Source organism: Ambystoma mexicanum, chromosome 11 (assembly GCF_040938575.1).
Source record: "Ambystoma mexicanum isolate Mex_15411 chromosome 11, UKY_AmexF1_1, whole genome shotgun sequence".
Classification (NCBI taxonomy): domain Eukaryota; kingdom Metazoa; phylum Chordata; class Amphibia; order Caudata; family Ambystomatidae; genus Ambystoma; species Ambystoma mexicanum.
Genome location: NC_090934.1, coordinates 579131066 through 579275244, shown reverse-complemented (window position 1 = coordinate 579275244; position 144179 = coordinate 579131066).

The window sequence follows — 144179 nt, the reverse complement described above, 5'->3', positions numbered from 1 at the left end:
TATGAATGATTTAATAGGATGATTTTTATCAAATTTTGATGTTTTTATAATATTCCTGCTATGTAAAATAAAAAATCGTTAGAGTGCAGATTAATTCGTGATTAAATTCACAGAGAAAAATGTATTAGGTATAATAAAATCCTTAATACGCTTTTTTGCAAATTGTCTCCTCTGGACTGCCTTTCTGAGATGTATAGGATGTATAAAGCCTACATTGCTGCTGTTAATTTGGCAGAGAGTGCATGCAGGCAGTCTGTTTGGCAGCTTCTGAAAGGTGCAATGTACATCCAAGATAGCAGCCAGACCCAGAATCAACTCAGTTTGTGTCACTATGAACAGATGTGCAGATTCATAACAAACAGATTCATTCAACATAGAAGATCTGTGGCTCAAATCCCATCACAGACACAATAAGCACCTGGAGGTGTGTCTCCTCCTGAGTAGGATGGCCCAATGAGAGGGGTGGGACACTATAAAAGGAATAGACAGTATAGCAAAGGGGTGAGTGGAAAGATTTGGTGAGCAAGTTACAGAGTTGCTGAAGATAGGGAGTGAGGGAAGGAGAGGGAGGAGGTGGAGGCAAGGTGAGAACAGGCCATAGAGTGATGGCAAGATGGGGCATAGTCAATAAAAAGAAAGAGGAGGCTGAAAAGAGAAGAGAGGAGACAGACATGGAGAAGTAGGGGAGAGTAAATAGAGGCAGGGAGAAGAGGAGAGAAGAGAGCATGAATGTTATCCGGGTGAGACAAAAGAAAGTGGAAAGAGACAGTGGGTGGAGATTAGAAGAGTGGATAACAGAGGTGGAGAGTACATCCATGCAAATGCTGGAGTAGGAGACAAGAGTTTCAGTGAGAGATACATCAGGAGGGAGGTGGAAAGAGAGCAAGAAAGGAGATATTAGAGGGAAAGAAGAGAGGGAGAAATAGAAGTGGTGAGAGAGAGCGATAGACAGAAAGAGAGATAGAAAAAGAGAAAGGGAGAAATGGCAAGACAGAGAGAGAGGGAAGGAAGGAAGGAAGGAAGGAAGGAAGGAAGGAAGGAAGGAAGGAAGGAAGGAAGGAAGGAAGGAAGGAAGGAAGGAAGGAAGGAAGGAAGGAAGAAAGAAAGAAAGAAAGAAAGAAAGAAAGAAAGAAAGAAAGAAAGAAAGAAAGAAAGAAAGAAAGAAAGAAAGAAAGAAAGGAAGGAAGGAAGGAAGGAAGGAAGGAAGGAAGGAAGGAAGGAAGGAAGGAAGGAAGGAAGGAAGGAAGGAAGGAAGGAAGGAAGGAAGGAAGGAAGGAAGGAAGGAAGGAAGGAAGGAAGGAAGGAAGGAAGGAAGGAAGGAAGGAAGGAAGGAAGGAAGGAAGGAAGGAAGGAACTGACTGGAAATAGCCTTAAGAAATATTTGTTGAAAATTTACTTTTTGTGCCTGCCTTAAGTTGATCCTACTCAGGTTTGCAACATGTGGTGAAAGTGTTCAAATGGCTCCACCATGATAGGCCAATCAACAGCTACAACCCACTTTATTCAGGCTCACTGGTTCCAATCCCCTAATTTTCAGTTTGGAAGGACAGAATCATTTCATGAAATTGCATCATTCCCTCCCACAGGTATTGACCAAGTCATGGGCCCATTTCATCCTTGGTATTTCTCATGTTCGATGATCTACAAAGGCTCTGTAATGATGGTGGCTGAAGACCATCCCTGATCAGACATCACTTCCAGATTTGAGAATGAAGGCCCCAAACTCTTCCAAATGTGAGGCAACCCAGAACAGAAAGCTGCCACTGTGGTTGCTGTCATCCACTCGAAAGAAAGGGAATATCAGTAGACAGACCAACCCTTGGTTGCATCAGGGGCAGCCACAACACACACTTTGGCTAGGGAAAATCTGAGATGGGTACCAGTGGTTTGGGTCCACCAATGCGTCCTCCTTTTCTGATTTGGGCCTTCAACATACAGGCTGCTATTCTGAAACCTCAGAGATAATTTCAGTTCTTACTACAGGTGACCCGACCTTATTGACTGTGATGTTTTCAGTCGACCTCGGAGGGAACATCAGTTGCCTCAAGGAGAAGTCTTTGGTCACATGCTTAGATGGGGATCTTGCTCTTTAAGAAGCGGTATTTTTTTCTTGCTGAAGAAGTAGGTCCAGCCAAGAGGGATTGTCGGGAAGAATCGGAAGTGGGTAAAAGAAGTTGAACAGACCTCAGGTGGGATTCCCCTGGAATCTATCCTTGATAAATTGGTCACAGGCCAACTTGCCATTTTGGGACAACTAAAAAATTGAGTAGCCAATCCTGCCCAAAACCAGCTCGTGCCAGTGACACTGCTATAGAGGTTTGCATCCAAACATAGCCCAAGACTTTCTTCTGTAATTTTAAACACATTGCTAAAACCTCAAAATTTGAAAATGAATGTTGGGCTCAATTTGTGACATCCTTCTTGACTGGAGATCTATAAACAACATTCCAGTTTCTAAAAGCTTCATCACGAGTTTGGCGGTAACCCTTAAATGCGGCAGTAACATTATTACCACTGCATTTAAGGGTCCGTCAAATCACAGGCTTGGCAGATTTACCCCCAGCTCAGAGCTGGGGGTAAATCAGCTGTGGTTTTGCCAATTTTTGGTGCTATTACCGCTGGCAGTAATAGCGCTGGCGGTAATAGCACAGAACATTCCCCATTGGGCCCAATGGGAAATGGGAAATTCCCGAATGGGCCCAATGGGGAATGGGGAATTACCGTTCCGCCAAACCCGTGATCCGGTGCTCATAGCGCTGGGGGGTTTGGCAGTAGGACTAATAGCCCCCGCGGTAATACTGCCAGGGTTAGCGCCCAACTCATGATGGGGCCCTAAGTCTAGATGGTCAAAGCCTACATGAGATCCTAAAAAATGAAATATTAGACCAATTTGGGTATGACTGGGAAATGTCTGTGCCAGTAGCTGTGAGAGTTCTGTCCATCACCTCGGGAAACTCCTACACAAATCCTACATCAAATTTAACATCTAGCAAGAAAAATGTATTTGTATTTGTTTTGTATTTCTTTATTATTTTTATCGCGCACCGAACCCAGGGGTAACTGGGCGCTTGAAAACTTAGGAGTTACATCATGTCTCAGAGGTTTAATGTCCAACCCATCACAGAACAGTCAATCCATTCTGTACCCCCTTATTTGTGGTGCCAGGTGCTACACCTCCATTAACCTACTGCTGAGATGGTGATCCAGACAGCCATGGGTTATCAGCACTGTGTCTGTAATTTGGGGATTCTCAAACAACACTGTAAGCTATGACCAAATTCAATCTTCCACAAAGTCCCTTAGGTTGACCTGTTCTTCCCAAGATTAAGAAAAACCGGCCCTCCCAGACATATGTGGAAATGGCCCAATTAGCTGGGCAAACCATTTCTTCCCTGAACCAATGGACATACGCTTTTATATGCTGGTGAATCCAGACTTGGATGTCAATGCTTGGTGTTTTTGAACCTCGAGTTTGGGGAAACCACAAAAGAAAGAAAAGAGTGAGACATGCTTGGGCAGGTGTGAGGAGAACATTTGCTTGAGATGGAAGAGTCCTGCTGGCTCTGCTCTGTTAGGAGCCACTGCCAGCCTCTTGGTCAAATGTACCTGTTCTCCACCTGCTGTATTGCTGTCCCAGCTGAGGGTAAAGTGAGGAGGCTTCCCCTACATTCTGGCCTCCAGCCACTTAACTGCCACGGTTAGTGCCTTGGCTCCACACCCATCACATGGCATGCTGCAGCGGTCACGTGGCGGATTACGTGACCCCATACAAGGAAATATTTCTAGGGCATCCATAGCACAGGGCATCCTAATCAAAGGTCCCTGTTCTAAGGGCTTTGACAATCCTGTTTGGTCCTGTATATGACTGGAGCAACTTTCTACATCCTTGGTTGCCGTTTGCAATGAGAGTTCCACTTAAATCATGTTGCTTTGCACAAGGTCACTCCAGCTGCCTCTATCTGGCTGGGATTATCCTTCCCCTTAGACCTTGACCTATTGTCCTCTCATTGGCTGGTCACTCACCACAATGCCTTATCAGTTTGTTCTAGCTGCTGTTGTTCTCTCTCTCTCTCCTAATCATGCCTGTGTTTATTCCTGTTCACTAGAAAGCCCACCCAACTCCCAAAATTCCTTCTGCCATCGTAATCTCTCCAACCTGTCACCTGTGTTCCCCCATCATGGTCTCCTCCTCTTACTATTGATCTACTTAATGCTCGCTCTATTTGTAATAACACTCATCTCCTCCCTGATAAATTCTTACATCTCAACTTGCAATTTCTATGTATCAGAGAGATTTGGATATCTCTTTCCACACTCTAACACTACTACCTCTGCTTCTCTAACTATACTCTCTTCCAGTTTTCCCCACTCCCCTCATCCAGTTGGTAGGGGTGGTGGGACTGGAATACTTTTCAACTCTTCCTTCTCTGTTTCCTCCCCTGCTGTTTCTCTTCCTCTATTCCCTAATACAAATGTATTTCTTTTTATAGACTCTATGTTATCTCATTTCCCATCTTATATAACTCTCCCATCGCTCTCTCAACCTTTGGATCTAACGTGGACTCTTCTTTCTTAGTCCTCTTTATCCCTTGCTTCTACTCTCTTTCTCATTGATGACTTCAATCTCCATCTTTCTACCATGCATTCTTCTTCACCTATAATCTTTTCCAATACTGTACAGCTCAAGCCACACTCATCTGGTTAATCTCTTCACCTAATCTTCTCTTCTGCTCCTTCATCTTCAACTGTATCTCTCTATCCTGTTATTCTCTTCGATCACCTTCTTCTTTCTTTCTCATACACTACACCTACACCTCCTGTCCCTCTTCCCTCTAATAAAAAATTCCTCCTACAAGGTGCGTTACTCTTTCTCAACTCTCATGCTGGACTTCCTTTGCATCTTGTACTCATGGTGACCCTGAATCATGCTGTTCCCATCTTCATCTTGTATCCTGGCTTGCAACATTATGTGTTACTACTCACTTCTGCAGTTGAAGTCGCTCTCCCCTCTTGCTTCTCCACTCTTTTTGACTGCTTACTCTATGTTCTCTCCTCCCCTCTCCCTTTTCTTATCTCCTCCCCTCCTCCCCTTACTTTCTTCTTTGCACTTAATCTATCAGAATTGTCCCTGGACTTAGTATGATAGCAACCTCGTCTGTCGCTCCCCCATCCCCTTACTGTTCCTCCCCCCTCACTCCAGCACTATCTGAAACGTTGTCAGGCCTAATAAGATAATCACTTGTTTTCTTCCTCCCTTCCCTTTCTGCACCCCTCTCCCTCACCTTTTGTTTTTCTCCGGCTCTACCAGAAATGTTGTCAGGCCTAGTACGGTAGTTGCTTGTCTGTTTCCATTTCCTTTCCACTCTCCCCCTCCCTTCCTTATCTATGTCTTAGCTTTTGCACTATCTGAAATGTCGTCAGGCCGGGTACGATAGTTAATTTCACATCCTTACTGTTCATGGCCTGTAAGCATGTAATTGTATTTTCCCTTGTTCCCTCCCTTGCCTGAAAGCACTTTGAAACACATTGGGCCTCATTACGACGATTGCGGAATGGGTTAACGGGCGCCGCTAATGGTGGCGCGCCCATTAAACCGATTCTGCAATATTACGAGGTTCCCTCGCGGGACCTGATGTGGACGTCTGGTTTTACCTGAGCGGGTCCCGTGAGGGGACCAGGGAGCTAACAGCGGGCAGGTCGTAATCGGCCTGTTGTTAGCTCCCGCACCCATTCCCATTGAGCCCTATGGGGGCTCAAATGGGAATGGGGAAGGTCCGGGCCCGGGTTCCCTGGAGGACGAATTACCGGGCCCTCCAAACTCAGAATGGCCCGGTAATTCCCCATTCAGGGAACCCAGACCCGATTTTGGAGGCAGCCATGGCGCCAATAGCGCCATGGCTACCTCCAAAGTCGTAATGAGGCCCATTGTGTATAGGTGCCATATATATCCGTCGGAATCTACAAACGTTCAACACTTCTGTTTTTCTCCCTACTCTTCTTTCCTCTCTTCATCCCATTGTGACCTTTTTTACTTTCCCTGTAGATACAGTGCTCCCTTCCTTAAATACAGCTCTTTCTTCCTCACTAGATGTACACCACCCATTATGTTATAGCCAGTCCTCTGCAAAAACTCCCCAACCATGGCTAACACCAGATCTCTGTTCACTGCGTGCCACTTTGAGGCGTGCTGAGAGGATATGGAAGAAAAACACGTCACCATCAGATCCTGTCGCTCTTTCCTCTATTGACACCTCTTATGACTCTGGTCGTTGTACTACTAAAATCTGTATTTTTCTAACCTTATTGTATAACCTTATCATACCTTTCAGTATACCAGCCTTGTGATTTGTGTACCACAGCTTTCCCACAGGTCCTCTAAATACATTACTTAGCTACCCTTAATGTCGTGCAAAGCCATGACCTCCAATGTCTTTTCAAGTGTAGTATGATATGACATTTTTAATGCGCCTATACACAAGTGTTTCAAGTATATGCCATTAATGTCGTGCAACACACAGGTGCATCCTGTGTTGAGTATAATCCGACCAGAAATGTTTGCCATTACATTATTGACATCAGTCCAATACATGTCTAATGTTAACATGACCACACAATATGTGAAATAGTTGCATCTCATCTCCAGCATGTATCAGTATCTGTCAGTTCAAGATTTTCATAATTTAGCAGGAGTCTAACACCAAGGGTGGAAGAGTGAAGATCTTATATTGGGTTTATTTTAGATGTGCTTTTAATACCTTTTTTTATCTCATAGGACTGTTTCCGTCTTCAGCTTGGTATTGTTGCACAATGATGCCTCTTTATGAATGTGGAGTTCAATCTGTAAAAGAGTATGGGCCTCATTAGGACCCAGGCGGTAAGGGGTTTACGGCGGCGTAAACGGCGCCGACCCTTACCGCCTGATTCCGAGGTCCCTTAGCGCCATGGAGGTTTTAACACCTGCTTTTAGCAGGTGTTAAAATCCATGGTGCTAAGGGACCTTGTTGTTAATTACGCCACCGTAATTTACAGTGGCGTAATTAACGCCTTCCCCACTCCCATTATGCCCTATGGGGCAAAAATGGGAATGGGGAAGGGTAAATGGGTTAATGGGGACTTACCGCCCCACTCACCTCGGAATGGGGCGGTAAGTCCGCCAACCACCATGGCATAAACCTAGTTTACGCCATGGTGGTAAAGGTACGACCCAGGCGGTAACTTACCGCCTGGGTCGTAATGAGGCCCTATGTGTTCTCATCTAACTATGCATTGAAAACTGGACTCCATTATCAAAAATCACTAGTGTTATTTATCATTTCCTGAGTTATGCAATTATTTTTCTGAAATGAACCAAGCAGGTTTATCATCATATTTGTGAAGCTTGCAATTACTGCCTTTCTCTTCCAAGCCCTTTGCCACTGTAAAGCAACACTTTTTGGTTAGAGAGCCCTCCGTTATTATAGCAGTTGCCCACACAACATCTGATGAAGACACTGATCTTAGTTAAGGTTCAAACATACTTTAACAGCCACCCATGAGCATTATTTTTCCATTAGATGTTTTATAATGTCATGTGTTCATTTTCCATCGAGTTTCTCACACAATATCTATGGCTGTGTAAAGCAAAATCAAGTATTGGACTATCAGAAAAAGATTTGGCATTCAAGCAATGTTTTCAGCAACAGAATGGACATAACATAATAACCGATTCTGATGCTGGTGTCATGCACGCAGCAGACGCGTGTTACAAAAGGATGCATAATGTTCCATGGCTCTTAATGGTTGTGATCAATTAGAATGTCTTTCAGATTCTAAGTGATCTGACCGTGGCTGATTTTGCCACGGCCGGAATGTTCGCATGAGAAAGGTGCGGACTACCAAAAGTTTGCACCTTTCTTATGCGAACACATACTAGGGGGGCTGCAGGGGTTTCTCCCGCAACCTCTGCTCACTATACTGTAAAGACACCCCTTCAGCCCCCGTTTTTTTCCCATTTTTAAAAATAAATGTTTGCGGGTGTGCTGTCAGGGTGTCCGGGGTTTACTTACCTGCAATGCTACCACCAAAGGTTCGAACATTTGGTGTTCGAACCTTTGGTGGTAGCATTTTTCGGTCGTTTTGTACAGTCGGACCTTTTTTTTCGGTCCGATCGTACAAAACCGTCTTTTAATACCTCTTGGTCTCTGTCAGCCATCGTGCCTGGTATCCCTGATCTATCCAAAGTAGGATCAATAGTTAGGTTCAAATCTCCAGTGAAAATGATACGACAAAAGCCTACCTCCATCTCAAGCCATTTGAATACAGAATACAACATAAGTTCGAAGTGTTAGGACCATCAACTGAGCCAATACCTTCCTTGTGATGAATACATTTGGTATATGCAGGAGTGTCTTTAGATTGGCCATCAATGGTTTCAATCGGGCTGCAATAAGCCATGATTTTTGTGAGCAATTATGGCAGCACTAAAGAATCCAAAGATTCATTTTGAATCCAAGAGGTTGGAACAGCTGAATCAGGAGGAGCGAGCCCTTGCTGGCATTGCCAAAGAGAGGCTCCCATTCTGACTGGATCTGTAGGTATTGCTTCCCTCAATTAGTAGTATAGCTGACATGCTATGTATGAAAGTATACCTGCAACAGCGTCTTGTATTCCTGAACAGAATATCAAGCAGTGTGCAGCAAAGGATAGTGTACACACGTAGCATCAGGTGTTCGATTCAAGAAGACATGTAAAGAGGTAGCCCAGATGTATAACATAGATAATTTAATTTTATGCACTAAGGCAGTAGTCTTTAAACTGTAGGACTGCCCCCCCCCCCTAGTGGTGGCCAATGGATGTCTGGGGGGTGGAGGGGGGGGGGGGGTGATACTCTTTCAAAAGTGAGTACAGTGACTGCTTTTAATAGAAAATCGGAGGAAATATGGCATCTGGGGTGTGGGGTGTAATCAAAGGCCCCAAACCAACAGAACTAAAGGACCTACTGGGAAACGAACCTGCCAGTATTCAGGAAACTGCACACTGAAAAATTGGGCCTATTTAGGCAGAATATGCAGGTATCTTTCTGCAGGGGAAATCCATAGAAGGCTAAAACAAAAATATAATCTGAGTGCAGCTTGCAAAAGCACATCACATTGCGGGCTAAGAGATAAATGCATCAATTATTTTTACTGAAACTGTCACCCATCAAAAGGGAGTGCACAGAGACCAGACCCACTTTTCAGCAGAAAAACAAACAGCAAGTAAACCAAAATTCTCAAACCATCCCAATTTTTACCATTTAGCTTTTCCAACAAACGCTTTTAAGTTGGGGGGGGTGGGGGTGGGGGTCTGAAATCCCAAATTCTTCAATCCTCACAGTTTTTCTGCCAGGCTTCCCCAACACAGACCAAAGTAAGGGGGGGTCTAAAAAAACACTGCTAAATCACCCTGGGTTTATTTTGAGCAAAGGTTTGGGTGAAATAGTAATTGCCATATGCATTTGTCCAAAACTCCAAGCCAAACTGCTAGCCTTTTATGCTTGCAGGAAAATCGAAATTGCACAGCACTACATCTGTAAACTGATTGTGTTCACGGAGCGGCGCTAATTATTTCTTGAAGTTAAATCTGTAGAAAGGAAAGAATTGTAATGTGTGTTTTTCCCAACCCATTGTTGTGATTTATTTGTGTAACAAGAAGTTAATTTTGAGCCACAAAGAAGGTGGCGTGTGTAGTTTAGTGTGATTTCTATTATCTATAATTCAAATAGACACAAATATATTTCCTGTACACCGGCCTGGTTCTTGGCTCATTGGCAGCTCAGGGGGAGGGATCCAAGGGGGCATGATATGAGGCTGAGATAGGGCTGAATAAAATAATTGACATTAACCGTTTATTGTGTGACACTTAGCTTGGGGAGGAAAGCAACTCTCTGTGTTGAGGGTGGTCTCTCAATACACTGCTACAGGGGGGCCCATCAACAATAAAAAAAATTCACTCAAAGGGGGCTCAGCATAAAAAAATGTTTGAATACCACTGCACTAGGGTAAGCGGGCTGCGTGCTGTCACAGCAACAGTATTTTGGAAAAGAAGCCGTATAAAATCTTTAGAAAAACCTGATAAGTATATTCATTGACTTCATTTGGCATCTATGCCGTATTTGCCCACAGGATCACCAGAGCCGCAGAGTGGTACCATGAAAATTCATGCAGCCCTTGATCTGCACACTATTAAACTTTCAGTGGCCGCTAAACACCTCTGTGTTATTCCAGACTTCACAGCACACCTCCATGCCACTCTGACACATTTTACTACACTGGTGCTCTCCTATCACACTGGCTTCCCACCACACCCCACTTCCAACAAACACGTCTGGCAAATTCCAAACCAAAGCTCTGATGCAGTAGTTGGGCGGCCTGGGGGAAAGAAAATGGGTGGGGGTACAGTTACAAATGTAAGGTTGCATGTAGATCAAGTAATGGCCTCAGTTGTTTAAAGTCCTAGGACTCGTCGCTTTTCAGCATGGTCTGGTGACAGCAATTTGCTGAACATTTGGCAACCTTGTTTTGATATTGTGAAAAGGATTTTAAGACATGCGTATGATTACAAGATAGCTCTTAATGGAGGTTGGCATGGAGCGTTGGTAAGTCATGGTCATCTTGCATGGCCGCTAGCCATAATCACCACAAGAGGAGGTTCCAGGTTGTGGAATGTGCTTTTGGGTCATGGGAAACACTTTCTCTGTTGCTTTCATGAGGTCCCAAGTAAGGCTCCTGGAATCTTTATGGCTTTATTTTGTTGCTTCTGTCATGCTTCATATTTATAATCATTATTTTATATTATTTTACCCATTTTGGGTATTCATTGAGTGCAGACACAGCTTCAAGGAGCAGTGGAGCGTTGTACAATAATTTGCTAATAGGAATGCAGAGAGGGACAAGCTACAGCAGCCAACAGCAGGAATTGGGGGTGATGTGGAGTCAGTGAGCTGATGGTAGCTCCTTTAAGAGGAGGGTTTTGGCCTCCTTCCTTGATTGCATGAGTGTGGGTGTGATTCTATTGTTGACTGGTATGACGTTCCAGAATGTCTGGTTCTTGTTTTTTTTATGATGTCACAAAGGAGTTCTTACAATAAAAGCTATCCACTATTAGGAGCTGGGAGCATGGGTGTGTTTAAGGCTGCTCGTTCTGATCTAACATCCCAAGCTTGGTCTTAAGGTTGTGGGGTATCCAGCATGACTATGCAACTACAGCCAGGGGCGTGCTATTGCAACAATTACCACGAAGATTGCAGGAAAGTCTCAGCGTGAACACAAAGAGATTGCTCGATGTTTATCACAAAGTAACAGCATATCATGTAGATGACTTTCCATCATCAATAAATTGTTTGCAACCATTTACGATGAGGTCAGGAATGTCTTAAAGGAAAACATTCAAAAAATCAATACAAACTCAAACAAATAGTAATGTCTGGTGTATAATTAACTGGTAATTCTGCACTATCATCTTCACTTCCTTATTAATCCTATCCATGTTGTGAGTCACGTCTGCGTTGGTGTATCGTAGCAAGGGCTAGCGTTAGGAAACAAATGTTTTCCTTTGTCCAGTTACAAACCACACCCCACTGCAGCTATTTATCAATTGTTTTTACCACAGATCCAGGTTTATAATACCTTCTAATTGAGCCCATGTCACAAGTGAGAGACACCTTTATCCAGTCTGGGCTGCTCTTCCAACATTCATGGACTAGTACATATGTTTTTTTGTTTTCTTTGTATTATGAGCCTGAAATAACCCGAGCACACCGTGGTGTTGGCTGTCCGGGACGGACAGAAGATGTCATACAAAACATGGGATAATTTAACATCTATGGAGTGTGATGGTACTTTTTTTCTTCAATAGGTGCAAGAAAAACTTAAGAGCAGTGGGATACTCTACTGTGAATGCCATCTTTTAGAACCATTCAATCATGCCGCCCACCAAAATACATTTCTATGTTAGTCAATTACAAATAAGGAAATAAAGTCTACCAATGAACCACGTGGGACAAATAGTCCTACGCTATTTCCCACCCTATTAAGGTGACAATAAGTCATCGACTTTAAAGGCTATGGGCCTCATTACATGGTAGGCGGTAAGGGTTTACCGGTACCGGTAAGGGCACCAGTACCGGTAAACCCTTACCGCCTTACTACGAGTTCCCTTTGCGGGACCCGACCTTAACGGCTGGTTTTACCAGCCATTAAAGTAGGGTGCCGCAAAGGGACCTTGGTGCTAATTACGGTACCACGATTTGCGGTACCGTAATTAGCGCCTTCCCCTTTCCCATTATGCCCTATGGGGGCAAAAATGTGAATGAGGAAGTGCCTTGGTGAATGGGGAATTACCACCCCCGCTCACCTTGGAGTAGGGCGGTAATTCCGCCATCCACCAAGGCGGACACAGTAAAATACCGGTGGAAACCATGCCGCTAATAGTGCCATGGTTACCGTCTACCTTGTAATGAGGCCCTAGTGGAACCTCAGGCACCTACATTTTAGAAAGTCGCCGCACAGATACTTTGCAGTTGTCGTTTGCCTGACTTTGAACAGAATGTACATTGTAAGGCAGGGGCTCGCAGCCTACCAAATCATCTATTTATCAAAGTAACAAGGAAAAATGCTAGGTGAAAATGTAAAAAGTCAATGTTGGAAAGTCACCCTGGGACTCTGGTGACAGATAGCAGCTATGTAGGCGAAATGTGTAAAACTGTCAAGGATACAGTGTTTTATTTATTTTTGAGTTCCTTTTCTCATTTTGTTTGTGCTGCATGCCACGCAGGGCGGCAAGGCGATAGGGATACACACAGATGAGAGGAGACAGATGTCATTTTGGAGAATCTTGATTTTAAACTCCTTTCTGAATTTGAGATGGAAGGGTACATGACGAGGAGAGGTTGGGGGGCACTCCACAGGTTTGCACCAAGCTCTGAGAAGGTTTGTGCTCCGTCAGTTATCTGCAGAGGAGAATGTCATCGGTTGAAATAGGATTTCTGGCGGGTGCATCCAGAGTAAATGAGGCATAGGCAATTGTTTTTTTTTTTTGGCACCAATTCTTCTTGGCTAAAACATTGGTCCTCGTTGCGAGTTTGGCAGTATTTCATTGGTAGAGCTGCCAAAATACCACCAACATTGGTTACCGTTACCACCACTTGGTCCTGCAGATTTACCGCAGTAGTAAGGTGATGTAAATTTCCATTTTTGAGGTCCATAGGACTCCATGGGGATTTTGGTCAGAATTACTGTGAATGATAATCCCCACGATTTCTGGAAGAAAGGTGGAGAATTTATCTCCAGCATAATGCTGGCAGTAAATCCTCCACTTTTCCTGCAAACTGGCAATTCAGCCGTGCGGTAAAAAACAGCAGTAATTCCATTACAGGCCAAAAAGAGTTGGTAACGGAATTACCACCACTTTCTTGACAAGACCTTCGTTCACAATGGGCCTCATTACGACCCTGCCGGTCCGGAAAGAACGGTGGAGGTAAAAATGCTGCCACCGTTCTTTCCAGACCGGCTGATTCAGGGTCCTGCAGGCAGAAGGTGTCACTCCTGCCAGGTCTGACCTGGCGGGAGTAACGCTACCGCCTGCAGGTGCAAATGGAAACACTGGCTCCATCATAGACGGAACCACTGTTTCCATTGGCCCCATCCCTATGGAAGAATTCCGCCTCCAGAATTCCCGGGTCACCGGGGTCGTAATTCCCCAGTGATTCCGGGAATCACAGAGGCGGAATGGTAATACGGGTCCGGCGGTAGCCTGCTGATTTTTCCGGCACGGTTACCGCCAGACTTGTAATGAGGCCCCATGTCTATGAGGAGTTGGAAATCTTCTATGTACAGCTTGATGGATCCTAATACAGCTTCTCGTATACGAATGAGGGAGCCATGGCATGCGCATGGAGAAGTTCTAGGGCAGGGTTGTAATGTTTATTGGTTCCTTGAAACACTGGACCACTGATTTTTTAGGAAGATGGATACTCAAGCCAGAGCAGACGCAGAGAACCCCATGTGATGCCCAAGACTTTCAATGAGGGATCTGTGGTCCACCGTGACGTAAGTTGCTGGGAAATCAACTACGATGAGAGTCACTGACTCATTGAGGACAATTTTGCTGTATCTTTCAAGTTGTTCCAAGACCAAACTTTCCACTATTTAATCTCTTACAGCAGATTGGCAATTATGTTGAAGTTCATGGCTTGAATTTGCACTGGATTTCTTTAGGAAGGGAATGATTAGAGATTTCCTAATGGCTGGGATCACCAACACAGCCTGGAGTGATGCACAGCAAAGAGTAGTCAGAGATGTGTATAGAAATTTCAGGTACTTCTTCAGGAAGATTCCCAGGTTTGATAGGTGGTGTGGGCACAGGCTTTCAGTCTAGATTCCAATATTAAAAGTACTTCTTCCACAGGGAGATGAAGAAAGAAGGTAACAGAAGAGGTTGCAACTGGAGATTGGAATGAAATATCTTTCAAGGCAGTAACTGGGCCTGTGAGTTTTAATTTGCATAATGTACTTTATACCGGTAGGATGGTTTAGGGGCAATGTGCTCATCTGGGGAAGAGGACAGCGCTGAGTAGCACAGGTTTGAAACCCGATCCATGCTTAGAAGCTGGAGACTAGCATGAGGGGTGATATAAGGACGCAATTTCATTTATCTGTCATAGCATGGCAGTGTGTGTGCAACTGAGTCTGCACTTGGCATGGTAGCAGCATCTGGACATTTGTGTTTACCTTATATATGCTGGCTATATCTGATATATGATGTCAGTACTTGGCATTTGCGGATGCCCTTGGCATATGATGTGAGCACCTGAGTTTTATTTTTGTATCGGATATTTGTAAGTCGCCTATACAACAAATGGTGAGAAAATACAGAACGGTCCTACTAGGCCTTGTGACATTCAGATTGTGCAGGTGCAGAACAAAAAGTGTGAGGGAGAAGAGGGGAGTGATGGTCTGTGCAATAATCAAAGTCCTAGGGTGGGAAGGGAAATCGGTAAAGAGGAGCAGGTGCAAGTGCTCAGGGGAGGCCAGGAACGCAAGTGCCAGGGATTGTGGTAGTGCAGGTCCACATGCTAAGTGCGAGTGAGGTGGTGGACCGGTGCAGGGAGGACATGGAGCCCTGTATAACTCATAGGGAACCAGGCAGCCAGTCACTGCTGCAGAGGGAGGATTTAGCATGGAAGGGGGTGACGGAAGGAAGAGGAGAAAATGAGAGTCTTGAATAGCTTCCGGAACTGAAAGGAGATCCGGCTCAAGCCTTAGTGGGGCAGGGAGACTGTTCCAGAGGGAGGCTCCTGTGGAGAAGAGAGATCTACCCCCTACTCTCTGCTTAGAGAAGCGTCGGATCAGCAGAGAGTTGGAGCTAGCAGACCAAAGGGCTCTAGCAGGGAGGTATTTAGGGAGAGAGAGTTGGATGTAGTGGGGTCCCAAGCCCCGAAAAAGCCTTGTGGATGATGCAGAGGGTCTTGAATTTGATCCTAGCAGTAACCAAGAGTCATTGGAGAGACACAATGGCTGGAGAGATGTGGTCCCAGAGTTTAAGCCAAGGATAAGTCTTGCAGTCCTATTATAGATTAGTTGACTGGGGCCAAGGGAGGATAAAGGACGATTGAGGAAGAGGTTGTTGCAGTAGTCAAGCCTAGAGAGGACCAGAGCTCTGGAGACATTGAGTTTCTGAGGGAAGGTGAGGAAAGAGAGAATGCCTCTGAGGAGGTGCAGTTTGTAGTGGACCTTCTTGGCAAGGTCTGCGATCTGAGGAGAGAAGGAGAGAGAGGAGACCAAGATGACACCAAGGTTTTTTGCCTCACAGGAGGTGAGGGGAGGGGACCCAAAGAGGGCCGGCAGAGGGTGTGTGGGAAGGTGGGAGCTGGGGCCCCGGTGAGAAGGATCTCAGTCTTACTGGCGTTAAGGCAGAGATCATTGAAAGCACACCAAGACTCAATAGCAGTCAGACAGTCGGGGATGAAAGAGAAGGAAAAGGCGGCAAAAGAGAGAAGCTTGAAGGAGAGCTGTGTGTCATCTGCATAGCACTGGAAGTGGGGAGAGAAGGAGCAGATCAGGTGGGCCAATGGGGCATGGTTGATGTTGAAAAGCCACGGCAAGAGGATAGAGCCTTGAGGGACACGGCAGGAGCAGAGGGTGATAGGGGAAAGAAAAGTGCCCAGTTGAACCAGGGACGGATGGTAGGAGAGGGAGAAAGTCAACCAGTCCAGTGCAAGGCTTGTGATGCCAGGGGTGTCACAGAGGTGATTAGTCAGGGTGGCATGATTGACCACATTAAAAGCAGAGAAGAGATCCAGAAGGATGACAATGGAAGCAGAGTGGGAATCAAGATTTGAGAGCAAGTCATCATGGGTGTTCAGTAGAGCAGTTTCTGTGCATCTAGCTGCTCTGAATCCAGACTGGTGGTCATGGAGACAACCAACAGAATCAGTGTGTTGGATCAGTTGGGAGATGGCTAGCCTCTGCCAGAGTTTTCCCAGGAAGTGGGTAATGGAGATAGGGCGGTAGTTAGCCGGGCAAGAGGGGTCAGAAGAGGGCTTTTTGAGGAGAGGATGCACAAGGGAATGTGTGAGGGGTGGTGGGAAAGTGCTAGTGGCAAATGGGGGATTACAGAAATTGGCCAGGGATGGCACAAGGGAGGCAATGCTGTCCTTGATAGTTCTCGAGGAGCAGGGAAGCACCTGTTTGACAGAGACTTGCATAGAGCTGACTTGTCCGGAGACCTCATCCGGTGCTAAAGCCGAGAAAGAAGAGAGCAGAAGGGAAGGGGGGAGCGGAGCCAAGGGAGGCCTGAGAGTTTGGGGAGTGGAGTAGAGGAGAGTGAGGACAGAATGTCCTGAGTTTTGGTTAAAAAGTGGGCGCCTAGTGAAGTACAGAGCGTCAGGGATGGCAGAGGAGAAGTGGAGACTGCAGTAGGATTGCGAGTTCCTTGCATATTTTAAACAGTTTGCCACTGTTGTTAATGGCCCCTGAGATGCAGGCTTAGATATGGACCCTCTTTTTTAATTAGGTGGAGAGTCTGCACTTACATTTTAGGGAGGCTAAATCGGAATCATATCAGGTGTTGGGCTTGGAGGCAGGCTTCAGTTGGACCTTCATGGCAGGGGCAAGGATGTCCAGGGTGTTGGGGATAGAGAGGTGAAGATTAGCAAGGGCAGAGTTAGTGTGGGAGTCAGTGGATGGAGTGGGAAGGGGAATGAAGGTGGCAGCAAAGGCAGCAATTGACACTCACTTCATTGGTCGAATGACAGAGAAGGAGACAGGCAGTGCAGGCAGAGGCTCAGCCACAGGAACTTAGAGAACCAGATGAGAAGACAGGAGAGCACGGTCAGAACAGGAGAGAGGTGTAGTGAGAGGGTTGGAGATCGGGATGTCTGAAGAAATGAGAGTATCCAAGGTATGTCTGGCAGAGTGTGTCAGCCCAGAGGGATGAATGGTCAGTGAAAGAGCATCACAGAGGCTGTGGAAGAGTCCAGTGGCCGACTCAGGAGAATCAAGGTGATTATTGAAGTCTCTGAGGAGGAGAAGCTTGGAGGTGGAGGCAAGAAGAGAAGAGGTGAGATCAGACCACTCAGAGAGGAAGAGGGAGATCAGACCAGGGGTCCTTTAGATAGGGTAGAAGAGAAAGAGGCACCAAGCCTACAGACGAGACATTCGAAGGAACTGTAGGTCTGAGTGGGTATGATAGTAGCAGGGATCCAAACAGAGAAGACAAAGGCAACTCCGCCTTCAGACTGGTTAGGCCTGGAATTAGAGAGGATCTTGTAGCCTCATAGAGGAGAGTGTCAAAAGCATTGACAGAGCTGGCAGTGAACCACATCTCAGTGAGAGCGAGAACATCAAGGTCAAAGTTTTCAAGAAGGAGACAGATATCAGAAGAGTGTTTAACAGCAGAGTGTGAGTTGAGCGTAGCTAACTGCATCTGGTTGGCCCCTTTGAAGGTCTTCCAAGGAGGGGTACAGGGATGTGTTATGCCTGTCGGCGGTGGAGAAGGAGCAAGAGGGGAAGCAGAAGGAGGAGTGGAGGAGAAGGGAGGAAGTTGATGAGATACGGAAGTCACCTATCAAGAAAGAGAAGGTTGGGCTGAGAGCACTGTGCAATGACAGTGTCATTCTCATAGACATTACTGATGTACCTAGAGGATAAGAAGCTTGCCAAGAGTACTTCCCCATCTGGTGCCACCGTTAATGGGCGATGAATAGAAAGGCGAGAGGACAGAGACCATATGGGGAGTCCATAGGTGAGGAGAAGGAGCAACAAAGAGGATGTCAGTGACAGTCTGCCTGGAGGAAGCATTGACATAGGTGTCATCAATGGGCAGGCCTGGATTGGAGACCAGGAGATCTTTTACAAACTTTTTCCTTTCATCCTTCAAGAGGGAGGTAGGATAGGTGATAGAGTAGCAGTTGGACTAGATAATAGGGATGGACAGCACCATGGAAAGGAGAGAGCAGAAAGATTGAGGGCAGGAGAGAGACAGAGAACTGCACAAGGCACGTCAAACTCGCCAGGTGGCCTAGCAGCAGACATTTGCAGACAAGTCAGGTGGAGACCGTGACCTCTCCAGACTCTTCAAGGCCACCACTGGCCAGCAGGCATCACCTCCAATGGGTCAGAGGTGCTGATGCAGCAGGGGATAGGTCAGTTAGGTTTGAAGTCTATGGTGCTTTCAAGATAGGTCGATATCCTCTCGGGTGTAGGGCAGTCAGAGGCGAGTCAGAGTGTTTTTACTGTGCAATGTCCCACTACACATTATGTGTTGCCACTTGCAAAACTCGTAGTAAGGCCAAGCTAAGGACCCAGCTCCCCCCAACACTAGGTGAGAGTAGGCACCCAGACACCATCGCAGGCACATCAACAGGGAACTCCAGAAGGCCCCTCAGATTCGAAAAAGGGCCCCACAAGGAGCCAAGAGGCAGATTCCCAGGCCTTCAGAGGAAATAGGGCCTCAGTTGGGGGATTAGGGGCATTCAAATCAGTGGAATCAGCCCCTCTTCACAGCAGGGAGGCCAACTGCCAGCACAGCCCTCCTCAACTTCCCGCACCAACAGAAAACCAAGTAGGCTCGAGGCCAGGGAGCACTAAGAGGAGAGGTCTGCACTCAACCATGGAAACACTGGGTACTTCCCATGGCCGCCAGCCTCTGTAGGAGAAATTAGATGCACAAGAAGATTCAGAGGGGCAAGCAACCACGCCTTTCTCCAGAAAGTGACATCCCCACACTTTGGTCAGACCAACGAGGGAGGCAGCGCGGCAGCACCTCACACACAGCATTCCAGACACTGATTTAAGGCCACCAGCTCCCCCCACAGTAGTAGCACCAACAATAACTGCTACCAGAACTCCTGAGAGACGACAAACCAAAACCGCTGCTTAGCACCACGCCAATCATCACAGGAACATCCGCTGTAGCAAACGCTGTGACACCATGAACAGGGATCACACACCCACAAAAAAGGTCATCAAATGTGGCTCACAGCAGATAGAATCCCGATAGCATCCCCTCACGGTCTCACCGTGGAGCAATGTTCTATGGAAAGCGTTTGAGCATGAGAACCTCAGTAAAACTGTATCCTGGGAAACCTAGTGAGATGTAGGCACCCTTCAATTTATTAAGCTCCATGCACCGCTTCCATGTATTGAAGACTCTCTCCTCTCCCCGAGGAGCTTATCACTCAAAACTACAGTGAGCCAACTTGGGCTGCAGCACCTCAGATCTTCTCAGCTGGATGCCATGTCCCACCGGCCTCCCTGCACAGTTAAACCACTGGCAGCCATGACGGTCATGGTGCTCCCCTCCGTACCCGTTGATTGTTAGGCACTGTTTGGTGACCTTCATGTGGGGGCAACGTTATAGTGGTGGTCAGGAGGAAGCACAACCTTCCCTGCAGGCCCCCCGCCTCATATGCATCCCGAAGGACAGCCTCCTTGGTTGGGGCTCGACAGGGCTCTTCCTCCAACTTGTTGTGACTCAGCGAGTTGCAGAGAGCCACTGGGCCCGCTCCATTCCTCCTCCGCCAAGGGTCTGCACTGCACTCTGAGCCCCCACAGCAATGTTAGGATTTCAGGCTCACCTTGCCAGCCCCGGGTCACGGGCTCTGCCGTCAGACCTCAAGGCAGTTCGGCCAACGCAAGTGCTCTGTGAGGGCTGCAGCAGCTGCCACCATATTGTGAGCCCTGGACCACCGCTGCTGCCCACACAATCACAGGTGTCCACACGCTCCCGCAGCTTGCAAATCCCCAGAATCAATGCCTCTCAGAGATGCCCATCCTCTCAAACCTATCAGTGTATTATTGGAAATTTCTCCAAAAAGAATAAGCCATTGGATGTATCATATGTAGTCAACCCCATCCTGTCGCCCAATATATAATACAAGGTTTAAACAAGATAAATAATCAACTTAGTTTTCTTTTTAAGTATGCCCATTCTGGCTTCTTTAAACAGTGTAGATTGAAACACACTTTATAATTATGCCAGGACTAATTGATACTTTAAACTTTTTTCAAATTCCCATCTGTGTCAGATTATTTGCAACTATGGATGCCTCCCACTATTAAAGGAGTGATGTATGGAATTATGTACCTGTGCTTGATGGAAAAATGCAAGAACTAATTTAGGCAAATGTGCATGAACAAACAAATACCTTGAAAAGCTACAAAACAGATTATCAAACGAGATGTAAAAGAATTTAAATACATTGAACCCTTTAAATTGTGCCTGCAAGATTACCTTGGGCGAAAACTCATTGAGCAACGATAAGAAGGTTTTTATAAATTAAAATACAGAAATGCCCAAGTGGTATAATCAGATGGTTTATAAATCAGAGGAAGCATATGAGCCAGAGCCATTGTGTTTTTTTCTTCTTCTTTTTTTGAAAGTTAATGTTTTTATTTTCATACAAAAACAGTACAATCAAAACAAATCTACCATAGAATACTGCAAATATTAACATAACAGTTATATCTATATAGCACTCTTAATATAATGTTCATAAAAAACAAATATAAAAAAATAAAAAAGAACAACTTTAAATCATGAACGAGTGTTGCAACAATGTCCTATCAAATATCTTTCCAATAGGGTACATTCATGAAACAACAATGCAACCAGATTATACTGGTGATACAATTGGGCGTCATATTGTGGGATATATTGACCCACTCAACAGCATTGCCTCACATCACTAAGCTGCAAGAAACAGCAAACTGGCGGCGCTGGCTCCGGTTCGCACCAGGACCTCAAAACTGCGTTTTGGCAGCAACAAAAGATTGTTATGTCATCTTGCCTCACACACTTCAGGCAAAATGGGACAAGGGTACAAACTGAAAAATATGCCAGTGTGTTCTGAAACATATATGGAATCAAGTGAAAAGAAAAGCCTGCCATTGCTGCAAAAGCCAAAAATTCCCCTTCTAAATGAAACCCTTTTTCACCCTTTCAAAATGCTGTGTTATGCTAGTTCCATCTGTGCATTCTGAAACCACTATAATGGAAATGGCCCTGCCAGGCCCAGGATAAGTCATTGTGCCTCAGAAAAACCAGTCATAATTCCTGAATGACAGGTCCTGTTAAAGAAGTTTTGAAAGAAATGAACAAGCAACTTTCTTTTCACTCGCACAAGAACACATGTTTATTTCTTGCCAAAATGTATCCAGGCGCAGCAGTTCAAAGAGACTTTTTATTCTCTGAGCCGGGTCAATGATAAATGTATCTATACTTTAGATAAGAGTCCTGCTGCAAGGAAAATGACCCCAGCTGCAAAGACAGTGGCAATCTGAGGAGCTGAACATTGAATTAAAGAAAAAAATGCTAGCAGTTTTTAACACATGTGGAAAAATGGGCTGTGCTGACTGAAGAGAAAAAAATGACTTGTTTAAAACTCAATTGTTGATGAAAGCCTGCTTACTTAGCAATGTAAAGGAATTATGTTAGTCGTGATAATACACACATAGGATATCTTCTGTCATAGGTTTTCTTAATTCAAGACCCAAAGTAAGAAATTAAACAGTTTAAAACACATTGGCCTCATTACATGGTAGGCAGTAAGGGAAAAACAATGCCGGTAAAGGATTACCGACATCGCTAACCACTCCTGTCTATTACGACCCGCTTACCCGCTATTAGCAGCACTGCTAAGAACGGTGCCTCATGGCGGCAATAGCGGCATGGCGGAAATAGGAGTACATCACAAGTCATGCGGACATGCAAATAGCAGCATGAAGCAGGCCCAAAAAGCCCATACCGGCATGGCGGAAATACTGCTATCGCGAACCACCCGTAAAGGGCCATGTGCAGTGTTCCCAACTGCCACAGGTGCACACAATCAGCACAGGTGGAGGCAATGGAGACTGGGCCAGCACAAAAGGAGCACACCACACCCCTTCCCACACCCATTCACACACCAAAATGATTCCAGTACTAGTAGAATTACAGGGGCTGGAGGACATGATTGCATTGCAACAGCAACAACAACAGGCAGCACAGAGGAGACGCAGGAGGAGGAGGAGGGCGAGACAGGCACAGCAAGCCCCACCAGTGCAGCTAGTTGTACCACAGAGGTAGCCACCAATCCCCAGAATCAGAGCCAGTCCATTCAACCTAACCCCTTAACAGATACACACCCTGTACCATCTGGACCGGGATACCATCAACACCATCGTGGACATGATACACAACGACATTGTCAGCCTCATAGACATCAGTACTGCCATCCCCCCTCTACTGAAGGTGGTCTCTGTGCTCCACTTCCTGGCCACAGGCACCTACCAGCACACGGTAGGGCAGATGCATGGCATATCACAACCAGTATTCTCATGCATGCTGAACCAGGTGCTCGATGCCCTCCTGAAGCACACAAGTGAACACATATCCCTGCCACGGACTGCTCAGGAGATCTCCAACACCAAAGTTGGCTTCCATTCACTGGCAGGCATCCCAAGTTGCATCGGGGCCCTCGACTGTACCCATGTGGAATTGGTGGTCCCACATGCCATGGAGGCAGTGTACCGAAACAGAAAGCAATACCACGCCATCAACGTCCAAATGATATGTGACTCTAACAAGATCATCACACATTGTTGTGCTCGATATCCCGGATCAACCCATGATTCAATGGTCCTGCGGAACTCAACGATACCACGCTACATGGAGCGACATGCCGGACAAGGTTCGTGGCTACTCGGTGAGTAGCATGGCAAGCACATGGCAGTGTGATGTGGAGAGTAGATTGGGGGGGAGAGATGCATACTCCAACTGGGTGTGATTGGGGGGCGGGAGAGATGCATACTCCAACTGGGCGTGATTGGGGGGGAGAGATGCATACTCCAACTGGGTGTGATTGGGGGGGAGAGATGCATACTCCAACTGGGTGTGATTGGGGGGGGAGATGCATACTCCAACTGGGTGTGATTGGGGGGGAGTGATGCATACTCCAACTGGGTGTGATTGGGGGGGGGAGAGATGCATACTCCAACTGGGTGTGATTGGGAGGGGGAGAGATGAATACTCCAACTGGGTTTGATTGGGGGGGGAGATGCATACTCCAACTGAGTGTGATTGGGGGGGAGAGATGCATACTCCAACTGGGTTTGATGGGGGGGGGGATGCATACTCCAACTGGTTGAGATCAGTTGACAGAATAAACAATGCCCATACAGAAATGCACCACTGTCCCCCAAGGCAGGCCTGACTGAACCTGACACATGAAAACTACATGCAAGACGTAAGCTGCACAACAATGACATTAAGCCATTACCACAACCATGCCATATCCATCCACATGCACACTGCACATCATCAGACCGTACCCTCTACAACACAATGCAGCAACATGCTGCCAATATGGATAATGGAAATGTACGCTGAACAGCATCACAACTGAAATGCGACCTTGAGTGCATACAAAGGGATCACCGGTAGCTATTATACTGAATCTCACCCGTACACCACAACAGAAGTGCTGCATGCCAGCATGGGGACATCAAGTTTGGAATGGCAGTTCACTAGGAGTCTGGCTCAAATGGTGACAGGACCAAAGGATACAAATGACTAAACATCACCTAGTACATGGCAACAACTGCCGTAGGCATGCACAGTGCATGAACACTTGCAAGGACTAGATCATCTTCCCTCATTGCAATTACTTTGATTACCTCCATGCATGTAGGGATATGTGGATGTCATCAACAAAGCAAAGTTGACTTGTGTGTGGTAGGTACTGGTTCCATTTGATGTAATCACTTACACAAATCCATTGTTGCACCCATGCAGGTGATGCTGGCCATCCCTTGAAGAGGTGGCTCCTTACCCCTCTCCGGAACCCACAGAACAGGCACGAAGAGGACTACAATCGTGCACATACCCGTACCCGTGTGGTAATTGAGCAGACATTTGGCCTTTTGAAGACACGGTTTCGGTGCCTCAGCAGGTCGGGTGGGGCACTCCTGTACGGGCATGAGAAGGTGGCAAAGATCACCAAGGCATGTGTCATGCTGCACAATATGTGCATCAGACGGAGTGTGCCTTTGCCCCCTGACATTGAAATGCAACCACCTGGTGAGGATGAGGATGAGGAGGGAGAAGATGGGGCTGCACGTCATGCAGGTGGCGATACACAGGAGGGATGTGCTATGTGCCAGCATCTGATAGACCTTTATTTCTAATACACATGGATGAAGAGGGTGCAATGGATGTGGGTTTTAGGGCACTGGGTTTTGTGGGGAAATTAACACTGTGTACTGTCCACCAATAAAGCACACATACACAATGAAAAATGTCCACTCATGTGATTCGTCATGACACAAGTGTGTATTAAGTTTTGTAATAATATGAAGTGCATGGACCCTACACCACAAACACTCTTTCCCTCCTCCCCCCACAACTCCCCCAAACACCCTTTCCCTCCTCCCCCCAACTCCCCCAAACACCCTTTCCCCATCCCCCCACAACTCCCCCAAACACCCTTTCCCCCTCCCCCCACAACTCTCCCAAACACCCTTTCCCCCCTATCCCCACAATTCCCCCAAACATGGCTTGCACATCAGTGCAGCATTACTGTACACGAGTCACCAACATCAGGCTGGCCCTACTTCCCACCTCCTCTGCCAGCATTGGGTGGTTGCAAGTTGGACCTGCGCAGGGGGCTGGTCTGCCTTGAGCTGGCAGAGGAGGAGGTGCTCGGTTGGTCCGGTCCCTGGGTGGATTCTGCCCATCCATAGCGTCTGCGATGCGTGTGAGGACCTGCCTCACAGCTGATAATTCTTCACAAATGCGGTTGGTGCTGGCTTCAATGGCTTATTTAATACCCTTGGCATGTTCCCTGCACTCCTCCCTCGCCAGGGCACCCTCGCCCACATGCTGGCCAACCAGCGCAGTTAGGTCTTCCTGGCACTGTCAAATGATGCTCATGTCATGGCTTTTGTGTCTGCGTTTGATGGTACCTGACGCAGCTTGTGGCATGTGTCCACCATCAGGTGATGTCACCATGGGACTCTAGCTCCCTGCCACAAATTCATCCCCAGACAGCTCATGGCTGTTGGTATTTGATGTGGGGCGTGGGCTCTGTTGGGCTGACTGCTGCAGGCTGGGTGTGTGGTGTTCAATGGGTGAAATGCACGTTTCCTCCACATCTGACATGGGTGCCGTGGCAGCTGCCTCGCCAATGGAGCTGTTTGTGGTGGACAGTGATCCTTCCGCAAGTGGATCCTGCGTGGTGGGAATGGCTGGAGTGGGTGCTGCCACATTGTCTGACGGACTTTCACGCCTTGGTGACGTGGGTGGATGTGTGGCTTTGGCCCTCTGCAGCAGTGCAGATTACCCAGTGCCCCTCGATGTGCTGGGCTTGGTGCCTACTTCCATGCCCTTGGCCTGTTTCTTTGGAGGTGGGGCCTGCATCGCAGAATCCTGCTCCTCACTGTCAGATTGTGAGCCTGTGGAGGACAAAGAGAGGGATAGCATCGGTGATGGGTCAACGTGCATCACGCAGATGTTGTTGTTACTGCAGTTCTATGCATTTGGACTTCAAGTTTGGCCATACAGGTTGTTAGCCAGATGGGTGGGTCATACAGGCATGAGTCTGGGTGACACGTGTCTGAGGTGCTGCATGCATGTGGTTGTGCGGGGATGTGCACAGCATTTGGGTAGGGTTGTGTACATGTATGTCTGATGGCCTCATCCAGGAGCTAATTTCCAGGTCACATTTGGGGGATTACATCATGCTTTGCATTGCAGTGTTGAGTGTGGACACTCACCTCCATCTGACGATGACGGCACACCGGGCTCCATTAACCCACTCCCTCAATGGATTCGACGCCAATGGTGCTGGCACATGTCTCCTCCCACTCTTGCAGCTTGATTGGGGATCCTCCTTCGCCTCCTGTACCCATGGCTAGGCTCCTGTTGGCTGCTACAATACTCCGTACACGGAGGCGTAGGTCCTCCCACCTCTTGCGTACATCCTTTACAGTGCGGGGGGTGGAGCCCACCGCACTGACTTTACGGGCCACCTCTGCCCAGATCTCCTTTTTCTTTATCAGTGCGGGAAGCCGCATGTCGTTTGTAAAAACGACCTCAACGTTAGCAGCAAGTGTGTCTGCTAACATTGTCAGTTCTTCATTGGAGAAGCGTTCCTTGCGCTGCCGTGCTGCACTTTTTTTTACGGCCTTGGGCATTCTCAGGGGTGGTAGGGATAATTTTGGCCAGCTGTGGTGTTGCTGCAGGTCCTGGGGGCAGAGGATGGCAATGGATTGTGTTTTTGAAGATGGTCGCCGTGCTCTTTCCCGTTCCTGTGCGATGACGCTACTTCCAGTTCTGCTTATTTACGGTGACCGCTATTAGCAGTCACTGCTTTTAGCGGTGACCGCTTCTAGCGGTTACCGCTAATGCCGGATTCATGGATGGCGGAAGTGCTATCAGCGCTTTCCTTGGTGCTGCCAAGGGACTTTTTGGGGCCTTTTACGGCATGGCGGTAATGTCCTTACCGGTATGGCACAAAACTCGCGCCTGCGTACTCGTAATGCCACGCAATTAGCGGGCTGCTTACTAGACGGACACGTTATTTGCGCCATGGCGGTAACGACCGCTACTTACCGCCTACTGTGTAATGAGGCCCATATGGAGTTACAAGCTCTCAGAGAAACCTGTTATTCCAGTTGCCAGCCAGGAAACTTCTCCAAGGAAGGGAGATATACCCTAAATCCAGGACACATGGGTGCGAAGTACCAGCTTGAAAAACTTTGAATGGGGATAGGACAATGAAAGTTCACATGCTCATCAGACATTCGTCTGTGCTCCAGGCTGGGACAATAGCAGTCCTGAGACACTCACCTGTGAAGTATGAAAGGGCAATAAAACCTTCAATTAAGACTGGAAACCCTATCCTGCTTGAAAGGAAATGCCAGTTAGTGTCAGCTGGAAAGAAAAAAAAATGACAGGCAGTGACTCCCAGTTGTTCTAAAGACTATTCCATAAGGAAACGTTAAAGACTTTTAACTCAGCAACCAGAATTTTCACTGTGTAAAAGTACATTTGTGGCCTGTAGTTTAAATCTTGGTAGAATGTAGTGACACCAAGGGGACAGAAATGGTGATATATGTGGAATTACAAGAAAAGCGTCCCTGTTGCAGATGTTAAATGTTGTACATATCTTCCTTATGACAATCCCCACTCATGTGTAAAGGTGTAGAATTTGGAGAAATGTAAATCCCACCGAAAAGTGTGAAAAACTGGTAGAGGAGCAAAACCATGCCCCACGGACTGGGGGTTTGGATTGAAATGTGAGGAAAAAAAGATGTAACCTGTGTATCTGATGTACTAAAAGATTGCAATATTGTAAATATGTGTTTGTGGCAACATTAGATTTAAGTTCCAGTAACTCTGGTAGGATTCTGGACACTGTAAAAATCACCCCATAAACATGACATAATTTGAGATCCAACCAGCAAAGAGCTAGGCGGAGACTTCTACGTTTGCCCAATCCTATTGTGAGAGGCGTGTGTAGTAAAGCCTGCCCCTGTCATATACTGTTATGATGTCACCTGGCATTATAAATAAGGGTCTCTGACAAGACTCTAGACACACGCTGATTCCTGAATTCCTACGCCGGCGTCCTGTTTCTGTCTGTTCCTGTCTTCATCTTGCAATTATCCATCTAAACTCCAGGTCCCAACCACAAGGCCAAGTACTGCTGATCCTGCTTCAGCTGGGCTTCAATTCTAAAATAATCCCAATAACCAAGGGAAACGCTGTGGTGTTTTGGGAAGCATCCTGAATTAACCTGGCTGCCACTTACTGCATGCTGCTGCCATCCTGCTCTCCTGATGCCCTATAGTATCCAGCAACCAAAATTGCCAGTCCAGAAGAACTATCCTTTGGTATCCAGTCCCTGCCCAGCTGACCCAGTCCCGTTGATTTTGTCTGGCTGCCCTGTGTTAGACCAGATCCGTGTGGCGACCAGAACCACTGACTGTCCAAAATCCAAACTAAAAGTGGACTGTGAGTATCAATAGGAACCATAGAAAACCTTAGCATACTCTGCATTGCCTTGTCCTTAGTCCTATTCTCAAAGTCCCCCTATCCTTATCCTGATAACTTATAAAACTGTCAAAGTCATTCTTGAAACCCTGCCTTTGATTCCTTGTGCTAGCGCCAACATCTTTAATAATTTTGTCTTGTAAAATCCTAAACTATTAATCCTGTTTTGAGTGATCGGACTGGGTCCACCAGGGCGGGCGCTGAGGTGCTAGGGTTGAACTTGAGAGTCAACCCCAGAGCTTACCGTGTCTCAATCTGGTAGCCTAGCCTGAATGCTCTAGTGTAGAGTAAAACTGTCTTGTCAAAACCCATTTCTTTTCCTTTTTCGTGCCTTCATTTTCTCAAAAACGCACCTCACTAGATCTTGCATAACTCATTCAATATAACATCTATAGACCTAGGTTCACTTCCATATTGTACCTATGATCCATAGCTACAGCCCAACACAGAAACCGCATCGTGATTTACCATATTTCACCCGTTATTATTAAAAACCATTTTGGTAAATTCAGGCATGAATTGCAAAAGTTTGTTAAATTTCCAACGTGTCATTTTGATTATAAACTGTTTTAAATCGTCCATTTAATTTCGATTGTGTTGTATGCTTTTGCTCAATCACTTGCATGTGATTACTAGTATCTTTCCAGTGTTGCTCCAGTAAAGAATTGTTGTTTCAAGAGTTTTATACACATTCATTGTTTTATTTATCCATTTCCGAGTGTCATTTTTAGAATTGCCATGGTTTTTCTCTCTTGTTTGGGGAGGAAAGATCGGAATTCCATTCTGTTTCTTGCTTGTCATTCCTGATTACCTGCTGATTCTGTTTATCCACTTAAAATTGATTATTTGTGGGTTGAGTGAACCTCGCAGGGGGAAATTCTAACTCAAGTGCTATCCTACCTAAAATCAAAAAGTTCTTCTATTAACTGGCGTTTGGTAGTTGTGTCAATAGAAGGGTAAACTAAGTGCATTGCTTACATTCCTATTGCTCTTATCACCCCACTGGTGATTGCTGCCCCATATTAAAAATTGTATGATTTCTTTAAATGCTCAAATAGATAAATAAATATTATATTTTATCAACCAGCCTGGTTCGTGGTCCATTGTGATGTGGGGTACTTGAAAAGGGGGTGTGATATGAGTGGTGTATCATCTCAATATTGAATCTAAGTTAACATACATCATTCAACTAGAACACAGCTGTTCTATGACACATTGGGGTCTAGCTGTTTTCATAATTAACATGATCCCACAAACTCCCCATCATCCTAATAAAACACAGATAGCTGAGCACATTCTGGCTAGCTTAAGCGTCTCTTCAGGCCTAATGCAGCCAGAACTCAGTCTGGGTGTCCACCCTCCAGACTGAACACATCCAACTGATTTCCTCAGCACCACACCTACCGCTAAAATGCAGCTTTCATGCAACAACCACACCAGCTGCACACATATCCGGTGCACCCATGCACAATACCACACTGTGGGGGTCATTACGAGGTTGGAGTTAGCCATGGCACTGTTAGCACCGTGGCTACCCCCTTACCGCATACCGGGTCCGGGTTCCCTGAATGGGGAATTACCGGGCCATTCCAACCTTGAAGGACCCGGTATTTCCCCATTCAGCGAACACATCCCCATTCCCATTCAAGCCCTCATAGGGCTCAATGGGAATGGGGACCATGCTAACAACGGGCCCTAGCGAGATATCTCAGCCTTCCGACTTGGCATAGGGTTTCCAGCCGTGCTCCCAGTGGAGTGTGGGACAGCGTCCATTGGCCAGAACTAAGATCTCAACAAGAGGAGGTCCGCGGATGAAAGTTCCTAAAGGTCCGATGCGCCTTCAATCTGACTCGAGTACAGGGAGACTCAGAGGTTGGGAGAAGTGAAGAATCTGTTAAAAAGGATACGTGAGTGTACTCATGCATGAAAGAGCAAGGGGTGGGATGGACTATTTTATGGTGCATAGCGACGCACCCTCAGAAGTGGTGGAGGGTGATTAGCCATAGTAGTCTTAGATTTTAGGTCTACCGATCCGATTGGGAGTTTGGGGAAATACACTTCAGGGTAGAAAAACGAGAATAGCAGTCATGACAGGACCACAATGTGGTAAAAAAAAATGCAGAGCTCGCACACAGATGCCCCTTTTGCAGAAAGAGAGGTGTGAGGTTGCCTACATACCATGGCAAACAATGTATAGGGACAATTTGGTTTACAGTTTACCTTCATTATGTGACAACAGGAATTCCCATGTTGGTTGGGGAAAGAAGTGACTAAATATGGCAACAGGCCGGATATGCTCGGGAAACATTAAGTTCTAAAATACATGATGTAGCACCCTTTAACAGCTATCGAGCACATGTTTGGAAGGCTCTAAGGGAGCTGTATCCAGATAGGTCAGACATGGGTTCAATATTGGCTCGCAAAATGAAGCCTGATGAGGATCCCCCGTAATATATATACAGTCCATACAACACATGTGGACACAGTAAAATAAACAGTCTTTGGATGACCAAATAGCTTTGTTTTAACACATCTAAGTGAAAGGAATCTGCAGACATCCCTAGGGAAGATAGTGGGAATTAAAGCAAAAGCGTGGCCTGAGATACAGGCAACAATCGTACATTACTGCAAAAGAAAGCTGGAGAAGGATCAGGAGACAGCTGACAATGCAACAAGAGCTGCAGATAAATGAATTCAGAAAAAAACAGGCTAAAATAAACTTGGAAGGATTGGTGCTCACAGGGCCAGTTGTCCTTTCACAGGTGCAGCAAAGGGGGCTCCAAGTGGAAACTGTAATGCAACCAGGAGGGTACACTCAAGTACCACCCAATCAGCAGTGGGGAAAGCTGCAGATGCAGCAACAACCTGCATTTTAAATGTGCAGCAAAAGCCAGGGGTTGTGCAAACAGGTGGAGTAAATGTTTACATGGGAACGTATTAGACAGAGAGAGGATATTACACACAAGGATGGGGAATGGGGTACAGGGGTGCGGGGCCACGGTTTGGGAGACAGTGCTTTGCATGTGGAAATGTTTGTCACTTTGTACGAACATGTTCACTAATAGCTGTAAGTATTGCATGGTATCAAAATAAGACAGACACAAGTGATCACAGTCCATGGGTGTTTATTAAACTTTAATAAAGACGGGACTCTCGAGCACAGCAAACGTCTGGGCTTCTCCAGCATGAGTTTACAGTTACTTGTGCAGTAACAGGACCTTCTGGGCTTAAGTCTCTTCTCATACAAAGTCTCTTGGTTAAGAGGGCTTGATACGCCAAAACAACAAAAACCAAAGTTCCTTTCAGTAATCTTCACATTGGGTGATTTCTCTTCACCCTTGGATCCCCCTCAACCGGGCTCTGACCCATCTTGCAACTATCAGCAACTTGTAACATTCAAGAGTCTCAATGTATTTTTAAACAACCATTCACTGTGGATATCACTCATCAATGGTCATTGGTGTATGATGGTTTACCCTAATTCGAATGCATCCCTCAGCCGGGTTCACATTTTCCAAATACACAGTTCACTTTGTATCATCAGAAAAGCAGGGTTCCCTTCCCATAGCTTTCTTTCGGCATCACTCTGTCGGGTTCACACTTGCCAAAGTTCACTAGACCCCTCACGTTAGTCCAGGTCTCATACCTCAGTCAGGCTTAACATACTTCTATTCACACAATGTTCTGGGGGTGCTACTGGTCACCCTAATTCGTAGGCATCCCTCAGTCGGGTTCAGGTTTGGCAATTATCACAGCTCATTTAGTTTTCACCATGTGTCAAAGACTTTTGACTGTACAAGGTATTTGTCTTGACCATTGTATGACCACTTTGACACTTTTCACAGCCTCCCCTAAGGCCTCTTGGTCTTTGTAGTTTCGCTAGACAAAAAGATTTTAGTTCAATACTTTTCCTTTCTTTCAACAGAGGGATTACAGATAGAGTCCTTTGAATGAGCACCCATGTGGCGCCGGACCACTCTATGTCTGCTTCCAATTTTCCTCACAAAAGACCTGTGTCTACTTGCTTATTTCTGCACATACTATGTTGCCACTGCAACCTTGAGCTCAACACAGTCTGGTCAACTATCTGTTTCTTCCGACTCGCCGTCTGTGTTGAACTTGTTGGCGTTTGCTTTGCCGCTGGAGTCAAGGATGGTACCACAATGAGAACCATGTCTCCACACACTAGCAATCAGTGTGGGATGGTTCCACCTACCGCTGACATCTGATACACCACTCACCAGCTGTGATTCCGGGTCTTAAATTTGTTTTCACTGATGCTTTGCGGGTCTGGGTTGAAAAGGGCAAGGGCAATTCCCTGCTGGTCGTCGTTTCACATCTCTCTGCCTTTCTCCTCTGTTTGAACTGCCATCCCAGAATGGCTGCTTCCTCATGCAATCAGCCTTATTCAAAGTGTGCTCTCATGCTCTGCCTTTTATCCCTCTGGGGAATGGAAAGTGTAGTCAGGTGTGTACAGTGTGAGAAACCCGACAGTGTCTACTTAGCTAGTCACCAGGGATCTGTCATCCAGAAGGCCAGGACACAGCCATTGCTATTGAATTCAGTTCCTGGGGTGGACCAGTGAGGGAGTATCACCTGGATGGGGGGTCCTTGGCGACTGGGAGTGGCACACCGACAGGCAAGACGCAGTATCCCCCTTCTTTCAACAATTTATTCTAAAACACTGCCCCCCCTTTTCCACATGAACAATTTGACACAACACGAAAGACAACGGACTAACACCAGAGCCGTTTTCATGATGTGTCCCAATATCAGTGTCACGCAAAGTCAGGCAATTGACCAGAATCACATACACCTGATGGCCCTTTCCCATTCCCACAGGGATAAAAGGTGGAGCACAAGAGCACAGGACGAGCAAGCCAGATTGCATGACGTAGGAGTTAATTCAACACAGAAGTTCAAGAAGAGGAGAAAGACGGTGCATACCGAGAGGTAGACAAGGAGGGAATTTACCTTGACCTTTCCTACCAAGGCCCATGGTACCTCTGCCGAGGGAATGATAAGTCTGCCAACAATAGCCAACGCGTATTGCAACAGATGTACCCGGTACGCAAGATCCTCCTCCGCTGATTACCAAGCCTGGTAGGGACGCTAGTCTCTGTGGTACAAACCTTGACTCCAAGACATCAGAAAACCAAGCAGTTCATCACAGCCGGTGAGTCGAGGGGAGTGTCGATAAGAAACTGAGCTGTGTTGAATGAAATGTGGCCAAAGGGTGAGTTGAGCTTTGAGGGTGGTCACGCTGGAAACTCTGGGCGATTACCCAATGGTAAAGACTACTGTACCCAGAAGGCCTTACGAAGAGATGAAGAATGGTCAAAGTGTTACTAAAGTCGGCGATAGCGAACCCGGCAGAGCGAAGCCGACAACCAGGGGCAAAGGCCGAAAACATGTTTAAAAAGATTTTAAGATTCGTGAAAGTGTGAGCATTGCAAGACAAGGGGAAGGGACGTGTCCCCCTTGTCGTCTTGGGTTGGAGCCCGGCCGAGGGGGATCCATGGGTGTAAAGTTACCACCCAAAGTTCACTGAAAAAGGAACTGTCTTGTTATTTTTGTTGAATATGTCTGAGGGGTCAGTGCCCAGAAGAGGGGGATCCAGGGGTGAAGCCATCACTCAAAGTGTTCTTAGAACAGAACTTTGTGTTTGTTTATTGAGAGTATCAGGCCTCGACAGCAAGAGACTTTTCATCATAAAGAGACTTAACCATTGAAGAACCTGATAGATGATACAGAACTGTTAAGTTGTGCTGGGAAGGTTCGAGTGTGTGCTGTGCTCCAAAGTCCCACCTTGTCCCGTGCTAAAAAGGTGGGCAAGGGTGACCTTGAGGCAATCACATCCTGTCTTATTATTTGTAAACACTTTCTTCTTTATTTTGAATACCCTATTGCACAATCTTTCTGTAATTTGTTATAAGGAATTGGCAATAGGTTTTTCTTAGTATATGCCTTTTTTTATTTTTTTTTATTAATAATGTGTTACAGTTTATATTTAAACTTTACACATGTTGATAAATCATATAAAATCATCCTATTGCTTATTGCATATTACATATTAGTTCTAATCAGCTAAAACAACTAATCAATTATTACCATTAGGCACAACATAATTTAAACTTATTACCCTTATAATTCTTCAAATCATTCAGACTTAATACTGATTGCACACACTGAGAATACTAAAACACATGTGGCAGAGATCATAAACCACTACCATAATCAATGTCCTGCTGTTTAACTAATTCATATTGAGATCTTCAAAGATCTTTCAATTACCAACCATATTCTGTGCATATTCATATGCCTTTTTACTTTGACACAACACCACGAGGACTGACTTATTTTTCACTTGATGGTCAACGCTGCTCCCATCTTAGATGTAGGTTTAGGTTAGGTGTTTTTCCATCCTGCACTTCCAGTTTAATAATCACCCTTGAACTGTGATCACTTGTATCTGTCTTTACTGTTGTCACCATGAGTTCCTCACAATAGTTATCAGCAATTACCTGACTCTGCCTGATATCCGTGTTGGGAAATGTAAGGTAAATGGCTCTGGTGTTAGTCCATCATCTGTCACGGTTTAAGAAAATGTTCATGTCGAAAAAGGGCGGGGGGTCGATGAATTCAGAAAGGTGAAATTTGAAAGGTTTGTGAAATGAATAGGGGGGTGGTGTTTGCTTAAAGCAGACAGGGAATTTGTAAAATAATAATCAGAGGGACGGGAAGAAGAATGATTGGAAGTAGTATGTTGAAGGTAACAGGAAAAAAGAGATCCTGGGAGATATAGTTTCCCACGGCAACAGGGTTTGGGTTTGTAATGGGTTTACCATAGGTGGGAGGATTGTTGGTTTCTGGTAAGGGGGATTCATTGGGGGATGGGAGGTTGATCTGAAACAGCCTACAAAAACTTCAGGGACTTTGTCCTGCTCACCTTCTTCACCGGTTTAATACCACGTCTAACCTGGGGTATTCCCCTGGGCTCCCCTACACAGGTGATCCTCCCTCACTTGTCCACCCTCAGGGCTGGGATATCAGAGCGCCAGCCCTTCCCTGGCCACATTAACATGGGATTCTCTGGATCTACTTGGGAGAATACCCTCAGGTTTCTCACACAGCACAAGCAGGGCAACAACAACCATATAAATCCGGCACCTCAACAAATACAGGTAAGACACCAGCAGCAACTACAGATACAGCCCACACACCCACAGGGGTATATGCATCCAAGGACAAGTGCAAGTGCAGGGTGGGGAGATGGCAGGGACCCCATGTACAGTAAGCATTTGCCAGGCAGCAGTACAGACACAAGTACTAGAAGGGGTAATATTACTGGGGCAGAGCACTGTGCCCCAATGCACTGGAGTGACAGTGTTGGGCGGTAATTCATTTACTTCATCCGCCAATACATTTTTCCAATGGGCTGCCCACATAGAGTGCAAGTGTGTCCTGTTCTAGCAGTAACTGAGGACACTGACGAGGAACCAGAGGTAGCAGATTATATAGGACAGAAGTGATTTTCCTTTCTTATAGAGACTGGAGCGACCAGATCATGCATAAAGGAAGGAGGATTTCCATTATCTAACAAATGTTTGGACACACAAGGCTTTTCAGGGACAATTTTGAAAGTTCCTCTGACAAGATATTTCACTTTGACAATAGGGAGGCAGAATATTCTAGCACCATTATTGTATTTGGAAGATACTTCCATCAACACTCTGGGAAGGGACTTACTCTGCAAATTGAATGCCACAATCTCATTTTCATAAAAAGGGATGGCGTGCGCCACACCTGGAATGTATCCAGCTAGAGTGGCAGGTTTGATTCAGGCATACTACGTACACAGCACGATGAGAGGGATACCCGCACACATGGAGCAGTTTTTATATGGGGTGCATGTGTTGTTGGGATGGTTACCAGGAATTGAAGGAAGAGTTTTTTGGCTGTCCATCACATTTTCGTTCAGGCCACAGTGTCCCTCCTCTCTTAGTTCAGGCACACACACTGCTGTACCTAGAGGAAGTAGAGGTACGGAAGGACATGATCATATTCATTTCCTATGATGAAGTCAACATGGAATGGCGTTGAAGATTATGTATTGAGCCCACACTGACATAAAAAAGGAATAAGTGACACAGAGTTGTCCACAACAAAAGACAGTGAAAGAAAGGTGGTGTTTGAATTGAAACAAATGAATAAACTCTGTGGGTTTGATACAATTACTGTGCGCTATTGACCACTCTGTATTATAATGAAAAAACACAAGAGAAATTGATGGTTGGCAGCGAACACTCTGTTCCCTCAAACCACCCACTAGGTGTTGGAAAAGGTAAACAATGGATTGAAAATCATGGAAGGTGACTCACACTCAGACTACTAATAAATGTAAAACTAAATAATGCTGTAAGTAAGTATCACTGTGACGGATCAAACCGTAAAAAAGAAGGAGATTTTATTTTCTGTAGTATACACCCAACACATGTTTCGACCACCTGGTTGTTCTCAAGGCTCTGATTGATTATGCACAAGGCATTTAACACGAACGTTTTAATAAGATTTTATGTGCACAAAATAAAGCAACACAAGGTTATAGATTATCAAAATTTGAAAGAATAATCAAAATATAAGACATACCAAATGTGCCACATTTCAGGTCAGAGACAGGGAATAGAATCGATTGGTTGGAATTGTAAGAAAAAATTATAATAAACACAATTAAGAATGATATAATTGTACAGTTGAAGTATTAATTGTTCAAAAACATCTGATTCACTTCTATTATTGTGAATTCTTACTGTCACCAAGGTTGAGAAATGGGTGGTGAAAGCTGTGAGATGTGAGGCCACCTGGCTTGCCCTCTATTAATAGCCTTGATGACTATCAGAAAATAAAGTGATGGACATATTATATACAGAGCGAGTTCACTGATGGCGGGTCACCCATGCACATGTACAGTATTGTGGTGTATTCGTGTCATATGCTTATTATTGGAATTATGGATTCAATTTGAGAATAAATATTCTTGTGAATAAGACAAATGTGCTTGAATGCTCAAAATGGTGCTTACACACCTAAAGAACCAAGGTGCACGTTCTCCTGTAAAAGGAACAAGAGTATTGTGGAAAAGATCTAAACTAAAGAAGTGTAAAGGTCACGACCTATTTAGGTTAGTGGAGACGGTATAGGTAGAGAACATACCTTCAGTACTGAGCAATCGTGAATAAATGGGGATGGTCTCGCGCAATAGAAATCAATTTGGTTTAGACGTCCCAAAAATTCAGAAAATACCTCATCTGTAATACAACCATTACGCATAATCAGTATTAAGTGTGGTTAAGTGTAAGACCTAGCCTAATGTCATTGGCAATATGAAAAACCCTACCTGAGGTCTGATTCCACTTGTGTAATCACATTAGACAACAACGTCCGAAACTGGTATGTAAACTTGAGTGAAGTATCCTGAAACTTCATGTCAAAAGAAATGATATCAGAATTAGTTTATATAACTTAGAGAGATAGAAACAATAATAATTCAATACGAGCTATCCAGAAATCTAGCTAGGTACAATTATTTTCCTGACCCGATTGGACCAAAACCATAAATCCCCTTAGTCAAAAGAGTGCTATGTGAAAGTATGCATAGTGCAAAAACCCACATCTCATATTGATAAGTCTCGAAAAGATAATCCATGTCAATTCTTACTAGTACTAGCCCGTCGGAACGCACTCACCAACATCGTGGAGAGAAGAGGAAACATTCGCAGGGCGCGGGATTGAAAACGGTTACTAGGTTACATAATATCCTACCTGTAATAGGCGAGACATCTTCGTGGGATCAATCCCTGAATCGTAATAGCGTGGAAAAGTTTGGTACGAGAGTCTCACATCAACAACCTAATTTCATTCGCGATAACAACAGCGCAGTGAGATCCATGCGTGATGACGTCATTCGTAAAGCAACGCATGCTGTCATATGTAAACATTCAAGCACGTCATGTCTTTTATCAATATAATGAGTTGGACGAAGAGAATTGTTAGTGATTACTGTTACTGCCCTGGTGGGTAAAGGGAAAGATGTTTGAAAACACTTAGTATAAGGCAATATAAAGAAGTAGTACAAGTTTAGCTAAACTAAATCCTCCTGGAAATTACTAATGACTCATAATTGATGCAGGTGGATATAATGGGCTGAATATGCCTATACTGAGAATTAGACCCTATAGCAAGATGTCTGCAGGTGATAGTAGAATAGCTTATCAAAAGACCATAAATTACAGAATTATTTTGGATAGTATGGGGTGTCAACAATCCTGATCCGATCTATGGCTGTTTTATCAGAATGTTTATAGGTATCGTATAAAATGGCCTAAGCATATCATGATCTGTATGGAATTTGATTAAAAGGTAGAGTAAAAATGGGCGGTGAGGAAATTCCTTCCCTACCTTCTTAGGACTTACTGTTGTAATGGGTCAAAAGGTCATGGTTAGAATGGAATAATAGGTTGGTTGATGCAGATAAGCAAGTGTTCATCAGTGAATTACTCACTTAATGGACTGTGGTAAATATATGCTAGTTGATGGCAAGTCAGTATGGCCTCACATCTTCGTACAGTATAACAGTATTTAGCCACGTATGACAAACATTCTTGTGTATAAACAGTAACAACCTTGATATTTGGAAACAGTGGATGATTATAAGAAGACATTCTTCTCATGGTCACTGTCGAGCCCATTGGTGGTACACCTAAGAAAACAAATTAATTTGCATTCCAATTGGCTCAGTTTTAATTGAGCATACCTTTTGCAGTACACTTAAAAGAAAGGGCAGTTCCTCAGAAGACTCAGATAAAAAATTAAAAAATATTTGCAGGAAGATTTGGAAAAGTGCCAGAAACCTTATGGACAACAGGTACCCATGGTGTAGGGATACTGAAAGGGGCCGGGCAGAACTAAATTAAAAGAAGGAACACTATTGCCATGAGCAAAGCAGTACCCACTTTCTAGAAAAGCAAATGAAGGCAGTTATGAGATACTGCATGCCCTATGGTAGCAAGGAATAATACAGGAGAGCACATCACCTTGCAACATAGCTATCTATCCAATCAAGAAAGCAAAAGGTGGGGCGTGGCATTTTATACAGGATTTACACCTTCTTAACAATATTATTGAGTCAGAATAGACATTGGTCCCAAATCCGGCAATGATTTTTTGCAGCATTCTGGTGGAGACACTATTTCACTGTGGTAGATTTGAAGAACGTAATTTTCTCCATTGCACTACACCCAGACCCCAGGTAACTCACTGTGTTTTGTATCGCGGGACCAGGTTTGAACACACTAGAATGCCCCAAGGGTACTGTGAGGGTCCTAGCATCTTTAATAGAGTTATACAATTAGATTTTAGCAATTTACAGGTTGCAAGCACAGTGATGCAGTACGTTGATGACTTATTAGTGTGCAGCACAACAGAAGAGGAGTGTAGAAATGACTCAGTGACACTACTGACTTTGCTAGCTGACAAAGGATACAAAGTGGACAAAGAGAAATGGTACTACTGTCAAAAAGAAGTGGTGTACCTGCATTAGATTGTGTCAGCAGATGGGAGAAAAATAACACCCCAACGAGTAGAGGCCATACAAAAAACTTCATGACCAAAAACAGTGAAAGAGAAGCAGCAGTTGTTTGGCCTCTGCAAATACTGCAGGGCATGGGTTTGTGATTGCTCCACTTACACCAGGCCATTGCGCCAAGCATTGAAAGAAGCTCAGAAACAAAAACAAACATAAAATGGACAGCTGACATGGGCGAGAGCTTTGATGAACTAAAACATGAGTTAGCACATGGACCAGTACTGGCTACACCCAATTACAAAGATTAGTTTCACCTGTTTTCACATTCAGACAGAAAAGTAATGCCAGTGCTGACACAGAAGAAGGGGTAAGGACACAAACCACTTGCATATTGCACTGGATCCCTGGATGCAGTGATGCAGGGGCATTTCCCATGTGAGCAGGCACTTGCTGCTGCTGCATTTGCAATTGAAAAGGCCTCCACAATAACTATGGGGTGCCCCATAATGTTATACTTACTGCATGCATTATTCACAATACTGAAAAAAGAAATCAACATTGACAACTCAGAGATCTTCAGGATATGAGATAATACTGACAAACCCAGCAATATAACTGGTGTGATGGAGGACTATAAATCCATAAGAGTTCATTACAGAAAAAATGGAGGGTGATTACATTTTTCACTGCATAGCATCATAGACAGGAGTAAATGTAAGCCCCCTGGTTAAGGAAGGGGTGACTGAAGTTTGGGACATGATTTTCATTGACAGAAGCACCAGTATTGATCAGACAATAGGACAGAGGCATTTAGGTTCTGCAGTGGCAGGACACAGCATAGAGTCCACAAAGGGGAGTAGTTGATAGTGTACTCACAGACACCGCTACCCGACCACTACTCTGCAGAGGCAGCAGAACTGGTGGCCTTGAGTGAGGCACTGAACATGCCAGAGGTCCAAATATTGAACATTTTCTCTGATTTGACCTAAGTTACTTCCACAGTGCATTCAGGGCTAGCAAGATGGGAAAAGAGAGGGTTCAAAAGAAGTGATGGTACACCTGTTCAGCATTCAGGATTACTGAGTACATTATTAGAAATGTTGCCACTCCCAGTAGAACTAGCTTTAATAAAGTGTTAGGCCCACATAGGAGGGCAAGATCGTATTTCATTAGGGAACAAAAGAGCAGACAGAGCAATAAAAGAAGCAACATATCTACCAGAAGGAACACATGTGCTGCTCCCTGGCGAAAAGGACACAGTTTACGTACTAGCAGTGCTAAAGTTGAGCAAAGAAAAAGATGCATTGCCAGAAAATTTTAATGCAACCCCAATAATGCAGATAATTGAGTTTCAGGGAGAAGCATCAGGTGATGATAAAGAGCGGTGGAAGAGGAAAGGGTGTTCTTTATCCCCAACTGATTTGGTATGGCGGCATGATAGCACAGGAAAAATTATCATGCCAAAGAAATGGTTGCGGTTGGCATTGAAACAACTTTACTACCCTGCCCACATAAGGAAATAGAGCATGTGGCTGCAGGGATAAGTGAAGAGTGGTTCATACCAAATTTGTATGAGAATATTGTAGAGTTTGTGAATAACTGCATGATATGCCAGAAGTACTTGCCAGTCACACATTGAGAGTTGTGCAGGAAACATTGCTGCGACCAGAAGGCCACTTCTGGCATTTGCATATTGACTATGTTGATATGCAAGAAAGATGTACCTCTTACCAATACTTGCTTCTAGTGGTGTGTCCTTTCTCACTTTGACATGAGGCTGGTCCCTGTGCCCATAATGACTCCCGCTCTGCAGCCACATTTCTTGTGAGGGAGGTGTTCCCAAGGTGGCGGGTTCCAGATGAAATTTGTTCTGACAATGGTCAGCATTTTGCTAATGATTTAATTAAGGAAATAACAACACTCCTGGGGGTGAAGCATACATTATGCACAGTTTACCATTCACAAGCCAACGGTTTGGAAGAAAAGATGAATGGACTGCTTAAAATACAGTTGGCATAGCTTACGCAAATGCTTGGAAAATCATGGGTGCACTGCTTGCCTCCTGCTTTGTTTGCACTGCGCAATACGCCTGAAGGAGGTCATCACTTGCCTCCTCATGAGATTGTTACTGGGCAGAGAATGCATGTGTCTATTCCACCACCACGTACCATCTCTGATGCACATTCTTCTTCTTGCATTCTGGGGGAGGAATTTGATACGTATCTGAAAGAACTTACAAAATTCTTTCGATACAAATCCTTGCAGACAAGGTCAAAAACTCAAACTGGACAATCAGGACAATTTCCACAAGCAGCACTGCTTTAAGATATGGGAGAAGATATTCGTCAAGAATCACATTCGCAAATGAAGAAGGTGTGCTTCACCCGCCCACATACCATGATCTATTCGACACCCACAGTGGTGAAAATTGAAGGGCGGTGAGGATGGGTCCACATCACAGACGTGCGTAAAGACAAGAGCTCTGTTTCCCCAAGCACAACATGATGGGAAGTATATAGGAGATTTCTTTAAGTTTTTTCTCTGCCTTAAGACTATATAAAAAACCAGCAAAAGAAAATGATGAATATGCCTTTACAAAAAAGTTTTAATGAAGAAGAAAAGGAATTTTTCAGTGTTTTGGAGTGTGATGATATTAATATGTTTTAGTGTAGAATTAATACTTTTGGTCTATTTGGTTTTAAGAGTAAAAAGTGTGACACAATTAAATGAAATTATAAATAGGGAAAAGGGGAGTTTAATGAATGAGGAAGGTTTTCATCATGGCACTGAAAGAGAGCCAGATTCTTCAAATGGAAGTGTTTGGTATGATGAGATGCTACGTGTGGGGAGAGAAAGGGCAAATGGCACTTGCTATGTCTGCTCTCTCATCCCACATGTGATAGGAGCGCCCAAACTTTTTCTACTCCAACCTGTGTCTTATGAGGAAGAAGGATGCCTGATGCACCTGTCATTCTGCAAGACTAGAAGTTCATTCCAGGGAAAAAAGGTAACTGTTCAGTGGGTGGATGAAGGGAAAAATGTTTATGTAGACAATGTTGTGACATTAACAAAAATGATTGAAAATGAGGAAACCCGGCAAGGTGTTACGCTCACCTTAGCTCTGCGGGGGTATCCGGAACCTCCTAGCGACACTCCTTCCCTGGTTGGTCTTCTTTGGAATGGTTCATCTATGAGGGCAAGATGAAGGGTAAAGTGAATTCTGGGAACCAGACTCTAGTGACAAGCCTTAATACACTTCCCCTACTGTCTGCCTACCCCTGGTGTGTGGGTGTGAAGTCTCACCTTGTGTAGTTTGAAGGTAGGCTCTCTGTCCTGCTTTTTCCGCTTTCAGCAGGGGTGCTTTTGTCCATGGACACCAGTCATTTCACTGATGTGTTTTCCAGCCCAGTCCTGCTGTGGCTTGTAAGGTGCTATGTCTTGGAGGGTAGCCTTATGGTACTGTCTCTTCCTGCTTGCTTTTGCCTCCTTTTGTGGGCATCTGTCTTTATCCTGCTTGATTTTGTCTCCCTTTGTGGGCTTCTGTCTTTATCCTGCTTGCTTTTGTCTCCTTTTGTGGTCTCATTCCGTGTGTTTTCCCTTGCCGCTTGCCTGCTTTTCTTATCTGTCTATCAGGTGTACGTACTTTTCTCTGTATTCTTAGTGCATGTCTTTTCTCTTCTTATGCAGGAAGACGCTCGGAGCAAACCTGCTGTTATGGGGACCGCCATGCTGACTGGAAGCTGTAGAGCCATCAACGGGTGAAGGAGCAGGAGCCGCTGGGACGCGGAGCAGACGAGGAGGGGCCGGAGCTGCTGCTGAATCGGCAATCATGTGAAGGAGCCGGAGCCACTGAGTCGCGGAGCGGGTGAGGAGGGGCCGGAGCTGCTGCTTGGTCAGAGAGCTGAAGAGTTGAGCAGCAGGCTGCGGGTCGAAGGAGGATGAGGTCGGGATTGCAAAGGATTCCAAGCAGGTATGTGTTGTACAGAAGACTCTGTGAATCCTGATGCCGAATGAAGTCACTCGCAGAAGCAGGGGCTCCCAAACTGCGGTGAGCGTCCTGCTGTCCACAACAGTGTAACGCGAAGCATGGAGTTCTGGCTTAGTGTGGCCTATATAGGCAGCCACACCCAGAGTTTGGTAAAAAACTAGTCAGTTTTTTCTGGCGTCTCATTAGGGTGCTTCTCCCTACATGTTGGGTCACAATTTAATGATGCACGTCTCAGTTGGTTCCAGGAGCGCCAAGCTCTGGTCCAACTGGGTTTCTCATGTCTTGTGAGGAGATGTGACACCCTATGTGGAAATCTATAGGCCTGTGTGTGTATGTGGGTAGCTGACTTAATGGGAGAAGTCGTGACAATAAGGTAGTGGAATATGTAACAGAAGGTCCTAAAACATGGGAATTACAAATAAGAGACCACAAGAAATTATGGTGCACAAATGAGAAAGGGCAAAGCATACCCTGCTGTCATACAGGAACATTGATGAGGGTAGAGGGAGCAATGTGCTATGGGGACGAATGGGAAGGGGAATTATGCGATGTCATGCTGAGGGATTGGTAGGTTTCAAACAAAACGTGGCTGCCATGGTGAATGATAGTTGCAAGGCAATTTTGGAAAAATATGTACATGCATTAAATTGGTTACATGAAAAACATCAACCAGTTGACATCAAGACCTTTACATGATTTCCTTTATGTTTCAGGTCAAGTGGGTATATCTACCTGGACACTGACTCTGGATGCACCAAGGTGATGCAGATTGCAGCGCTTATTCAGGGGACTGCTGAGGTGATGTATGTATGGTGGGCCTGTGGATTGAAGGCTTATGCCCAGCTTTTGGCTGACTGGAGTGTTGTTTGTGCTCTTGTCACTTTGCACAGTCCTGCACTGGTGTTGCCTCAAAATAGCACTAGCATGAGGATTGCATTGCAGGGAAAAAGGGCACAGGAGGAACAAAAATCAATAAGATGAAAGAAGCGGGCAAATAATTTTTCGGAGAAAAGCGCAGAAAACGTGGCCACTGTCCCTGTAGAATTCAGACTATTTTCCACAGCTACAACGTGTTTTACTTCACTACTACTCTTAGGTGTCCAGGCTGCCACTAATGCAAAGTGGCTGGAGCTCACTGGATATGAGCTGCTACAGTTGGAAAATTCAACAGCAAAGGGCTTGAATGCAATTAAGGAGGATATGAGGGCGCAACTCTTGGTGGCACTCCAGAAAAGGTACGTCCTGGACCTTCTAACGTCTATCGAGGGAGGGGTGTGTGCAAAGTTTGGGTGCAGCTGCTGCACAGTGTGTCCTGATGGAGAGGCTTTAAATGGAACATTGAAAGCAGCCATAACAGAGATAAAGATACTCCATGAAAAAATGACCAGCAAAGTTAATGGAGTGCAATCAAGTAGCTGGTTGGACAGCTTGTTCGCAAGGGTACCTGGCTTTATGGAATGTTTCGAGTGACTGTCCCTGCATTGTTGCTCATTCTTGACACCTTCCGTATCATTAAGAATACTGTTAGATTATATTCTAACAAGAGAAAAGGGCAATTGATGTTACCCTTCAGTGTTGATAAAACGGCTACCGAAAAGAAGGGTGGTAATAGAGTAATTGGGGAAAATGAAGAAGGGTATCCTGATGGGTGGCTCTTTACACAGTCAGCAGATTTAGAAAACTATCAACAATTTGGGATTTCATGGAAGAGGGTGTATATGCATGGGGAAAACTCTGGATGGTTGGGAGGAGATTGGGGGAGACATGACAAGATTGGAAAACATTTGGATTCACAAAGATAAAGTAGCAGAAGGGAACAGAATGCACAAAAAGAGTTAGTTATTGATAGATCAATAAAAGGGGAAATAATGTACTAAAAATGCAAGGTCTGCATGGTGAAAAGGTACACACTTACCAATTGCAAGAGTAGCAGTGTAAAAGGTGAGGGATCTCCTTTTAATCGTTATGCAAGTAAAGCCCAAAAGAAGAGTAACTTAAATATAAAAGACATGCATGGGCACAGGCAAGTATAACCGAACTTAGGGGCAGGCTGAAACACATTAAATAGGCCTAAAAGCATGCTTTTGCAGAACATGTGTGTTAGCTTTTTTATTAATCTGCAACAAAGCCGCAGTGGCTGGTAACACATCGCAGGTCCCACGATCGCAGGCTGGCATGGTAAGAAGCAAACAATACTTGTTATTCTTCCGAGGTCACAGGCATGGAGAGCATAACCACTTTATAATTCAAAATGATTTGCAAAACATGAATTTTAGATGGAGTCAAAAGAACCACATTGGTTTCACATTGTCCCTTAGTAAATTTTGCCTGGGAAAAGGTTGAGGATTTCTTAATATGCAACATTTGTATAGCAGTATGTTCGTGGCTCAAGGCTCTGACAGTGCCATGGTAGTGAGCGTTTCTCATGAGAACATAGATGAGATCACAAGAACAAATGAATGAAGTTCCACTGGTCATCTCAAATTTTTGAATAAATTGTCATTATAATGTGGGAAGTGAGGTTTGGATTGTGATGTCACAAATTATAATTAAGGGCGGTGTGGAAAGGTTTGTGTACCCAGTTACAGAACATAATGTATGTTTTTCTATAAGGGTATAATGTGCGAGCACCAATCCGATTGGTGTGTGGAGATTTTTCTTGTTGCAAAGTTACTAATGTTGATTAGCTTGAATGTTATAAAAGTTTTAGATTCAGGGCCATTCCTTTGACAGACCCTTTTAACACAGTTCTGTTCCACAATATGTTTGAATATTGCTGTCCGAGCTGTGTCTGGGCCCTGAATAAACCTGCATTACCTCTTGCCTGTCTACACTCCTTTTTTGAGTACTTTTATAATTTGTTATTGTTGAGTTCAGGGGCAGCCGCCAGCACACAAGCATTGCCCAGGAATGCTGACAACAGCAGTCAGCTGTAGTACGACAAATATATGGGTTAGTCAACTATAATTGTCCACACATATGATGCACACAAATGCCACTCACGAGATGTGTCCTCGTAGGGCTCTACACTTCCCACGCCTTGCACATGCTCACTTGCAGCCTCTTCAATTGGGTTCAGCTTCTCCTCCTCTAGTAGCACCCCTCCAGTGGCCAGTGCAGAGGCCAGGTTGTCACTGAGCTTCTTCTTGGTCCTTTGCAAAGCAATGTCCTTTGGGGGTAAACAGGGTGCACACCTGTGACCGCTGAGGTCTCCCTTGCTACACCTAAAAACAAATGTTTTTTAAAGAAATGTAAGCTCCTGGCCTGTGGCCAGCACTATGTGGCTCTTTCTTTCTGGAGTGGCTTGCTTTCTTGTTCAGGCCTCTTAAAAAAAAAAAAACAACAGGTAGTTCCACAAGTGTAACACTTTGAGCAGTCACCCTAAATAAGAAAGAATAGGAATAACAAATCATTTTTCTTACTGGAATTCTATACAATATTTGGTAAACTCATTAAAGGTTTATTTCAGGCACACTTCAGGGGTTGAGCCACTGATTTAGTCTGTCATTAAACATCTTAAATTCACAATAGAGACAAAAACCTCCAAAAAGCATTTAGTGTAGAATAAGCATCCATTTCACACTATGCATTTTGCTTTTCGCAAAATTTGCAGTTATAGCTTGTTTTTTCTGCTGTTGTCTCTGTTACGATCATCACAAGACATGTCGGTGTCCTTGGTCACTTGACAAAATCCATGTGCCTTAGAGCTCCTTGACAGTGTAGAAATGTTTGACCATAGAACATAAAGTGGCCCTTCATTTCCTTGTACCACAATTAATGCTTTTTCGTAATGTGTCTATCTTTCCTATCTCCATGGCAGGCTGTTTAGGGTGTTTGTTTGCATGTATGGGGTAAAAGGTGCCCAGAGTATGGGATGCCGTGTGAGTGCACTGCTTTCCCTGCGCTACTCTAAATTCTTTAATACACAGTTATGAACCTTCCCAATGGAATGTATTTTGCCAACCTCTGAAGCCTGAAAAGTAGATCCATGCATGCTTGACATGTGGCCAACTTTGCATCAGACCTGCAGATGAACTGGCCTGCTATTAAATCTCAGTTACTTGTTTAATGGTATCCACTACAGAGTGCAATTTGCGTTCTGACTTTCTGAACATTCAGACATGTAATTGCTCATTTTACTATTGCCGGTAAGATAGCTGTATCCAATAAGATAGCTCAGTGCGATGAGCGCTCGCTGCCGCAATTTGTGTGTAATCTGCAGGTTGCAGCTTCAAATCCCGGCATGGACAACTCAACCTTTCATCCTTCTCAGGTTGATAATTGAGTACCAACACAGGTTGGGTGATATTGTATGTATATTTGTTCTATATAAATCGATTAAGCATAAGTGCTGTATAATAAGACATCATTATCATCTGTCTTTGGACATCTACTTGCATTTACAGTAATTTGGTTATATGGGCCTGTACACAGTCATATTAATGATACATATGGTAATCCATTCTTGTATTAAATGTATATTACATTACAGTGATATCCTGACCATATTTTTCGTAGTGTACTTAGGAACAATGCTATGTGATGCCACTTCCTGTTTTGTCAAGCGGTGAAAGGTTGTGATCCAGTGCTTTCCATGATGTCACTTTAGGGTACTATCAAATTACATCACTTCCTGTGATGTCATCAGAGGTCAAGTGTTGTGTGATGTCACTTCCACTACCCCAGGCATTTTGGTAAAATGACGTCCCTGCCTTTGCATGAAGTCCTTCGTCCGCTTCTGGACCTGTTCAGCAGAGCGCCTCTCCAGACCACATGCATTGATGAGTCCTGTACCATGCTGCCAATGTACCGTTCGTTGTACCGGTGTATGGCTTCTGCCCGCAAACTGGTACATCTCATGATGGTGTTCCATGACATGGTCTACAAGGATCCGTATCTCCACACCAGTGAAGCACTTCCTCCTCTGTGGACCCTCCTCCTGTGCCTTGCCTTGGGGTAGTGCCCCTTCCTGCTCTGCAGGATGTCTCCTATGGACATAGTGGCCCTAGGTGGTGCTGGTTCACCTGTCTGCCTCCGACCATTTCCATGTGCAGGTGCCGGGTCACCTGCGGGCTGAGGCACACCACGTCCTCCTGGGGATGGGACACGTGTCTTCACCACATCCCTGTCTTCTCCGTTTCCTTTTTGGGGCTTTACCACTCATGGTGCAGGAAAATTGGATGAATGGAATGCACACCAATATATTGTTCTGGCCGATATGAGGAAGGGAACAGTCTATGCGTGCATTGCAAAGGGCTTGGAAAGGGCTGTTTTGGCTGTTCCCCTGCTGCTCTGCACTACGAACCTGCTTTTTCATAAGGACTCTATGTGATATGAATAAGTGGCTCCTCCCACCTTCCCATAATTCTACATAACACAGGGTGCGCACTCATCAGCGCACATGCATTGTGAAGGGGTTGGAAAGGGCTGTTTCGGCTGTTCTCCCTGCTACTCTGCACTACGATCCTGCTCTTTTAAAAGGACTCTATTTGGTATGCTTGATTTCTTGTGGACAGACACCAAAAGACTTCTAAGGAAGCTTAAAGCCGCAGGAACCAGAATGCTTAATTTTTTTAATGCATATCATGTGTATTTTTTATTTTTAGATACGAATAAGGAGTGGCTCCTCCCGCCTTCCCATAATTCCTACATAACAAAGGGTGCATGCGCATTAGCGTGCACACATTGTGAAGGGCTTGGAAAGGGCTGTTTGGTCTGGGTGGTCTGGTGCCTAACATTTTTTTTCCACTGAGGTACAACTTGCACTAATGCTATTGTTCTCACTCAAACTGTAAGGTTTGCTGACAATATGCAATATCCACTCGTATTTTAATCGAGTGTTATAATAATTGTGGGTTGTATTTGTTGATTATATATACTTCTTGATCCAGAGTTCCAAATCAGTGTTTTCACCAAGTGTATGCTAGCTTGCTCTCAGCAAATCTTGTACACGCTGAAATCTAATCTGCTACCTTAATGTTAGTAGAATGCCTAAAAAGGACACCGCTAAAAGCGAACCAAATTACTAAACTAAATGCTCTACTCACTTGCGCTCCAGCTCAGTCAATGCCCTGTGACATGTGTAACTATTATCGAACTGATGCAGCTAAAACACAGCCGGGCAGTGCAGCAACTAAGCTGTCGCTCGAACAAGCGTCTTGTGAGACATATATTCAAAAGACGTTGCCACAACATCTGACTAGTGACCAGCCTCTGACTACTTCCGCTCCTCTAAAGCAAGACCTCAGTGACACGACCATGGCTCAGATGTTGCCGAAACTAACTTCTGACCGACTGATTGACAGCTTCACGAACCTCAATAAGAGTCTTGGTGGCTGCAATCCAGGTTGCAGCACTACAGTCTCAGCAGAAATTCATGACGATTTAAACATTACTGCTTTCACTGATGATCTTATAAGCATCAACCCCCCAGATAATCGATGTGACCAAAATAAATCTGGTTCTCTCCCAGGAATCTCTACACTGGCGTCAAGCAAAACAGCCTGCAGCAATGACCCCCCCCCCCAGACCCTGAGAAGTACTCAAATTTCAAAACATCACTCAATATTGTCGCAATCACCTGTCATGTCTGAGTCAGTGTCCTCCCATAATGCATCTGCTTATCCATCTCGTTCTCTCGCCCATCCCCGAGCAAGCCATTAGTACCTCAAGATTCTCACAACTCATTATCCCCCTTTTCTAGGTCCTGCACATTGTTACAGTCTACTTTGATGGCCATGAATCTTGCATTATCATCCCTCACTAAACTTTATGAAGTAATGGATGTAAAAATAAATGCACAGATGATTCTCTTGTAAAGCATAGCTCAAAGAGAATTCAAGCAAGTCTTCAGTACCCTAGATCCCACACAATTGGCCCCAATACAAGAAACCGAGATCAAGGATGGCACAGCAGTTGCCTTGCACAACGATTCTATTGTGTGGCTATCGAATGAAACTCCTAAAATTGGGTACATTAAAACTTCTTTGAATCAAGCCAACCCAGTTGTGACTCACGTTCTGGACTGTGACAAAGATGTGGCACAACTAACCTCTTCAGTTAGTGCTCCATCAGAATCTGTAAGACCCGCAATTCCTTCTAAAATACCTGACCAACTATCCAGTAATATTATAGGATACCGACAATTAGCAGTTACAAAAAAAGAAAAAAAAGGATATTTTACGATTTGCACTAAACCTGCTGAAAAGCCCTGGCAAATGCCTGCTCACCAAGACCAAAAAAGAAAATCAACAATAAAGTCGGTCCCTTCTTATAACCAAACAGCTTCAAAATTGTTCATAAAAAACTTATCAAAGCCAAAAAATATACAAACACGGCTAGGCTCAACAAAAGTAAAAAGAATGCAAGGATCGGAAAAAACAAATATCACTCAAGAAACCCTGGAGGACCTTCTAGATGAAATTGAAAATCAGGAAGTAATACATGCACACTCTATTAAAAACTCTTGTACTAGAAATCAAGCTGAGCACACTAACTCCGCTGACAGTAAGTCTCACAATGACAAATTCTTCACTTTAGAGCAGCGGAGAATTGAAATTGAGAAGTTTGTCTGTCAATATTTCCAGAACCGAGTCCCAGCTAAGAAAACACCTAATTTTTAGCAATCCCTTGTGACTTCTTCAACAGCTGTTCCCTTGCTGGAATGTCGTACAAAGATAGTTCATTGACAAACGAAACAACGAGTAATACAATGAACAGTGAACACAAATCTAAACCGTATTTGCATCTTTAGTTATCCAATGTAGACCTAAACAGTTTCCTACCTATGATCTCAATGGGACTAGTATATTGAGCATCTTCAGCGAGATCCATACTCTAGAAGACTTGTCTTCCTCTGATAGAAACCAGGTGGAGTTCTTTTATGATCCTAATCTCACTGTGGCGAGATTTTGGATTAAATCGGGGATAGAGTTTTATGCAATTTGGAAGGCTGAACACGAATCAACTGAGTTAAAAGAACAACAGATTAGGGGGTATAATCAATACCTGACAGTTTCAGACAAAACTTTGGAAGCACCATATTTACAAATAACGTGCATATAAAAACAAAAACCTATATATCAGCAAACTCAAACACAATTTACTTCAGGTCCCCAATATGGACAAAGCGGACTGCAATATAGACCCTAGCAATTGGATATTCCATCTGCACAATACTTCAAATTACTTCAAATTAATCAGCTGGAACACTAGAGTTCATAGTCATTTAATAAATAGACATATTCATGCTTTGGAACAATGTGATATAATTGTTTTGCAAGAGACCTGGCTGGTTGACATTCTCGTTTGGGATAATTTTATCATCCAAGCCATACCCACCAGGTCACAATACACCAACCAACTGCACGTCCCACGAATCAATAGGGCCAACGCTAGTTGCCTTGGCTTCCCATACATTGCAACTAAATCCTGGAATGCACTACCCACAGACATCAGAGCAGAAAACTCAATCCTTGCATTCCGAAGAAAACTAAAAAACATCACTTTCTGTCTTGTAAACTGCAAATGCTTTTTGTGACAACTCTCAACTGTTTTATGCCAATTGTCACTTTAATCTGTTTGTAACAAACAACCATACTGTAAATTGCAAATGTACATTGACCTGTATTCAAGATATGTCTGTAACAAGCGTCACGATGCCCCTGGGCTGATGCACACTCTACAAATCCGAATAAATAAATAAATACCAGCCAAATTCCAAAAAAAGGGTAGACCAACGGCTGGTCTACTTGTAGCTGCTAAATTATCATCAGGGTGTAAATTGGAGGGATGGCCCAACCCAATATTTACATGAAATTAGTCAGAATCTTTATAGGATCCCAGTTCATTGCATTACTAAACATCTATTGGAACCACCAAAGCATTGTGGTGGACAACTTTTTTGGGGATGTGGAAACTCCCCTTGATTTGATTTCTGCTGATCCAACGATAACAGCAACCTTTATATTAGGTGATTTCAATCTCCATTGTATGACTCAGAAGTGCAAAAGTGACGTTGCTCTATCCCAAAGATGCACCTCCTTCATGGCAGATAGACAACTCCTGATGTTTAATGGATCAGTTGAGGGCGACATACCCCCGAATCCCATGTGGCGTAGGCAAAATCAGCATGCCATAATAGACTATGGGCCTTATTCCGAGTTTGGAGGTAACTGTCCTTACCGGCATGGAGCAAATTCAGTGTCCGTGCAGTAAAGAGCTTGCTAATAGAAGGCCATTACGAGTACGCGTGCACGAGCTTTGCGTCATGTCGGTAACGACATTACCGGCATGGCCTTAAAGTCCCGAAAATGGCCCTTAGCGGCATCATGTAAAGCGCAGACAGCACTACTGGCATCAATTGAAGCAGCATTAGCGGTGACCGCTATCAGTGGTCACCGCTATCAGGGGTCACCGCTATTTGCGGTCACCGTAAATAAGCAGAACCGGAAGTAGCGTCATCGCACAGGAATGGGTGAAGAGCACGACGCAGTATACTGAAAGAATTTGTCCAGAGGTTGTTTTTTAATTTTTAATTCATTTTTTGAAAATAATGTATCTCAATGAATACATTTTTGATACCTTTAAAAATTAAAAAACAACCTCTGGACAAATTCTTTCAGTATACTGTGTTACACTAATACCCTAGTCCAGTGTGTGGGGTTTTCCTGCGCCTTTCAATGTGCTGAAGAGCACGGCGGCCATCTTTAAAAACACAATCCATTGCCATCCTCAGCACCCAGGACCTGGAGCATATTGCTGAGTACATAGATCAACCTCCAACAACTATATAATGCCCAAGGCAGTTAAAAAAGGTGCCTCCCGCCATCGCAAGGAGCGCTTTAACGAGGATGAGCTCACGATGCTGGCTGAGACCCTGGCTGACAATGCAGATGTGGTATTTGCAAACATCCAAAAGAGGGAGGCAGTCCTGAAGAAAAAGGAAATCTGGAAACTAGTCGCCCAAAGGGTCAGCACGGTAGGCAACACCCCCTGCACCTCAAAGGATATCCGTAAGAGATGGGATGACCTGCGTCTGCGAGTCAGGAACATCCTGTCTGCAAACAGGAGCCAGGCCATGGCTACTGGTGGAGGACCAAGCTCACCAATAAAGCTGAACCGGTGGGAGGAGATCTGTGCCAGCACGATTGGGATAGAGGCCATCAAAGGCGTGGGCGATATGGAGCGTGGCGCCACGTCATCGGCAGAAGGAGGTGAGTTGCCTAAGAAAACACTGTAATGCATAGTCTGATGACAGTCCACCAATTTGTCTGTCTAAAGAGGCAAGGCATGTCCCAATACAGACACATTCCCAGCCTAGTTGTCGTCTGCAGCACAGACACATGCACATGCCTGCAGCATGGCAATGGCATACCTGACACACACCACACAAATATGAAAATGGCATAAGTCACACTGCACGCAGGCCACTGCAGAAATACATGTCACATAGCATACGCCCGCCCCAACATGAGTGACCCCGACGGATGCCTGCATGATCCACCCACATAGCAAGCAACTTGAACATCAAAACTCCACTGCCTATTCTCCGAAGCCCATGACCACAGTACCCACAACACCTGTGGTACCTGCGGAGGAGACAGTCGAAGGGCCACAATCTGCAGAGAACAGCTCTGTTTGGGATGCGCCAGCTGCAGCACCCCTCACAGATGACGACGTGCAGGGACAGGTGTGTGTGCCTGTCGAGGATGACTCCTTCGACCTACCTGCTACACCAAGTCTGGCCCCATCACCCAAGCTCACATTTGTCGACACATACCGCGACAGCACCCCGGAGCAGTCTGGATACATGCACCCTCCACCTCCACTCGTGTATCGGCGGGGATGCAGCAGGCAGGACACGCTGCGCAGCGGCAGGAGGAACTCACTGCCCTGGTGAGACAGTTCATCACATACAGTGCCCAGGCAAGGCAGGAGGGACGTGACAACACCACCTCCCTGAGGCAGATCATCGTGGAAGGCACAAATAGATTGTGTGAGGAGGTGTCTGCCCTGAGTGGTCTACCCAATGCAATCAGGAAAGGACCAGAATCACACCGTATACAAACTAAGAAAAATCAAGGCGAGGGTAACTACCCGGGGCCTGGTTAACAAGGAGGTTGAAATGGAAAAGTCGAAACCTAAAACAAAAGTAAAGAAAACTTCTCCTGTCAATCAAGGTGCAATTACCAAATTCTTTCCTCCAAATCCACCTCGTGAAATAAATTCCACTACGATTGAGGAAGATATACCTGATCAACGCGAAAATGCACTATTGAGCATGTCAAATTTTGATGACATTGATAATAATTCATTATTAGGTCAATGTTAAATATTCAAAGAACTATGACACCACATCCTGAAGCAAGGCTGAGCAACAACAGTGGAACACAGGCAGACAGACCGATGACCACACCTCCAGGGATGTCTATTGCGGGAGGAGGTATGGATAGATTATCTATCTCACCAAACCTAGCTATGGTCTCAATGGAAGGGCAGCTGAAATTGCTGAGATCCAGTCATCAGTTGCTTCGCTAAAATTTGCGCTCAAGATTTTGCTTAAAATGTGGGGACGAATCCTTGCCAACACAGACACCTTAGTTATGGGAAAAAAGGGGAGATTGATATCTGCTGAAGATGCAGAAGCAAATCTTTCTGAAGCCATCCATATTGCAAATGAAACCGAAGAGCAACAAAATTTGGAGATTGACCAGGATGTGGGCAGTCCTGATCCATTTTTCTCCAAAAAACAGAAGAGGTGAGCAAGAAGGGCTGGCAAGGGTAAAAGAGTCAGTGCCACATTACCAATGATGTCAGAGCAGAGTGCGAGGGGAATGCCCACCAAGAAGAGTAGGAAAAGACTAGCAAGAGCTAAGAAAAGGAAGGCAGCCTGCGATGGCTGCCTCACCAGTTGGCTACTGCCTGAACAAGCCGCCGAACACGAGTTGGAAGAGGAGGCAGAGATTGTGGAGAGGGAAGAGGCATGCAATTGTTACGCCACTGATATGGATACGGCATTAAGTCAACCTATAGAGCTAGAAGATTCAGGAACTAAAGCAGCCGCCACCACGGACAACAAAAGGGAGACGAAAGGAAGCTGTATATGTCTGATCAAGAATCTATATCAGAGTAAGGACAACAAATGGCTATCAGGCTCCGAACTTTTGACAAGACTTTATTCTGTTCCACAACTGGGGGTCCTCAAATCAGATGACTTTCAATTTGTGGAACCCCTGAAAGGCCCAAATCCTAAAGTTTCTTCATTACACTGTAAGTTATTAGCTACTGCTGAACTGTTAAGAAGCTATAAAGAGGAATTAAAAACAGTGGACGTGGAAGTGGATGCCGATCTAAATGAAATAGATTTGAGTTCCCCGGAGGAAGAGGCAGCTATTCCTCTGGTAACAGTAGACTGTCCAAGTATACCAAAGGATAAGAAGGTAGAAGCATCTGATGTCCAACAAGTATTAAAATGGTTGGTAGATGCTCTCCCTGAGATTCTATCTAAGCAATGAGATCTATCCATTCTATCTTGGAACTGCCGGGGTTTTGCGCATCTCCTTTCATCGGAGGGCTCCACGAAATTGCTTGACAAATGCAGCTGCTTCTGCCTACAAGAGACATGGGCCATAGACCCACTCATTTTAGATAGCTACAAGTTGTATCATTCGGCTGCCAAAAGAGGTGAAAAAGGCAGGCCATCTGGTGGATTGATTAGGCTCGAGGCAGATTGACTGCAACCTTGAAAGCAATTTGATTGCAGTCGAAGTAATCCTCGATGGCAAGGACCCTATGGGCTCATTTCTTTTGGTGAGCCTATATAATCCACCTGGGACGATACTAAGTGAACAATTGCAAGACGCGCTTCAGGATTTATTGGCAAATTGGCTGTCCATAACTACTGATGCAGGGATAATGGTTGTTGGAGACTTTAACTGCTATATGACAGGGCAGGAGAGTAAAATGCTGAACCCTAAATTGAAAATATGGGAACTATGGTTCACAATAAAAATGTTCTTGAGGGTGGAGCATGGGAATACTTGTTTGAGTCCTGGGATATGGCAATGCTCAACCGCAGAACTATTAGTGACCATCCTGGGCAACATACATGGTCAAATGGCTACTCTTACAGTACGCTGGACTATGTATTTGTAAGTACTAGGCTTCAAGAACAGGCAGAAGATATGATAGTTATGCCCAATGAATGGAGTACCATGCGGTTTTGAAATTTGTGATGGGTATTCCCAGAGAACTGTCATTTCCCAGCAATTTAGGTATGGTGAAAACCAATACAGAGGGCACCAGGATTTCCTGGTCGGATAAAAATATATCACTCGCAGTTGAAGCTCTGGGGGCAGTAGAATTCAACAAGTTGTCTAATTTCAATGTGATGTCTATTGACTCCATAGAGGATTGGATCTATACTTTTGTAGGTAAACATGCAGCGGCTCCTATGGGGTTGATGTTGGGCTCTGCGAGGAAAAAACTGCCATTTGATAAAATGATCAGAGACATGAAACGTAATCTCAGAGCAGAGCTACGAAAGGCCAAAAAAACTATGGCCCTTGGAAAAGGATATTTTCTAAAAATCAGGGAGATAAAAAATAGGTACAGGTCGGCCATTAGGCAAAAAAAAGGGTGGACAAGGTACTCTCCAGGCAAAGATTGGTCAAGACCATATGTGAAGGTAAGACCCGTAATATCTGGTCCCTCTTGGGTGAGGCACGAGGTATTCAGAGGGGGGCCTTAGTTAACCCCATTGAAGCTAGAGTGTGGGTAAAATTCCTGGAAAATAGAAACACAGAGGACGAGGAATTAACAATATTGGGCAGTCCTCCATTAGAGGCCTCATTTTCCATATCACATGAACTCATTCTGAAGAAAATTAAAGAGATAAAATCCTCACGAACACCGGGCCCTAACGGATTGGCCAATGTTGTTATGAAATCGTACTGTGAGTTCTGGGCTAGTCTGTTGGGCATATTATTTGAGAAAGTTTTAAAATCAGGTAAAATACCCCACTCTTGGCAAACAGCAATATTAATCCCCGTGTTTAAAAAGGGAAACAGACTCGATCCAAGCAACTACAGGTTGCTTTCAATGCTAGGTGCCACAGGGAAGATATTTGCCCCATTTCTGCTGAATGAGCTACAATCGTGGGCTGAGGGTTCTGGTGTACTGTCTAAATTTCAAAGTGGGTTCAGACAGGGATATTCTACCTCCCATAATATTATGGTAATGGCCATTTTACGAACTAGAGCACTAAGAGGAGGGGCTGCCCCACTATATGCCCTTTATATAGACTTCACAGCGGCTTTTGATTCTTTACCTAGAAGCCGTCTGTGAAGGAAATTGCAACTAATGGGATGTCCGGAAGGTTTAATATACTACCTAAGACTCTTACACCAAAATAACTCAGTCAAACTGAAGTTGGATCAGGAAGGTCATACAACGGATAACGTTGCCCAAAATAGGGGAGTAAAACAAGGTTGCGTCACAGCACCTCTAATTTACAACCTGTATGTTTATGATATTCCTGAAGCAATAACTGCTGCTAGCAACTGCCCTCCTAAAATTGGTAAAGCCATCTGTCCAGTATTAGCGTATGCAGACGATCTGGTGATATTTGACTATACCATCAGTGGGATGCGTAGATCGGCAGGTGCACTGTGGGAGTATGCAGAGGTGAATGGACTTAGTATTAACCTAGGAAAAACAAAGGTCATGAGATACACAAAAAAGAAGGTATCCCATGTGCCACTTACAGTAGGCTTGGTGAACATTTCCTACGTTCCCCAGTATCGATACTTGGGCATTGACTTTGAAATCTTTGGTGACTATGTGGCTTGTAAACAATCGCGTAGCATCAGAGCGGCTCAACTGACTGCCCTGTTCTATAGGTTTACGGTTAAACATGGTGGCTTTACTTTGTGGATTGGAAGCCCTCCTTGAGTCTGATTTAAAGTGGTTAGAGCTGATAGAAGGTAGATTTTGGCGCTGTATCCTTGGCCTGCCTCCCTGTGTGCCTATGGCCATTATTAGATTGGAACTTGGCTTGACCGCTTTAAAGGCATTAGTACTGAACGAGCGGGCCTCGTTATATATAAAAATGACCCGTGACGCTAGTAATGGATTGTTAACAGCGGTGTATCAGGAAATGGTTAAGGAGCACTCAGTATGCTCAACCATTGATCAGATGACTAATCTGCTTCACAAAATAGGTTGGCAACCTTGGGATGGTTGCTATTCAGAAGAAGTAAATAGAGCTCTGAGGAAATGTATAGATCTCTGGGACTGGTTAGAGAATTTTGAACATCTTAGGAGCTTGAGAAGTTATCAATTTGTGCAATATAGACCGTGTGAGTTTAAGAAACCCAGAGATATCTGAATATCTGCCCATTAGCTAGACTCAGACAGTTTATCTTATTGCTCAGATTGGAGCAACTACCCACAATTATGATCACGGGGCGAAAAGTCAAGATTGCTGCTGAGCTGCGAATATGTCGCCTATGCAAAACTCAAGATCAGCTGGAGACGGCAAAGCACCTTTTGACTGAATGCCCTGAAATGGCCAGTACTTTTACTCCCCTCCTTGGCAGCTATGTTCATGAAACTATGTATATTAAGGACGACCTGTTTTGGCACCATTGTATGAATTCCAGCAGTATGCACCTGCTGACAGCACTATATACCATCTGGCTGAGAGTTGAAGTTAGATTGGGTATAACTCTTTGGGTTATTATCTCAATTTTATATAGACAACCATCAGCTGAATGTATGTATTATATGTGGATAGATTTTATATGTTAGTTTTTTATTCTTTAGGCTATGAGTTTTTTTCATATTTGTATTTAGATTTGTTTTTGGACTGTGTATTATTTTTTCTTTTGTTATTTTAAAGGTTTGTGTAAAGTTTATATTTTAAACTATAACACAATAAATATTAATTAATTGCAAAATTAATTCTTCACTTACATCGTGAATAATTAAGGGGAAAAAAAACCTGCGTGGTTGCTCCTGACTAATAATTTTGAATGCAATTGACTGTCAGAGCTCCCACATTGGAAATGTTCTAAAGTTTGGTACTTTTTTCCTAATTTATGCTCAGTTCTATTTTATAAATAAGAATGGTATAATTGGACATAATTATATTAACACATTGATTTTACATCTTTTTCATTTTCTCATTATTTCCTTTTTATGGTTCATTGTAATGCAAAAATTCATGTGAATAGATAAATATTGAAAGGTTGAATTATTCAAACAAAACAATAAAAAAACAAAATAAAAACAGTCTTTGTGATGTACTATGTAGATGGGTGCTTCAGCAAGTCCCCAAAGTCCCCACAAACACAAATAAGCAGTATGCAAGGTGCAGAGGAACCCCAATCAAAATTCTTGCATATGCGATACCCGGAAAGCTTTCAGAAATGAAGAAAAGTGGTATGCGATACGCAGTGGCACCCCAAGAGCCATCAATTGTATGCGCGATACCTGGAAAGCTTCCAAAAGGAGAAAAAAAGCAATTCACGATATGCAGTCGCACCCAAAACAAAAATATTGCATACACCATACACCGTAGTCCTCAAAATGGACAAAGATACATGCGTGTATGTGCATAGGTAACCCGCAAAAAGAAAAATGTGGTACGCATTGCTTGTGTAGCACCCCCAAATGCGTGTATGTGAAACTCGCCTGTCTTCATGTCTTCAACCTTGATGCGTGGCACACCCCTTAAATATCACTGTCATTGTCATGAGCTGTGTCGGCATTCTGCATGCAGCACGCGGCACAAACTTACACTCTAAGGGCCTTTAGTCTGTTTTCTGCAGCCTTGGATGAGAGACGCACACCATAGTTCCTTCTGCCTATGTGCCATTGCATTTGCCTCCTCCGGCCCTGCATTGCCTCAAACACTCAATATCTGCTGCTGCCTGATTGATGTGAGTGCCTACTTGCTACCAGCACTGCCCTGGAGTGCCAGCTTTCCTGAAATTGCCTGTACTTCTGTGTTGGGCCTGTGACGACCTCATCTGTAATTTGGTACTTCCACCTCTCCCTACCAACACCACCACAGCTCCACAGCACCTATCCAGGATCCAGCAAAGCCAGACCTGCCTGAGAGGTTGCCATGTCATGACCCTTAACCTCTTCTGGATAGAGCAGCACCTGCACATCAGCGAGGCAGAGGGATGCCAGCTTCACCACCTCCGCAGGGTGCCTATGATGCCATCTTCAACCCATCAATGCAGCTGGGTAGCAATGAACATCATCAGATCTAGGAAGAGATCACAGTTGCCACCAATGCATAGGGGATGGCAGAACGTCCAGTGAAGACAGTGAAGAATCGATGAAAGGACCTCAACACCCATAGCCATGTGAAGGCGGAGGCAGCCCTTGTGATGGAGACCAGCGTGGAGTTGTACCATGCAGTCTGCCTCCAGTTGTCATCGAACCAGCTGTGGATCCTTAAGAGGTTCTACCCGGAACTTCACTCCCAGATCTGTGAGTGGAAAATATGTCTGGAAACTGCTGGTAAATACCTATGTGGAGCACTGCTCTACAGTGTATGTGTGGCATGCATGATTGCTGTTGTCCCATTCTGTATACAGCATGTGGATAGGTGTTAAACGTAGCAACATGCAGCCTCATGCCAATGCTGGGCATATGTGGTGGCAGACATTTGTTTCTGACATATGTGTGGGTATTTGCACTATTTGTCCTAGGTGACTTGTTGAACTCGCCATGTGAGATCACGGACCAAGTGCAGGGACAGTACAGATCCCAGCTTGCTATGTTGTGGCCATGTGTGGAATATGCATGAAGGACACCTCTATGTGTGGCACAACTGCAAGTGAGTCCATCCACACACATCTGCTGAGAGTGGCACATGTGCATGGATGTCTGTGAATGTCAAGTTGGTTCATTGATGTCTCAGGGCCGGGGATGTGCTGTGTCATCCACTGCATTTGAATCACAAGTTAACATGTGTTCATGCAATATTTATGTGCTGGGCCACACGACATAAGCCATTGATCCTCAGATATGTGTGCCAGAACATGTTGCATGCTTGCAGGTCAAGCTGTCACAGATGCATGTTACTGACTGTAATTGGGGGGACAGGTGCCCAGGTGAAGTTCCCATGCCACTTGCTGCATGTCATACTTATATCACTTTGGCATTGGTATGGTGGCATTGTATGTTTTTGGTAATGTGTTTGTGGCCACACGACAATATGCTGTGTTGACATGTGCGTGTGTCATGACTGTGATTCATCATTGTCTCTATACTCATATGACAGTAGTCATGCAGATTGCATGGGCATGCACATGTGTGCATTGTGTGTGTGTGTGTCAGTTGCTGGTTGACGCGTGCTGCATGATTGATACTATTAAAGTCGTTTATGCTGAAAGGGGCCCCTAGGGGTCCCTCGCGATATGGAAACAAGGCAATAACTATACACAAAAAGATGCGCCAGACACAAGGTTCAAATTCCCAATGCTAGGGTTTATTGCAAGCAAAAATAGTCCCAATTGGCCAACTGTGGTCTCACGCCCCGTGACGTGAGTTTCCTAGACCTCGAGGGACGCAAGAGAGCGAATTACGTACATCAGTTACATATATACAAAATGCATATCAAACAATCAGCTATGTCATGTTTAACACCCTCCTTTATTAAGTTTCTTTGAACTCGGGATGACGATGGACATTTCTGACGGGTATGACAGTTATGACACTTTCGATGTCTATTCTAGTAACACTGTGCAATTAGAAAGTGCACAGGCATCTTTTAGTTGTTGAACAGAACACAGTGGTTCTGTTCTTGGAAGCAAGCTGCACACGGGGGAAGAGCCACATTCCAAGCTTTGCTATCTATGAGGTACTATTCGAGTCCTGGGAGCCGACACGCTCTAAAGGGTTTTGCGAAAGGGGGCCGTAAGAAGAGCATAATTCAAGCCTTTAGCTGCTTTATTCTAACATATTCTACCACAGTACGAGACTGGCTGGCAGCTGTGAAATGATTAAATGCCCTGAAGCTCTCCCTCAAGGCTACAGAGAGGGAGCGTGGGCATTCCTTTCTGGGCTACTCATGAGGAGTTTCAACGAACTCCTCAGTCCCGCGACCTTGCCCTTTCATATTCAGACAACAATGTTAACAGTTGAGCAGAGTAAGCAGAATTCGCAAGAATTGCAAGCTGCAAAGCAGTTTAGACAGAAAGCAATGAGCAATGGTTAACACGCAAAATGGCGATTCTTGCTACGTTTAAAATGGCCGCTTGTTGGTCAAGCATAGCAGTCTGTATTTCTATAATTCGGTGCATAAGACTGTTGGCCTTCGGCCATCAAGTTACGTCTGTCATTCAAATGAAGGGTATTCACTTTTCCAGATTCACAAACCCTCCTTTTGGCCGTATGCCAAACGTCTTATTCATTCATTGCATCCTCTTCCAATGAGGATAAGTCTGGGGTATCTATGTCTGAACCTCTCATGAGCATCATCTTCATCATTAATGTCTATAGCCATGAATTGTTTTACTGTTTTTGTTTCATCAGTGTCTCTGTTATTTCGGTCATGTGTTTGTTTTCCTCTCAACACCATGTGCATACATCCCTTAGTACATCCCTCAGTTATTTCAGTGCAAACTATTGGGAAGCATTGTATGCAACAGCAACAGGTTATGAATATACCAAGTACCACCATTAGTATCAAAATTAACTTCCATCCCCAGGACCGCAATAGTCCCCACAACCAGGATCCTATCCCCCAACCCCCTTCTTCAGTAGAGAGTGTGGAACTTATGGAACTTAGGACATGTAATTTCCGGATTGCTTTAAATATCGAAGGGGAGTAATCATCTATATACACAGAGCATGCAGTTTTTACGAGTTTGCAAACTCCCCCACGATCAACTAATATTATATCGAGAGCCATCCTGTTTTGTAGGGCCATTAGGCTTATTCCTTTCTCTTCTAAGGTCATATTCAATAAAATATCCGTTGTTGAATCTATTGTATTTTTTAATATTTTAGCCAGTTTTCTTATATTGTAGGAATTTTCTATTTGGGACAAGAATGGTATAAATTATTTGGCTATATCTATTGCTATCATTCCATCCTTGCTACTCCTTTGAGTTCTACCTTTTGTTCGTCTGGCTACTTCTGCTGTCTCCAAGAGAAACACTCCTGGAAACAGTAGACTTAGGTAGCATGTACCTCCCCAGTTCCTAGGTAACCATGGATATGCTTTTTTCCCACATATAAAGTAGACAGGGTCCCCTACGTACACGGGTTCTATTTTGTGCTTTAAAACCACTGTGTTCAGGCAGCTGCTAAACGTTCCTACTTTATAGGAACCTTTTTTCTGTAAACATAGGGGAGCAGTTTCGGGGCTGTGATCCACTGTATAGGCAGGGGCACAGCATCTTTATTCCATTCATCCCTCATTCGAAATGTCATTACTGATGTTTCTTCTGCTGGCGGGGTCGGTCTATTCTGCCTATGTAATCTATCTAGTCTTGTTGTCTTTCGTGTATTCTTCCTCATGGGATCTGGTGAAAACATGCGAGCTTTGTGGAATATGGAACAACCCACAGGTCTCATGATCACTTCCTCAAATTCATTCATATTGGTCTCATCTAGCTGACCCGTATTACTCTTGTTCCATTTCCCAAAGAACATTGCACTCAACGATACTTCACATGAATAAACCAATGGTAACGGTTGTACATACCAGTCTATCCCTTTCCCACCGTGCTGTGGTAAATGGGCACAAACCCAGCAATCTTTTTTCTTTAAAACCTCATGGGTCATGTTCATGATGAGCAACAATGTATTGTTGCTGTATCCTTCTCTATGTCTTTCTTCCATTGGGGGCAAAGTACCAGTGATTACATGAACCGGGCTTTCAGTAGCTGCTTTTGGCAAAAGTGTTTCTAATGGGTGCGCGGACTCCAGGAACCATAGTGTAATAGCTGTTATTGTTGGTACTACCATACTTAAGAAACACAGGACCAATGTCCAAATCAGTACCTTATTCCTTTTACCATGCTTTTTCCCTAAATTTACAGTCTCTAAATCTATCATCTTTTCAGCAGGGGTGCAGGAGGAGGCTGAAACCAGTCTTGATTTGTTCTTCATCGTCCTTCTTCTTGCTGGCAAAGTTCGTCGCAAATGTCTCTCGTTCTTGATGCCAGAAAAGTTCAACGAAAATGTCACCGTTCAATTCTGCCAGCCCTTTCACAGCCTAGATCACTTATCCACTCCGAGCAAGATTAGTTGTTCTTTCTCCCACTGCTCAGACGATTTCTGAACAGTTCTTTATTGATAGAGTACTATGTGCATCCAGCTTGTCCTGCTCTGGCTTAGGACACATGCACTCTATCAGCCTTAGTACTTATGTGCGTCCAGCTTGTCCTGCTCTGGCTCCTGACACATGTACTTTTATAAGCGCACCGAGGAGCCGTGAGTCTTGAATTGTCCGACTTGCACAACTCTCACACTTCTCTCCTCTACGCCCCTGGCTCCTACTCCGTGCGTCAGTGGAACCAAAGGCAAAAGAAAAGCACCAAAGATCTGTGGATCACTTTGCCAGTCGAGGCCGCAAATTATACCGTTTCACTCCTGGTATTGTATGATCCGTGAATAGTGCCTTTGCACTTTCAGTATCAGGCTCAGTGTCAGCCTGCGGCACAATGATGGGTAGCGATGAGCGCCGTGGCAATGATGTAGTTTCTTTCTTTGGCTTTGGTGCGTTTGCAGAGACTGGCGGGCGCCAAAGGGGTACACGCGTTGTTTCTGCTCGTGTTTGCAATGCAGGGTTTGTGTCGCTCGGCAGTGATGTTGTTTCTGCTGAGCAATGTTGGGGCACTTTTTGCCCTTTCCCCTTACTAGCAGCCTCCGCAGGCTCTGTTTCGAGTTTCACTTCTCGCTTGGGCTTTGTTTCAACTTTCACTTCTCGCTCAGGCTGATGCTGTGGCAATGGACTGGCAACAGTTTCTTTCGTTTCCGAGAACGTTTCCTTTCTCTGGTCGTCGGAAGTTGACAGCAGTCCTGGGAATCTTTTGGCATGTGTCGCATGGATCCATGCCTTGCGTCCGTCCACTCGAATGGCCGTTTGCGTCGCCAAAAGTACTTGGTAGGGGCCGCGCCACCTGGGTGCTAATGCTGTCTTCCGCTCAAAGTTTTTTATCAGGACCCAGCTTCCAGGCTCCAGCATGTGCCCCGGTCCGGTGTATTGCACTGGTAATGCCTCCTGCACCTGCTGATGAATTAAACGCAACTTCTGCATTAAAAGGCCACAGTATGTGCTTAACATAGGATGCTTGACCTCACATAATCTTTTGGGCTGCGGTGCGCACCATACATTTGCCGGTCTCCCCATTATTATTTCATAGGGGGAGAGCCCAGTTTTAGCCTGCACAGACGTGTGCATGCACAATAGCGCTAGGGGTAATGCATCCACCCAACTCAACTTGCTCCCAGCACAGATTTTAGCTATCTTTGACTTTAAGATACCGTTATGTCTCTCAACAAGCCCGGCAGAACTGGGATGCCTGGAACTGTGGAATTGTTTCTCTATCTGCAGACCTGCACAAATCTGCAGTACTACTGCGTCCACAAAGTGTGGGCTGTTGTCTGACCACAGGACACGGGGCAACCCGAACCGGGGGAAATACTCTTTCAACATTAGTTTTGACGTTGACATGGCAGTGCAGTCTTTCAAAGGATATGCCTCCACCCACTTGCTAAATGCACAAATCACCACTAACACATATTTGTAGTTCTGGCACCTTTCCATTTCTATGAAATCAAAATGGATCACCTCAAATGGCATGGAGGGTGGGCCAAAACTACCTACTGGAGTCACGGTTCCCTTCCCTACATTGTTTTGCAGGCACGTAATACAATTCTGCACTAGCCTTTCTGCATTCTTTTTTTATGTGCTCATTTTTTCATACTGTGGATAAATGCTGTACCATCTTCTTCGCGCAAATGTGGGTAGGGCTATGCGCCATTGTAACCATTGCGGTTACGTAACAATTTGGCAACATCCAGTTCTTGGTCTCTTTGTCCACCCAACATCCTTCCAAATCTAACTCAGCAGAGCCCTCAGCCCACCCCTGAATCTCTTCGGTCGTGGCCTGAGCCTGCATTTCTTTGACTGTGGCAACTCCATTCTCTATCATACAAGGTACTTCCTCAGTCTGTACTGTCATCATTATATTTCCCAAATCTGTGGCTGTTTGTTTTGCAATCCTGTCTGCAAATGCGTTTCCCTCTCCCACTTTACATGTTACTTTTTTATGCGCCTCGCATTTCACTATAGCTAGGCGCTTTGGAAACGTGAGTGCAGACAACAATCGCATATTCAAAGGCCCATGCTGAATCCTGGCCCCATGTGATGTCAAGAAACCCCTCTCAGCCCAGAGTCGGCCAAAGTTATGAACCACGCCAAAGGCGTACTGGCTGTCAGTATAGATGGTCACATTCAAATTCTCAGAGAGTTCACAGGCTCGGGTCAGTGCTATTATTTCTGCAGCTTGTGCCGAATTGTAGGGGATTCTTCTGCTTTCTACAACACTCTCTAGGGTAGTAATTGCATATGCGGCTGTTGATGTGCCATCAGGTAATTTAAAACAAGAGCCGTCACAAAATAACTCCCCATCTGGCTCTTTCTGTGGGATGTCGCTCAAGTCAACTCTTCCCTTTGTTTCTTCTTCAGTGACCATTAAACAATCATGGGGTGGTGATTCGTTGTCACCAATTTATGCTATGGGCAGTGGCATTAATTCTGCAGGATTCAATGCGCTACACCTCATAATTTGGATGTGGGATGCAAACAAGATGAGCTCATATCTTGTTAGTCTAGTAGAGGTGAGGTGTTGCGTCTGTGTTCTGTTTAATAGAACGTCTATGGCATGTGGCACCATCAGAATTAAAGTGTGTCCCAATACCATTCCTTCCGTTTGTTTCACTGACGCAGCAGCCGCTGCAACGGATCGCAAACATCGTGGTAGTGCGCGCGCGCTTCAGGGTCCAGCGGGGAAGAATAATAGCCGCACGGCCTATTTCTTCCACCTTGTTCCTGTGTCAAAACCGCCAATGCACATCCTTCACTCTAGCTCACAAATAGTCTAAAGATCTTTTTATAGTTAGGAGTGCCTAAAACTGGCATAGCACACAATGCAGCTTTCAACTGCTCAAACGCTTTCTGACATTCCTCATCCCACTGTAAAGGCATCACTGCATGCTTTTTAGTTAACTTTATCATCGGCTTCACAATCAACGCAAAATTACTGATCCACTGCCGACAATAAGAGGCCATGCCTATTACAGCTCTCACTCCTTTTTGAGTTTTTGGAATAGGCATACTAGAAATACTTTCTATGCGTTCTGGTGTTAATCTTCTCCCTTCTTTCGAAAGTAGGTAACCCAAATAAGACACCTCCTTTTGATTATACTGGAATTTCTTCAAACTTGCCATGTGACCATGGGTCGCTAGATGTGTCAATAGTAATATAGTACTTTCTTTGCAGATCCCTTTTGTGTCAGCAGCTAGTAATAAGTCATCTATGTACTGCAAGAGTACGCAACCTTCGGGTAATTCTAACATGTCTAGCTGCTCTTTTAGCGCTCTGCTGTAAATGCTCGGGCTTTCTGTATATCCTTGTGGAATGCATGTGAAAATGAATGATCGACCTCCTAGAGTGAACGCGAACAGATATCTACTGCTTTTATCCACTGGAATGCTAAAGAACGCGTTCTTCAAATCAACTACACTGAAGTATTCTGCAGTGGCCGGTATCATTGTCAGTATTGTTGTGACATCTGGGACCAAAGGGAATTGTGGGTCTACCACTTTGTTCAATGCGCGCAGATCAATTATGAAACTATATGGTACTTCATTGCCTCCGTTCTTGTAAACTGGAAGAATCGGGCTGTTGCACGTGCTACCTGCAATTTCTTCAACCACCCCCAATCTCACTAGGTCAGTAACAATACTCTTTAATCCCTTCTCACCTTCAACAGAAATTTTATACTGGGGAATTCGTGGTAATGTAACACCTTCTTTCAAAGTTATTTTTGCTGGCTCTATTTTCAAGCATCCTACATTGTTATCATGCATTGCCCACAGACAGGTTGGTACTCTACTTAGCTCTTCTGGTAATGCTTTTGACATAAATTCCGTCACCGGTGCATCGTGAGGCCACATCGTGAGGAACACCCCACCTGCCGTACAATGTATAACTGCCCCCAATTTTCTCAACAAATTTAATCCTAGCAAGTTCTCCCCACAATTTTCTGTCAGAAGAAATGGACACTGTTCCGTAAATGGTCCTATTGTAATCGGGACAGCTTCGGACATGGGGTTAATTACTGGTGTACCTGCGAACCCTACAGAAACATTCTTTTGCCCCGACAGTGGGATTTCCGGAACCAAGTGGTGGTCTATCGAACACTTCTGCGCCCCTGTACCTACAAGAAACGGTGCTCCTTATTCCCGACTCTCATTTCTACGTAGGGCCCTCTCTGATTCGGGGGAATAGACACTGGTTCCGACCCCTGCCGTGGGCTGTCCTATTGCGAAAATAACACATTGTTCGATGTGTAGTCACCGCTGCTGCTATAATATGTGTTTGGCTGTGTATCAAAAATATTCCCATTTCCCCCTCGGTGTCCTCCACTCTGATCATTTCTCTGTTGGCCCTGCCCGCCCTGATTTTGGTTCGGAACACTTTGGTTCAATGCCTGGTTCTGTTGCGCTTGGTTTTGACCATAGGATTGGTTTTGAGTACCTCCATTGGTATATCCCTGCTGCTGCTGCATGCTATATCTGCTTGGGCCATTTGACCCCTGATGTCCTCTATGAGGCCTTCTCTGGCCAAACCCACCTCTATTCTGTAGGTGCGGGCATTGCGCTTGCCAGTGTCCTTCCTCCTTACAGTACGCACATTGATTTACTCCCATTTACACCCCGTGCATATTATTCAAATTTCCCCTGCCTTGTGCATTTCCTCTACCTTTATTGTATCCAATGACCTGCTGCAGTAACACCCTCGCTTTTAAATTTACTCTATCCTTCACCTCTCTTTTTTCGCCACATTTACCCTGTTCTCGTAATATTGGGCTATGTGTAATATCTCACTCACCGGTTTTGCTGCCCAGGAACTTTCCGACATCATTAACATATCTTGAATTGGTGATATTAGTCCCCTCACATATTTATCAACAAATAGCCTTTTCCCTGACTCTGTGCTCACATCCTGCCCACTGAAGTCTGTGAATACTCCTTCAAATCTATTGAAATAATCCGTTACTGGCTCATCCTTGCCCTGTACACATGTAGTTAATTTGTCCCACTGAATCCTTTTTTCTGGAATTATTTCCCTCAATCCCCGCATTATCCGTTCTGGTAGATCTGGCATGCGGGTTCCCGGATTTTCCCCTACTTTTCTATTTTTGTCCTCCAATAGTAACTCCGCCCATGTGGTGCCAAAAGCCCCCAGGTCAACCGTCCTCATCTGTTTCCATATATCTGCTGGCAAAATGACTGGGAAAATCAAATCTATATCGCTCATAGTAAGCACTGCTGATCTCAGGGTTGACTCTACTTCCTTGTAGAAACCTGCAGGATTCTTTCTTATAGTATTCACCTCTTGCCTGGAAAAAGGGGACATGCACATACTGGGCGGTGAAATGCGCTGGTGTTACCTGCGCTCCTACTGTACCCATCGCAGGGATCTCTACTTTTGGTACAAACGTGGGCGGAACCTCTCTCATTGGAAATGCCCCACTCACAATCCCCCCCCTTCTCTTAGGTTCAATAGTATTCCTAAGTCCAGTGATAGGCCCGTTTCTCCTGTATTTCGCTCGAATGCTCTCTTGTATACCGCTAGTATCTCAGGTGGGCTGGCCTTATTATTTTTTATATCCTTCTCTATCAAATATTCAGCCATCGATTGCAGTGCCTTTCTTTTCATTGGCATGGAATATTCGTCAAATATGTCATGTATGAACATTGTTGGGATACTAGGATTCGACACCCACTTTATCGCTTCTCGTATACACACTTTCAGCTTGTCGCCCCTCTGTACAGATGACATTGAGGGGTCGATTCATGGAATTAATGTGCGCCGAAAATTCCCACGCGGAGGTGCCAAAACGTGTGAATCGCAGGAAAAGTGCGAAAATCGCAGTGCAAGTGCGAAAATCGCATGAAAACCAGCGCACAGCGATTCATGGAAGTCCGTGTGCGAGAAAAACATTGGATGTGCGCTAAAAATGTGCGCCGCGCACGCCGGCACACAGGTCATCCAACAGCGTGCGCCACGGCCACTGCGAAATCGCACATAGCGCGGCGCACATCACAAAAGTAGGCGTAACACGGGGCGTAACACTCGGAATGGGGAACAACGCGTGAAAATATGGGCATCACGGGGGAAGTACAGGAGGCAAGTGCGCGGAACGCCCACACGCTCGCCTACAACCCGTATTCATGGAATCGAATAGGGCAAACCAGCGCACGGTCAAAGACGCGCACAGGGCCAAACAAGTACGCCACAAGAAAGCAGGCGGTAGCGCCCCTGCGACTGAAAAAAATGTGCGCCAAAATGTGCACTAACAAAAAGCACCCATATACAGCTATGATGAATGGCCCATACAGTGGCCCTCTAGGACAAATGAGGTGCAAAGGGGCCCCGACAAACACGGACACCCGGTGTGTGAAAAATAGCGTGTGCGCATGTTCCTGGGTGCGCGGGAAGTTCCACACGCGATGAGCCTGGGTACGTGTACTTCGGGGTTCGCGGGAAGTTCCACACGCGGTTGGCCTGGGTAGGTGGGGGTGCGTGGGAAGTTCCACACGCGATTGGCCTGGGTACGTGTACTACGGGGTGCGCGGGAAGTTCCACACGCGATTGACCTGGCTAGGTGGGGGTGCGCAGGAAGTTCCACACGCGATTGGCCTGGGTACAAGTATTCCGATGTGCGCGGAAGATTCACACGCAATTTCTGGAGGGTACGTGTATTTCGGTGGTGCCGGGGAATGCTACATGTGATTTGGCCATGTGGGTCCCCCCAGGTTTTCCCTCTACATTCTCCACGGCCCCTGTAGGCAGCCCACACCACAGGGTACTACCCTGCACCCCTGCTCATGTCCCACAGGCAACCCATCCACCATGGCCATGCCCACCAGCCAACCCACATGTCACCTTGCACTACTGATCACCAACACATGTCTCCCACCACCCCCACCCCCCAGCCACAAGGGGCAGCCTCCACCAGGCCACCACTCATGTCCCCTATTACCCCCACCCCCCAGCAGTGCAGGGGCAGCCTCCACCAGGCCCCCACTCATGTCTCCCACCACCCCCATCCCACAGCCACCAGGGGCAGCCTCCACCAGGCCCCCACTCATGTCCCCTATTACCCGCACCCCCCAGCAGTGCAGGGGCAGCATCCACCGGCCCCCACTCATGTCCCCTATTAACCCCACCCCCCAACAGTGCAGGGGCAGCCTCCACCAGGCCCCACCCATGTCTACCACCACCCCCACCCCCCAGCCACCAGGGGCAGCCTCCACCAGGCCCCCACTCATGTCCCCTATTAGCCCCACCCCCCAGCAGTGCAGGGGCAGCCTGCACCAGGCCCCCACTCATGTCCCCTATTACCCCCACCCTCCAGCAGTGCAGGGGCAGCCTCCACCAGGCCCCCACTCATGTCTCCCACCACCCCCACCCCCCAGCCACCAGGGGCAGCCTCCACCAGGCCCCCACTCATGTCTCCCACCACCCCCACCCCCCAGCAGTGCAGGGGCAGCCTCCACCAGGCCCCCACTCATGTCTCCCACCACCCCCATCCCACAGCAGTGCAGGGGCAGCCTCCACCAGGCCCCCACCCATGTCTACCACCACCCCCACCCCCCAGCCACCAGGGGCACCCTCCACCAGGCCCCACTCATGTCCAACTCATGTCTCCCACCACCCTCACCCCCCAGCCACCAGGGGCAGCCTCCACCAAGCCCCCACTCATGTCTCCCACCACCCCCACCCCCCAGCAGTGCAGGGGCAGCCTCCACCAGGCCCCCACTCATGTCTCCCACCACCCCCACTCCCCAGCAGTGCAGGGGCAGCCTCCACCAGGCCCCCACCCATGTCTACCACAACCCCCACACCCCAGCCACCAGGGGCACCCTCCACCAGGCCCCCACTCATGTCTCCCACCACCCCCACCCCCAAGCCACCAGGGGCAGCTTCCACCAGGCCCCCACTCATGTCTCCCACCACCCCCACCCCCCAGCAGTGCAGGGGCACCCTCCACCAGGCCCCCACTCATGTCTCCCACCACCCCCACCCCCCAGCAGTGCAAGGGCAGCCTCCACCAGGCCTCCACCCATGTCTACCATCACCCCCACCCCCCAGCCACCAGGGGCTGCCTCCACCAGGCCCCCACTCATGTCCCCTATTACCCCCACCCCCCAGTACTGCAGGGGCAGCCTCCACCAGGCCCCCAATCAGGTCCCCTATTACCCCCACCCCCCAGCAGTGCAGGGGCAGCATCTACCAGCCCCCCACTCATGTCCAACTCATGTCTCCCACCACCCCCACCCCCCAGCCGTGCGATTTGCCTGGGTATGTGTACTTCGGGGTGCGCAAGAAGTTCCACATGCTATTGGCCTGGGTATGTGTACCTCGGGGTGCGCGGGAAGTTCCACACGCTATTAGCCTGGGTACGTGTACTTCGGGGTGCGCGTGAACTTCCACACGTGATTTGCCTGGGTACGTGTACTATGGGGTGCGCGGGAAGTTCCACACGCGATTAGCCTGGGTACATGTACTTCTGGGTGCGCGTGAACTTCCACACCCGATTTGCCTGGGTACGTGTACTACGGGGTGTGCGGGAAGTTCCACACGCGATTGTATGTGTACTTCGGGGTGCGCGGGAAGTCCCACATGCGATCGGCCTGGGTACGTGTACTTCGGGGTGCGCGTGAACTTCCACACGCGATTGGGCCTGTGAGAGTGGGTTACATGTATTCCAGGGGTGGGCGGGAATATTTACCCGCAACTGTGCCTGTGAGAGCGTGCTACATGTATTCCTGGGGTGGGCGGGAAGATTCACACGTTCGCCTACGACGTGCTGAAAAATGGTCCAATCCTGAGACACGTACGCCAGCATGAAGCAGGCGTACGTCGACCCGCGCAGCATAAAAGTGCGCGCAAACAACAAACAAGCTCATAAGCCAGGATGAATATACCATTCCTAGCAGCAGTGGCCGTGGGTTACCAAAGGAGGAGGAGGATAGTGAGGGCCCGATTTTTCACTCCCAGAACCAGCCATTTTGGGATGCCTGATGACCAGGTGTATGGGAGGTACAGGTTTCCCCCCACACATAATACTGGACCTGGTCAGTGAGTGGGAGGATGACCTCACATCACCCACCCTGTGCTCCCAAGCACTCAGCCCCCTGGAGAAGGTCCTCAATGTACTGCACTTCTTGGCCACAGGATAATTTCAGCGGACAAGTGCCATAGTGGGTGGGGTGTCACAGGCCACGCAGTCACGCTGCCTACACCAGGTCTTGAACATCATCACTGCACGCCTATCAGTCCGTAGGCACATATACCTAACCAGGACACCTGCAGAAAGGCAGGCTGCCACCCTCGATTTCTACGGTGTGGCACAATTCCCAAAAGTGCTAGGTGCCATTGACTGCACCCATGTGGCACTACGTCCCCCCAGGGCATCTGAGCACATCTATAGGAACCGCAAGCACTGGCATTCCATCAACGTGCAGGTAGTATGTAATGCTAAGGGAATCATCACCTCAGTATATGCCAACTATCCAGGGTCCACCCATGACAGCTTCATTTACCGAATGTCTACCCTAAGCCGGGACCTAGAAGCTGGGCGGCATGGCGATACATGGCTGCTTGGTGAGTATGAATGCCACTGCACATGCATGCATGTCAGATGCAGAGTTATGTCACTACCCCACTAATGATACCCATCACCTCCTCACCAGGGGACAGTGCCTACCCTCTGAGCACCCACATGATGACGCCAATTCGGAACCCCACCACGCATCCAGAGGTAAGATACAACACAGCCCATATTGCAACCCGGGGCATAGTGGAGCGCACATTCGGCGTGCTCAAGTCACGCTTTCGCTCCCTTGACCGTTCTGGCGGGCAGCTGTTATATGCGCCCCCAGTAGTGTGCAGGATCATAGTGGCAGCATGTGTCCTGCACAATGTTGCAACACGCCGGGGCCTGGCCGTGGACATGGTGGTGCCCCCACATCCCCAACCACATGCACGCCCGCTGCGCATGGGAGCGGAGAGAGCACGGGGTGAGGCAGCCCGTACGCAGCTGGTGGCTAATTACTTCACATAGAAATCACACCCCAGTGGAGTGAACACAGGCCTGGCACATACCATCTGATAAACAATGATGACTCGACCTGACAATTAAGACGAACAAAGGGACTGTCAACTGTCAGAACCATAGCAGCCTGAGATTGTTCATGTGGAAGTGTCACAATGTGTGCATCCCTACCTACACAAACACCACCAATGCAGTGTCATGAAAAGACACTTCCATGCTGCAGAAATGAATACCCACTTGCAAAATACTACATGAAAACAGTGCCATGTCACCCACCCCCTCCCCGGCACGGCCACACAACACACCATGGCATGTCATGCAATGTGAGAGGAGAGAAATGAATCCCCACAACATGCCCCAAGTGTCAGCAGCTACAGTGTCCCTAATGGAAACATGTCCACACATGAAATGCTCACAGTAATGCAGGACCTACAACCCACATTACCAAATACTTACCAAGAATACCAATCACCTACACAGCCTCCAACCTACCTTAAACATGACATTACAGACTTAAAAATTAGCTAGCCTCACCACCTGATGATGACAGCCCTCCGAACACTTGCAAGTATACAGTGTTAGCGTCACGCAAGAGTGTAGGTGCACTGCTTACAACATGGACTCCAGTTCCAAGGTGGACCGCATTGTGAAGACATGAGGAATGGACCTGCAAATATGGAGGATGAGATGGATGCAGAGGCACATATCAATACACCACGCAGTGTACAATACAACAACAATATGCACTATGAATGTATACACAGTATTGACTACAGACTGCCCACACAGCTCATGGGAGTCCAATGTCACCATGTACGTCAGTGTCACTTGCGCACACTCTTTGCAAGCCCATGGAAACGGGAAGCAGGAGGGGTGTGTGTGACAAAAACCCAAGTATCTGAACCAAATCCATGATAAGCCTGCATGTGCCCAGCCACAATGCAGCGTATGCCCACGGGAGCCATCAAGGCAACACACTGTCCCAAAAAAAAAAAAAAAAGGAATGGCCATTAATGGGCCCGGGGGGGTTGGGGAGGCCACCCAGGAGGTCCGAGGACAGGGTGCACACCAAAACCCACCTGTGTGGATCTTGCAGAAAAAAAACACCTCCATGGGCTCATGACCTACACGGCTACCCTATTGTGGGAGTATCACTGCTGTCGCTATCCTCACCCTCTGCAGCTGCATCCGGAGGTGGTGGCACTATGGGAGGCAGCCCACGCAAAGCCCTAGTCTGTTCCTCCATGGCTGTAAGCATGCAGGTGTGGTAGGTCTCGTTCTGGAGGATAAGTGTGCGGAGGTCCCCATGCAACAACTCACGGGATGCCCGGACCTCCGCCCTAGTTGCCTGCATCTCAGCTGAGAGCGTACGGGTGAGACGCTCCAGCTGCTGTTCTGTCCTTCGGTTTGTTGAAGCCTCAAGCTCAACAAGAGTCATCCTGAGGTGAAGGAGTTCCAGCCTCAGGGCTTCCCTGTGGCCCTGGGACTCTATGGAGATGGCTTCCTGCAGAGTCGCCAGTGCCGCCCGCCTGTCCCTGTCGGACGCCAACATGTCCTCCCTGTATGACTGGCAGATGGAGTCGGTTGCCTGCTGTAGTCGCTCCATCAGCCTTTCGGGGGGGACAATGGAAATGGCCACCCTATCCATGGCCTGAGCCATCATCTCTGATGATGCTGCCTGTTGGGTTGCCATACCGTAAATGGATTGCTCCCATGCGGTATTGCCAGGTGGCGTACGGCCACCACATCGGCGGGCACCACACCTGTCTGGGGCAAGGCAAACTGCGCCTTGCTGTGCCGGCACTGCCTGAAGCTGCAGGACTGCATTCCCCCTCTGATCTGCTGGCCCAGGAACAGGATCAGATGTCGCGGAGTGTGACCCTGCATCCGTAACCACCAAAGGCGTACCTGCCAACACTGACATCCCCATTGAGGGTTCTAACCCTGGTGCAGGTGGGTCGGACAGAACAGAATCCCTCCCAGGAACACTCACCTGCGACGGCACGTAGGTCTCATCATCCGAATCAACACCTGAGTACAGCTCGGGGAGGTGCAGCCAGAGGCACCCCTTGAGAGCACGACCTGCAGCAGTTGTGGGTTCTCACCCACCACCACACCACGTCCCTCACTGGTGGTCGGTCGGCCCTCAGACCCCTCCTTGGTCTGCACCATCTCCACAACCCCAGCAGTCTCAGGTGCGTCTTCCCCTGCAAAGACATAAAAGAAAACAAATGGAAACAGGTATTAGCACTATGGCACACAATGAGGGCTGAGAGGCTACAGAAACAGTACTTGATTGACACATGTCCCACATGACTAAAACACTCCCATGCATGCACCATCACTGCGTGTGATGGGGAGGCAGATGGCACACATTGATGACACCAAGATGGAAGATGAACACATTTGCTGCATGCTGCCTAGCAGTGGCATCACACATTGGCCAGTGATTGGCAGGTTAAATACACATGCCATCACACAGATGGCATGTACCCTAGCCATGAAGTGAAGAGGAGAGGAGGTCACCAACTGTTCATTCAGTCCAGTTTGTTCATATGATTGATTATTTTCATTGTAATGGTTCAAATGTTTAACATGCAGCTGCCAGTCAAAAATGGTCCTATAGCACAGGGACATGTCCAAACTAATCATGTCCACGAAACTGAGCCAGTCCACTGTACCATAGCCATGTCAGACATGTGACAATAGGACTGAGAAATCCCGAGTAAAAGTGGTGGTATGCAAACAATCTGCCTGAATAAACAGAGGTAAATAAGCAACAGTGTAGTGGCAAGATGACACTCCAAGGGCAACTGGCGTGGTGTTGGGCTGGATGTCTAATGTTGGCCGAAGGGATGCTGCTATACCCAAATGCTGTTGCCAAGAATGTTTAGGAAGTGGCATCACACATTGGCCAGTGATTGGCAGGTTAAATACACATGCCATCACACAGATGGCATGTACCCTAGCCATGAAGTGAAGAGGGAGAGGAGGTCACCAACTGTTCATTCAGTCCAGTTTGTTCATATGATTGATTATTTTCATTGTAATGGTTCAAATGTTTAACATGCAGCTGCCAGTCAAAAATGGTCCTATAGCACAGGGACATGTCCAAACTAATCATGTCCACGAAACTGAGCCAGTCCACTGTACCATAGCCATGTCAGACATGTGACAATAGGACTGAGAAATCCCGAGTAAAAGTGGTGGTATGCAAACAATCTGCCTGAATAAACAGAGGTAAATAAGCAACAGTGTAGTGGCAAGATGACACTCCAAGGGCAACTGGCGTGGTGTTGGGCTGGATGTCTAATGTTGGCCGAAGGGATGCTGCTATACCCAAATGCTGTTGCCAAGAATGTTTAGGAAGAGGCACATGGGTGAGCCGAACCACTCAGGCACACACACCCTCCCCTGGCACCCAAACAGAAGCCCTCCCACACACACCATGCACATGGATGACACACACATGCATGTGCACTCACCGGACAATGCCTCGTAATCTGCCACTTCTCCCACGCCTTGGATCTGTTCCTCCGTGACGTAGGTCCCAGCAACCTGCTCATGTGGAGTGAGTTCTATGTCGTCTGCTGGAGACCCACCTCCAGTCACTAGAGTTGCGGCATGACTTGAGGCCAGCTTATTCTTTGCCCTGCGCTTCAGGTCATTCCAGCGCTTGTAGCATTCATTAGCTGTGCGCCTCACGATTCCAAGGGCACTTATGATGTCCGCAATGGTCTGCCAGTGTGCCTGACGTTGTGCAGATGTGGTCTTGGATCCTGCAACAATCACCATTTCGCGGTCATGTGCGGACACATACTCTACAAGTGCATTCAGTTCGGCCTCATTGAAGCTGGGCTTCCTTGACGGGCCGGACTGTGTAGCCGTGTCTGGGGCATCAGCCTCTACTGGACGAGCACTCTTCCTCTTCCGCTTGGAAGGTGGTGGGGATCCGGAGTGTCCTGCGCCGCTCTGGACACTAGGGGCAGGAGCGTGGGATTGCACACTCAGCATGGGAGTTGGTGCAGGCATTATCTCAAGTGTGATGGTGTCAGGGGGAATGTCAGCATGATGGACTTGGACCGACACTGTCCTGGATGGGTGTGTGGGAGGTGGGGTGGATGGAGCCGCAGCTGCCCCTGCAGCCTCCCCAGCCTGCCTACGCGGGGCAGCAGATGACCTAGCTGCCCCTGATCCACGTGGCCTGATGACACCAACGTTCACCAGCGCACGTGGCCTAGACCTGCTGACCTGGAAGTCAGCCATGGAGTCACCCTGTGCCAGGTCTGGTTCCACAGTGGGCTGGTCCAACAAGGGCTGAGCATGGATGGTGTCAGCCACGGTAACCTCAACCAGGGGGGGGGGCCTGGGTGTCCCTGACTGCTCCTCTACACTTGGGGGGCTAGGGGCACCCTGCAAGTCACGGCCATGTCCCCTACCGGATCCACCACGGCCACCTCTTGGGGCTCGGCCACCTTTGCCACCCTTACGGCTTGTTCGCCTCCCAGCCATTGCACTGATGTTATTGTGCGTATGGGAGTCGATGTGAACTATTGTCCTGGGCAATTGGAGGTCCAAGGGGTTGGGTACCAGATGGTAATCGTACCCTAGTGCTCTAGCAAGGCTGTATGTCACCCCTGGGGAAAGATGACGGGTCACGCAACGCACAGGCACCCCAAAAAAGCGAAGTAAGGTGCACGCAACCCCTCCTAGACCACGTGCGTGGAAAAATAAACCTGCACTATGCTGTGGCACCCAGGAACACAAGAATGAATGTATGCGTGTCACACGCAGCCTAGAATGACCTCTGAAGGGGTACGCGACACACGGGGCAAGCACAGATGTTAAATACGTGCGTGACTCACCGTCCGCCAGGAACAAAAGCGTGAAAAATATGCGCGTGTGCGCGTTGGCAACGCCCCCGCCAAAAGAAGAATTGTACGCTGTCTGAGGAGACAGGACAACAGTAGTAGGGAACGCTGTTTGAGGAAACAGGCCCAGGAAAAAGAGGAAAAGAGAAAAAGCTGTCAGAGGTAACAGGGAGTACTAACTGGAAATGGCGTGAAGTAAATCGCGTGTGAACCGACAAGAAGTACAGATTTCACCCACTCGCTCTCCACGAAAAGCACGTACAAGGAAATGGCGTTCTACACGTACCTTTTATACACACGTCACAGACGCGCATACGCAATGAGGCCATTTCCACCAATTACGCGCTTTGACACTCGGACGTGTATCTCTTCATTTTTACACGCGCCATTCTCTACGGCCATGCGCGTGACGTCACAGCTGCGCATGGTGGCCTTTGGGCCAATGAAATTGCATATGCGAGCACACGTGGTAAAACTGCACGTCCGAGTGTCATCGCGTGTAATCAGAGGGAAGTGAGCGTACACGCGATTGGCCTGGGTACATGTATTTCTGGGGTGCGCAGGAAGTTCCACACGCGATTGGTGGAAATCCACGTGTGCTCTGTCATCACGTGTAATGAGGGAAACACCCGCGCGCCTCACGTCACAGACGCGCTCACGCGCTAAGTGCCTTTGGTCCAATGAAATCGCATATGCATGCTGACGTGCATACACGCTAAGGGCCTTTCCTCGATTTACACGCAGACGTGCAGGATTTTCACGTGCCAAATCACTCCGTATCAAGCTGGCCACGCGTAAGCACACGGAAGACCACGCTCCTGCCCAGAAGGCCGAACTACTGCCCCCCAGAGCCCCAAGCACGCTCCCATCTGCTGCTGCCTGCTGCCCACGTGCCCTGCCATTTGCTGCCTGCACATCAGCCAGGGGTGCTGTTGCTGTGACCACCCCTGCTGGAACCGAAGACTCCCGACTGGGATTCCATGGCTCCACAGCCCAGCCCCAGGACCCAGTTGCCCACCCACTCCTGCCTCTGGGGTTGTCATGTCGGGGCAAACACCATGAGACCACTGACAACCCCCGGCCAGAGAGGCAGAGGGGCACCAGCTTCAGTGCCACCGAAGTTGGTGTCCTGGTGGAGCAAGTCCTGGGGCAGTATGATGCCCTCTTCGGAAGTTCCCGCGCCGACAAGGAAGGACGGACTCGGATCTGGACTGACATTGTGACTGCCATCAACACGGAGGGGGTGGCAGTCCGCGACTTCCAACATGTCAAGAAGCGCTGGGAGGACTTCAGGTACAGGACCCTGAACAAGGCCCGGCGCCTCTTGAAGGCAGCGGATGCCAAGGGGCGCCGGGGCCACTTGTCGGAAGAACAGATGAGGGTCCTGGAACGCATATCCCCAGCGCTCCACGTCCAGGTCCTTGAGAGGCAGACCCATCTGGAGTCGAGCGGTAAGTGAACATGCATCCTGATTGTGAGCTGTGCGTGTGGTGATTTTTCAGTAGTGTGCAGGTTGCACATCTGTTTGTATGGGGTCGAGTATGGGTGGGGGTGTACAGGGCCGTGGGGCTAACACATGCGAGGGCTGGAATGTGTGAGACATGGATGGTGCTTGTGTGTGTAGGCTTGCATGCCAAATGCAGTTGTGTGGGCACACATGTTTGGATGAATGTGTATGTAAGTAGACATGTCCGTGATGTCACGCATGTATGTTGTTTTCAGCTGCATGTATCAGCACTGCGTACATGTGCATCTGTGTGTATTTGACAAGGGTGCAACAGTGATGCAACATGGATGCATGTGACAGCGGTATGTGGAAGCCTGATGGGCAGATGTGACATGGATGCCCATCTGAACACTGCGACACTTGGCAGAGGTGTACACATGCATGCAAGTGTGGTGGTGTGTGTACATGTGTGGTGCACTTCCTGTGTTGCATGTGATGTCTGGCTCACCTTTGCCTGCTCATGCTGTTGTATGTGTATGGATGGTGCTGGCAGTTGCGATATGGCTGTGGTATGGCTCATGTCTGCGAGTTGAAATGACATGTGTGTTGGGGATTGTGATGACATGTCTGAGGTTTGCCAATGCCACTCATGTACAACTGTCATGTGTGTATGTGTCCATTGTACAGTGCCCTGATGCCTGTGTTTTATTTCTCCCTGTCTGCAGCGTCAACTGATGAAGAGGGCGGAGAAGGTGCTGTGGAGCACAGCGGCGGGGATCCCACCGCCAGCCGGAGATGCAAGGCCCGGCTCCCCTTCCATGTTGTCATCTCGTCGGGGAGTGAGGAGTCCGGTGCCGCGTCCCAGGCCGCAGCTGCCGGGGGGAGGTCCAAGAGGCGGAGGTTGGAGTTGGACTCCTCGGCAGCAGAAGGGGCAGCTGGGATCCCACAGGGCCCAACGGGGGAAGATGGCACGGAGTCATCCAGGTTGGTGGGGGGTTTGGTGGAGGAGGAGGCCGTGCAAGCAACAGAGACGGGGTCTGGAGGTGGGGATCCCACTGGTGCTAGTGGTGCAGTGCAGGACCAGGGACAGGAGGCAGCACAGGCCGCCGGGAATGTGCCTGTGCGCAATCCTGTCCCTGATCCTGTCCCTGCATCATCTTGCACCAGCAGGGATGCCTACGTCCAGACCCGTTTTCAGGCAGGGGATGAGCTCACGACAACTGGCCTTCCTCTGCCTGCGGACGTGGCTATCCGGGTCTGGGTTGAGCCTGTTCTGAGTGGTGTGGCGTTGCATCAACGGGCCATGCGAGGTGACCTGCAGTCTTTTCATGAGGAGACTGCACGTCATCTCGAATGGCTCGTTGACCACGTCAGCCTGCTGGGACAGGTCACCCAGGCCGGATTCCTCCGTATGATGGGGCTTGCTACGACCCCCTCCTCAACTGAATCCCCTACGCGCCAGTCGTCCTCCATGCCATCTTCCCACCCATCAGTCACCTGGGTGCCCTGTGGAGCTGCCTCTGACGGTGCGGCCAGGCTGGTGGAGGAGGCATCCCTGCCACAGTCGGGATTCGGACGTCCAGCAGGGGTGGCCACATCAACGACTGCACCCCAGCCGGCGGAGGATGTGCAGGCAGCAGGAGGTAGGGCACGGGCAGAGGCACAGCAGCAGCAGCAACGTGGTGGGAGCCATGAAGGCTCGGGGCCTTCAACATCGGAGGGGCAGGCATTGGCCGGAGGGCAGGAGGACCCAGGACAGAGAGTGTCTTCTGTGTGGCAGCGGTTGGGCCACGCCATAGATGCGGAGCGGCAGCGGGCGTAAGAGGCACGGCTCACAATGGTCAGGGCGGAGAACTCCATGCGGAGGGCCCTGAGGCGGGCCGAGTGCCTCGAGGCAATCCGCAGGGGTTTGGAGGTGGACACGTCGACGGCCCTGCGGACCCTCGGGGCCATGGAGGAGGACCGCCTCCGGGACATTGAGCAGGAGTTCGATGAAGCCCTGGCCCGGGACATCCACAAGTGAGCCGTCAAGCTAGCCCGCTGCCCTTGTACATAGTTATGTAGGTAGTGTTAGGTTTCATTTTTTTTTGGATTTATTTTGGACCTTTCGGACATTGGCCACATTTTTGTATATAGTTTATTTTATTAGTTAGTGTAGTTAGATAGGTTTCCTTTCTTTTGTTGGGATAATGGACCCTGGCTTGTTCGTATGTACATAGTTCACTGTTGGATTGTATTTTTCTTTCACATTTTAACCATGGAGCAATGGCTTTCAATTTTATTTCCCATTGGATTTTGTTTTCTGGACAGTGACTTTGGATACCATTACTTTGGATTTTGATTTTTGGTTTTGCTTTTTTTCACGGACATGCTTCTTTTCATTTTTGTACATTCCCATTTCTGTTTCTTTATTTTTTATTCTATTTATGGTTCCTTTAATACATATTTTTTTTATCAAACTTTAATGTGTAGTATCATCTCATTGGTTTCATGCATATCATGATATGGCTTTTGAGATTCACTGACACCCATTGGGTGTATGTGAGGGAAATGTGTTTGTTTTGGAACTTGCAATTGGTGTTCTGTCATGTAATTGCCAATTATGAGTGGGTGGCTGCAATACTCGGGTGGGTGTTTTGCATTTGGAGGCTGACCACAGGGACCAGGGATCTAGATTGTGATGACATGTTGGCTGGGGAACATTAGTTGGACATGGGTGGGGGCCTGCTGGCAGGTGCCCCACAGTGCTGGGAGGTGGGGGGGGGTGGGAGACATGGGTGGGGGCCTGGTGGAGGGTGACCCTGCACTGCTGGGGGGTGGGGGTGGTGGGAGACATGGGTGGGGGCCTGCTGGCAGGTGCCCCACAATGCTGGGGGGTGGGGGTGGTGGGAGACATGGGTGGGGGCCTGGTGGAGGCTGCCCCTGCACTGCTGGGGGGTGGGGGTGCAGGGGGACATGAGTGGGGGCCTGGTGGAGGCTGCCCCTGGTGGCTGGGGGGTGGGGGTGGTGGTAGACATGAGTGGGGGCCTGGTGGAGGCTGCCCCTGCACTGCTGGGGGGTGGGGGTGCAGGGGGACATGAGTGGGGGTCTGGTGGAGGCTGCGCCTGCACTGCTGGGGGGTGGGGGTGCAGGGGGACATGAGTGGGGGCCTGGTGGAGGCTGCCCCTGCACTGCTGGGGGGTGGGGGTGATGGGAGACATGAGTGGGGGCCTGGTGGAGGCTGCCCCTGCACTGCTGGGGGGTGGGGGTGGTGGGAGACATGAGTGGGGGCCTGGTGGAGGCTGCCCCTGAACTGCTGGGGGGTGGGGGTGAAGGGGGACATGAGTGGGGGCCTGGTGGAGGCTGCCCCTGCACTGCTGGGGGGTGGGGGGTGGGAGACATGAGTGGGGGCCTGGTGGAGGCTGCCCCTGCACTGCTGGGGGGTGGGGGTGGTGGGAGACATGAGTGGGGGCCTGGTGGAGGCTGCCCCTGCACTGCTGGGGGGTGGGGGTGCAGGGGGACATGAGTGGGGGCCTGGTGGAGGCTGCCCCTGCACTGCTGGGGGGTGGGGGTGGTGGGAGACATGAGTGGGGGCCTGGTGGAGGCTGCCCCTGCACTGCTGGGGGGTGGGGGTGGTGGGAGACATGAGTGGGGGCCTGGTGGAGGCTGCCCCTGGTGGCTGGGGGGTGGGGGTGGTGGTAGACATGGGTGGGGGCCTGGTGGAGGCTGCCCCTGCACTGCTGGGAGGTGGGGGTGGTGGGAGACATGAGTGGGGGCCTGGTGGAATCTGCCCCTGGTGGCTGGGGGATGGGGGTGGTGGTAGACATGAGTGGGGGCCTGTTGGAGGGTGCCCCTGACTGCTGGGGGGTAGGGGGTGGTGGGAGACATGGGTGGGGGCCTGGTGGAGGCTGCCCCTGCACTGCTGGGGGGTGGGGTGCAGGGGGACATGAGTGGGGGCCTGGTGGAGGCTGCCCCTGGTGGCTGGGGGGTGGGGGTGGTGGTAGACATGAGTGGGGGCCTGGTGGAGGCTGCCCCTGCACTGCTGGGGTGTGGGGGTGCAGGGGGACATGAGTGGGGGCCTGGTGGAGGCTGCCCCTGCACTGCTGGTGGGTGGGGGTGCAGGGGGACATGAGTGGGGGCCTGGTGGAGGCTGCCCCTGCACTGCTGGGGGGTGGGGGTGGTGGGAGACATGAGTGGGGGCTGGTGGAGGCTGCCCCTGCACTGCTGGGGGGTGGGGGTGGTGGGAGACATGAGTGGGGGCCTGGTGGAGGCTGCCCCTGGTGGCTGGGGGGTGGGGGTGGTGGTAGACATGGGTGGGGGCCTGGTGGAGGCTGCCCCTGCACTGCTGGGGGGTGGGGGTGCAGGGGGACATGAGTGGGGGCTTGGTGGAGGCTGCCCCTGCACTGCTGGGGGGTGGGGGTGGTGGGAGACATGAGTGGGGGCCTGGTGGAATCTGTCCCTGGTGGCTGGGGGATGGGGGTGGTGGTAGACATGAGTGGGGGCCTGGTGGAGGGTGCCCCTGACTGCTGGGGGGTAGGGGGTGGTGGGAGACATGGGTGGGGGCCTGGTGGAGGCTGCCCCTGCACTGCTGGGGGGTGGGGGTGCAGGGGGACATGAGTGGGGGCCTGGTGGAGGCTGCCCCTGGTGGCTGGGGGGTGGGGGTGGTGGTAGACATGAGTGGGGGCCTGGTGGAGGCTGCCCCTGCACTGCTGGGGGGTGGGGGTGCAGGGGGACATGAGTGGGGGCCTGGTGGAGGCTGCCCCTGAACTGCTAGGGGGTGGGGTGCAGGGGGACATGAGTGGGGGCCTGGTGGAGGCTGCCCCTGCACTGCTGGGGGGTGGGGGTGGTGGGAGACATGAGTGGGGGCCTGGTGGAATCTGCCCCTGGTGGCTGGGGGATGGGGATGCTGGTAGACATGAGTGGGGGCCTGGTAGAGGGTGCCCCTGACTGCTGGGGGTTAGGGGGTGGTGGGAGACATGGGTGGGGGCCTGGTGGAGGCTGCCCCTGCACTGCTGGGGGGTGGAGGTGCAGGGGGACATGAGTGGGGGCCTGGTGGAGGCTGCCCCTGGTGGGTGGGGGGTGGGGGTGGTGGTAGACATGAGTGGGGGCCTGGTGGAGGCTGCCCCTGCACTGCTGGGGGGTGGGGGTGCAGGGGGACATGAGTGGGGGCCTGGTGGAGGCTGCCCCTGCACTGCTGGGGGGTGGGGGTGCAGGGGGACATGAGTGGGGGCCTGGTGGAGGCTGCCCCTGCACTGCTGGGGGGTGGGGGTGGTGGGAGACATGAGTGGGGGCCTGGTGGAGGCTGCCCCTGCACTGCTGGGGGGTGGGGGTGGTGGGAGACATGAGTGGGGGCCTGGTGCAGGCTGCCCCTGGTGGCTGGGGGGTGGGGGTGGTGGTAGACATGGGTGGGGGCCTGGTGGAGGCTGCCCCTGCAATGCTGGGGGGTGGGGGTGGTGGGAGACATGCATTGTTGATCAGTAGTGCAAGGTGACATGTGGGTTGGCTGGGGGGCATGCCCATGGTGGATGGGCTGCCTGCGGGACATGAGCAGGGGTGCAGGGTAGTCCCCCGTGGTGTTGGCTGCCTGCAGGGGCCGTGGAGGTTGTTGAGCGAACACCTGGGAGGACCCACACGGCCAATTCACGTGTAGTACTCCCCAGAACCCCTGAAATACACGTACCCTGCTGAAATTGCGTGTGGAACTTCCCGCGCACCCCTGCAATACACGTACCCTGCTGAAATCGCGTCTGGAACTTCCCGCGCACCCCTGGAATACACGTACCCTGCTCGCACGGGGCCAATCGCGTGTGGAACTTCCCGCGCACCCCTGAAATACACGTGCCCTGATAGAATCGCGTGAGGAACTTCCCGCGCACCCCTGAAATACACGTACCCTGCTGAAATCACGTGTGGAACTTCCTGCGCACCCCTGAAATACACGTACCCTGCTCGCACGGGGCCAATCGCGTTTGGAACTTCCCGAGCACCCCTGAAATACATGTACCCTGATGGAATCGCGTGTGGAACTTCCAGCGCACCCCTGAAATACACGTACCCTGCTGGAATCGCGTGTGATACTTCCCGCGCACCCCTGAAATACACATACCCTGCTGAAATCGCGTGTGGAACTTCACGCGCACCCCTGTAATACACGTACCCTGCTGGAATCGCGTGTGATTCTTCCCGCGCACCAATGAAATACACGTACTCTGCTCGCACAGGGCCAATCGCGTGTGGAACTTCCCGCGCACCCCTGAAATACATGTACCCTGCTGATTTTGCGTGTGATACTTCCCGCGCACCCCTGATGCACATGTACACAGGACAATCGCGTGTGGAACTTCCCGCCCACCCCTGAAATACACGTACCCTGATGGAATCGCGTGTGGAACTTCCCACGCACCCCTGAAATACACGTACCCTGCTGAAATCGCGTGTGGAACTTCCCGCGCACCCCTGAAATACACGTACCCTGCTCGCACGGGGCCAATCGCGTGTGGACCTTCCCGCGCACCCCTGAAATACATGTACCCTGATGGAATCGCATGTGGAACTTCCCGCGCACCCCTGAAATACACGTACCCCACTTGGCGTTTGCTGTTTACCAGCCCTGTGAACTGGTCCAGGGTTAGCGCAGCCCTTCGCGATTATTTGGGGATTTTGAAGGCTTTTCCTTGCGCGAGGGCGTTCTTGGGGGCGTAACTGGCGCTGCTGGAAATCGATTTTAGCGCACGCGGCTGGCGCAGACATTCGCACGGGCATGCTGTGCGCCAGTCGCGTGCGCCACTTTTGTGCGAATTTCTATGAATTACCCTGTGAATGTCTCCGCTGTATGTATGGTTCTACTGTCCCTCTCCCATCTCTTGTAATATCCCAACACCTGTATCCAGGTGCAGCAAACATTTCGGCATACTCATTATCCAACTCATTTTTAAGATCAAAAAGTCCATTCACATGTTCCTTTACTTCTTCATCTTTTATTCTACAACATGCTAATTTGTTCAAATCTAACAATCGTTGTGGCGGTAATTTCTCAAGTAACTTTTTCCATTTTCCCACCAAAAATGTCCCCATGCATTCCAACACTACCTGTCTCTCGTTGCTTCTTCGGTACCCATACAATGAGGCCAATGCTGCCGTCCCATCCTTTCCTTCTATGTACATTTCTGCCTCTTGCTGTAATTCAATCTTTCTTTCTTTGCTGATCGCGCTTCGAGTTACCCGTCCAAATCCTGTTCCTTCAGCCCCGCCTCTCGCCTCCCCGGTCTCAATTTCGACTTCGGGAGGGGCGGATGGTGCTGAATCTGTTTCTGTAGCGGGAGGTGCGGATGGGACAAGTGACACAGGTGGCATCTGTGAAGGGCCTTCCTGGGTGCTGGGAAATTGTGTGTCTGCGGTCTGCGCTTGTGGGAGGGCTCGAGCTGTGGGTGGGGCTTGGGTTAATGCTTGCGTGAGGGGAAGTGCTTGGGCTTTGGGAGGGGGTATGAGAACTACTGGTTGGGCCTGCGCAGTCACTACTGGCGTGTTTGGTTTCGATTCTGGTTTTGGGCCTCGACCCGTATTAGTTAGCAAATGTTCCATTAATTCGTCTGCTATGTGTAGTTCCCGCTGCGGGTATACTCCTTCTATGTTCATTTGCTCACGTCTCCCTTCCCGTCTTAGACTTGCCGTCCACTCCTCCTCTTCCTTTTCTTCTGCTACCTCACCCTTTGATTTGTGCCTACGCGCATGCTTCTCTCTACTCCTAAGTCGGAGCATTGCTTCCCTCCTCCATTCTTTGACAGTCTCAAAAGCTGCGGGTCGTGCTTTTTCCTTATCAACACCCTTTCTAGGTTATCTATCCTCGCAATCTCAAAGCTACCATTAATCGGCCACTGATGGTCCTGTTGCTTTTTAGTTTGCCTATGCCAAATTTCACAAAATATTATCGCACCCACACCATATTTTGCATACATGTCATAAGCCGGCGTTCCCCCAGGCGGTGCACTTTGGCCATATTCCAAGGACTGCCTACCGCAGCGGAGAAGCCCCGCTAAAGTGGACAGTACCCCAGGCATGTTTTTAACCTTCCCCTTTGGTTGGCTAACCTTTACCTGGACGTTTGAATTTGCAAAATCAACACTCTACCAAAAATCAGGTTTTTGTTTGAATCGGGGAATGACTCACCTGATAAAACAAGTCGCCTGTCCTAACGCAACCTCTCCCAACGTCGTGTCTGCGCTTCTCTGGCTTCTGCCTCATTTCGGGACCCTCGCCTTCTATGCCCTCTGGCCCGGTACGTCGATCAGGGATCAGATGTGTGCAGATCTGCAAAGGAATCTCTCCTCACTTCTACAGGGTGCCCCGTACACCTCTTGATCCCGGCTCGATCGTCCCGTCCTCGCCGTTCTTCCGCCTTTACTCCGTTACAACCTATACGATGGGGCAAGTGGGGGAGGGTCCCTATTTGGGTGCCATCTTGAAAGGGGCCCCTAGGGGACCCTCGCGATATGGAAACAAGGCAATAACCATACACGAAAAGATGCGCCAGACACGAGGTTCAAATTCCCAATGCTAGGGTTTATTGCAAGCAAAAATAGTCCCAATAGGCCAACTGTGGTCTCACGCCCCACGACGTGAGTTTCCTAGACCTCGAGGGACGCAAGAGAGCGAATTACGTACATCAATTACATATATACAAAATGCATATCATACAATCAGCTATGTCATGTTTAACACCCTCCTTTATTAAGTTTCTTTGAACTCGGGATGACAATGGACATTTCCGACGGGTATGACAATTATGACACTTTCGATATCTATTCTAGTAACAATGTGCAATCAGAAAGTGCGGAGGCATCTTTTAGTTGTTGAACAGAACACTGTGGTTCTGTTCTTGGAAGCAAGCTGCACACGGGGGAAGAGCCACATTCCAAGCTTTGCTATCTATGAGGTACTATTCGTGTCCTGGGAGCCGACACGCTCTAAAGGGTTTTGCGAAGGGGGGCCGTAAGAAGAGGATCATTCAAGCCTTTAGCTGCTTTATTCTAACATATTCTACCACAGTACGAGACTGTCTGGCAGCTGTGAAATGATTAAATGCCCTGCAGCTCTCCCTCAAGGCTACAGAGAGGGAGCGTGGGCATTCCGTTCTGGGCTACTCATGAGGAGTTTCAACGAACTCCTCAGTCCCGCAACTTTGCCCTTTCATATTCAGACAACAATGTTAACAGTTGAGCAGAGTACGCAGAATTCGCAAGAATTGCAAGCTGCAATGCAGTTTAGACAGAAAGCAATGAGCAACGGTTAACAAGCAAAATGGCGATTCTTGCTACGTTTAAAATGGCCGCTTGTTGGTCAAGCATAGCAGTCTGTATTTCGATAATTCGGTGCATAAGACGGTTGGCCTTCGGCCATCAAGTTACGTCTGTCATTCAAATGAAGGGTATTCACTTTTCCAGATTGACAATGCCACACATGCATTGAAATTGATGACTGATGACTGATGACAATATCCTTTTTCCCATTTTCCACAGTTGCTGCAGCTCTTGACGAGGGCAAAGGTCTTGCTGTGGAGCAGAGGGGCAGGGACCATGCCACCAGACCCAGGCACACACCCCAGCCAGCTGCCATTGACACCACCTCTTTGGGGGGAGAGTAGGCTGGGGGAGGGCCAGTTCCATCAGGCTGAGCTGCTGGGGGTAAGTCCAGGAGGTGGTTTTGGTGGGGCACTTCTCAGTGGCTGTGGGACAGAGTGCGAGGACAGATAGACCATCAACGGTGAAAGACTCTCTGGAGTCATATAGGGTGATTGAGGTGCAGGTGGAGGTGGAGGAGGGGGAGGCAACTTCAGGCCAGTTCACGGGGTCTGGTGGGGGCATCCAGGAAGGTGTTCGGGCTGTACCCCTGGCCCAGGGACACAAGGATGTGCAGCGCACCGTGGATGTTGCTGCACAACCTCATGTCTGTGGGCCATCTTATGTGGCAGTGACCACCATCGTGGATGCCTCCACCCAGACCAAAGCCCCCCTTGTGTCCTAGGAAGCCACCCCAGAAGTGGTGCAGTCCCTACAGGCTGGTCTGGCGAGGCAGACAGGATTGATTCATGATGCTTTGTCAGCTACTCATAAAGAGATGGCTCAGCATCACGGCTCAATGTGGCAATACCTGGGCCAGCTGGCAAGAGCACTGCTCACGGGTGGTCTCTGTGGATTGGCACAGTCAACTGCCCTACCTCCACCTCCTCCTCTGTGCCCCAGTTGTCCTCCAGGGAGCCTTCCATTCTGCATTCCATCACAGCCCCAGGCACCAACACAGGGACAGGCAGTGATTGGACAGCTGGCACTTCAGGACAGTACTGGTGCTGTGCCCCCCAAACATGTGGCATCCTTATGGTGTGGTGTACCTGTGCTGAAGCTTGCACTCTGCCAGGTAGCAGCAGATAAAGATTGTGCAAAGGCAGTTAATGCAGGGCCAATCAACACAGAGGAGGCAATTCAGGGAGGACATGTTTGGCATCTGACAGGAGAGGAGGCCGCTCTGGCAGCTGGTGTGTGTCCAGTCAAATTTCCACAGGCAGCTCATGGCAGAGAGCCAACGGGCTAGGGAGGCAACAATTGCCAAAACCAGGGCAGACGTGTCATTGAGGTGGGCTGCCATCCTGGAAGCAGCTTGTAGGGATGCGGAGTAGGAGGAGAGGAGGATGATAGAGGACCTGCAGGAAAGAACAGAGGCCTGCCTCCTGGTGGAAGATACAGAATGTGATTCTGCCCTAGAGGACGCACTCAAGAACCTATAGGACCACTGTCTGTGTATATAGTTCTTAGTGTTTCAGCCCTGGACATTTCACCTTCTCATGTTTTTTGTTGTTGTGGGGTGCATGTTGTAATGCGGGCTTATGATTCATGTTCGTATACTTGGTGCAGTCTTTTTGTCCGTGTGCAAAATCACTTTTACTATATTTTTGTAATGCATTTCACCTATGACTGTCACGTGGGATGGGGCCTTACTGTGGATGTGTGAGCTACACTCAAAACGTGTTCACTTGTTCTTCGGTAGCTGTATACCTCCCAAGGCATAGCCCCCCACCCGCACACATCTGTATCACCCACAACCCACTCTCATATCATGCTGCACATCGACAACTGAAATGCAGGATTCTCTGATTCTTTATTATTAAAGGCATGGTCTAGTAAAACATTTTATTTAAAAAATAGATAGGCAACATAAAAAAAAAATACTAGCATTCTCTTTTTTAAAACTTCCTATGTAAAATTTTGAGCTATTCAAGCTCAAAATTCGCAAAAGCAAGCACATGGGCGCATCCATTTTGTGAAATGGATGCCCTCCTGTGCTGGCTTTTGCTTTTGCTGCACTAATGAAGGAAAAGCCAGCCAGCTGTAGTAAAAGAAAGCTACCGCTGGGTGGCTTTCCCTTCATTAGTGCTGTACGCGGAGGACGGGGACCGGAGACCAGAGCAGGAAAGCTGCAGCTGAATCCCGGTAAGTGCTATTTATTTTTTAAAAAAAAATAAGCACTAGCGGCGTTTTTTTTTCTAACTTTTCCGGGCTTTGAAGCGACCGCAAACATAAATACAACGTTATTGTGTTGGAAAACGCTGCGGTTTTTCTTTCCAAGTTTCTCAGGCTCCTCCGGCTCGGAGGAGCCTGAGAAACTCGGAAAGAAGAAACGCAGCATTTTCCAACACAACCGCGTTGTGTTTCTGCCTGCTGTGGCTATCACTTTGGGTCTCCGGTGCTCTCATTGGAGCACCGGAGACCCAAAGTGAAAGCCACAGCAGGCAGAAACACAACACGGTTGTGTTTACATGCCGCGTAGTGTTTCTGCCTACAGCTGATTTCCCATTTGGGGCTCTCGGAGAGCCCCAAATGGGAAATGCTAAATGCTGCGTTGTTTCTGCCTGAATCTGCTTTCCCATTTGGGGCTCTCGGGCTCCCCGTGGGGAGCCCAAGAGCCCCAAATGGGAAAGCAGATTCAGGCAGAAACAACGCGGTTGTTTTCCGCAATGCCACGTTGTTTCTGCCTGAATCTGCTTTCCCATTTGGGGCTCTCGGGCTCCCCGTGGGGAGCCCGAGAGCCCCAAATGGGAAAGCAGATTCAGGCAGAAACATAACGCGGTTGTGTTGGAAAACGCTGCGGTTTTTCTTTCCGAGTTTCTCAGGCTCCTCCGAGCCGGAGGAGCCTGAGAAACTTGGAAAGAGAAACTGCAGCGTTTTCCAACACAATAATGTTGTATTTATGTTTGCGGTCGCTTCAAAACATACATAACGTTTTTAAAGCTCCTCCAGCCCGGAAAACTTAGAAAAAAAAACCCAGCTAGTGCTTATTTTTTTAAAAAATAAATAGCACTTACCGAGATTCAGCTGCAGATTTCCTGCTCTGGTCTCCGGTCCCCGTCCGCCTCGTACAGCACTAATGAAGGGAAAGCCACCCAGCGGTAGCTTTTGTTTACTACAGCTGGCTGGCTTTTCCTTCATTAGTGCCGCAAAAGCAAAAGCCAGCACAGGAGGGCATCCATTTCACAAAATGGATGCACCCATGTGCTTGCTTTTGCGAATTTTGAGCTTGAATAGCTCAAAATTTTACATAGGAAGTTTTAAAAAAGAGAATGCTAGTATTTTTTTTTTATGTTGCCTATCTATTTTTTTAAAAAATGTTTTACTAGACCATGCCTTTAAGTCTGCCTGCGCACATTGTCCATCTCCTTGACTCAACACTCTCTGACAGCTTTCACATCACCCAGCCACATGCCAGTTGAACTTGTGTCACTTGCAGGGACTTTTCCACGTCTTACTGTCTACCTTTTTACCTTCCATCATTCATTTGTACAGGCTACTGTGCAGACCCACATTATAAATGACTCAGTACAATCTGTGATGTCTCAGACTTGGCTTGGGTCCTTCCTGCCACCCTCTGTCTTGTGCCTGAAATTCTTAAGTTCCGGAAACTCCTTAAAACCTTCCTCTTCTCAACTTCCTTCTCTCTCACCCTGCTAACCTAGCTCTCTGCTCTTCCCTCTCTCGCTCCTTCCATACAGCTCTCTGACTGGCCACCTGGTGTACCCCAGAGTCTCACAGGTCCCAGGCACCCCTGCCAGTCCCTCTGCACTTGCCTCAGGGCCCTGCATCCCACCCACTCACTGCACTTGCAATAAATCCTAAGAGCTTCTCTCTCCGCACTTCCCCAGTCTCTACTGACTTGGTGCACTTGGTTCCCTGTCCCTACCTCGTCCTACCTGTGCAGACCGTTATCGCTTCAGAAATTCAAGGGCTCTGAGCGACTGTGTTTTTTTCCCCCCATGTTCTCACTTGAGTGCTTTGAAACACTTGCCTGTGTATAGGCACTTTATAAATAAATAAACAATACCATACCATACCAAACGGGCATTCACTTACAGCACTTCCAGGCCATTGCAATGGCACATGGGAAGAATCATACGTTCATTGCATTCCATTTCATTTCTATGTCACAGGTACATTTTGTGGTCACAGGCTTGCTGGTGCTAGGTTATGCTGTCCTGTTGTTGTGCAGCTGAGTGTGATGTACCAGCGAGTCCTGTGATGGGCTCCAGGCATGAATTCTGCAGCAGTGCTCCCAGTTGTTCAAGTTGTAGGGGGATATGTGGCCGGTGTACTTCATTTTTGCTACAGGCCGGCGTAATTGATGTGAGTAGTTCATCAACATTGGACTGGTAGGTGTGTCAATCGACAGGGCTATCCTGGGGTACTGGCAAAGCTTGGGGGTGAGGGGAGGAATGGGTCATGTCAGGAGGTAGACAGGGGTAGTGGCAGAAGTAAGGGGGACTGATGGATGGTGTCTGGACTTGAGGGGGCTGCCTGGGGTGGTGGCAGAGGTGAGGGGGTTTGGGAGGATGTGTGCTGTCAGGGAACCGCCTGCAGTGGTGGCATATGTGAAGGGGCTGCTGGGTGGTGTCTGGACTTGAGGGGGCTGCCTGGAGTCGTGGCAGAGGTGGGTGGGGGGAAGGAGGTGGTGTCAGAGAGCTGACTGGGGTAGTGGCAGAGGAGAAGTGGGCAGGTGGGTGGTGTCTGGACTTGATGGGGTTGCCTGAGGTGGTGGCGGGGGTGAGGGTGGCTGGTGGGTGGTGTCAGACCTTGAAGGGGCTGCCTGCAGTGGTGGCAGAGGTGATGGGGGTGTTGGGAGGTGGGTGTGCTGTCAGGGGGCCACCTGGGGTTGTGGTGCAGACTCACCCTATGGGGGGGTCGCACGCAATCTCCCAGGGGTGTAGCAGTGGCTTATTGGGAACGGCACACACTTTCATCGGGGTGCAGCTATGACGTAGAGGGGACCAAGCACAGCCTTGATTTATGGGGAACTGCACACACTTTCACCAGAGTTTAGCCGTGACTTACGGAGGACCAAGAGCAGTTTCGCCAGGGTGTAGCCTGGACTTAAGGCTAGCACACATGTAGTTACCAAGAGGTGCAGCCGTGAATTACGGGGCACCAAGTGCAATTTTGCCGTGGTGCAGCCTTGACTTATGGGGGACCATGTACAGTTTTGCCAGGGTGCAGCCTTGACTTACGGGGGACCGCCCACTATTTCGCCAGGTTTGCTGGATGGTGGGGCAAAGCAAAGGTGGACGCAAAGGGAGACACAAAGGTTTTTCTTTGACAATGTTTTTTTTGTTGCATGGGGACGTGTTATGGGCCTTCCAGGCGCATATCTGTTTTCTTTGCGCGTCTGGTTACTTTGCGCTTTGAAATCCATGAACATGCAGAACGTGCAGAGACGTTCACGCACAAGTGCACGCAAAGTTGTTTTATGCGCAGAGTACTTTGCAGGGTCTTTGCGCTTTTTCTATAAATCAGCCCTTAGTATGGGAACATACTTTTCGTTTTTAGGTGCAATATGGCACCCACCTCGTTGGTGGCACAGACGTCAGCAGCCTACATTACGTTATTGTTGAAGCCGCCCTGCTTCTGGCATACCGTTTAGTCCTCATTTATAAGGTCTAAAATAAAAAATGCGAGCTTGGTCAGACTTCACAGGAAGCAAAGTTTTGCAGACCAAGTGGAAATGATGCGTGTTCCAAATGCAATATAAATGTTCTGTGCAAGGCAGTGCTACCTCTCGGTGCCTGGCACAGCCCGTACAAGAAGTCGAAACACCCTGCGCAATGGGTGCTGTAGGCTGGAGCCTGCATGATGTGTATGTAGCTGATGCACCTAGGTACACGCCCTGTAACCTGCTACGGGTCAATGGACACAGAAACAAAGCACTTTAGTCATAACACAAGCCATAAAAAAAACTGTTGATGTTTTTATGAGTAACAGGAACTGAACGGATCACTTTACAAATGGTACAGGCATTTCATGGTGCAAGAAGATTCCAAGGACAGGGATACTTACATATATGCAGTATGAGTAACCAACACACGTAAGCGGATGGCTCATTGCTAGCCTCTCATTCATTGATGATTCTGCGAAGTGTGTGCAAAGAAACACAGAACATAACATTGAATTACATATAGAGTGTTTGTGCTATACAGAAGTTTACTGAATGTATACATTAGGTGTGAGTTAAAATGGGTACCGTTTTAGTGGCGCCGGTCCTTCACGCTCAATGTGTGACTGTTTTCCAGTTACTTTAGCAAAGAAAATATCGGAATGTACAGAAAGTACCTTTGTTAACTTGACAGGTGTGTCCTTTTGGTGGCACGTGTCGCAAAACATTCCAGGTCTTTTTCAAATCTGGCACTAGAACTAAACACGATCACATACATCAACAACTTCATATCATGAGGAATCATGTCAACATTTAGTAAAAAATTAGAGGTGAAAATAACATTAAAATTAAAATACTTTATCCATAAAACAAATAAATGACACCCAATATCCAAAGAGAATTATATTAGCAAAAAGTTGCAAATGATAGTATGTACGTAATTTTACTCTTTTTTACCACTTTAAGGTTTTGGGTCTCCCTTGCTGGTACCTGGGGGAGCGAGCGTCCTTAGCCCTGGACAGATGACACTCAACAATACGACCTTCTATAATGATTAGCGCAGAGTGAGCAGAATTACCCAGAATCTGAACCTTAAACTATACATTGGATGTGTGTTGCTCACACAAGGTCCTTCCAAACGCCGGTGTCATCCCAGCTCAGACACCATCTACAGTCACATGATTTCCCACAATCACACACTTTGGTCAATTGCCAAAGTCAGGGTTAGAGGTCAGCAATGTATCCACAAGACCCCACCTCGATTCCCGACTGATACCCATATTGGAGAAGTGATCATTGCTCCCACCACTTCCTCCTGACCTTCGGATGCCTTACCACGTCTTACACCAGAGTTAGACACATTGGCTATGAACAAAAACACAATAAACCCTTGACCTGGATATGGACACCCTTTCTACATGTGTCTGCCAGGGGTGGACTGGGAACTAAAAGAGGCCCTGGAAATAATTACTGGGGACCAAAAGAGGCCCTGAAAATGAAGTTCAAAGTGGCCCCATGTTAGATATTTTCAGCAAGCCCAATGCTTTTCCTATGAGAAAATTTGGAAATACCACACAAAAGAGGCCCAGGGTGCAGAGGGCCCACCGGGAAATCTCCAGAGTTCCCAATAGGCCAGTCCACCCCTGGTGTCTGCTAATATATCGAATCTCCTTTCCTGACGACATACAAAACAGTCCAGCCAGGAAAGTTCTAGTGGCTACGAAGAAAATGTGCAGACTTCAAAGCACCCACCATAAAGACCATCCAATTGCTGTCCCCCTCAGGTGACCTTTCAGTATTCACAGTTCAACCCTTTAAAAAGGTGTGACCCATGAATACCCGTGGGACATTTTGGGTGGGTTTGAATGAGTCACTATGAAGCCACATGAACCCCTATGCCCTCACATTTATGGGCCATAGTTGGCAAGTTTCCCAGTTCAATGCCTGCCACCGTGAACCTGTCCAGACTTTTCCAATTGCTTGCTGGGATGTGTAGTTTTGTTTTCCGTTTTTAAGTATGCTCCTATAAGTCCCATCATGCAATGGAAAAAACCAGGAGCGGCTCGAAGTGTCATGAGGTCCCATAACAGACTCCTTTCATCAATCCCGTGAAAACCCCACAACCTTTTTAGATTCAGCCTTTGTGAATTGTGGTGCCTTCTTCCACTCTACCATCCCAAATGTTTGTTCTTTTTGTCTCCGATGCAGGTGAGTCTGCCAATGCCAAAATCTTGTTTTCTTTTTTAGCGGAAGACGGTTCACTAGCACTGTAACAGATGGTGGGGTGTACCTGTGCTGAAGCTTGCACTCTGCCAGGTAGCAGCAGATAAAGATTGTGCAAAGAATCCCTTTTTTCTGTCACCAATGTGGAGCATCCCACTAACACTAAATATACCCTTGCTCTGTAAGTAGTAGCATGACAGGGTCGAGAGAGCAGGCAATACAGGTTTCCCAGTGACCAAGCGTGTTATTTGAATCAGTGTACAAAGTGGCGTCCAAAATTAACAAGACAATTCAACATGTTTTCTAGTAACAACATAACAACATCACAAGGATGGCTGTGTTCTCGCAGGTTGGGCTTGATGATTCATAATTAAAAACAGGGAAATAAGTCATTTGGGGACAAACCTTTTCAAATAAAGGTTTTTTTAGAGGTCAGCATGCTCAAAACAAAATGTCCCAAATGTCCAGGCCTCAACTTTAGTTTATTTTCCAGGGGTTTCACCATCAAACCTGGGATGTATTTTCACGAGTACCCCAACCTTGTTCAGAGTGACTCTAGCATTGCCGGCTTTAAAACTCCTGAACCCTCCATTAATATCTGTCCATGTAGATAGTGCGTCCTGGAGGCCTGTATCCAAGGTTTTCTTTCGTTGTGTAAACTAATCTGCCAGCCCATTGCATGAGAAATCATCTCTGGAGGGGAGTCAAGGAGGTGGTGAGGGTGTCCCTATACCTTCCAACTTCAACTACTGCCTTCCACTGTATGAAGCTGCTTTGGGCCTTACCTGTTCCTGTGGAACCTGCCTGAAGATAACCGACTAATCTCTTTGCTGACCTCTCTCTCCTCTTAGTTCCTCCTTCCTCCCCTAGCTGCTTCCACCTGTTTCCGCAAACTCTCACAGCCTTCCTCAACATACACATCAGAGTCTTCTAAAAGCACTGGGGTTTGGGCTTCAACCCTCCTTTCTCAGTCTCTCCTGCCACCACAGCATCTCACCTTCCAACAACTTCTACTTAGTTTAGAATGATCTTCTGCCTACTCTCTACGACCTAGGTCTTGAATTGCACTGCGTATTATCGCTAGCTCATCCTGCATGCAGTTATTCCAACTTTCCAACTCTTTCTACAACACCCTAAGGAATTCTATTTTCCCTTCACTTAATTTCTTCCTGTTACAGAATGCCATGTGGTGAGGTCGGGATAGCCTAAGCTTTTTTGATTTTTACATTGAATTCATGTCATAATTTTGTTTCTCAAAGTCAGATCTGCTACTCAGATCCCACTGTCATAATGCTTCATGCCAAAAAGCATAATTCATATGTGTACCTTGCACTGCGCATCTCCTGGCATCCCAAACAGGTTCCCTGCAGGGCCAACAGGGACAGTTTGAAGGTCACATTTGCATTCCTAAGCACAAACTGCTAACACTCAATGTTCCAAAAGGCAAATGTGGCTTTTTAACCGTCTGCACCTATGGTTCAGATTATTATTATGTCATACCTTAGCAGCTTGGTGTCAATTATTAATATATAAATACAAGCAATGTATGTGTTTGACATGTTACTACTAAGATTACATAATTATACAGCTGAAAGCATTGGATGTCATATTATTGTCAGCCTGCTTTGCAGTAACTCATGCATTGAACTGCCAGGTATATATTACTTACCTGGCTGGGTGTACCCACAGCAACCATGTTGGGTCCAGCCCAGGAAACATTCCTTTGATATCCTCGAGGAGGGTTGATACATTCCTCCAGGGTGCAGGAGCACCTAACCAGCAGGCCCTCTGGCAGCCTGTACTGTAATGACAGTCCTGACATGACAACAGCCATCTGCCACTAGGTTGCTAATTACTGGATGCCTTTTGATGTAGGCAGACAGAGGAAAGGGTCAGAGTTAAAGTAGCCCAGTGAAGGGGTTCAAACCACAAAGGGCGTCTTACCATCTTAGTATTTGCTATGACTCCCAAACATCTTGTCCCCACTGCCTGCAGACTAGGCATTCTGGGTATGACATCAGCAGTCATAGTACAATTGTTACAGCATCCTGGACAACAAGTTTGCTATGGATCAATCTGCTGTAGCATTTATCGTTGGAGACTGCTTGAAGAGGGATTGTACTGAAACTCTGTTGGGGGTATAGTCTATTCCAAAGTCCTCAACCAGGGAGGTGAAGACAAGGGTGTTCTAAGGAAGAGATAAGCACTTCTCCCTAACCTCCCAAAGTACCTATTAGGTATTACCAGCTGTCTGGACATGGCCTATTGCAAATGAGACATTGATACCCAGGATCCTGCTCACTGAAGGTATAATAACCATGCAAGTGCTTTTTACAAACCTTCTTGGTTGGGATGGTGTTGGGAAGGAGAGAGTGTCATCCCACACCCTAGGCGATACCAAATGCTAAGAGTGGATATCCAGGGAGCAGGGGGTAGGAGGGTGCACATAGAGAAGGGGGCGCTATCACTTTAGTGCATGCATTGCAAGCTATGTGTTAGATGCGGGTGTGAACGCCATCTTGGCAAGTGGCAGCCATCTTAGAATTTAGGCCCAAGCGCAGAAAACATCATTTTGTGTGTTCATATTAGACCCTTTGCATGAGCGCGAACACCACCCCCACCCTGGCCAGATTTCAGAGATCCACAAACCTCCTCAATTGTTCAGAAAATTACAGGCCCTTGCGCCCTGGGAAGAATGCGCCCTGCAAGGTTATGACAAGGTCCAGAGCGACCTTTGGCAGTACCATCCTGCTAAACAGATAGCAAGACCTTCCTTTCCCCAATGATCCCCACACAAGAAATACAGCTTTGCCATGCTTTCTTCCCATGACCCCCATATGCCACAGAACCATCCAAACCCAGACCACCGACCATAAAATGTTTACACCCCTGGATCGATCACTAAGATCAGAAAGCAAAGCTATCGCACCTTCAGAAATGTGTCACATGAATTGTGCAGCGAGGTGCAGGGTAGCATCAGAAATATAACCTAAAACTAAGGTGGAGGACCTTGGGAGTTGCTGATCCGTCTGGTAGTGAGGGAAGCATGTGAGTTGGTGTTCCTTCGGCTCTACCCATGATGCCCATCCCTGTATCTACCAGGTGCATTTTTACAATGATAAAATAACATTGTTTGTGCAAGTAGCTAATTAATTGTTATGCCAGCTTTACCACGGATGACGAGCCCAGTGGCACCCACATGGATGAAGATGGACAGATGAAGACTGAACAATAACTTATCATCCCATTTGGAGAAGGCCCTACATGTATAGGGCTCCTCCAATCCACTTACAATGTGCCGCACATGCCTACGGAGCTCAGAACATTCAGCGGCAGCAGAGTTCTTTGCTGATGCATTTTCTATTTTGTAGAAATAAATACTTGTTATCCTTGCAAGGGTGTCTTGACCTTTTTCACTAGTGGGCTGTTTATTCTTTCTGGTGTGAGTGTGCATGGTTGTGCCTTCAAAGGGCAGAAGAAAAGACTCACCTTGCCACTGAGGCCCTGGACTGTATCTCCCTGCAATCGTGAAACCAAGGAAGAGACCCCTGGCTCACCCGCCATAGCTGCCTGTTGAAGCACCTTCAAGGCCGTCCAAGACATTGCAAGGGTACCACCAAAGTCACCTCAGACTTCAATCATTTAACTACTCTGCATCTCTTAGTTTCACTTGACATCAATGCCAAAGCTCTGTGTATATACATTTGAGACCCTTCGAGTATTCTAGCATCCTCAACTCAAAACCTCTTGCCTGGTTACCTCCTTCTTCGAGCTCCACGGTTTCTTTCATGCAGTACCCAGACACTGTGTTGAGCCATCCGATCCTAGTTGTTGCAGAGGCTAGTTTCCCCTTGTCTGCGCCAGAGGGTGGCGAGTCTTCCAGCACTGCCGACCTGATATTCCCTGCTGACCCAGTATCGTCAACCTGCAAGCCATCTCCACTAGTGAAAAGAACTGCATTGTTGGAACCGGGAACTGCTATCACTCTACTTCATCCTGGCCCAGTGCGGAGAGTACCCAGACTACTGAATTGATGCAAAGAAGACTGGATGGATGCTGTTAAACTACAGGTATTTGAAGGGGCCCTGTCCTTCTGGTCTGCCTTAAAGGAGCCTAGTGACTTTAAAGCCCCTTGCTCTACATTTTGAAAGACATCTTCATAAACCTTGACATTTTTCTGCTGACATCTCTGCTTGAGCACACCTTTACACTAACCCAGAGTGCTCCTTTGTTTTCAAGTCCGGTTTCTCTGTATGTTCCTTACAGCGTGGGCCAGAAGTGTCTTTGTTAGTTGTGTACACTTTTGTTCATTTAATTAAAGGTGCTATTTTTATAGAACTTGGTTGGACTTATTTAAATTTTAGTAGCCACATACTATTGCTGTTTGTGTTGCCTCAGTGCCACCTCACACCCCTCTGGAAGGGTATAGCTTGCCCTCACATTACAGAAGTGGTAGAAGCATTGGTTTCTAATTCAAGTGAGGAGATTTAGGTATTGTTATGTATTTATTTAATGAAATTTACATGAAAAACAATGGGCCTCATTACGACCCTGGCGGTAAGGGGTTAGCGCCAGCGTTAGCTGCGCCGACCCCTTACCGCCAATCACGAGTTCCCTTTCCGCCATGGCGGATTTTACACCTGCTTCTAGCGGGTGTAAAAAACCATGGCGGTAAGGGAACTTGATGTTAATTACGCCACCGTAATTTACGGTGGCGTAATTAACGCCTTCCCCACTCCCATTATGCCCTATGGGGCAAAAATGGGAATGGGGAAGGGTAAATGGGGATTGGGGACTTACCGCCCCGCCGACCTCGGAATGGGGCGGTAAGTCCGCCAACCACCATGGCGTAAACGTAGTTTACGCCATGGTGGTAAAGTCACGGCCCAGGCGGTAACTTACCGCCTGGGTCGTAATGAGGCCCAATGCCTTTTTTGCACAAACATGCCTGCAAAACTTGTTAATATCGATTCACTGAGCGGAGGACAAGGGTCCTTAACAATGGGTGAGAGGATGTGGAAATAAGACCAGATGATGCAGTGGAGATAGAAACATGACTCAGGGGCAAGCGCAGTGGAGCATGATATAGGAACGTGATAGTGACATTTGGGCTATGTTTTAGGATGAAGGGGTGAGGGATAAGAGCTGTTGGGTTGTCATAGAGAGTTAGGGGGGGAGGAGAACAGGAAGATTTGGCGGCATATAATGCCATGCAAGTGGTTCTTCAGAAAGGAGGAGATCTATTTATTTATTTATTTATTGGTCATTTATATAGTGCCCATACACTTAAACAAGCGTTTCAAAGTGCTCCAACGCAGGGAGGGTGAAGGCTACAAGGATTAGCATTCTTACTAAGCATTGGGACATTCAGAATGGGCAAGTGCAATGCATTTAAAGGTACAACAGAATGCAGGAGGAATACAATACTGTTACACCATTTGACAGGAATATTGCACATGCATGATGGTCGTTATACAATGTAAGAGCTAAACCTGAAGGAGTGAGGGGAGGAGGAGGTGTGGGGTAAGATGCACAATAACAAAAATAAGTGAAAAAGACATAAAGATGGAGAGAAGAGAGGTGAGGGGGTGAGGGAACACTGTACACAACCAGGCACAGATAAATGGCAGCAGAAACACCTAGATTCGACTTTAGGCAGGCACTCTAAAAAACACATGAATCAACAATGGCTGTGATATTACAAAACACCTAGATTCGATTTAGGCAGGCACTCTAAAAAACACATGAATCAACAGTGGCTACAGATCAAAGTCTCTGTGATTCATGGAGAGATGTGTTGGCTACTCACAGGGAGGACTGCAGGTGTGCCATGAATCCTGGCTAGGTGAAGGTGGTCTCCAACAATCCCAAGACCAAGTGTTTAGCGGGGAAGTACTGGAATGGGGAGAGAGATAATGAGGAGGGTCCACCCAGGGTGGCCATGCCCGAACAGACAGGGGCCTTAGATCATGGGCCTTGGAGTTGGGCCGGCATTCGCCTGCCTTCTCACCTGATTAGTCAAGATGACTGCGGGAAGGACCAATCCCAGGCGAGCAGGGTCAGGACAAGGCTCTCCTGGAAAACTGCGTCGGCCATGTTGGAAGAGGCTTGGTGTAGGGAAAAAACATGGTGTTATGAACACTAGACACGCAATGTAGCAGTTCGCTGTAGAAAGCAAATGCAGGTGGAATTATTCTTTTTTGCAATGGAAAGGCAGAGTTGTCGCGCATACAAAAGAATTTTGCGCAGTCGCCAAGTGCGCATCGCAAACTGACCCCATAATTGCCCAGAGGGCTTACCTTCAAGAGTTGGTGGCAGATGGGGGGGTCTGATAGGAGTTTAAATTTAAATAGCGACAGAGTGGGAGCAGTGTGGCGATGGAGAGGAAGAGCATTCCAGAGTAAGGGAGCAAGGGGAGGTCAAGCATCTGAAGGTCCTGCTCTTAGACCGATACCTGGAATTCCCTCATGATGCTAATGCTGATTTTCATCATGGATTGTGCAAAGAGACCATGGAAATGATAGTGGTGCGTGGGTGAGGGCCATTAACATAACATAACATAACATAACATAAATGTCATTGAGGTTATGACTTACTAAGGGACTCATCACAAGTTGGGCGGTAGCCCTTAATTGCACCGTTAACTGTATTGCCGCCACATTTAAGGGTGACCCTATCATGAGTTGGGTGCTAAATGGCTGTTTTACCTACAGCTTTTTTTCTGGCAGTGAAAATTACATTTAGGGTCTCATCATGTGTTGGTCGGTAGCTCTTAAATGCAGCGGTAACGGTAATACGGCCGCATTTAAGGGCTGGCATGATCATGAGTGTGGCGCTAAATGGGCTGTGTCACCTCCAGCTTTTTTCTGAAGATAAAAAACCCATTTAGCGCCCTATTTTCGGCACAATTACCGCTGGCTGTATTAGCATGCAGTATTTGTGCCGAAAATGCCCCATTCGGTCCAATGGACCCAATAGAGAATAGAATAGAATAGGAGATTTACCGTTAACTCCCAACCCGTGATACATTGCTAATAGCGATGGACCGGTTGGCGCTAACACAATTACAGTTGGGCAGTATTACCGCCGAAATACCCCCCACTCGTGATGAGGCCCTAATGGATCACCTGCAACAAAACCAAGATTCCCTGGACAGGTGTGATTACTTGGAATATACAAAGTGAACTTTCAGCAATTAACGAGTAAAGATGATTCACTCGGTCATAACACAACCAGACACTGGATCTCTGCACTTATCAGTATGAAAGATGGTGAAGTGCTACTTTTTTGTGCCAAAGTTTCATTTGTATGTTATACATATTGCATTGTGTGCGCTGTGACGCTGTTTTTGGACAAACAAAAGAAGTGTATAAATCGCATATTAAGTTTGCCCCTCATATAGTTAGGTCCTCTTATCAGTGTTTCAGACTGTCGGTCGATAAACATGAACACATGCACACAGTGGTGTGGGTTCGCAGCCTACCCTGGTCAGCACAATGCGGTTAATTTGTATACTGTATTTATTTCATGGAGAAGACTGCACACTTATGCAATAGCAGTGCACTGTTTGATGAAGTTAATGCGGTCCCCTTTGTAAGCATGGGCGTGCACCAAATGAGTTACTTATTGGCTCCCGGAAGCCACCCGAGGGGGAGAATGGGGACCTGATAATATTAGCAAGCCTCTGTCCCTTTAAGCACGCGTTTGCTCAGAGTACTGGTGACAGGCCTTCAAGGACTCATATGGCCTCATTACAAGTATGCCATTCCGGAAATAGCAGTACCAGTATATCCGTACCAGCACCTTTTTCCAGACCGTCGTAGTCCTCATCGCGATGCCGCTAGCACCGACATCAAAGGTGCCCCACCGCATACAGTAACACCATTGCCGGTATCTGCAGAGACATGCGGCAGCTGTGCCTGAGAAACTGGCCAGGTAAATGCCACAAAAATTGCCTTCCATGCCCTTGCAGACATGCCTAATGTTATTGGTGCTGTGGACGGCACACCCATGGAGCTGATGGCAAGGAATGCTAAGGAGGCAGTGTACCACAACAGGAAGCTCTTAAACAGCATAGCATACCTGGCTGCTGGGTGAGTCTAACTACTAGGCCATGTGCAGTGTTCAATTGGGGGGGGCAGTGAACAGCGTAGCACACCTGGCTGCTGCATGAGTCTAACTACTATGCCATGTGCAGTGTTCAATTTCGGGGGGCAGTAAACAGTGTGGCATACCTGGCTGCTGGGTGAGTCTATTAGACCACTTGCAGTGTCATATCATGGACCAGTTTGCCGGCCATGACCAGTTGATGTGCACACTGCATGCATGAATCCATAATTACTCCCACAGCAATTAGCTGAAACTAGTACAAAACCTCCATGTAAGTGCACAGAAGCTGGATAGTGCGGCAAAAGGGGAAGGCAGACCTAGAAAAAGAGCAAGGAACAAAATTACCGACAACTGTAAAACGAGTACGCCTGAACCATTGAAGCGGAGATGACCTCACTCAATGTTGGCAGTGCATGAAATGTGCAGGTGGCTAGGTGTTCCTGGAGGTGCAGCACAGCAGTAGCATGGCAGAGTGCAAGTCCTTGACAGGTGTGCATCCATGTATGAAAAATACCCAGTGCATACATAAACACACCTATTCTGAACAGCGAAAAACCAATGAGCTACATGTACCAGAATGTACCGCACCATAGTGACAATGACAGGCACGACGAAAGTGAAGCAAAACCACAACTCATGATGCACAGCTAGGGAATACTGAAGCACCCACCAAAAGAATTTGCTGCATGCAAATTGGACAGGCGCTGCCAGTCACAGCCATACAATCACACATGCTTCTCGTAGGAATGACAAATGTAGAGTCGTGCATGGCCATATGTCAGGAATAAATATGTAACACATTGAAGACATATCCATCCATTCCATGTGTGTCAGTACTACTAAAAGGGTCAGAGGTCATGTTGAGTGTGAATGGCCCATGTGAATGTCACTTTACAACACCCCCCCCCCCACACGCATCCTGACAAAGTACCGTACTGGTACACAAATTATTACATATGCTAGCTAATCTCATTCATGCTTGTGCATGTTTCACTCCGCAAATGAACAATATGCAGCCTGTACCAGCATGAAATGACCATTCAATTGACATGTGCACTTTCTGTTGCTCCCGTACAGGTAATGTTGGGTATCCCCTGATGCCATGGATGATGACCTCTGTCAGGAAACCCCAAAACATCCAGGAGCAGTGATACAACCGTGCCCATGTGCGTACTTACTGCACCATTGAACAGACATTTGGCTTGTTGAAGGCCAGTTGCGCTGCCTCAGCAGATCGGGGGTGTACTCATGTACATTATTTCACCACTTCTTGTAGTGGCTCATCAGGAGAGATGGCTACTAATACAATTTATATAAATCAATAGTAGCATCCACAACATTTTGACACATTATATCACTTATTCATACATATTAGTAATCTTCAAATACCTAAACATGTTTGCTACTCACCCTAAAGATCTATTTCATTATGGTGAGATCATTGCTCTTTAAATAGTAGCTCCTTTCAATCATTTGTTCCTCAATTTTCAGTCACTTAGAAGTTCATGAATTGGTGAAACACATGTTGAGAGAGTAATGAGAGAGAACTTTGGCAATTTATCATGGAAATCTGAGAGAGTAATTTCGTAATCACTCAAGGAAGATTAAAACTGCCTGAAAACAATGAATGACACGTGTTTTTTCTTTTAAAAACTTCAATAATTTAAAAAAACCAGCTGGTACATTTGGACAGAACCCTTCTTTTCTAAAAAATGTGTCGACCAGCAGGTTTAGTTCAACCTCGCTGAACCGCGGCTTAAGCCTCTGTGCTGTTGGTACCCTGGAAGCCATGTCTCTGGTTGAGTATCTGTGCCTGGAATGTGTCTGTGACTCCTGTGCACAGAGGATTGCAATGGATTGTGTTTTGTTAATGGCCGCCAGTCTATTTCCTATTCCAGCAGCGCCTGTCTATTTCCTTTCCAGCGATCATGTTATTTCCGGTCACGGTAAACACAGCACCAGTAACAACGGTGCCAGTAATTCTGGGAGCATGAAGCCGGAATTGGAATTACCGGCACAGAGGGTGCCGGTGTAGGGTTTTTGGGGGGAGCTCGCTGGTATTACCGGCATGCCTGTGCAACCGTTTCCGGAATGCCGGAATGCGCATGCACGTTGACACAGAATCAGCCATTGATTCCTGAAGCAGTGCCGCACGGACACGGTAGCACCATCATGCCGGTAATTATGATGTTTTTCCGGCATACTTGTAATGAGGCCCATAGTCTGTAAGACCCCTTTTGCATTTCTACCCTCGTTAAAGGGCTGTGATTTCAAAACTGTAATACAACGCTTATGATTTGAACGAAAGGACCAGTAGGAGCACTGTCGGACAGAGAGTTTCTTTGATCCTGTTAAGGTCAGGCTAATGCAAAGTCTACGACAGGGGAGTTCACTTTAAGCCCACCTTCTATGAATCAAGGATGCACTCGGAAAGGCCCTTGACATGCCCCCCTGCTTATGTACTCACTCAACTCAAACTGTACATGCTCGACTACGCTTTAATTATCAACCAGAGGCAAACTGTGCACATTTTTCAATTTATTAGCTCACAATTTTAGTTTGGAAATATTTTGGGAACACGGCCAGATTACTCCCTTTCTGATCTTCATCTAGAAGCTGATATTATGTGACCCACTGTACTGTGGGGGTCTTGTGCACGTTGGTGATGACTGACTCAAAATGTATTCAAAAGGTAGCCCCCCTTCCTTCCTGCAACGTGCAGGTGCACTGCATTGATCCTCTCACTGAAACTTGAAAAGCAAGGGCAAGTGACGTCAGACGGATGTATCAAATACTTGGTCATTGTGCAGTTTCCTGTATCTGTGAATTCGCATGAAGCTCTCTTGGGAGAAATAAGCCAGACTGCTGCAAGGTGAAGGACCTCTTGTGTGGAAAGGACATGGTGTATTTCCATACAACAACATTTAGTGGGAACCGAGTAAACTGAGTGGAGTGCATCAACAGGTGTTCATCGCTTCAGGCCATCTAATCAGTGGTGTTTGGCTCAAGTGTGCCTTTCACTACCAGTTACCAGTTTTATGGGTTTATGACAATTATCTTGCTTACTGCTGATAGGCAGCCGATAGTGTACATGCGGTGACAGGGGGTGCAGCACAATAAATTACACTTTCATGGAGTCAGCGGTTTATCCTGATTATTAATAGAAGTCAATCAATGTTGCGAGTAGTTAGGAGGGAATGTGATGGGTATCCCCTCGCATGGCAGCCAGGGTGAATCAGATCTAGTCATCAGCATTCCAGAAAATGAGGTGAAACTCCGCTGCTGTTCTAAAGAAATATAAACTGGCGGTATCTCTCACTGGTCGGGTTTTATTGGCGCGTAAAATAGCAAGAACAATCGAGTAGGGCCCGATGTCTCTCCGTTTTTATCTGAGCGATAGTGAGATTGCATTTGGAACCGAGCCCCAGGACAGTAGCCGCTCGTCTCGAGAGTCTGTGGGTTTCCTGCTGCTGGGCAAAGCCTGATTAAGAGCTATTTGGTACCATGCAGATAATGGAACCAAGGGACAAATTATCAAAGATTTGCACTGGTGCTGAAAAGTGAGCAAATGCTTTGATAATACATAATGGAGCAAACAGGTTTTGTCACAATCCATTTTATCTAAAAATGTTTGCATTTGGGCAAAAATTAATCTTTTTTTTGTTGGTACTATGTTTGCTGCATAACACAAATCAAAAGGTGTCTAGTGCATTTCTTTTCATGTTATGCAGCACAATTCATAAATAAAACATGCTGCTTCTATTTTCCCCAGGTGAATACATTTTACATAATACTAATTGGGGGCTAAACCGTTATGCACCATTCTCTATTAACGAAGCAGCAACACTGGTGCTAAATTAATTTGCTCCTCTTTTTTGCACAAGTGCAAATCTTTGATAATCTGACCCCAGCCGATCTCCAGGAGAGGCCTCGCTGGGTGAAGTCCAGAAAAAGCCATCATGGAAGCTGGCAAGCCACAGATCGCATTGTTAAGTTGTTACCATGTCTTCCGTTTTGTTAATAGGCTTGAAAAGAAAAAGGCAGGGTTTTTTCATCTGTGTTCTTACTTAACCTCTTAAGTGCCAAGGACGAATATATTTGCCCGTTTTGCATAGATTTGCATAATAGCCTAGTTTATGTCGACTTAGATTTCTTGAGCTGCAGAATTTGAAGCATCAAAATACTCTGTCTTCTAAAATATATGAAAAGCGTGCACATTTTTAGGCTTATAAAGACGCACGGCTTACCCCGCCAAAAAAGTTAACCGATTCCTTGCATGGAATAAAATGCCATCTATTCAATTTTATTTGGGGTATTTATTGAATGAGGACCTAGTTTCGAGAAGCAGTGGAGCGCTGTACATCAGAGGCCAGAGGTGATGTAAGTAAGGGAGCAATAATTTAGGGTGAGATGGGGAGATGTGTTGCATTTAGCTTTCAAAGAAAATCAAAAATCCATTTTCCATGACATTTTTGGAAAGAAATCATTGTTTTCCTCATCAAATTTGATTCTTTGTTTTACCTGCATATGCATCTTATTATGAACTGCTGCATGCTTTATGCATAAGGAACATCGATTAATTCATTTTAAAGAAAGGAAGTTTACAAATTGTGCTAAACATACCTTTACTCCAGGAATACACACTTACAAATAAAATAAAAAACAGGTGTTGTGCGCTATCCATGGTCACTGAAATGTCAGACCTGAATGGAAGCTTCCAGAAAGGTTTTGTTGATTGTTAGTGATAAGGGACGGGTGTGTGAACAAAGTACGTAGACTAAGGGGGTCATTTTATAGCACAGGGGAGTTGCCAGGTCTGGAAAAGACCCTGGGCTAAAATGATGTCGGAACTGTTGGGACTGGGGGCTAGCTAGTCTTTTGGCTGTAGCTCCTGAGATTCTATCCGGGGCGACAACCAAAAGATCAGGTGCTATAGCCCCCTTACCCCCCCCCTAGCAACGCCCCTGTTATAGCATATGCTTATTGCATGTAGGGGACCACCAACGCTTGCATTCATGTATTCCCACACCCCTGCATGCAATTTTAGACATTTTCAAAGTGTACTGTAAAACTGAAGAACTCAACTAGGAGGAATTGCCTTTACCCGCCAGGTTTACTCTCTACTTTGGGAAAAAGTAAACGCTGCTGCTTTGCAGGAGATATTCACTAATGGATTCCGATAGAATGTGCCTGCTCATTAGCAGATGCTAATCCGAGGAATCAATTAGTTCTACAGATGCATGAACATGGCATTTCATTAATGAAATGCTGTGCTGTTCCAAGACAGAGAAGAAATGCATGGCAGAGATGACAACTTCGCTTTCTGCCCCTCTTATACCTTGGAACGAAAATAGCCTGAAGCAATACATGCAGGCATATAAGAATCAGGTACAGCTTTTACACTCCCATTTAATGCACTGCCCATCACAAAATGACTCCCACAAAGTTCAATCTTTGTTTTTTGTTAAATGTTCAGACACAACCCACTAACAAGGCGTGTGCAAAATAAGAGAAACATTCGTACATTCAATCCCATAAAAAGACAAGCACATACCGAAAATGAACCATGTCACAGATGGCTCAAAGAACACTCCACCTCGTAGAGAAGGTTCAAGGGTTTTTATAGATATTGTTGACAGGGCGCTAGGGCCATCCTGCACTCTCTCATGTAGAGATAGCATTTACTGACATAACCAAGCGGTCGCTAGTCTCGAGGTTAATACATGGAGACTATTGATCCCTACAGGGAGGTGGGGGTATAGCTTGGGGGAAACGTGTCTGTCTTTAAAGCAAGACAATGAAGAACAACACAGGTTTGAATCCCGATCCAGCGCTTAGGGCCTGGTCTGCTATATTAAGCATGTTATTAAATATTGATTCACTAATTAATTACTGCCTAGTCTCTAGCTTTCTGTAAAGGAGAACCTAACAGCAATTTGCATTGTTTTTGTAAACTGACTATGGGACTTTCTAAAAAAAGCCCTATACTACCAATGTTGCTAGTAACTATAATAGGTTTTGGGAATGTTCCTTTCAGACACTCTACCTGCTGCAGTCTCCTTCCTCTCATGCCCTGATATGTTTCTCCCTATCTCTGTATTATTTTCTTCCCTCACTATTCTTTTATGTCCGACTCCACCTACCACCACGTCTTCTTTTCCCTAGGTCTTCCTCCTCTGTCCCTCCAATGTTTCTCACCCCTTCTACTGCTCGCCTCCCCCCTTCAATGTTATAAATCCCTCCTACACACTACTACTACTCCACCCGACCTTCTACTCAGTCACCCTCCGTTCACCCTCACAAGCTCATTCCACCCACTCTTTACACTCCCTATAACATTCTCACTCACCCATCTTGCACGCCCACTCAACACACAGTACCTCTTGCTCTCGCAAACCAATAGCTCACCTATTCTTTAATTTTCCTCTAAGCTTCAGTCCACTGTTCTACATCCTGTTGGTCTCTTGCTCTGCCACCTTCACTTCCTCTAACCCGAACAACCCACAACTTCCTGTTTCATGGTGCCCCTCTTATCTTTTCCCTCCTTCTCCCATTGGATAACTGACACAGACCAATCTGGACCTGTCTTCTCCACCCGGGAGCTGTTAGAAACACTGAAAGTTACAAATATCAGTCACCTGCCCCTTTCATCACACAAGGTCACCATGATGCTGCGAAGATTGCTCACATCACTGCATCCATGTTGTGTGCGGTGCTGATGGGTTGCAATGCTGCATGTAGTCTCTATGTAATGTTACTGCCTCACTTGTGGCTCTAGAAAACAAAGAGAAAACTTTGCCAGTACTGAAGCGGTATTCATTGATGTACATTGGTACTGCACATATAGAGGCCTGCACTTGGGGACAGGATAGGAATTTGGGCTTTCCCAACTGCCCCCATACAACTCTGGAGTCAGACAGGCTGTAGCTTCTACCCTGCAATCCTCCCACCCTAGGCTGAGAGGGCATCGTATGTCCTTGTGACAAGATTGAAAGAAGCACAGTGAAAGAGAGCACTGCGAAGGGTCAGTAATGCAAGGCGACAACTGCTTGTAGATTTCTCAAAATGTGCCATTTTATTAAAGAAAATATAGTGAGAAAATGTCTTGCTTACCCTACTCTACAAGGGATTTCCCTGCCTAGTCTAAAGGTTTAGGGGACATTGGGCCTCTTTACAAGGTTGGAGGTAACCATGGCGCTATTAGCGCCATGGCTGCCTCCAAAACCTTATCGACCAAAACCAACCTTAGCTCTAGAGTCCCTTTGCGGGTCCTGTCCTTAACGCCTGCTAAAAGTGGGCATTAAGGAAGGACCCGCAAAGGGAACTCGTAGTAGGGCGGTAAGGGTTTAACAGCACCGGTCTCATTACTGGTGACCGTTAACCCTTAACGCCCTACTTGTAATGAGACCCATTGGGCCTCATTACACGGAAGGCGGTAAGGGTTAACGGTCACCGGTAAGGGTCCGGTGACCGTTAACCCTTACCGCCTTACTACGAGGTCCCTTTGCAGGACTCGACCTTAACGCCTGGTGTAGACCAGCCGTTAAAGTTGGGTCCCGCAAAGGGATCTTGGTGCTAATTACGGTACCGCAATTTGCGGTACCGTAATTAGCTCCTTCCCCATTCCCATTATGCCCTATGGGGCAAAAACGACAATGGGGAAGGGCCATGGAGAAAGGGGGAATTACCACCCCGCCAACCTTGGAATGGGGTGGTAATTCCCCTTTTCTCCATGGTGGTACCGGTATGGTACCGGCGGCAACCATGGTGCTAACAGCACCATGGTTTACCGCCTTCCGTGTAATGAGGCCCACTGTCTAGAATGGATAAACTGGCCCTCACACTAAATAACCAATATAGAAAGAAAATCATATAACAGCACAATATAAGAAACACCACAATATCAGAATGGCTTCCCCAGACTTTAAAGACACTTCAAAATGTTCAACAAAAGAAAAGGAAAGGTTCCAAATCAGTTTTTTGAAAGTTCACACCTTCTCTTACATCCAGTTCAAAGTCAAAACAAATGTTCACCAAACAAAAATCCACTGGTAGCATTTCTTTGTTCCTGGATGAAAGGATCCCCTTCCAAATTCCGGAAAGAAAATAGCACCAATGGTAGTCCTGTTTATGAAATCAATAGTCTCTGATTCTGAATAAATTGCCACAGTTAAAAAAGAAAGATATTCATTGAATGTCAATAATATACACTTCTTTACACCTTCTTTTGTTACAACTTTACATTTTGTATATTTTTCAGGATGTTTTCTCTGTGCTGCTGCTTCTATTTCCAACAACCACACTTCTATTGTTGGTACTATGAGAATAGTCACTTTTGTCTCACTGTGTGTTACTGCTTCCACCACTTTGATCTTACATATGCTGATAATTCTATACACCATCAGAGTTCAAGTGTAACTACTACTGTTTAAGTACTTGGAAATTATTAGGTAGATTTCAACCAGACATTCAACCTCATCAGGTAGGCTAGGCACTCTTCATTTTCATGGCTTTCTTAAAAGGGACAGCCTCTTTGCATCTTCAGTCTGTCTAATTACCACCAGAACAACATGCTTCTGCTCACAAGACTATATACCTTCTGTCTTCAGCAGTCTTTTAGCACAGGTTGTCTTCTGCTTAAAGACATTCTTCACAAGAATGCATTTCCCCTTCCCCAGCTTTGTTCCCAACTTTCCACCAAGTATAAACCCAAGGAATTACCCAGAAGCCTAAGTATCACTGTCAGGGTGATTTCCCGGGGGCCGACAGGGCTGTCCACAGACCTCTGGGGTTGGGGAGGCCCCAACTCCTCCCACGTCCCAAAAGTAGTATGAGGCACACACAAGAGCAAGGCTTGTACTGCTGTTTATTATAGAAACAAGCAGGGACGAACTCTCAGACCGAATGCATCCGGAAGGCTCTCATCATCAGTGGGCTCGCAGGCCCTTTTTACCGTTGTATGACACGCTAAGTGCGTCACCTGGGAAAACTATCCCCAAAATCTAGCGCCACTTCGGGCTGGCTCCCCGAGTGGTAAGATCAGTATATTTACCTATAGGAAGGATTGTTATTGGGTGACGAAGAGTCAGGTGGTACGCTTGGGCCGTCCCTAACAATTGCTAGAACAAATTTGTTACAAGGGGACACTTGGTGATTGGCTAGACTATATTGGTGTCATGATGCGCCCCTCGTATTGTGTTTGGTTCACCTGCGAGCCCCCAAGCCTGGGACCATCGCTGTTCCCAGCTCACGGTGTACCTGGTGCTGGCAACAATGTGTGACTATATGTCAGTGGCGGACAATGGACAGGTCTGACTATTGGCTAATGTGCATGTCTTTCCCATTGCTGTAAGTGTCCAATTTGTCACTTTATTGTTGCAGACTGCGTCCCAGACGTGAGACCCCAGCGCTTTTCTGTCCCGTAGTCCTTGGCATTATATCAGGTCGGCTTGGTCACATATGGTGAGACCATGGCTGGAGCAGAATTATGAGCATTTGATTTGTATTTTGGCTCTGAGGAGCGTTTAGCAGTGGCAGGTGTAATCTTGGGGTGGGGAGCGCAGAATGTAGATTGCAACATCGCAGCCTTGTCTGTGGGCTCTCATTGGGGGTCGTTCTGGGTGGTCAGCGCTTTGCAGTTTGTCTGAGAGGCTTCTGCCTGGGGACTCTTGCTTTGCGGCCTACCTGGGCCTAGTTTCTCGGTGGCGGTACGTGATCCATAATATGGGAATCACGAGGTGCGACAGAGTGTAATATGGATTAGTAGATATGTAGAGTGGCGTCTTCATGGTGTTAGTGGCGAGAAAGCGTCTGTAAGCATATACACGAGCTCTTCAGGCATCTTGCGTTTCTGCGGTGCTATAGATAGCCTATGTGGAAAATAACAATGATACATGTCTGTGGGTGTATACGGTCCTCTGTGTCAATGTATAGTGGCCCAGTTCTGCCCCAGGCAAAGGCAGAGCTGGCAGAGGACTTGGTAACATGGGTGGAACTGCATAACAAAACATTGAGGGTCCTGGATTGAGAATTTAGGGATACACCTCACAATCATTTTAAAATATGTAAGGTATTTTTCTATACATGTTTTCTTTCAATTATGTAATAGTTTTTAGATAATAATAAGGGTGAGATAGAGGAAAAGGCAGATGATGGCATTTAAATTTATATGCAAAATACATTTGTTATATAGGGATGATACAATTTGTAAACAGAAAAAAATAATGTATTTCTCTGTTTTTATTGAAATACGTAGAAGATCCTCCCAGATCACAGTAGCATTTTTGGGTTTGTGTCATGGCTGGATATTCTGGATGTCTGAGGTGCAGCTCTCATCTACTGCAAAGACAGAAGGAGCGAGATAATCAAGCAACCTTGTGTTACCTTTGGGGCTTCCAGTCATGCAAGGAAAGTGACCTAATTTTCCCTCTTGTCACAGTAGATGGATACAAATTACTATTGCCACTGCCTATACAACCAGGAGATGGAACTGCTGCTCTTTGTCATTTTTATGGGTAGGAAGATGTAATATCACCTCCTCAAAGTGATGAAAGGATAAGAATACCTTAGGCTTAAATTTGTGGTCGGGACAGAAATTGAGTGCTTCGGGTTTGACAAATAATAAGGTTTCTCGGCATAGTGGGGGCCCCTGCCACCCTCTCGCTGTTGGGAGCACAGCTGCCATATGTCCCGGGAGGGGGCCCCACTTCCGCCATGACCTTGACTAAAGTCAGGGTGAAGGCAGGAGGTGATTGTGGCTGGCTGGTGGCTTGGGAAGGGGCCACTCTGCCTCCAGCTGCCCTGTGCACATCAGGCAGGAATCTATTCCTGCTTCCTGGTTCCTGTCTGTGTAGAGATCGGTAGCCAGAGGCATGGGGGTGGAGTATCGATTTTGGTGGACTGAATGCAGAAAACAGGTAAGAAATTTTTTTTTTTAGTGTATGTGTAATTTGTGTATGTGTTTAATATGTGTTTGGTAGTGTGCATGTCAGATGTGTATGTATGCATATATACATGCATGCATGTGTGAATGGTGTGTATGTATGTATGGGTGTGTGTGTGTCGTGTATCGTCATGTCACTGGATGTAAATGATGTGTGTGTGAATGTTCTGATTGGGTATGCATGAGGAGAATGCAATGTGAATGTTCTGGATGCATGTGTGAGAGAGGGTTTATGGGTATAAATGTGATTGTGTATGAATGTTGTGGGTGGGTGTCCATTAGATAATGTATTGTGAGTGAATGTTTATGGGTGAGTGACTGGTGGATAAATGGATATGAATGTGAGTATGTGTGTGTGGGTGTGTACCCGTTTGCAGAATTCAGCGTGACTGTTTTGGGAGCACATGTGAGTGAATGCGGGAGAAGGTGTAAAGGTGAGTGACTGGCAGGTGAATGGGTATGAACGTGATTGTGTGTGAATGTTCTGGGTCACTGCAAGTGTGGAGAATGTGTGAATGTGATTGTATGCATGTGTGTGTTTTTGTGTATGTGCGTGTGCGTGTGTGTGTGTGTGTGTGAATGTTAACGGTTAGTGCCTGTGTGGAGAATGCAGTATGAATGTTCTGGGTGGACGTGTGAGTGAATGTGGGTAAAGGTGTATTGGTGAGTGACTGGTGGGCAGATGGGTATAATTGTGATTATGTGTGCCTGTGAGGCACTGGTGGTTTGGGGGAGCTCTGGAGCATTATTGATATTTCCTTAAATTAACATTGCATATTTTACTGGCATTTTTGGGCAAAGTCAACTTGATGAGTTTTATTATGTGGCTAAGCTTGCATTTTGGTGAAGTCAGTCTAGCCACTGTTTGACATTGTGTACTGGGCATCTATGATAAATCAAGGAACATGAAAAGTGCTATTATGTGGCTAGTCTGGCATTTTGGTTCAGCCAATCTAGCCATTTCTTACTATGGTATGATATTATATACTGGACATTGATGAAAAAGCAAGCATGATAAGTGTTATTGCGTGGTTAGAATGGCATGTTGTTGCAGCCAGTCCAGCCACATCTTACTGTGGCATGACATTTTATACAGTGCATCTATGATAAAGCAAGCATACTAGGTGTTATTATGTGACTAGCCTGGCATTTTGGTGAAGTGCGTCTAGCCATTTCTTACTTTGGCATGCCAGTTTCTTACTGGGCATCTATGAAAAAGCAAGCATGATAAGTGTTATTACGTGGCTAGACTGGCATTTTGGTGAAGCCAGCCTAGCGTTTTTCATACTGTGGCACTACATTTTTACTGCACATCTATAATAAAGCAAGCATGAAATGTTTTGTTGCATGTCTAGACGGCCTACTTTGGAGCTATCGTCGAATTGAATTTGTAATGGCAAAGGCAACATGAGTATGTTCTAATGTGGGGGAACTGGCAGATATTGGCAGAGCCAGCTATGTCATGTTTTCTTAGTATCTTTACTGACATCATGCTCTAAGCAAACATGAATATGTTCTTATATGGGAATACTGACATATATTGATGAAGCCAGCATGGACATGAATCCTTTCCCCTCACTCTCTGGCCGGCCTCCCTTGGCCCTCCTCCTGCCCCTACCTGCGAGGCTAAGAACCTTGGGTCATCTTTGACTCCACACTTTCCTTCTCCGCACACATCTCTGACGTCTGTAAAAAGTCAAACTTCTTACTGCACCTCCTTAGAGGTACTCTTCCTTTCCTCTCCTTCCCTCAGAAGCTCACTGCCTCCCAAGCTCTGATTCTCTCTAGGTTGGACTACTGTAACAGCCTCTTTCTAAATCTACCTGCCTCCACTCTCTGCCCTTTACAACTAATCCAGAAGAAGACTGCAAGACTTGTCCTTGGCCTCAAGCCCTGGGATCGTATCCCTCCAGCTTGGAAATCGGCTCCCAGTGGATGCAAGGATTACATTTAAAACCCTCAGCATTGTCCACAAAGCTTTCTGGGGCCTGGGTCCAAAATACCTTCAACTGTCCCTCTGTAAATACCTCCCCTCTCGAGCCCTTCGCTCCTCTACCTCTAACTCCCCCAGGGTCAGTCATTTCAAAGAAATGAGCTGGGGTAGATCTCTGTATTCAGTTGGGGCCTCCCTTTAGAACTTCCTCCATGCCACCTTCAAACTTGAGGAGAACCATCTACGGTTCCGGAAGCTCCTCAAGACCTTCCTCATTGCTTATACCTTTGCCCCACTTCTCCCCTGCTGATCTGCTTTCTCTCTCGGCACTGTGCACCTGGCCACCCTCTGTCCTTTGGGCCCAGGTACCTGCTCACCCTGCCACCCTCCTGCACTGCCTCCGGGACAGCCCCTGCAGGGGCCTGTAACTGTACCCATACAGTCCTTCACCTACTCTTCTTCTGCACTTATCAGATACACCCTATCTGACTAACCTAGCACTTTGCCACCCACCAAATTGGATGCGTGAGAAATTATCCCTATATTGGAGGTGCGCAAACCCGAGAATCTCGTCAAATGAAGTTAATCAACAATGGGTAATGAGAAGAAAGGTATGCAGCAACAGTGAGGATATGAGGGGGTAATTTCTCAATAAAGCCCTCCAAATTCGTTAGACATCTTTAAACAAGTTATCCTCATTGTCCACGCTTCCTACAAATATCTAGTAGCATTCCATATTATGAGGGTTAACAAAAGACAACCGTTTATGGTATTTGATGCTGATATTGGCCAGCATTTAACTCTTCAAGTTTTAATGAGAATATATACATTCACAAATACAAGTTCCTAAACAACTGAAAAACCGCCAACACATTTTTCAACCCTTCTGGGTCGTCTTAAGGGCGTATAAGTAAGTAAATATCTGTATACCAACAAAAGGATTTCTAGGTTCTGAAACGTGTTTCAAGATGTCTTTGCCGCCTACCGGCTGCACTACCACTGTTTATCACCTTTATTTGATTTATTTGACTTATTATTTACTTGTTCTCTCCTAAGCTCTGCACTTTCCAATTTCTCCCCCCTTCCATGCACTTTCCCCCTTTTTCCCTCCACCATGCACTTGCACGTTCTCAATGTCACTGGGCCTAGTAAGATCATTTTTTGTTTCTCCCCTGTTCCCCTCCCTTCGCCTGGCCACGCTCTGAAAAACCTGTTTACGAGTGTGATATAAATAAAATATCATATCATATCATAATGAGCACAGCCAACTTGAAAAGGTTTTTTATACTGGCATATATTGTGGGGAAAAGCAAAGAATACTTTGGGAAATGCTCCTCTGCACATTTGGTAACTTGCATCTGTTGGCTATTTTCATGAGTTTTTCTACAACACCAATTGCAAACTGTCTGGCTTTTTACCCATTTTGTTTTACAATAAATGTACTGTATAATGCACCATTATAACCCAATGTTCAAATACCCTTCTGGGGTGAGAACCCAGTCAAGTCCTCTATTACTGCTTTGCGGCTCTTGCATACACATGGCAAATATTTACATCCCTCCAATTACAAAATTCATCAGCCACCACTGGTGGCTAATACATTTGGGTGCCTGGGCAGGCACCACCCCATGTCTCTTTACTAGGTGAACTAGGTACATCTTTCACTTAGCACAGTGTACGTGTGCCCCTTCATCTCCATGATCATCATGGGCATTGTGCATGCACTGTGGTCCAGGCAAGCCTGGAGTGTGGTACGTTCTGTGCTTTGTTGAGGAGCTTAGGGGAGGGGAGCCCTCAGCATGGCTCTCAGGAGGTCCCCACATTTTGTACTACAGAGGCATGTGTTCCCCTCCAGACATTAGTGCACTACAGGTCTACAAGGCCCATAGCCACTTCTGGGGCAGAGGTTCTTGGGTTCCTGTTCACAGGCATCTGTAGGGCCACAACTTGGGGTGAGTCACACCCACACTTTTATTGCTCACTGCAGTCTTGATCTCCTGAAAACCAGGGACTGTAGGCTTGATAGGAGTGTACATATGAATGTGTGTGCTGCCTCCTTGGAATGTGTATTCCTCAGATTGTAATGACTGGGACAAGGGAAAGGGATGTTGATTATAAATTGTAATCTTCATTCTTCCTTATCTTGTTCGTCCTCGTCATGGTCATTATACCCCACTAGACCTCACCGTACGGTGTAGGTGAGAATGTAGTGCAGAAGTTGGGGGAGCTTGTTTCTTATCTACGATGGGCAGCAGTGGAATGAGCATTGCCCTGATCCATATACAGAGAAGAAATCTTGCTTTGATGTTGGTTCTACTGGGAGGCAGACGCCTCATGTTGTAATGATTCTGATGTGGCAGAGTAGGACTAGGAGTAATGAAGATTACATTTCATATCATGGACTATGTCTGCAGTCATCTAACATGAATCACTTCCTGATGAACATTTTCTGCTGAAACGAAGGGAAGGGTTAAAGGGATGGTTCGCCCAAAATTTGTTATTTCAAAAATAGATAGGCAATATTTTAAAAAAAAAAACGATTGGCATTTTTTTTTTCCAAGTCCCTATGTACAATTTTGAGCAATTCAAGCAATTCAAGCTCAAAATTTGCAAAAACAAGCACATGGGCGCATCCATTTTGTGAAATGGATGCCCGCCTGTGCTGGCTTTTGCTTTTGCGGCACTAATGAAAGAAAAGCCAGCCAGATGTAGTAAACAAAGGCTACCACTGGGTGGCTTTTCCTTCATTGGTGCCGGGACTCGGAGGACGCGGACCGGAGACTACAGGCAGAAAAGCTGCAGCTGCATCTCGGTAAGTGCTATTTATTTATTTTTTTAAATAAGCACTAGCTGCGTTTTTTTTTCTAAGTTTTCCGGGCTGGAGGAGCCCAGAAAACTTAGAAATAAAACCGCAGCTTTAAAAACATTGTATTTATGTTTGCGGTCTCTTTTGAAGCGACCGCAAACATAAATACAACGTGATTGTGTTTGAAAACGCTGCGGTTTTTCTTTCTAAGTTTCTCAGGCTCCTCTGAGAAACTTAGAAAGAAAAACGGCAGCGTTTTCAAACACAACCGCGTTGTGTTTCTGCCTAAATCTGCTTTCCCATTTGGGGCTCTCGGGCTCCCTATGGGGAGCCCGAGAGCCCCAAATGGGAAAGCAGCTGTAGGCAGAAACACTGCAGCATGTAAACACAACCGTGTTGTGTTTCTGCCTGCCGTGGCTTTCACTTTGGGTCTCCGGTGCTCTCCTGGGGGAGCACCGGAGACCCAAAGTGATAGCCACGGCAGGCAGAAACACAACACGGTTGTGTTTGAAAACGCTATGGTTTTTCTTTCTGAGTTTCTCAGGCTCCTCCGAGCCGGAAATAAAAACGCAGCTACTGTTTATTTTTATGTAAAAAATAGCACTTACCGAGATGCAGCTGCAGCTTTTCTGCCTGTAGTCTCCGGTCCCCATCCTCCGCGTACAGCACCAATGAAGGAAAAGCCACCCAGTGGTAGCTTTTGTTTACTACAGCTGGCTGGCTTTTCCTTCATTAGTGCCGCAAAAGCTAAAGCGAGCTCAGCGGCGGGCATCCATTTCACAAAATAGATTCCCCCATGTGCTTTCTTTGAGCTTGATTTGCTCAGAATTTTACATAGGGACTTGGAAAAAAAAAATTGCCAATCGATTTTTTTAAATATTGCCTATCTATTTTTGAAATAAAAAATTTTGGGCGAACCATCCCTTTAAGGTAAATTGGATAGAGCCCAGTGTCTACTTTCATGTGCCTACATGCAACACCAAAATAAAAAGATAAACTGCAGCAGAGCTCTACCAAGCTTTAAAGTGAGTCTTTGAACGATGGTAGCTGCAGGTTCAGTGCTGTTTACTGGCTCCTGATATGGGCTTTTGGTTTACTTGGGATGAACATATTTCCTTGATTCCAATTCCAAGGAAGCCCGGCCCTGTTCCCACCCTTGTGCAACCCATAAACATTCCAACAACTGCCATTGGCCCAAAACTAAGTCTTGTGGTGTAATCCTTGATCTAAATTGATCTGCTCACATTGTGCACCTGCTTTACAATCCTCACAGTGGCTCTCTAAAAAACAAATAGCTCACTTTCACATTGAAATCTAATCCAGCATTAAATAACAACCCAAAAACATGATATCCTCTAAGGGAGGAAAAATCAACTTTCAACCTGATGCACAATGGAGGCCAAGCCTTTGAAAAGTGGGCCCAGAGGCTTGCATTAAGATGTGTTTGTAGCTCCAACGAGACAACCTCACATTACAAAAGTAGTAAATCACAACATAGCCTTTACAGCAGTCTGAAGAGGAAAGTTAAAAACAAGTAATTGGAAGCCAGCAGTATTTTGAGCATCCTTTTTCTTGGATTCCCTGACTTTCTCCTGCTTCTCCTCTTTCACATCATAACAGTACTGAACCCTAGAAAATACCTTAACATTGAAACAAAATGATAAAGTCTGCAACATTTTTACAAACTCTCCTTCCAATATATTCAGACAGCATTTACTAACCACACTGTTAATTCAGTGCACACATTGTTCATTAAACATCAAACATGAACCCTTTCAGAGGAGGGAGGTTGATGTCTGTTGCTGTCTGAAACCGTGATTATGTTACTCCAGGCAGGGATTTTAGGCATTGTAATGTATTGAATTCTGCCCTGTAGGAGTACAAGGATGACTAGAGGCTAAAACGCCCACTCAGGCCGCACAATTCTACAAATCAAGAGCCAATACAATCATAAATATAATACAGGCACAGTTAAGAAATATATCTCCTTCACATCAAAAAGAATATGTCTTTGGATAAAATAAGTGCACAAGGGACCGAACAAGTCTCTAGGGCCAAAAATGGACCAGGGGTTAGTTATTGCTCACTAGTACCTTCTTTTGGTTATTTGGTGCTTCAAGCAGTGGTTCGAGCGAATCAAGGTCAGTTAGTTGGATCATGTGGGCCCAAGCTGCCAGGAGGCATTGAGCAGGTTCGAATGCGGTAGCTCCTTGTGGTTCGAAGGCAGTGTTCGGCAAAGCAGTTTGGGGCATTCATAATAATAATAATATATACAATTGGCTTCTTATAACGCGCTTAATACCGAAGAGGCTTTTAAGCGCGGGTCCAGGATTTGAACCTGTGTTGCTCTGCCTCATCTAGCTTCCAAGACTAACATCTCTTCAGTGGTTCAAGACAAGCCTTGTTGATGAGCAGTTGATTCAAACCCAGCAGGTGATGGGCTCAGCAAGGACTCAATGCAGCATCAGGCTGATCCAAGATGCAGGCACTGTAGTACGAATATTCAGAGGAGTGCCAAAGGCAGCACCGCGGGATCCCCTTGGATGGATGGCTGAGAATGAGGTGCAATCACAGTTCGACTGGTTTGAGGCTGTTTTGAGGCAGCAGAACAGGGAGCCTTAATCTGGACCACCAGAAGCTGTGAGGCGCATTCCAGGGGCTCTAGAACAGAACAAGTCCTTCCATGGTCTGCTCTCCCATCCTTGGAAGATTCTGGTGCAGAGTGGCAGGTCTGGTCTACAGCAAGTCACCACAAATGTGATCTGGGACTGGAAGGGTGGCAGAGCTTTCCTCTGCATTGATCTGCTTCTTCTTCTCCTCATTGGTTTGTTTTGTTTGTTTGTTTTATTGTATTTCGCTCCAGACCCATAGGTATCAGGGCGCATTGCAAAATATAACTTACAGCTTAGTTACACAAATATAATAATCACATACAATATACATCTTAGTTACACAAAAGAAACAGATCATACACATATATACACAGTGGTCCAAACGGCTAAGTATGAGATATGTGGTTGAGAACAACTCTCCCAAAAGAGGTCCAAATGAATGCAAATGAATCCTTCTCAATTGTGTTTGTCTGAGAGTGACTCAAAGAAGTGGTGGGAGATCCCTTCTTTTCAAGACAAAAGCCCTCAAGTGATTGGACTAAAGCTAGCCTGCTTTAGGGGTACAATCCCTGGTCTTGGATCAAGTGGACCTTGACTTCTTTCATCACACCCAAAATGCTTTGTGCGACAGGAAGTGGAGGAGGCAGAAAGGAACGATGGAGTGGTGACTGAGAGAAACAAGATTGTGGAACCTTCCTCCAATAAGATATATCTCTCTATGTCCCCTAACACCATCCTCTTCCCTTCTCAGTAGAATCAAAGGACATTAGACATGCAGCACCCTGGTGAGACGCTACTCCTGAGTATATGGTTGTACTCCTTTTATCCCTGTTACCAGGCCAACTTCCTGTGGGGTGTCTCTCTCTCTGGGGAGAGGTTACCAGTCCTCACAAAGGAGTTAAAAAAGAGAGGCAATCCGCAGTGCTACAGTCGTACTAGCAGTAGCAGAGCCAGCTCGGACTGGGTACAATACAGATAATCCTTTCACAACTGAGCTGGGCTCACAGGGCTGACACATGTGTGATATAAAACTGCTGTGGCTGTAATAATTATGAGAATACAATCCACCACACCCTAACTCAGGTATGCCTTATATTTGGAGATGATTCTTCCAGCAGGACAGGAGGCTCATAATTATGGGTTTTGATACAGGGGTGCATGTCTTAAATGCAGCCCCTGTGCTGCAGAGACTTGGCTGTCATTGCAGCTTTCAAATGGGCACTTGGGTCTGCTGAGCCTGCTCTGTGCCACTGCTAAAACTGGCACTTCAGATCAGGATACTGATGCAGCAGGTCACTTTTGACATGGACCCTATGACAGGTTTCAGAGATGGAATTACTGGCAAATTGTATTTATTAATCAAAAGAAACAAGGCCAGGGTTTCTACACCCTTGCCATATGGCAATTCATCACAGGCACTGATGTTAGCAGTGATTTTAGGCAGGGCTGAACAGAATATAATTTTACTTTACATTTTTGCAAACACCCAATAAAGGATTTATCTCGACTTTATATAAAAAGGCTTTGGTATTTTGTTTGAGACATATAGATTTCACTTTGTTGGTGTTAGGGAAGTAATCCTTAAGGGCCTATGTATAGCTGTCTGACTCAGGTACTACTAATGATTCCCTCAAGCTTACCAAGCTCTGTAGGTGGTAGTCATGATTGAGGAGTCCACCCCAACTCAAAGGCTGTAGAGGGGAGTGGTTCACAGGTTATTAGGAACGATTTCCATTTATGGGTAATTTTCCCTCCAGTTGTGAACCCCCCAACATGTTGCTGTTGTCTGACCATCCTAGCCTTTTTTTTTGCCAGTGGAGCCCAGCCTTCTGCTGTACATTCTCAAAGTCTGCCCATGACAGGTTTTCCTGTACATTGAGACCCCGAATGACACTACAGCTGTTGAGTCATGTGTTAGATGAAAGTACTGTCTTTACTCTTCCCTAGGTATCTGGAGGGCTTTGAATATATAGTGGACTGTTTCTAAATGGTCTTCCGTGCAACAATCATCTCCCTTTTTGAATGGTTTAATCAAAGTTTTGATTGACTTCATGATTTTGATAGGGCTACATGGTGCATTTTGGGGTGAACCATTCTCTCACTCATTTCTATTCTCTGATGGGCAGGAATGATTGTAACCACCGGTGGGTGACTCAAACCACCCCTAGTGGGCTATAAGCAGGTTTGGTCACAGGAATACCTTTGTACACTGTTCCCTTGGGCAGAGCTGAGGTCAATCTCAACTCAGTTCATTTTAGTGCCTTGTTGCTTTTCCTGAGATTTAAAACTAAATATTTACTGTTCCAGATCCTTGCATTATCCTTGAAGCCATTCTGCCTCCTGACAAAGATTAGAATTCTCATCCCTAATTTTATTGATCACAGCCTGCAGTTCACTTATTTGCACTTGGCACTGGTCAAAAGCTCTGCCTTTCTTGTCATTCTCTTCCAACACTGTAACCATTTCTTGTTCTATAGCACGGAATTCCTTATCTTTCTCCATGTTAATCTTTCTAAGTGTTTGTAATTCTGAAATGGCATTATCTTTGTCTTGCCTTATTGCATCTAAGACCCCCTTTAAGTGCATCAACTCCTAATCACTCTCGCAAAATAGTTTGTCCTTCTGAGTCAACTGAGTATCCATATTGTTACATTTAGATTCTGTATTAGACTGCTTTAATTCATTTTTGGGCACTTTATTTCATCAACTGCATCATCCAAACTGCCCTGCAACTTACTAGTCACTTCAGAATAATTTCCTTGCATTATCAAAGGCTGGTGTAGAAGAAACCATAATTTAGTGCATAGCCGTATTATGCAATCCTTTTACGCCCTTCCGGTGTGGATCTTTAGACACTCTCATAAGGCATACCTCTGTGATGCTCCCTTCCTCAAAAATATCCTGCAATAATTCATTTTGCACGTATCCACACATCCTGTCCTTCCATAAAGTTGCATTTCCTGAAGTCCAAATCCCATGGGCAAAGAGTTTTGCCTCAAAGTAGTTCACCAGATCAGAAAAATCAGCTTCAACTTGGGACATGGTGACACTGCACCCAGTGCTGCACTATCACTTCCAACAAATTAATTCACTTTTAAGTACACCCGATGGCTATATGACTAATGCACTGGCATGCCAGTAACTGCTTTGAGGTTCAGGCCAAGGCACCAAATATGTTACATATATTTCTGACGGAGCTACACCTAATCTTGGGGTGTTTTATTATTGTGAAATATAGTGGTATCTTATTGTGGTATATTATTATTGTAGGGATGCATTGGTGCTCTTTCCTATTTATAGTGGTAACACTCCCCTCAGTATATATCCTAGCACCTTTCCTTTTTTACAAGGGTTTCTCAAAATACCAGTTACTGGACTTAATACACTTGGCTTGGGCGGTAAATCTACCATTCAGCAACTTATCTATGATGCTGGAAAAATACCTAGAGGGCAGATCTGCACAGTTATAAACATGCACGAAATACTGCACACTGACTCACTTTCTATCTATAGAATCCACATCATATCATCCCCAAACAAATATTCACTGTTGCACGCTTGTCTGTGCGTGCACATTAAATAGAATAACCATAGGTCACAAAATGCATCAGAGCACAAAGTAATTTTTATACTGTGTCTTTATGATGACAGATACACTTACCAATTACTCATGTTAACAGCTCTGCAATCAACACATTTGTTAGTGTGAACATGAGAAAAATAATTATTACAATTGCCACATCTCAAGAATAGAATGAACTGTAATCAGTCCTGTTAACCCGACCTTGGAGTACAGGACTTGGAAAGAGTTACATTTTATGAATATCCAACTATAAAAACAAAGCCTTGTAAATTCAGAACCACATTCACTTTTGACTTTGAAACATTACACATGAAATGCGACCCCCCTGACTGACTAACGGACAGGTACTTCCAGCATCGCCTCACTTGAAAACCATAATTACCTAGAAATTGATGAGATTCTTGGCACTGCTGACTGTGGAAAACCCCTCTCTCTTGGCTCACCACTGACAAGGATTGTCGCGCTCCCAGCACTGGCTCAGCCCAGATCCCGACAGAGGATCTCTGCTTCCCAAGTCACTCCTACACGTTTGCCTGCAAGTCTGGCCTCACACCTTTCTCCCAGCTTCTTTTAAAACCACTTGCTGTCACTCAAGAATAACCTTTCTCCTTGCTTAGCACATGTCACCTCATCCGTTCAGCCCAGTATTTTTCCCCTCGAAAACTGCTCACCATAATTGAAAAATTGCTTCCTGCACAAACAATGGTGTTTTTCAACAGGGCACATTCCAATTTTGCAGTTCATACTATGCTGAATGAAACCACACAGCTGATTTGCTTGCACGTTTAAAATCCTCAGTGAATGAAGCCATATGTATTTCAAATTTGGATTCAGAACATTTATATCCATGTAAACTTATTTGCACACCATGTTAAGGATATGTGATTCAATTTGTTAAATGGGATTCAGTTAAATTAGTATGTTAATGTATGTTAATGTATTAGCTATTACATCTGGTGCAAATTCAGTGAAATGGAATATTATCAAGAAATGAAATGATTTTAACATGTTCTTTTCTTGTTTTGACAATCTGTGCATTTCCCATCATCTGATACATGCGCTGACTGCATTTTCCACTTATGATGTTTGTATTTCTACATGAACCCTCTACCACTACATATGTATGAACCCCTGTACCTCACATACTTATCCCTACATACTCCCTCCTTTTTCTAATGCTGGGAGTCACTGGACATCACTGCAGGAGAAACTAAATCAAAGGCTTTAAAATGTATGTGCTGCTCCCAATTGAAATCTCTCCCTTCCCATTGTCATCAAAACCAGGATCAACATGTTCATCTTAATGGTGAGAACAATCATCCATACCAAAATGAGTATTATCTGAATCACTAAACCTCTTTCAACCTATGTCCCCCAATTGAAGCTATCCACCGCTATTAAAACAACACTGCTCACAGTATTATTATCCTTCTTCAGATTCATTCTAATGTAATGTACATTTGTATGCTTCAGCAAGACCTCCACATCTGGATCAACGGGAAACATATTTTTTGGAAAAAACTCAATATTTTCTACCTTATCCTCTCACAAATCACCATCACCATCAAACAGAGTCAGCTCACCCACCTATACCACTGTATCCTTTGGGACAGACGTATAAAACACACTATGCTTCAACTGTTTTACAATAAAAGATCCATGGTTAAGGTGACTAACTATATAATCTTTCATTTTTCATTCACTAACCACTTTTCCTTAATTAACTTAACATGGGCCAGTTTCTCAACCTCGTGATTACTAATGACCACCTCACAGCCCCCAGATACACCAGGATCTGATTTTAGCCCACAAATAGCATCTGATGCATCAGGAATAAATGGTTTACCCAGACATTTATAATTAAGCTCTTTGAATTTCACACAAGTATCTAAATTTGGAATCAGATAAACAACAGGTTCCCAGGGTTGAAACACTATCATCTCGGAGTTCTAATCTGTATGTATTTGTCACCCTGCCAAAAACCTACATTATGTACCAACTTGGTTTGATAAATCAACTCTGGAGCAATGCATGGAATGCATAACAGGAAACCTATTTCCATCCTCTCCATATTTATGTATAATGGCATTGCACTTCACATCTCAAACGCAGTCTTTTCCTGTATCATTTCCACCTCTCTTTGTGTGATCCGTGCCATCATTTGACGGATGATATCGGAAGACACAAAATACAAGCATATATGTCCTTGAATTAATTGGGACATCACACTTTAAATTTCCTGTAAATATTTATCCATCAACCTCTCAATTGGGTTTACTATATTTAAAATATCATGTAGCAATTTATCATTTTTAACAATGACATTGTACTATGCTCCATAATTTTGGCTTGTTCGTTCAGTACAAAGATTGTCTCATTAACATATTTAATCACCTCATTTTGTCCACCTCTGATACCATCTAAGGTTTGTTGCAACAATTTTAAATCATATGTTACTTTCTGTGCCTTAGAACTTAAAGCACCCACAGACACGGCATTGGCTGTGGACATTGTCATGCCCACTACAGCGCCAATGATAGTCATCACAATGGATGCCCCAAGCACACCCGCCATCCGCTTCCCTCTCCTTTTCTTTATACCGGATGAACTCACAAAAGTCTTTTCTAACTGCAATATGATCTCTCCAGTTGTCCTCTGAGCTTCCTCCTTGCGGGGTTGCACCCAAACCTTTACCTGATCTAACGTAATCTCTGTTTCATTAACAAATCTTTCAATGATGAAGTCAGGATTTAGGCTAATATACATGTTCTGATACAACAACCTTCTATTTCCCACGATAAAACCTGGTGCTTCTTCTACTACAATCTCAGATGCCGGTCCTGGCTCTATCACAACCTGTGCCTTTGCGACCATGGAATCTGATACACTCAGAACGACTATTATGAAAAACAGCCAGTCTTCATCTCTGATCATCATCTTCACAGTCTCTGGAGACTTTATCTTCACCCCCCTTCTTTGGTCTGAGTGGCTTTCCTGGGGCCTCCGGTCCAGTGGCATCCTTCAGGGGTACGGTGCTCCAAGGATCCGGTGCTGATGAGTTAATCAATTAATTTTCTAGGGTAAAACGAAAAAGACACATTAAGTACCCAGCACAATACATTTTTCATCCCTCCTCCAGGAACATGGCATTATTATTATTTACTGCCACCAGAGCCACCCATCTGCCACGCTGGAACACCTGAAAATAAATGTATTATTATACAAATCAGACATATACATAACAGAACAAAACAATAACAAGAGGTGCAGTCAGCAGGTGGCAGGTGCAAGGGTAAGTGCAGAAAGCAGGTGTCCAAAAGTGCAGGTAGGGGTACTGTAGGGTTACAGATACAGGCCCAAGTGCAAGGGTTGCCGGGAGGCAGTGCGGATGTGGAACTGGGTGGGCAGGGACCTGGGCCCAAAATCAGAGGGTAGCCAGGTGACCAGTGCAGTATCAGACAGGACATCAGCAGTGGAGAGGAAGAGAGAAGGCAGAAGCAAAGAGGAAGGTCTTGAGGTGCTTTCAGACCCAGAGATGGTTCTCCTCAAGTTTCAGAGAGGCAGGGAAGCTCTTCCAGAGGGAGGCCCCAGCAGAAGAAAAAGATCTACTACCAAATTGTTGCTTGGAGAAGTGACTGACTCTAGAGGGTTGGAGGTGGAGGAGTGAAGAGCTCGAGTAGAAAGGTATTTACGAAAAGAGATAGTTAGAGGTATTGAGGACAATGCAGAGGGTCTTGAACTTAATCCTTGCAGCCACTGGGAGCCAATGCAAAGATTTCAGTGCTGGAGAGATACAATCCCTGGGCTTGCGGCCAAGGACAAGTCTTGCACTCCTGTTCTGGATGAGTTGCAGACGGCGGAGAGTAGAAGCATGCAGATTTAGAAAGAAGCTGTTGCTTAGTCCAGCCTAGAGAGAACCAGAGCTTTAAAGACAGTGAGCTTCTGGGGGCAGGAGAGGAAAGGAAGAATATCTCTGAGGAGGAGCAGTTGGTAGTTTGACTTCTTAGAAACATCAGAGATGTGAGGAAAAATAAAAAGGAGAGTGTGGAGTCGAAGATGACCCTGAGGTCCTTAGCCTCACAGGTGGGAGAAGGAAGAGGGCCAAGGGAGGCCAGCCACAGACTGACAGGAAAGTTGGGTGCAGGTGTGCTGATGAGGAGAATCTCTGTCTTACTGGCATTAAGGCAGAGATCGTTGGTGGGACATCACTCCTGGATAGCAGACAGTTAGAGATGAAAGAAGGAGAAGAGGTGGCAGAGGGGAGCCTGAAAACCAGTCATCCACATAGAACTGAAAGGTGGAGTAGAGAGCAGCGATGCGGTGGGCGAGAGGTGCCATGTATTGGTTGAACAGCCAGGCAGAGAGGTTAGACCCCTGGGGAACAGCACAGGTAGAGAGTGAGATAGAGGAAAGGAATCAACCAAGTTGGACCTGGGAGGGTCAATCAGAGAGGAACAAGGTCAGCCAGGCCAGGGCCTGATGAGTGATACCCAGGTTATCACAGAGATGATTGTGCAGGATGGCATGGTTGACTGTTTGAAAGTCAGAAGAGAGATTGAGTAAGATGAGGAAGAGGGGAGATGAGAATCAATGTTAGAGAGCAGGTCTTCACAGATGTTCAGGAGAGCAGTTCTGTGCTTCTGGCTGGTCTGAAGCCAGACTGATGGTCATGGAGACAACCAACAGATTCAGTGTGAAGATTAAGCTGGGAGATGGCCAGCTTTTCCAGGAGATTGCTCAAGAAAGGAGTGATGGAGATTGGGCTATAGTTAGCCGGGCAGGAGGGGTCGGCTGAGGTTTACTTGAGAAGAGGGTGCACAACAGAGTGCTTCAGGGGGGAAGGGAAGGCTCCAGTGGTGAAGGAGTGGTTGCAGAAGTCAGCCAGGGCAAGAGCAAGGGTGTCAATGTGCTCCTTGATGGTTTTGGAAGAACAGAGAAGAACCTGTTTTGACAAGACTTTCAAAGATCGTACTTGTCTATAAACCTTGTCAGGGCAGAACAGAGGAAAGGAAGAGAAAGAGGGAGGAGAGGTGGTCACAGGGGGGCCCGAGGTAGGGGAGAGAGTAGAGGGAGGATGAGAAGAGCACGAGAAGGTGTACAGGATGTCCTGGGTTTTAGAGATGAATTGAGAAGTTAGATAGATTGAATCCCGATAGTTTCATATGTTATGGTATGTTATGTTAATCTGCTTTTATACTGCATCAAATGTCCAACATAGCAGCATCAGAGCTCCACACCTGTCCTTTGAGGGGAGTACTGTGCCTCCATCAGGGATATCCAGATGTTGGTTTGCTGGAATAGAGACAATGAGCGAGGGCAAAGATAAGGGCATGCCAAAATAGAAAAAACAACATGGAATGTGATTAATATGAAATTATGTGTTATGAAATATGTTATGTTATGTTATGTTATGTTATGTTATGTTATGTTATGTTAGTGTGATTAACTCTGGGCATCTCTACCATTTCCATAGTCTCCTGGTGCTCTGGTGGATCCGAAAAGGAAGCCTGGCTCTGGAGTTGGTTAGTGGGCTTGAGATGGAGACAGTGCAAGAGAGCTTTAATATACTGTTGGCAGCTTCAGCTCGGATGAACTAGGTGTGTTTTGGTCGGTAGTGGTGAGGCCGTGTTTTGTGTATGTGTGTTCATGGGTGGTTTACATTTTGGTGCATTTGGGGTATTGGGCTATTGGGTGTTGTACTGAAGAATGTGTGTGGTTCGTAGTGGTTTCAGGTTTCTGTTTGTTGCTTTTGAGTGCGCATGCACAATAATTGGAATTTTTATTGGGAGGATAAAATGTGAGTGTAGTCTGTGCCCTTTTCCTTGGGGTTATGTTGGTTTGGCAGGGTACCTAACAGTTCATTTACGCTGATCCATGTTGAGACGCTTAATTCGTTGGGTATCCAGGTTTGAGCTTCATTATGTATAGGTTGATGTGGGTGTTTCTCCTTTGTAGTGTTGTGATGGCTGTTTCTCTTCCACAGAGTTTCGATGGGTGAGTTGAAGAGACATGTTTTTAGTAGTTTTCTCAATGGTATGTGTTCTTCTGTTCAAATTTCCTTTGGAAGTAAGTTCCAACGTTTTGCTGAGATGCAGGAGAATGCTGATCCACCAAATTTCAGTTTGCAGCTCTGTTTCGTTGCTCGACCTTTGTGTTCGATTTGGTTTGTGAATGGAGATTTTTTTCTTGTATGAATTGTGCTCCTTAGTCATGAATTACTCTGTGGGTCATAAAGAGTGCCTTGAAGAAGATTCTTTTTTTGAATGACAACCAATGAAAGGTCCTTACTGCTGGTTTGATGTGTTCCTTCTTTTTTGATTCTGAGGTGTAGTCTTGCTAGTACGTTCTTAATTCATTGTTGTTTTTTGATGAGGTTGTCTGGCATTCTGAGATAGATGTTGTTGGCGTAGTCTATTCTTGACATGACAAGGGAGATGATGGCAAGTGTTCTATGTTGGAAGATGTGGTAGAGTACTATCCGCTTGTGTGAAAATGGAAGAAGCATTTCTTTACTATGGTGTTGGCTTGTGGTTCTAGAGTTACGTCAATGGGCCTCATTACGAGTTTGGAGGTAAAAATCTGTAATTACTGGCATGCCGGTATGAACGTGTCCGAGTAGCCTTGATGCCGCAAACACGGCTGATTACGAGTCCACGTGCACGAGCGTACCGGCATGTCGGTAATGGAAGTACTGCCATGCCGGTAACATCCCACAAACCCCCTGATAGCGGCATCATAAAATGTGCTGATACCTCCTCCTCCATCGCCTTCCCCTTCATAACGGTACCGCTAATACCATTAGCATTATTACCCGGTCCAACATTACCGGAACCGGAAGTAACGTCATTGTGCAGGAACGGGAAATGCACCGGCAGCCATCTTCAAAAACACAATCCATTGCAATCCCCAGCAGACAGGACCTGTGCAGGCAAAATCCCAAACACTCCTGGAAGAAGATGTCCAAAGCTACCCAAAAAGCCGCAGCTCGCTTGCGTAAACTGAGATTTAGCGATCAGGAGCTAAATATGTTATCCGACATGCTAGTGGAGCAGGCCGACGTAGTATTTTGTGCTGACCTGAGGCGCCCAGCACAGCTAAGAAAAAAACAGATATGGGAGGATGTAGCGAGGAAGGTGAGTGCGGTTTGCACCACTGCACGCACCGTCAAGGACTTCAAGAAGCAGTGGGACGACCTGCGCCTGTGACTACACAACATTTTGTCAGCCAATCCCAGCCAGGGGCTGGCAACAGGCAGCGGTGCACACTTTCCCATAAAGTTAACAAGGTGGGAAGAGACCTGCAGCTCGACAATTGATATGGAGGCCATCAAAGGAGTAGGCGGAGCGGAGTATGGAGCGTCATCATCGGCTAATGAAGGTGAGTGAGCCTTTGCACACAACACAAGTCCCCACAAACACATGAAATCCAAAGTACAAGTACAATGTTGTCCAACAAATGTGAATCTGATGAGAGCCACTACATGGCCCATCATATACACATTCACATATCCCTGTTTAGATGCTGGCCCACCACTGTCACATCAAAATGCATGCTGCATGCCGCTCCTATACCTAATACACAGATTAACAGCACATGTCACATTGCACGCAAGCCACAACACACCTGTAGGCCACAGCAGACACCATGCTAAACATGTCAACTCCTGAGGGATGCCAATACTACCCCCCCAATCTTGCACGCACCCTGTCCACTACAATAACAAGCATGCAACGATCCACATGGCACAAACTGCACAAACACCAATGCATGCATGATGTAAGTACTCCGATCACTGATGACCTGCCTCTCTCTGTCCCCTACAGGGACGGATGCAGACAGCGACAGTCACGATGCTGCTGCACAGCCCAGGACACCAGCCAAAACATCCAGGGGTCAGGACGATGGCACCGGCCATCCACATCCAGGGTCTCAAGGGGTTCCAAGTGCCACACGAGGCACACACCAGTGCCCAACCAGCCGCACAGCCCCCAACACATGAGCAGCAAACACCTGCCCCTGCACCCCTGGAGACACATGTCTCACAGGATGAGCCCACATCTGTGGAGATCGAGCATGACGGCTCACAGTCGGCAGCCACTCGTTCTGTTGGGGAGGCAGCTGCAACCGCACCAAATAGTGGCAATGAGGACGATGGGCATGTAGAGTACATCCATGAAGGAAGCATCTTGTCGGGGGATGTTGTACGAACGCCCAGCCCGCAGGACCCCCACAGGTCACCCACAGGGCACCCCTCAGCACAAGCCTGAAGGCGAGTGCAGACATGAAGAGTGGGCTCCATCTGAGGACAGTCCTGTATTGGCCACATCAACACCAGCCAATGAACCATCCACCTCCACTGCAATACGGGACCTCGAGGGAAGTTTGTCAAGGATGGAGGGCTGCCAAAAGGAAATGCACAAACTTGTAAAGCAATATGTTGCTGATGGGGAGGCAACACGCCATGCCATGAGGGACAACACTGTGGCCATCATCAATGCTGTTAACAGAAATTCCAAGCGGGTCCATGAGGGCTTTGCTACTGTGGCCCAGATCCTTGCAAGAATGGCCAACACCATGGAGCAGCGGCGTCCAGGGGCATCCGAGCCACAGCCATCAACCTCATCCACTGCCACACCTGCCACCTCCATGCAGATCAGCCCTTGGTGCAGGTCCCTGCGCAGCATGCGGTGCACTGACACGCAAACCACTCCTCCGAAGAGAGGGAGGCAATAGCAGGGGTACCCTGCACATGTTCACTGGCAGTGCATCTGGACACATGTGCACTTTATGTGTGGGGGTGTTGGGGGGTGGGATGGGGAGGCTGGAAGGGGTGTGTGGGGTTGTTGGGGGGAGGAGGGCAGGGGGAGGGTGGAGGGGGTGTGCGGGGGAGTTGGGGGGAGGGGGGAAGGGGTGTGTGGGGGTGTTGGGGGGAGCGTGTGTCAATTTATTGAATGACAGTGTACAGTGCAAAATCATCCCCAAACCCAGAGCCCATATTCCCCCTGTCACAGTACCCAGGGCCCCACATCCATGTCACTCTCTGCATCCCAGTGCATCAGAAACTATGGTTTATCAATGATTGGCGCACAGCACATCCCTCATGTGCATCGCGGCCTGGCCGATGTGCAACATCTTCTCCTTCCTCATTTTCTTCTTCACCTGGTGGTGTCTGGTCCATGTCAGGTGGCAGAGGAACGTTCCGCCGGATGCACATGTTGTGCAGCATGGTACATACCATGATGATCTTGCCCACCTTGTCAGGACCGTAAATGAGTGCGCCACTCGACCTGCTGAGGCAGCGAAACCGTGCCTTCAGCAGGCCAAAGGTCTGCTCTATGACCACACAAGTACGTGTATGGGCACAATTGTAGTCCTCTTCGTGCCTGTTCTGCGGATTCCCGACAGGGGTGAGGAGCCATGGCTTCAGGGGATTGCCAGCATCACCTACATGGGCGCACAATAAGGTATGTGTAAGGGTATTTCTTCTGTTCCATTTGTGCTCAGCCTGTCCATCGTTCATGCTCATATGCTCATATGCAGTATATCATGAATGGCAGCTATTGACTTCACATCTGCGCAACTATCTGCCCTGTACACAACTTGGCACTCCATGGTGCTGGTCTTGGGTGACGTACACGATTTAGGGGCCTTGACATTGGAATCACCAACTACCCAGATAGAGTGACAAGGTCCATGATGTAGTCACATGTGAGGGTTGTGTGGCAGGGGATGAGACCAAATGCAAGTTGGGCAATGTTTGATGCATTAGGCTAATGCCAAACATGATACAACTTGTTTAGTCTATCATGCTTATGGATAATTGTTGACGCTATGCACGTGTCCCTCGACGTCTTCAGAACAGTCACAATGGCACAATATGATTGTTGGTAGGGTCCCGCGGTATATGGATTTGTCCCTTGGCTGTTGCAGGGTATCGACGTGCATACTGGTACTAATTTGCTGTGGGTGATTCCTCCACCATTCCCACCCATGTAGGTGTTGTTCAATACTTAATGACTCCAATTTGAAGCATCCTTGTCACATGTGTTTTCCCATTTTTATTCATCTGCACATGTTGCCATGGTGTTATGCAGTGCTACTGTTGGGGAGGGGCAGTGACAGGGGATGTCTCTGAGGGGGAAATCATACTGCGCCCTCATGGAAGCATGACCTGCAAGGTGCTTCGATGCGGTCATGTGTATTCAGCTTTGTGACTGCATGAATGTGCATTGTGGTGCTGTGGGTACGGGCAGGTGATGTCCAGTGGACAGATTCAGGGGTGTGCGCTGATTGTGAGTCTGACATTTACACATTGGTGTGCGGGCCAAATAGGTTGGCCTCCATTTTCTATATCATGGATCTTATTTGTATGATTATGGGCACGTTGATTGCCAGCATGGACAGTGTCCAGATACCCCATTGAGGACACTCCCATGGCCCAGATGGCAGACAGGTTGCATATGCATTTCCCCCCACCCCACGATACACTCCCATGGCCCAGAGGGAAGACTCACCCAGCGGCCAGGCACGTCGTGCAGCATCTCCTTCCATATAGCGTGTAGTGAGGAGTTCCGCAGCACCATTGCATCATGTGTGAATCCTGGGTATCTGGCACAGCAATGTGTTATTATCTTGCTGGCATCACACACCATCTGCACATTGATGGAGTGGTATAGCTCCCGACTGCGGTACACTACCTACATGGCATGCGGGACTACCAACTCCACGTGGGTGCAGTCGAGGGCACCAATAACATTGGGCATGCCTGCCAGTGCATGAAATGCTATTTTGATGTAATTCACCTCCTGTTCTGTCCGTGGTAGGGATATATCCAGCACTTGGTTTAGCACACCGGAGAAACATGATTGCAAGATGCCATGCAGCTGCCCCACTGTGTGCTGGTAGGTGCCTGTGGCCAGGAAGTGGAGCACAGACACCACCTTCAGCAGAGGTGAGATGACGATGCGGATGTTGATCAGGCTCACCAAGTCTTCATTTATTATATCCACTATGGTGGTGATAGTGTCCCTGTCCAGGCAGTACAGGGTGTGGATCTGTGCTGGGTTAAGTTGAATGGACTGGCCCTTATGCGATGGATTGGTGGCTGCCTCCGGGGAACCATTGCCTGCACTGGTGGGATTTGTTGGGGTGGCCTCACCCTCCTTCTCCTCCTGTGTCTCCTCTGTAATCTCGGCTGTACTGCCTGCTCAAGGAGTAGCAGTGCAGGCATGTCCTCCAGCTCCTGTATCGCGATTGCAAGTGTAATCATTTTGGTCTTGGAATGGGTGTGGTGTGTGCTCCTTTTGTGCAGGATCAGGCTCCATTGCCTCCACCTGTGTTGATTGTGTGCACCTGTGGCAGTTGGGAACACATCAGTTTGCTATTTACAGGTGATCCGCATTGCCGGTATTGCTGGCATCATGGTGGCCCTTCTTACCAACTTCTGGATGCCGGTATGTGCATGTCCGTGTGACTCGTAATGTCCTCTTCCTTGCGGCATGCCGGTGTTACTGGCATGGTGACCGCACGCACACGTGCACGCCGGTATGGTGGTGCACGGCCACAGTGGGTCCCTGTCGATGCCGATTGTACCGGCTTCTAGGGTCGTAATATACCAGTACTGGTATACTGGTAACCGGTAACGGATGCCGGTATTGCCTTACAGGTACCGTTATTACTGGAGCGCCAACCATATAATGAGGCCCAATGTCTATTAGTATTCCAAGGTTTTTAACTACTTTTGTGCCTTCCGGTTGTTTTCGCATTTCCCTTGGCCATGGGATGTAGAGTGGGTTCGAGGGGTTGTTGGGTGTGATCATGATTTCTGTTTTTTCCAGGTTGAGTTTAAGGCTGTTGGTGGTCCTCCATTAGTTTATTTCTGAGAGGCAGTTTATGAGAGTTGGGTCTGGTCCCCTCAAGAAGTTCTACCATTGTTATGAAAATACGAAAGAACAAAACATATCAGGCTTTTTTGTGCTGTATTTTACTAACACACTAAAGGTTTTCATAAACTGTATATTAATGGCATTGGGGGTCATTCCGAGTCGGGCGGTAAGGGTTAATGGTCACCGCTAACGAGACCGGTGCCGTTAAACCCTTACCGCCCTACTCTGAGTTCCCTTTGCGGGTTGGTACTTAACGCCTGCTTTTTGCAGGTGTTAAAAAACCAACCCGCAAAGGGACCTAGGAGCTAATTACGGCACCGTAATTTACGGTGCCGTAATTAGCGCCTTCCCCATTCCCATTGAGCCCTATGGGGCAAAAATGGGAATGGGGAAGGGCCCTTGGTGAATGGGGAATTACCGACCCCGCCAACCTTGGAATGGGGCGGTAATTCCGCCATTCACCATGGCGGCGTCGGAAAGATAACGGCGTCAACCAAGGCGCTAATAGCGCCTTGGTTAACGCCAGGGTCGTAAATGAGACCCATTGTGTACCTTCAATAGATAGACACGACATATAAATCAAGACGTGTCTAAAAATCTAGTTCTTATAAGAGACAGCAGATATTTGGGGCATTAGCTCCTAATTTTAACATTTTGTTAAGATTAATGTATGTATGTATTGTCAAACATATATTGCACATATCCATTTTTCGGTAGCACAAGTCACTTTACAGCAACAAGTTTTTTGTATTATTATAATGAGTATATATATATATATATATATATACTCATTATAATAATACAAAAAAAAAACGTGTGTATATATATATATATATATATATATATATATATATATATATATATTACACGGCCGTGGTAGCGGCCATGTAGTTATGGCTAAGTTGCTAAACTCATAGGAAGAGCACTTTTTCGGCGGCTTATAACTTCGTTCTCCCAGACGAATCCGCACAAAAATTTGCAAAAAAAGGTATATGGGCGGCTTTGAATTTTTAATCCAAGTTTGGTGATGTTTAGTGGGGGGGTGGAAGTTGTAAGGGGGTCCAAAAATATTTTTTTTCCCATAGAGTGAATGGGGAAAACGTTTGCGCACGGCTACATGCCGAATGGCTGGACGGATTTTTGCAAATTTTGCGGCAGGAGTGCGGGCTTGGTCAGAAAGCATGCTTTTATGTGTTTGGTGGAAATCCGACCACTACTTTTTTTGGAAAGTACTGAAATGTACATCCCCAAAAATGAGTGATATCTGGATCCGCTCTGCAAACCCATTTCCCTGTTCGCTCCACAGACCGCCGTGTCATTAGCCTGCGGTACGCCGTGATGTCGAACGTTGGACGCGGCCGGTGGTTGGCTGGAGGGAAGTGGTCTCTGCGTCAAAGTTTTTGGGAAACACCACCATGGTGCATTGGAGGACAGTGCGGCAGCGAAAGGGTGTGGAAAATGGACAGTATGGAACGGGTGGAGGAGTGAAAAGTGGGTAAAGTGAAATATGTGTGTACGTGGAAGAAGATGGAGGAGTGCCTGTAGTGGTTGCGCGTACTGTCTGAACTGGCGAGTACGTACACAGGCGAGTACTTTTTGTGGTGATTGCCACAACTGCCCCATACATTGTACCGCCACTTGTTTGCAGACACCTACTTCAGGGGAGAGTGCTGGCAGGTATGTATGTTTTAGAAGGGGAACATTTCATCAATGACATAGGTTGGGAGGTAGCGCAGGTGGGTTTGCTATAAGTGGTGCTATTTGCTGCTGTATAGGTAGATGGCGGTGAGCAGGTTGGGTAGTAGTGCTGGTGGTAATGCTGTGTATGTGGATAGGTTAAGTTGGTCACATGGTCAAATGGATGGTGCACCTATGTATAGCAGTGACCGTGTTGAAGGTGCACACTGTTGGGTGCATGGACGTAGGCCACGCACGCAAGAGGGTAGGACTGTAGGACACACACGGCACTAATGCATTTTGGAATGTGCAGAAGCTACAGGCTGGTGTATGGTTGGTGCCATTATGTAGAAGTGAGACTGTTGAAGGCCTAGACTGATGGGTGCCTGGCCGAAGGCCGTAGGCCGTAGGCCATGCACTGAAGAGACTAGGACTTTAGGACACACACAGCACTAATGCATTTCGGAATGTGCTGTAGTAACAAGCTGGTGAATGGATGCTGCCATTATGTAGAAGTGAGACTGTTCAAGGCGTAGACTGATGGGTGCATGGGCGAAGGAGGTAGCCCGTAGGGTGTGCACTCAAGAGGCTACAACTTTAGGACAGAGATGGTACTAATGAATTTTGCAATGTGCAGTACCTACAGAGTGGTGACCTGTAAAAAAAAGGGTGTGCAGCACATTTGAAACACAGTAATTAGAAGCTGGTGAATGGATGGTGCCATTATGTACAAGTGATACTGTTAAAGGCATGAACTGTTGGGTGCATGGTGCTTGCACAGTGCGGTGTGTGCACATTGATTGCAGTAGGTTAGTGTTGCGAACCGATTGTGGCTACTTTGGCAGTGGCACTAGGAATGGAAGTGGGGAAGGCTACAGTATGTGAATGAAAGTGCACAGGGGTGGAGGAGAGAGTGATTCATTTCTACATTATGGCAAGTGGTGTTGTTTGCTGCTGTATAGGTACATGACGGTGCACGGGTTGGGTAGTAGTGTTGGTGGTAGTGCTGTGTATTTGGATAGGTGAAGTTGTTCACATGGTCGAATGGATGGTGCAATTATGTAACAGTGATAGTGCTGAAGGTGTACACTGTTGGGTGCTTGGGCCAAGGAACTAGGCTATAGGCCATGCATTCAAGACACTAGGACTGTAGGACACACACAGCACTAATGCATTTCGGAATGTGCAGTAGGCACAAGTTGGTGAATGGATAGTGACAATATGTACAAGTGAGACTGTTGAAGGCGTAGACTGTTGGGGGCATGGGCGAAGGCCGTAGGCCATGTACTCAAGAGACTAGACCTTTAGGATAGAGACGTTACTAGTGCTTTTTGCAATGTGCAGTACATAGATGATGGTGAACTGTAAAAAAAGCGTGTGCAGCACATTTCAAATGCATTAGTTAAAAGCTGGTGAATGGATGGTACCAATACGTGGGAGTGAGACTGTTGAAGGGGTAGACTGTTGGGGGCATGGGCGAAGGCCGAAGGCCATGCACTCAAGAGGCTAGAACTGTACGACAGATACGGTACTAATGCATTTTGCAATGTGACGTACGTAGAGGCTGGTGACCTGTAAAAAAAGGGTGTGCAGCACATTTGAAATGCAATAAAGCAGAGCAAGTGAGCTGCCATGGCTG